Source organism: Tasmannia lanceolata, unplaced genomic scaffold (genome assembly GCF_043159265.1).
Source record: "Tasmannia lanceolata isolate RefF3 unplaced genomic scaffold, GAP_Taslan_0.1 ptg000012l, whole genome shotgun sequence".
NCBI lineage: Eukaryota > Viridiplantae > Streptophyta > Magnoliopsida > Canellales > Winteraceae > Tasmannia > Tasmannia lanceolata.
Genome location: NW_027518689.1, coordinates 21,992,397 through 22,136,575, shown reverse-complemented (window position 1 = coordinate 22,136,575; position 144,179 = coordinate 21,992,397). Strand labels below are relative to the sequence as shown.

General features: G+C 41.1%; 2 protein-coding genes and 1 pseudogene across 3 annotated transcripts; 2 read left to right on the top strand and 1 right to left on the bottom strand.

Annotated features, from left to right (window-relative positions):
* The first annotated feature begins 6,315 nt into the window (after positions 1–6,315).
* On the top strand, positions 6,316–10,276 carry LOC143888631 (uncharacterized). The gene is made up of 3 exons (XM_077393068.1): positions 6,316–6,493; positions 9,202–9,831; positions 9,909–10,276. The coding sequence occupies exons 1-3, from the start codon at positions 6,316–6,318 to the stop codon at positions 10,274–10,276; spliced, it is 1,176 nt and encodes a 391-aa protein (XP_077249183.1).
* Positions 10,277–13,018: 2,742 nt separating this feature from the next.
* LOC143888630 (callose synthase 5-like) lies at positions 13,019–34,639 on the bottom strand (annotated as a pseudogene).
* Positions 34,640–56,460: 21,821 nt separating this feature from the next.
* Positions 56,461–122,689, top strand: AUG3 (HAUS augmin-like complex subunit). 2 transcript variants are annotated; one of them, XR_013254347.1, is made up of 19 exons: positions 56,462–56,845; positions 57,304–57,340; positions 61,563–61,666; positions 70,482–70,680; positions 86,261–86,327; positions 86,585–86,688; positions 87,543–87,627; positions 91,392–91,446; positions 103,076–103,207; positions 108,759–108,828; positions 113,757–113,814; positions 113,911–113,966; positions 115,283–115,435; positions 115,822–115,933; positions 116,079–116,220; positions 118,932–119,007; positions 121,683–121,778; positions 121,949–122,142; positions 122,394–122,689. XR_013254347.1 is itself a non-coding variant. In XM_077391872.1 (18 exons), exons 1-18 carry the CDS (start codon positions 56,670–56,672, stop codon positions 122,075–122,077), a joined length of 1,851 nt encoding a protein of 616 aa, XP_077247987.1. In that variant the 5' UTR covers positions 56,461–56,669; the 3' UTR covers positions 122,078–122,689. The 2 variants fall into 2 exon arrangements, 1 of the variants encoding a protein (XP_077247987.1); XM_077391872.1 differs by having other exon boundaries at positions 56,461–56,845; positions 121,949–122,689.
* Positions 122,690–144,179: the final 21,490 nt, after the last annotated feature.

Here is a 144,179-nt window from a genome sequence, read left to right as displayed (position 1 = left end):
AAACCCAAAAAAATTGAATATTTAAGAAAAAAAAAAACATTGAAATATCTTAAAATTCAAAAACAGTTAAAAATATCAAAAACCTTAAGTCGTTTTAAAGTGCTTTAAAGCTTTTTGTGGTAGTTAGAAGAGTTTGTTTTGAACTACGTTGGCTTAATCCTCTTCCACGAGGTACGTAGTGCAGCTTGGAATCCACATCCCAAGTCCAGCCAAACTTTTGTAAATAGTATTAAAAATCTCTTTTTGAACAAAACTTTAAAACCTTATTTTCAAAAAAGATCTTCCTCTAGAGTTAGGACTTCATCTTAGGTAGAGAGTTTTTTTTTTTTTTTTTTTTTAAAGTTAGGGGTTTGCCCTTGATGTATTGTTTGTTTGTTGTATGCTTGTTTTAGAGTTAGGGGTTTGTCCTAGAGTTATAGGAACGCCTCCGTCCGGTCAGTTGGCGATTTACATCGCCGATTGATGATTAGAATATAATGCGTTAGTCCGACCCTTTGTTTTCCTTAGGAAACACAGCCTAGTTACACATAGGTTGTAAGAACCACCTGCATTAGCTTAGGGCTAACCTGCATTTAGTTAGGGCATATAGGGTGTCCTAAAATCCACAATCCCTTGGAATTTAAATAATCGCACAAGAAGCTGTAATAACTAGTCTGGTCTTTTAGATCGAGTCTAGGATAGTGGTTTAGATGTCCTAGGCATCATAGTTTAGAATAGGTGCGAAGAACTACGTTGCCTTTATTCTTGTGGAGGCGGGGATACATAGGCTTCTTTGGATGAACATCAGACCATTCAAGGACTCGGGCTAAATCGTTTAGAGTTTAGGATTTGTTGTGTTATCATATTGTATGTTTTGTTGTATTTTCTTATTTTCTTGTATAGACTTTATACTTTTAGCTGTAGCATGCGTGTGTTTGTTCACCAGAACTTAGACACCAGTTAGACATGTCACTCATAACCTAGCTGTGCTTAGGTGACACATCTTTTATTTTATTTTGTATGTATTTATTATTTCATCTCCGAGTCATGCATGATTAGGTAGACGTCCACTCGGGGATATTTGTTCTCATTTGCATGATTTTGCCCAAAACTCTTTGGATTTAATAATAAATGGCATAAGAGACCAAGTGCTTGCACTCGGACGAATTAAGGGTGCTCTTCGGACCTTCCCCATTCGTAATCAGGCACGAGCCTATATATATTTCTGGTTATCCATTGCACAGAGTATTTGTTTTGGGGTTCCATGGCCTATCCATGGATGGCGACTCTAAGTTTATTTAGATACGTCTCGAATCTGGACTTACTCCTGAATCGAGAGGTATCTCATTTATATTGTCACTCGTGCTATGCTATGAGGGTGGCATCTGTTTTGAGAGTTCCTTGGTAGAGCTCTTTTTCATGTGGAGATCTAGAGGATGTAGGGACTCGTTTCCTCATCATCCTCAGATCGGGGTCCACAGTCTCTTCGTACTCGCCAAGTTACAATGATCTTCTTGAAGAAAGAAAACTAAAATCCCTTCAAAAGGGTTACAAAGGATGGAAGAAAGATGTACAAATATAAGCCTAAATCCACTTCCTTGCTTAGAGATGAGAGAGGCACTAAAACACTTTGCTTTGATCTTGTAGATGTTCAAGATAATGCAAAAAGATAGTTTAGAAAGGTTTAGATAGTGTATATATAGCCCATTTGAAAATATGACCGTTTAAGGGTAAAACTGTAATAAACTGGGTTGAAAAAGTCAAGCCCCGCAGTCTCCAACGGCTCTTTTGCCAGACGGTCGTGGTCGATCGAGCCACAGTGGTCGCCCGCCCCTATCGGGCGCTCTTTTTTATTTTTAAATTTCAAACCGTTGCGGTCGACCGAGCCAGTGGCGGTCGCCTGGTGAGGGCTACCTGTTTGATTTAAATTTTAGCTCAAAACCTTTTTCGCGGTCGACCGGACCCAGGCGGTCGTCCGGCCCAACCATGATGGATTTGTTTCTGTCGAAACAGAAACCTATCCGCGGTCGTCCAGGACTACCCCGGTCGACCGCCCCAATAAATTTTGAGATGCCTAGAATTCCAGGTTCCATCTCGAGGTCGACCATCCCTGTATAAAATTCCATTTTTACTTTAAATGATCAGGGGCTTTTGGGCCATGGTCTTTGGGCTTAAGTCATATGATTTCAAACACATTTTCAAGTTAGTTTTAAAACATGTTTAAGTGCCTTTGACATCTCTAAACAAAAAAGGAGAGGAGAATACATTCTAAAAAGACTTGAAAAGCACTTCAATATTCTCTTGAACTTCAAGGCTTCAAGTCCACCATGCTTCTTTGATCATCCTAGCTTTGGCACTCCAAATGTTTTCCAATTAAGCATCTAGGCCTCGATCCAAGCTTCCTTGAATGCAAACAAATGGGATCTAAAACTAAAGACAATCAAACTCATTAGTGATACAAAATCACTTGAGATTGGAATCATCAAAACAAGAATGAGATGCCAAGGGTGGGAACCATTGGGCTTACAGCTATCAAGCAATAAAGTTTGAGAACAAGTAAGAATGTCATCAAAAAGGGTTTATAAATAACCCATCAGAATAGTCTCTTATTACTCACCTTGATTGAAGTTCAAAACCCTTTTCACAGTGTACCTTAGTTACCTACAATCAATAGTATGAACATTCCTCATGAGTTGCATCACTGATATCAGTTCTATTAGGCATATATATCCTTCCACTGACACAAGACACCCTTTGCTGCTCAATCAGAAAAGATCAGTAAACCGTCCAAAGGTTCTTTTTAGTATTTAGGAATTGTCATTATTATAAAGTTTTCAAAACATTTTTAACAGAAAGTAAGTATTTCTGTCATGTCTGTAGAGTATAAGAGCGTCAAAAATGGACGAGAAATGAAGAAGTTATGAATTTACGAAGCTTAAGCTGTCAAGGGAAAAAACTACCGCGCCGGACGTCCGGAAACTTTGCAGTTTGCCCGACAGAACTCAAACCCGTGGGAATGCAGGTCGACTGCCATTTTTGCCGGTCGTCCGCCCCTGCGCAAACCCAGTTTCCCCGAAATGCGATTTTTCACCATTTTTGAAACTAAAAATGTCATAACTCATTCGTTTGAACTCCAAATCTCGCGTGGTCGGATCCGTTGGACTCGTATCGATGAGAGGAGTCCATCTAACCCAATTTCACGCTCTGAAATCTTCATATTTATTTACAAAAAAATTAATCTAAACATTTTCTGGCATAATCTCAAAGCCCAAATCTTAGAGTTCTAACCCAACTTCTTAATCTCTTAGGTATCTATGAATTCATCCCTTAGATTGCCACACAAAGATTCTAACATCTTAATCTTATTCACAACCTATTACTTCCTCATTTTAAATTTTCTTTAACCACACAAACAGACTATAAATCAACACCTTACCCGGATTTGCAGACGGAGATTCTACGGTCGATCCTCGAAGGTCGTTCGCATGAAAATATCTTTCTTCCAGGGCTACAGAACCTATTAGGGCTAGTATTATGTTCTGCAGAACTCTAACTTCATATTTATAGGTTTCAATTAGGTCTCCTAACCCTATTGAGCTCCCTCCTTATTAAGGGCTGACGAAATTGTAACTAAGGGTATTTTTGGTAAAAATTTTGGGTATTACAAGTATTTCTCAAGGTTTTTCAAGACACAAAATTACCCAAACCACCCTAACAACCCAAACAGCCAATACCCAAGACAACCAACAACCAAGCCTACATCTAAAACCATCCGAGTTCACCAAAAACCTTCAAATTCCCCCTCTCTTATTCTTAGAACCCAAATTCATATCTTTATCCCAAATTCACTAGAAATGCATATCACGGGTCCTAGGCCCTAACCTAGGTGGCGACTCTGAGAACCTCTCTTTTACCGTGAAATTTGGATCTTTATCTCAAATTCACAGGAAATGCAGACACAAGCACACCCATAACAAAAAGGGAACAAGAGAGAAATAATAAAACACACAACTGAATGTGGTAGTGAGGACTCCATGGTGGAACCCGCCCGACGACCATCGGGAGGAACCCAGCCCGAATTTCCCGCAGGGACCCACATGCGCACGCCTTGGTGAATCAATTTTTTTTATTAAATGCACAACACTATTCAACACTGTTCATGCCTCAAACAAAACAGTAATATTGTGAAACATTGTTCATTCCCTTCAACAAAATTCTGAAACTTTTCCCGAAAAAGAAAGTTTGTGGTGAAACTTCTATTTAACTCCGAGGACTCACAAGACATCGAATCGAGGCGCCATTTGCACTGTTGGACTTGTCTCTCAACAAAATATACATCCATGCCTGCCGATAACTGGTCGGAGTAACCGGATGCCTAAAACTTTCCAAAAATAGAATTTTCTAACTTTAAATCGTCGCTGGATACAATCAAGATATCGGGTTGATGCACCGTTTATTGCGTTGGATTCAAATGATCATGAGCAACATTTTTATACCATTTGATCACCGATTAGAATTGTGACTTGTTGGTGGCAATCAAATTACAAGTTTTTGCAAAAAAAAAAACCAATATCAATCAATTTTCACCGATTTTAAGGTGATTCTCGTTGTTTTCTCACCAGAACCGTGGCTCTTATACCACAATGTTGGTGTTCATTAATTTAGGAATACCGGCAACAGATCTTGGTGATCTAACATTGAGAAAACATAAACAACTCTATGGTTTTGAAACGAAATAGGAAAGAAACATACCGAAAGCCATGGATCTTGTTTTCTTCTCGCTGGAAGGGATTCCTATCCGGTATTTCTCCTTGGACCATAACAGACGGTAATGAGGATTGGCTTCCTCTCTCTTTTTGCCGTGGATTGTAAAGAGAATGATGTAGAAATTGTTGTGTGCAAGTGGAGACCGGAGGAGGGGTTTTATAGACATTTGAGGGAAGGGATGCAACTCCTCTTCATGTTGATTCCTTCTCTCAAACGAATTTCCATATCTCATATACTCTTTCACGTTTGCAACTTTTCAAATAATGACTTTTCATAAAAGTCAAATTAACTATCCAAATTGATCTAGGCCATTAATCTTGCTAAGGCCACATCAACCGTTAGGATTATTTCCTAACAATCGGACCATGTTGTTAGACTTCGCTACTAGATGCAAATAAAAGGAGATAAAGGGAGGGATTAAAGGGAGGGCTGATGGTTGTAACCTCAATAGTTCCAAGTGATCATGGCCCACCTTGTTTAGCTATTGAGAGCACCAAGAGTTTGCCATCTCAATGGGGGCCCCACCAAAATAAATTAGCTTGAAACAGGCTATTCTCTTATTTCGGTGAAAATCACTTCAAGAGACTTGCTCTAGGGGAGAGTCACCAGTTTCAATTTTCTAATTTTTGTAGAGTTAAGGCTTTTATAGACACGTGAATTGAGGTGGAACTGGTGTTTTTTCGATACAAGACTATTCAAAAGTAAAAATTGAAAAAAGTGGGTTGGCGCGTACGTGTAGAGGTATTTGCCTGAGTTTGTGTTCGCTTTTTCGTACAATAATGTGCTTTGAGGCTTTTGGACCTTTTGGTGGACTGGGCTCAGTATTTGCTGGAGTGTGGTTAAGGGTAGTCGGTTCACAGGCCTAGAGTGAGGATTATTCTTGGTGAAATTCCACTCATCATCGGGATTACCACCACTAGCTCACACATGACTTGAGAGTGGAAAAATGGACTCTTGACACGACTCCTTGAACACATACCTGATGGGGTGTAAAACAGCAGCCTGTAGCAGGCCGACACCTGTCCTGGAGTAGGTGAACTCAAGCCTATCGCAGGCCGACACCTGTCCTGGAGTAGGTGAACTCAAACCTATCACATGCCGACACCTGTCCTGGAGTAGGTGAACTCAAGCCTATCGCAGGCCGACACCTGTCCTGGAGTAGGTGAACTCAAACCTATAGCAGGCCTGCACCTGTCCTGGCGTAGGTCATCCCACGTCATCGAGTTTCCCTCTATAAAAGGGGGTTCAAAGCTCAAACCAATGGGTAATGCAAAACTTCCTCTCCACCCAAAAACTCTTAAACTAGCTCTGCACTCTTGCTCATAAACTGACTTGAGTGTCGAAGGGCCTGTCCGGAGTAACACCCGGGTTGGTCTTCTGACCTCGTTTGCTTCTGTGCAGAACTTAGCCACTTCATTCCACTTCACTCCGGTCCCCCGGGACTCAGTTCCTCTGGTCATCCAGCTCAGCTCTTACGTCACTGCCGTACCTGTTACCGATTTTCGGCCTAACAGATTAGCGCCATCCGTGGGACCCCAGAACTAAAAGCTGTTCAGATCTCTTATAAAAATGGCAGGGCGCAAGAGTGCGCGGGTACCAACTGCACGGACTGATCGAGCCGTGCTGCCTCGCAGGACTCGAAGTGAGCGAATCGCCTCGCTGATGGTGGCAGACTCTGCTACAGCTGAACAGAGCCCTGCTCGCTCAGAACACCTCAATCCTGCACCTACTCCGGATAGAAGAGCTGGCAAGAGATCAGAGCCGGCCTATTGTGCGGGCGTTCTCAAGCAGAACGCCGTTTACCGACGACGTCATGGGTGCCCCAGCACCCAGAGGGTTTTAAATGCCTACCATCCCGCAATATGATGGAACCACTCATCCAGTGGACTACTTAGAGACATTCAGAGCAATGATGCTCCTCCACGGCGCATCCGATGGCTTCCTCTGCAGGCTGTTCCCGATCACACTGACCGGTGTGGCTCGGGACTGGTACTCCTGAATCAAACCAAACTCCGTCAGCAACTTCGAAGACTTCAGCGACGACCTGGTCCGTCACTTCATGAGCAGCCACAGGCCAAGGAAAACAACAGCATCCTTGATGGCCTTGCGGCAGGAGGATAATGAACCTCTCAAGGTGTTCGTCCGCCACTTCAATAGGGAGGCACTCCAAGTACCGAATTTGGACCCCTCAGCGGCAATGAGCGCGCTCCTCGCGGGCGCCAGATCCAATGACTTCCGCCGCTCAGTGGCTCGCCAAAATCCGCACTCACTGGCAGATCTAATGGCCGGAGTTGAGGAGTACATAGCGGTGGAAGAAACGCTGGCAGCCCTAGACTTGACTCGGAGGAGAACCTCTGAGGACAAGAACCCTACCAAGCAGCGTAGGGAAGATAGAGCCGCCAGAAGAGAGAAGTCTCCCCAAAGGAGAGAAGAGAACTTCACGCCTCTCAACACCTCCCGGAAGCACATACTGGCCGCTATCAGCGGAGAAGAATTCGTGAGGTGGCCAGCTAGAATGATCTCCAAGGGAAATAAGAGAGACCAATCAAAATACTGTCGGTTCCATAGGGACCACAGTCACGACACGGACGAATGCTGGCAGCTCAAGGAAGAAATTGAGCAGTTGATTGGCCGGGGCTATTTGAAAAAATACGTCCGGAGTGACGGCCGCAGACCAGACAGAAGAGAGAAGTGTCCTCCGGGCCGCAGCCCTCGACAGTCGCAGCCGCCCCCTGTCCGGAACCTATCTCTTCTGCCACCTAGCTCACAACCAGAGGCGCCGAGATCCCAGCCAAGGGGGGTCATCGGTACAATTATGGGCGGACCGGCCGCTGGAGGCACATCCTCCGCTACTCGCAAAGCATACGCCCCCCCGGGTAAACGCCGTGCACACATGCAGTAAAAAGTCGAAGACGGAGAATGAAATCTCCTTTTCAGACGCAGACCTGGACAACCTGATTCTGCCTCATGACGACGCACTGGTCTTAACCATGCTCGTCGCAAACTGGGAAGTAAAGAAAATCCTTGTGGACAACGGGAGTTCGGCAGACATTTTGTACTATCACGCTTTCCAGAAAATGATGACAGGCGACGACCGCTTGAAGCCGGCGAACTCAGATCTGTTCGGTTTCTCAAGGGAGGTTGTGAAGGTGGAGGGGCAGATTGAATTTTCAGTCCTCGTCGGAGAACAGCCCTGCCAAGCGTTCACCATGGTCAATTTCCTGGTAGTGAGGGCCACTACGGTCTATAACGCTATCTTAGGACGACCTGGCCAGAACCTGATTCGTGCGGTGGCTTCAGCGTATCATCAGAAGATGAAATTCATAACGCCAAACGGTGTGGGAGAAGTTCAGGGAGACCAACCCCAGTCCAGGGAGTGCTATGCAATGGCACTCAAAGGCAAAAATGCGGTGGAATCGCTGCCGATTGAGCTACTCGATCCGAGGGACGAATTTTGGGGGACTCAACCCGCCGAAGACCTCATCTCCATCCCTCTGAGCAAGGACGATAATGAGAAAGTCCTCCAGATCGGATCCTCTCTAAGCAGCAGCATCCAGCACCACCTCACCGAGTTTCTTTAAGACAATGCGGATGTCTTTGCGTGGGCTCCCATTGACATGCCTGGCATTGACCCAGAGATCAGCACACACAGACTAAGTGTTGACTCAACCTGCAAGCCGGTGAAACAGAAAAGAAGGCATTTCGCTTTCGAAAGACGGCATGCGATAAAAGAGGAAGTGGAGAGGCTCCTAAAGGCTGACTTCATTTGGGAGATCCAATACCCGGACTGGTTGGCAAACGTAGTCCTGGTCAAGAAGACAAATGGAAAATGGAGGACCTGCGTTGATTTCACTGATCTGAATAAGGCCTGTCCCAAGGAGAGCTATCTGCTCCCGAAAATTGATCAGCTCATTGACGCCACCGCAGGTCACGAATTACTAAGCTTCATGGACGCTTTCTCCGGATACAACCAGATCAGGATGTATGAATCAGATATACCAAGGACCTCCTTCGTGACAGATCAAGGGACCTACTGTTACCGTGTCATGCCCTTCGGTCTCAAAAACGCCGGGGCCACATATCAGAGGCTCGTAAACAGACTCTTCCAGAACCAGATCGGCCGTAACATGGAAGTCTATGTCGACGATATGCTGGTCAAAAGCCGAAGCGCACAAGATCATGTGTCTGATCTGAAAGAAACATTCCAGGTCCTGAAAAAGTACAGCATGAAGCTCAACCCCACCAAATGCACCTTCGGCGTCAGCTCAGAAAAGTTCTTGGGGTTTATGGTAAGCCAACGAGGGATAGAGGCCAATCCAGAGAAGATCAAGGCCGTGGTGGAGCTCACTCCACCGAGAACTATCAGAGAAGTACAGCGGCTCACAGGAATGGTGGCCGCACTGGGGCGCTTCATCTCGAAATCTGCAGAGAGGTGCCTACCCTTCTTCAACGCAGTCAAAGGACTCAAGACTGCGCCCTGGACAGCAGAGTGCCAAACCGCATTCGAGGAATTAAAGCAGTATTTGTCCTCTCCACCACTCTTGACAAAGCCAGAGCCAGGTGAGGAGTTACTCCTATATCTGTCCGTCAGCCCCACGGCCCTAGCAGTTGTCCTAGTCCGTGAAGAGCACCGCCAGCAAAAGCCTGTCTATTATGTCAGCAAAGTTCTCCATGACGCCGAAGTCAAGTACCAGCGGGTCGAGAAATTAGCTTACGCGCTGGTAACGGTAGCAAGGAAGTTGAGGCCGTATTTTCAAGCCCACACTATAAAAGTCCTGACTGATCAGCCGCTCAGGCAAGTTCTCCACAGACCAGACATCTCGGGACGGCTCGTAAAATGGGCTGTAGAGCTGAGCGAGTTTGATATTCAGTACATACCAAGACCAGCGATCAAGGCTCAAGTACTGGCAGACTTCGTGGCCGAATGCACCATCCCCCAGCAGATCACCGAATCTGAAGTTGTTCAAACCCCAGTTGTGGAAAAGTCAATCACGACTGAGGAATGCACAACAGGGGGACTGAAGCAGAAATCATCCCCTCACCAACAAAGCAGGGTCTATCAACCGCCGAACCACTCTGGGAAGTGTACGTGGATGGGTCTTCGAACAAGGGTGGCTGTGGAGCCGGTCTGATTCTCACCGGACCTGATAACTTCACTGCAGATTATGCCTTGAGGTTCGGATTCTGTGCGTCCAACAATGAAGCAGAGTATGAAGCCCTCCTCGCTGGAATGAATCTCGCAGTTCAGACCAGAGCCCAAAGGCTTAAAGTGTACTGCGACTCCCAACTGGTGGCAAACCAGATCCAAGGAGTCTACGAGGCCCGCGACGAGCGTATGGTCAAATATCTCTCCAAGGTCCGCCAGCTAGCCCACAAGTTCAAAAGTTTTGAGGTCATCAGAATCCCCAGAACAGAGAATGCAAAAGCAGATGTGCTGTCCAAGCTAGCCGCCTCCGGATACACCACTCTCGGAGCATATGTATGGAGTTCTTACAAAAATCTAGTATCGAAAGTGAGGCCGCTAAAGTAATGCAGGTGGAGCACGAGTCGTGCTGGATGGACGAAATCGTTAAATACCTGCGCAATGGTAAGCAACCTGAAACCAAGAAGGAAGCCCGCAAAGTGATACAGAGAGCCGCCCGGTTTTCCCTCAGTGGTGAGAATCTGTACAAAAGATTGTACACCCTCCCGTACCTAAAGTGCCTCCGGCCAGGCGACGCCGCGTACACCCTGCAAGAGACGCACGAAAGGATCTGTGGAGAACATCTGGGGGGCAAGGCCCTAGCAATCAAAGTGCTGCTCAGAGGGCTGTACTGGCCTACCTTAAGACAAGACGCATTGAGTCTGGTTAGAAGGTTCGAGAGATGCCAGAAATTCTCTCCCACCATCCACCAGCCTGCTGTGTCCATGGTCCCGATCATCAGCCCACTCCCCTTCGCAGTATGGGGGATGGACATCTTGGGCCCGTTTGCGCCGGCCTCCGGAAGACGCACGTTCGTTGTAGTGGCAATTGACTATTTTACCAAGTGGGTGGAGGCTGAACCTCTAGCCCAGATCACAGAGCAAAACGTGCAGAACTTCTTCTGGAAATCAGTAGTTTGCAGATTTGGAATTTCCCGTGTTTTGATAACGGACAACGGGAGACAGTTCGACTGCAAGAACTTCCGAAAATTCTGCTCTGACTTGAGGATTGAGCAGAGATTCACTTCAGTAGCACACCCACAGACGAATGGGCAGACAGAAGTAACAAATAGAATCCTTCTTCAGGGGATTAAAAAGAGGCTGGATGACAAGGCTGGCCGATGGGCAGATGAGCTTTATCATGATCTGTGGGCGTATCGCACCACCCCGCGCACATCAACGGGATAGTCACCATTCAACTTGTCATTTGGGACGGAGGCGGTAATACCCGTCGATGTGGGCACCCCGTCTCCCAGAGTCACCAACTTCAGTGAGCAACTCAATGATGACAGGCTCCGTCCGAACCTCAACTTGCTGGAGGAAGCCCGGGAAGAGTCCCAAATTAGGGTCGCCGCCTACAAGCAGAAAGTATCCAACTACCATGATTCAAAGATACGCAACAGAGAATTCTGAACAGGAGATTTAGTCCTAAGAAAAGCTGCCATCTCCCAACCAACGAAAGTCGGAAAACTCTCCCCGACCTGGGAGGGACCGTATCGAGTGAAAGAAGTAATTCGCCCAGGAAGTTATAAGCTGGAGACACTGGAGGAGCACCTATTACCCCACGCATGGAACTCCAAGAATCTCAGGAAATACTATCAGTAGCCAAACGTCGGGCGTAAAAGGTGATTTTGTAAATGTAAATACTTGTTAAATATAAATGATATGGAAATTCTTTTGCAGATCCCCTCGCCTTCTGGAAACCCAGTTCTCTAAAAACTTGGGTACTTATTATTTATTTGGAAATCCGGTTCACTAAAACTAGGGTACTCGCTGCTTGGTTCGCCACGGCTCGCCTCCGCAAAGACCGGGAGCTCACTCTTGGTCCGGAACCAGCCCGGATAGCAGAAACCAAAGCCGCTTGGAAACCCAGTTCGCTAAAACTCGGGTACTTATATCTGGAAACCCAGTTCGCTAAAACTTGGGTAATTATTGTTTATTTGGAAACCCGGTTCACTAAAACTAGGGTACTCGCTGCTTGGTTTGCCACGGCTCGCCTCCGCAAAGACCGGGAGCTCACTCCTGGTCCAGAACCAGCCCGGATAGCAGAAACCAAAGCCGCTTGGAAACCCAGTTCGCTAAAACTCGGGTACTTATATCTGGAAACCCAGTTCGCTAAAACTTGGGTACTTATTATTTATTTGGAAACCCGGTTCACTAAAACTTGGGTATTTGCCGCTTGGTTCGCCACGGCTCGCCTCCGCAAAGACCGGGAGCTCACTCCTAGTCCGGAACTAGCCCGGATAGCAGAAACCAAAGCCGCTTGGAAACCCAGTTCGCTAAAACTTGGGTACTTATATCTGGAAACCCAGTTCGCTAAAACTTGGGTACTTATTATTTATTTGGAAACCCGGTTCGCTAAAACTTGGGTACTTATTATTTATTTGGAAACCCGGTTCACTAAAACTTGGGTACTCGCCACTTGGTTCGCCACGGCTCACCTCCGCAAAGACCGGGAGCTCACTCTTGGTCCGGAACCAGCCCGGATAGCAGAAACTAAAGCCGCTTGGAAACCCAGTTCGCTAAAACTTGGGTACTTATATCTGGAAACCCAGTTCGCTAAAACTCGGGTACTTATTCTTCATTTGGAAACCCAGTTCACTAAAACTTGGGTACTCCCCGCTTGGTTCGCCACAGCTCGCCTCCGCAAAGACCAGGAGCTCACTCCTGGTCCGGAACTAGCCCGGATAGCAGAAACCAAAGCCGCTTGGAAACCCAGTTCTCTAAAACTTGGGTACTTATATCTGGAAACCCAGTTCGCTAAAACTCGGGTACTTATTATTCATTTGGAAACCCAGTTCACTAAAACTTGGGTACTTGTCGCTTTGAAACCCAGTTCATTAAAACTCGGTAACTCGCACGACAGTTTCTCAAAGGTCCGCCCACAGCGTAGAATTCAACAACATTAGTCAGAGGCAAACAAGTGGAGAATAGGTAAAATAACAATATGTGATTTTCATTTCATAAAAGAGTAAGGCCTCGGAGAGCCATTACACAAAATGAGAGCCTCAAAAAGCTGCTACAAAAGTTGGGTCTCTAAGGACCATTACAAAAATAATCAGATGAGATGGCTCAGAAAAAAGAGGGAAGCTCAAGAGGCCCCGTGGCTGCCGCCCCGAGATAACTCAGCCTCCGGTACCACTGCGGCAAAGGTGGTTACCGGTTCGTCGTTGTCAAGCGCCGGTGGCTCAGGGAGATTCAGGCCGGTCAAGGTCACTGTCGGATTGGACGCTTTGACCTGCTCGAGACAGTCAAAGAATCCGATCTTGTAGGCCTCACTGGACAAACTGAAAAGTTCGTCCTCCTTCTGTATGGCCTCTGCGACGGCCTCCTTGACGGCCGCTATCTGTCTCTCCTTGGCTCTCTCCCTCTGGGCGTTGAGGGCTTCGACCGCTTTTTGCTTCTGAAGGGCCAGCTCCTCCCTAAGCAGCTTCTTTTCCGCCTCCACCCGTCCGATATTCGTTTGAAGCTCCTCTGTCAGCTTCCCATTCTCTGCTTCTGACTTCGTGATTGCCTCGAAGAACGTTTTACTCTTCCCCTGAAGATCATTGAAGTACACTCCAATCTGCAGAGACAAACAAGCAAGTGTTAACACAGGAAAGTAAAGCAAAAGACGGACAGAAAATGAGCATACTCATGGGCCATCTTACCTGATAAAGTGAAGAGAATACGGCCTCTTCGGCCGTAGCTGGCGGTTCGTGGAGATCTTACTGTTTATCTTTGCTCAGGATACACTTGCTCAGGATCTCAGCAGCTACTCGACTCTCGCCAAGGCCAGTATCATTTTTCTGAACGGCCCAATTGGGCCGAAAAACATTATCTCCCGCCCTCGTTGGGGGAGGACGGGCTCCAGCTCCTACGGGTGGGCCACCAGACTTTGAAGAACCGGCTCCTTGACCAAAGGCGCCAACCAGTTTCACCGAAGTTCTGCCTTTGGGAGGCGGGGGAGGCGCAGTGTCTTGGGTAGGAGCCGGACTCGCCATCTCAGCTGCCTTTCTTTTCTGGCTCTGCTGGGCCACTTGCTGAGCCCCATGCTGAGCCCTTGGAAAAGCCCCTTGCCTTATTCTCTCGACTGTTGATTGTTGCTTCATTTCTGCAAGTAAATATAAACAAAACAGTCAGAAGCAAAAAAGAAACCCAGAAGGGAGTCTAAAGCAAGTCTAGCCACATACGTGCCGGAGTCGCGGTACTGAGACCAAGCCCGACCAAAACCTCTTCCCCATGAAAGTCCGCACAATGAATGAGGCCCCCTCGTTCCACCTCCCCACGCATTAGGGTGAATGTCCTCATATCTTCGTCCTCTAGAAGCGGCTTGCGACTTAGTGCCACTGTATCAGGGACATCCCATATTAGAGGAACCGGCCAGGGCTCGCTGGACTCCCTGTCCTCAACATAGAAGAACCTATTCTTCTACAAGTGTATGGAAGAAGGAATGCGAGTGATTATTTTCAACTCTGGGCGCTGGCTAATGTAAATCCAGCACCCCTCCTTGTGCCTCTTTAAGTGGGCACAAGCGTGGAATAACGGCACAGATAAGTTCCTCTCTAGCTGGCCCTGGACAAGATAGACGAAGCCCGTCAGCAACCTCCACGAGTTCGGGGCAACCTGAGCTGGGGCCAGTCCGTAATATCAAAGCACCGCGGTGAAGAACGGGTGCAAAGGGAACCTGAGTCCAGCCCTCAACGACTCATCGTAGATGCAGACGTCGGAGCTTTCATTGCAGGCCCTATCTCCTTCTGTCGCCTCCCTCAGCCCAAACCTGGGGGGAACGCAGTATCTGTCTCTAATGTCCCTCATCATGGACTCATCAAGATAGTTCTCCTCGACAAGAGCCCGTATGTTGTATTTCGGGTTGGCTTCCATCCGGGCCCTAGCTATGATCTCAACGGCCTGGCCAGGAAGAAACGTTGTGGACGCCTCCGCGGCATCACTATCAACACTCCCTCCTGCTTGGAGATAACTATCTGTTGGGAGTGAAGTTGTGTTGAGATCAAGAATTACCTCCTCCTTATTCACCTCACTATCGCTATCTACGATTTCTACTCTAACATTGGGACTTGCCACTACCGGACTAGACTCTGAGCTACTGAAAGAAGACTCTGAACCGGACTCCGAACAAGAGCTAATATGGGACATGAAGCAGAAAAAAGAAAGGCTGAGAAGAATACTGGGAAGAGTAGAGAGCTCCTAATCCGCGCACGATCCCAACCACGCACTACGCAAGCCGAACTGGCAGAGCAAAAAGGAGAGGAGGAGAAGTAAAAAGTGAAAAATGAAAGGTAAAAACCTCTTTTTATAAGCTTTGCCCAAGGCATTGTGCATTTAATGAAGGGCACATACTTCGAGGGTGCTTGAATCGTGCCATGTGCCCCTTATTAATGACGGATACACACTTCGAGGCGAAGGCATGAGTAAATAACACGCGTATCTCCAAGAAGCTAAGGGTCTCCGGGCAGAGGATAGTGGTCACGTCCACGACAAAAGTCAGTCTGGCCCATGCCGGACTGGATACGACGCGTCTTGCAAAACGACAAAAGTCAGTCCGGCCCAAGCCGGACTGGATATGACGCATCTTGCTAAACGACAAAAGTCAGTCCGGCCCAAGCCAGACTGGATATGACGCATCCGCAAAACGACAAAAGTAAGTCCGGCCCAAGCCGGACTGGATATGACGCGCTTGCTAAACGACAAAAGTCAGTCCGGCCCATGCCGGACTGGATATGACGCGTCCGCAAAATGACAAAAGTCAGTCTGGCCCAAGCCGGACTGGATATGACGCGTCTTGCTAAAAGACAAAAGTCAGTTCGGCCCAAGCCGAACAGGATATGACGCGTTCGCTAAACGACAAAAGTCAATCCGGCCCAAGACGGACTGGATATGACGCGTCTTGCTAAACGACAAAAGTCAGTCCGGCCCAAGCCGGACTGGATATGACGCGTCCGCAAAACGACAAAAGTCAGTACGACTTGGGCCGGACTGGATATGACGCGTCTTGCTAAACGACAAAAGTCAGTCCGGCCCAAGCCGGACTGGATATGACGCGTTCGCTAGACGACAAAAGTCAGTCCGGCTATGACGCGTCTTGCTAAACGACAAAAGTCATTCCGGCCCAAGCCGGACTGGATATGACGCGTTCGCTAAACGACAAAAGTCAGTCCGGCCCAAGCCGGACTGGATATGGCGCGTTCGTTAAACGACTAGCAAATTTCGGACTCAATTCCGGACTCATTTCCGGACTGGATATGGCGCGTCGTTAGAAGCCAGTCCGGCCCAAGCCGAACTCATTTTTCAGGCCGGACTGGCAAATTTCTGTACTCATTTCCACTACATTTCCGGACTCATTTCCGGACTGGATATGGCGCGTCGTTAGAAGCTAGTCCGGCCCAAGCCGGACTCATTTTTCAGGCCGGACTAGCAAATTCTGGACTCATTTCCGGACTCATTCTCAGCAAATTTTCGGACTCATTTCCAGCTCATTTCCGGATTCATTTCCGGACTGATTTTCCGGACTGATTCCGGCCCGGACTGACCAATTCCCGGACTGACTTCGCCTGTTCAGGAATGTAACTCGCCACACTTCCCCAAATCACTACAATGACTTGGAGAACTGGGGGCAACTGATGGGGTGTAAAAACAGCAGCCTGTAGCAGGCCGACACCTGTCCTGGAGTAGGTGAACTCAAGCCTATCGCAGGCCGACACCTGTCATGGAGTAGGTGAACTCAAACCTATCACAGGCCGACACCTGTCTTGGAGTAGGTGAACTCAAGCCTATCGCAGGCCGACACCTGTCCTGGAGTAGGTGAACTCAAACCTATCATAGGCTGACACCTGTCCTGGAGTAGGTGAACTCAAGCCTATCGCAGGCCGACACCTGTCCTGGAGTAGGTGAACTCAAACCTATAGCAGGCCTGCACCTGTCCTGGCGTAGGTCATCCCACGTCATCGAGTTTCCCTCTATAAAAGGGGGTTCAAAGCTCAAACCAATGGGTAATACAAAACTTCCTCTCCACCCAAAAACTCTTAAACTAGCTCTGCACTCTTGCTCATAAATTGACTTGAGTGTCGAAGGGCCTGTCCGGAGTAACACCCGGGTTGGTCTTCTGACCTCATTTGCTTCTGTGCAGAACTTAGCCACTTCATTCCACTTCACTCCGGTCCCCCAGGACTCAGTTCCTCTGGTCATCCAGCTCAGCTCTTACGTCACTGCCATACCTATTACCGATTTTCAGCCTAACAATACCTATTCAAGATGGTTAAATCTCCTAAAACAACTTTGCTATTCAATTCGTATTGTGGAAGAGAAACTAATATTTAGGAAACAATCAACCATTCCTCTTAGGTTCCCAAATCATAAAGGATCCTTCTACTAAAATGAAGGGAACAAGAATAAAGGAAATATCTTATCTAAAGAAACAAATAAAGGAAATCCTTAATTGCGTAGCCGAAGGATACGTAACATTCCCTTTCTCAAACAGTCCATGTCCTCAAGGACTAAAATCCGAGTAGCGTTCAAGGAATTGTTGCCACAAGTCCCATGAAGCATCTAATGGATATGTATCAGCCCAATGTATTAATTAGGGGTGCAATTTGGATGGGTTGGGACCGGTTGAGGTCAACCTGTACCCAACCCGAGGAACCATTTACTCCATCTAAACCCGATCCGACCCAAGTTCCAACCCAATGAGGTTCAACATAACCAGACCCAAGGAACCCTTTTTCCCAACCCGTACACGACCCGACCCTACCCGAGTTCAATTCGACTCAACCCGCAGTTTTGATAAAAAAATGCCGGGTTGCACTTGGGTTGGGTTGCCCAAGCCCTCAGCCCGAACTCAACCCAGGTTGGGAAAACTCAACCTGAACCTGAACCCGAACCCGAACCCGACCCAACCTGACCCAAGTTGCACCCCTAGTATTAATAATTCTATGACAGCATGATTATGCTTTTTCAGCACCTAACGATCTAAGATGTCATATGGTGATATCTGCATAACCCCCTTGTCAGTCAATGTTGGAAGGGAAGATGATGCAATTGCCCATGTACCGATCTGTTTTCTGAGGCAACATACATGAAAAATAAGGTGAATGAGTGAATCATCGGGTAATTTCAATTTGTATGCTATCAGTCCGATGCGTGCAATGATTTAGAATGGGCCAAAGAATCTAGGTGCCAGCTTGAAGGAATGCCGAAGTGCGTTGGATGTTTGTGATCGTTGATGTGGAAGCGAACTTCAAAAGGTTTTCTTTTGGGATCTTTGAACCAGATGCATAATCATGCAGAACGCCACGAAAGAAACCAAGAACGATGAGATGGAGGAAAATCACAAACCCTAAGAACCTTGAGGGGGTTTGTACGCACCCCATTAGGGTGCTTGTAACTATAACGTAGAACGCCATGAAAGAAACCATGAACGACAAGATGGAAGACAATCACAAACCCGAACCTTGAGGGGGTTTATACGCACACCATTAGGGTGCTTGTAACTATACACATATCAGATCTTGGTCAGATAAAGATGGATGGTTGAGATTGAAGGATGGATGAATTGCTGCTAGAGGGAGAAGAAGAAGAGGGAGGGGAGATGACTAGGGAACTTTATATGTCTTCTATATATGTAGATAATAACACTTGAGCTCACTTATATAGAAAGGAAACCAATAATCCTAATCTAACTCGGATTAGAATTATTTGTAAGTCCTAAATTACCCCCAAAATCTCTACACTCTCTCAAGGGCAAACAAACAGCCGTCTCTATTTTTACTTTATTATAGTCGTGTCATCATCAATCTAAATTACCAAAATACCATCTAGGCTTAAGGATAATCACCAACATGCCTAACCTTAAAGGCAGTCAAACCAATGACATAAAACCAACCCTCTAGCAATCCTAACCATCCATGTTTAACCTCAAAGACTGAAACCTAACAGGTGAGACCACAAGGACCAATCATCTCCTCAATGAGAGCAACATACGTAATCTCCATTTGACGAGCACAGCAACATCACAATCCCATTTAACCTACCCTAGAATCACACGATGAACTACTCTAATCCTAAAGAGTCCACATCCACCTTATAATGCACTTGTTCATTTATCGAGTAAATCAATACTCTACAAAACTAACTTTCAGAATAAATATATCTAATTATATAAATAGATTTAGAAAATAATTTGCAAAATGACCGATAAAAATGTTGCGGCCGCTAAAGAGAAACAGGTGCACATCATAGCCTAGCAATAGTGTAAATATCAGGGGGATCTTCCACAACCACATATGTTATTGTGTATTGGTCCAACTGCTTTCCCAGTAATGCGCCAGTAGATCGAATCGATCACAACCGCAGGTTAGCATGCTAAAGTAGCGAGCATCAAACCTCAACTTCCTAGCAAAGCAAATGGTACCTAAGAACACAATGGTTGCCTACAGAGCTGGCTCCTCACACTCGGTGACATGTAAAAGGGATTAATCCTACGCCCATAGTAGTGGTCTTTAGCACGTGTCGCACATAGTACACATGCTATGGTGTAAATCTAGAAAGCACACAACTATCCAAAACTAGATATATCGTGATGTTGTTACACCATGCAGAATGAGTCCTCAACAACTATTAGGATCATCCTACTCATCTCAGGGATACTAGATCCTTGCTTTGAAACAGGTCAATCATCTTGATCCCCTATGGAATCAGGGCACCTCTTTGAACATCCCAGATGTCAAGGCAATCGGCCTCATCCCGTACATCCCAGATGTCAGGGCTGGTCTATGTCATGTGAGTAGCAGACCGTACCTATTGATGATCATTTATCAATCTCATCGATTAATTAAATCCATCTAATTACTTAACATTCCATTATATTGTAATAATAAGCAAAAATAAGCTTCCACATATTAAGCAAAAATAATCATGAATATTAGCATGCTTGAGATAGCTAGCATTCACCATCTGCAAGTAAAATTAACTGAAAGGACATACTAATTTCTAAAAGTTTGGCTGTAAGGCTAAAGTCGAAGGTAGACCCAATCACCAACTTTGAATTCCCGCTGGCTCTGTGCTTGGTCGCTTGCATCTTCATACGGTCTTGGACGCCTTATAGGTTCTCTTTGAGCAAATGAAGCAAATTGCTTCGAGCTTGTAATATTCAATGTCCACATGATGCACTAAAGAGCTTCCATCACTGAGAGAGTGAGAGAGAGAGAGAGAGAGAGAGAGAGAGAGAGAGAGAGAACTGGAAATGGCTGGCCATAAACAGCCTCATATGGTATTATTAGGGGTGCAAGGTTGGCCCTATGCGCCCTGAGCCTTAATAGGGTCTGGGCTGGATTTTCCAACCCTAAGGGTGGTCTTGAGTTCATTTTTTAGGCCCTGACTCAGGGTCAGGTCGGGCTCAGGGTTGATACCTCGGGCCAGCCCGACACGGACCAACCCGACCATGTTCACACTTTACACAATAGCTTTAAGATATCAAATGAAAAGTCTTGCTAGACTGGGAAACAGTAACATCTAGCTATAAACAAATACTAGCATTATTGGAGATGTGCCTAGTAAACTACAGAGCTCTCCTCTCATAACTAGTACCAAAGATTCCAACTTTGATGTGGTTAGTTGATGTACCTAGTAAACTACAGAGCTCTCCTCTCATAACTAGTGCCAAAGATTCCAACTTTGATGTGGTTAGTTTCCATGTTCATCTCCAACATCTCACCGGGAAGATGAAGCATTTCAGTTGTTCTAATCGCGTTACCAAAGAGGACATATGGGCTTCAAGGATCTTGAAAATGCAACGAAGATAATTTGCCATTAGCATTGCCATGTTTCAGCATTGAACTGTATTATTTGATTTAGGAACACTTAGAATTGTTGAACTCTTATAGAAAAGGAACAAAAATATAGAGCCTTGTCTTATCCCTTACCTTAGTTTGGAAATTTTGCTCAATAAAAATTTGGTGGAGTGAACTTAGGGAGATTATGAGTGCGGTTGAACTCTTATAGAAAAGGTACAAAAATCTAGAGCCTTGACTTATCCCTTGCCTTAGTTTGGAAATTTTGCTCAATATAAATTTGGTGGAGTACATCTAGCCCTCCCCAGACCCCACATTGGTGGGAGCCTCGTGCACTGGGCCACCCTTTTTTATAAATTTGGTGGAGTGAGATTAAGAGAGATTATGAGTGTGGCACTGTGGTATTTGTGTTAATTTGGCTGTGATTGCTGAGGCATGTTGATTGTTATAAGAGATTAGAAGCTTTCACTAGGGTCAATCAGGATCGGCCCAGCCCAATCAGGTGGGCAAGGGCTGAGTTGAGTTCTGTAGGGCAGGCTTGGGTTGAGATTTCTTAGGCCCTGGCTCAAGGTCCGGGCGGGCCAGGGCTAAGATAATGGGATCCATGTTTGGGCTAATGTTTTGAAAAGCCCGGCCCGGCTCGACCCTATTGAAGCCCTGGGTGTCATTTTTGGTGGCTTCAAGATAATTAGAGTTATACTACCATTCAACCCATGGTAGCCAACGGACCCACAGATAATTAGAGTTATACCACCAAGCGATGTTAGACATCGATGCAGGGAAATGGATGGACGCTATGAAATTCGAAATGGACTCTATGTATTCCAACAAGGTCTGGACTCTAATTGATCCACCTGAGGGTATTAAACCCATTGGATGCAAATGTATCTTCAAGAGGAAGAAGGGCCTTGATGGAAAGGGGGAGACCTATAAGGCTAGGCTAGTGGCGAAGGGTTACAGTCAAAAGGCTGGTATTGACTATGAGGAAACATTCTCACCAGTAGCCATGCTAAAGTCCATTAGGATTTTACTAGCCATCTCTGCACACTATGATTACGAAATTTGGCAGATGAACATCAAAACCACCTTCTTAAATGGAAACATTCAAAAAGATATATATATATATATATATATATATATAGTCCAACCGGAGGGTTTTGAGGCTGCTGGAAAAGGTAGTAAAAGAGTATGCTAGTTGCAAAGGTCCATTTATGGATTGAAGCAAGCTTCCCGTAGTTGGAACCTTCGTTTTGATCAAGCAGTCAAAGAGTTTGGCTTTTGTCAAAATGTGGATGAGGCTTGCGTTTACAAGAAAGTCAGTGGGAGCGCGGTAACATTCTTGGTTCTTTATGTAGATGACATCCTACTCATTGGGAATGATGTAGGAATGTTATCAAGTACAAAGTTATGATTTTCAAGCACGTTTGCTATGAAAGATCTGAGAGAAGCTTCATACATTCTAGGACTTAAATTGTTATAGGGACCGTAAGAATAGGAAGTATGGGCTATCACAAGAAACTTACATAGATAAGATATTGGCGAGGTACAACATGGCAGATTCTAAGAAGGGGTTAGTTCCTTTCAGGCATGAAATCAACCTATCTAAGAAGATGTCTCCCAAGACACCTGAGGATAAGCGGGTTATGAACAACATTTCCTACGCTTCGGCTGTGGAAAGTCTTATGTATGCTATATTATGTACAAGACCAGATATATGTCACTCTGTAAGTGTGGTTAGCAAATATCAGTTGGACCCAACTCTAAAGCATTGGACAGCAGTTAAACATATTTTCAAGTATCTTAGGAGAACTAAGCATTATTGTTTAGTTTACGGTATGGACGAGTTAGTCGTTTCTAGTTTTACCAAAGCAGACTTTCAGTCTGACGTTGATGACATGAAATCATCATCGGGTTTTGTGTTCATCTTAGCAAATAGGGCAGTGTCATGAAGAACTTGCAAGCAAGATACCACAGCAGATTTCACGACTGAGGCTGAGTATATCGCTGCAAGTGAAGCAGCAAAGGAGGGAGTTGTAGACACCCCATTTTGACCGAGCCCTTAACCATTAAGTTCAGTAAAAACCCTATCAAATCAATGATTTAGAGCCTCAAATTCCTCTCTAGGGTAGCTTAGGATCCTAGCTAGGTCCCTGCAAAATTTTGTCGAAATTCGTTAAGTTTTGCCTAATAAGACGAGAGTAGTTCATAGTGTAGTGTAGTATAGTGTAAATAGGGGAGTGAATTAGCCAATCATGTAGTCAACTTTTACACTATGAGAGAAAGGGGGGTGAATTTATCAAAATTAGAGAAGCAACTTCGCTTAGATCTTAAGCTACCTCCATAAGGGGGTGAATTCCTGTGGACCCCGATCCGAGAGGGGCGGGGGGACGTGCCCCCACGCGAGTCTTAGGATCATCCACGTGAAGGAGAGCTCCACCAAGGAACTCTCGAAAGAGTGCCCCTCACAGCGTGAGCGGCGATGTAAAGTGAGATACCTCTCGATTCGGGGACTAGCCCGGATTCGAGACGCACCTCGAACAAAGAAAGAGTCGCCATCCAAGGAAGTGGGCCCTGGATCCCATGCTGTGCTCTGTCGCAACAGATAACCAGAGATACAAAGGGTCCGTGCCTGATGACGAATAAGGAAGGGGTTAGGCGCCCCCAATTCGCCCAAGTGCAAGCACCTGGTCTCTTATGCCATTTATTATTAACTTTGAAGAGTTTTGGGCAAAAATCATGTGAAATGGGAACAATCATCCCCGAGATAACGTCTATCTAAGCATGCATGACCCGGGGATGGGCAAAGAAAGTGAACATCCAAATCCTAACTCATCGCATCTAATCCTAACTCATCACATCTAAGAAAGCAATAAACAATTGCATGCATAGCTACAGCTAAGCAGATAATGACAGATATAATGAGATAAGGAAAGCAAATATCTAAGTTTAGACAGATAATCAAGCTAAGACGAATGGATAAACGCTATAGCTAAGCAATCAAAGCAGTAAGGTAAACACACTAGCATGCGAGCCTATGCAAGAGATAAGACTAAGAAAATGGCAATCGATCGCACGCTAGAAGAACAAACAAACTAGAATGCATAAGAAATCTAAGATAAGCACACAGCAAGCTAAAAGGTGTAAGAAAAGAAAGAAATCGGAAAATCAACGGCACGTGAGAACCAAAAATGCCAGGGGAAAGAAGATGGAACACACGATAGGCTCAGAGGGCGATGCAAAAGGAATCGAGCCCAGCGATCCTAATCTGCTGAAGATCGGACAAGTCTCGCGATCGTCATAACCTATCGTTGGGCTCAGCGAGGGCAATCCCTGTAAAGGGGCCACACTACGTCATCGCCCGTCCCAAAACCCGATAAAACGTCAGAAAACCGATGGAAACCGAAAAATCACGATGAAAACCGAAAATGGAATGAAAAGAGGGCTCCGAGTGACCTGGCAATCACCATCCTTGCCCATTTTTGCTTTTGTTTTGAAATATTTGAAAATATTTATTAAAAAGGTTTGACTGAACTTGGGTGGACGAAAAGGTGAGAAATATTTGTAAAATGGTGATTTAAAACAAATGGTGATGTAAAAATGGTGATGTAAAAATGGTGTAAAAAAAAAGGTGAAAGGGTGAAAGGGTGAAAGGGTGACTGGACTCAGGATGCCAGCTGCACGCCTGAGCTGCCTACGTACCCCTCAGCTAGGGATCAAGCCATCCGTAGTTCGGACCAGATTTTCCTAACTACACTCTAATGACTCGAGATTTTTGAGATTTTTGATGTTTTGAAGTGTTTTTTATTTTTTCGAGACAAGGGGACAGAATCCTATCATCACAAGGGGAGGACAGACTCCTGATATCCCGCAAAGGTTGGACACAATCCTATGCTTTGCGGCGGAATGAACAGAATCACGACTCTGCAAGGGTTGGACAGCATCCTATACCTTGCAGGAGCGGACAAAATCACATGACTTGATGAGGGGATGGACAGAATCCTAACCCCAACGATGATAGGACAGACTCCTGAAAGACTGAAGGACTGACTCCTATGCTGAAGACTGACTCTGAAAGATGGAAGGACGGAATCCTAAATTTTATGAAGGGATAGGACAGAATCCTAAACTCTACAAGGGTAGGACAGACACCTAAACCCTAGGATGGTAAGACTGACTCCTAAACTCTCTAGGACTGACTCTAAAGAGGAAGAAATCCCTTAACCTGCGAAGACTCTAAGGCAGGAAGGGAAGGGGTTGGCTCAAGAAGCGTTCCGTCATAGCCTCCGCTGGGAAAGTTTTTTCGAAAATCGACGAAGATACCGAATGCTTGTAAGCACAAAGGCATCCAAAAACAAGTTAGAATTGCAGAGTGCATTAAAAGACCAAGATCAACTTGTGCGGACCGAGCAATTCCAAATTGGTTTGTAATCAAAGTATATTACAACTGAAATTTATTTGCAAACCCCAATCATAGCCCAATCTATCTGCAATTTCAGGACGTTCAAATATATATATCAAAGCCACAACTAAAGAGGACCGACGATCACAACATTACCCAATGCTCAGGGCCAAAATAGATCCTCCTATTGAAACCAAATCATGCAATAGACACCATTCGATCGAAAGAAACGAAGCAAGAATAAACATTCTAGTGCGATCAACAATAGAAATAAATGGAAATGTTACCTGTGTCTGCTCCTCAAGATAAGGTCAAACAATGGTGTCAAAGTGAAATGAAACTTGCCTGAGATGAATCGGCGGTGATTGCGAGGTTCGGACAACAGTCAGATCAGTGCCTGTGGACCCCGATCCGAGAGAGGCGGCGGGGGCGTGCCCCACGCGCGAAGTCTCTATGGATCATCCACGTGAATGGAGAGCTCTACCAAGGAACTCTCGAAAGAAGTGCCCCTCACAGCATGAGTGGCGATATAAAAGGTGAGATACCTCTCAATTCGGGGACTAGCCCAGATTCGAGGCGTACCTTAAACAAAGAAGAGTCGCCATCCAAGGAAGTGGGCCAAGGATCCCATACTATGCTCTGTTGCAACAGATAACCAGAGATTATAAAAAGAGGGTTCGTGCCTGGTTACAAACTTGGAAGGTCTAAAGAGCACCTCATCCGCCCAAGTGTAAACACCTGGTCTCTTATGCCATTTATTTAATGATTTTGAAGAGTTTTGGGCAAAAGTCATATGAAATGAGAATCAATATTTCCGAAAAGACGTCTATCTAATCATGCATGTCTCGGAGATGAATAATAAGCACACACAAAAGAAATAAAATAAGTGTCACCTAGGAGTAGCTAGATTCTGAGTGACAAGCCTAAAAAGCTAAGTTATGAGTGTCATACCTAATTGGTGCCTGAGTTCTGGTGTGCAAACGCATGCATACTAAAGCTAAATGTATAGGATCTATACATGAAAGTAAGAAAACACAGCAAAACACACAACACAATTCAATTCTATACATGATTGGACAAAATGAGTCCTAACTCTAATGCGACCTGACTCAGACCAAGATGGCCGTCCATCCCAGTTGCTCTACGTATCCCGGCCTCGGGAAGAATCGGAGTCAACGTAGTTCGATGCCTTATTCTAAACTACTATGCCTAACCATCTAGAACCACTATCCTATACTCGATCCACTAGACTCGACTGATTTTTTAAAGCTTTTTTTTTTTACGATCACTTAAGTTCAAGTGAATTGTAATTTTTAGGACTCTCTATATGCCCTAACTAATGCAAGTTGTTTAGCCTTAAGCTAATGTAGGTGGGCCCTACATTCTATGTGTAACTAGGCTGTGCAACCTAATGAAAACCATGGGTGACTATATGCTTCCTAGTCTAGCCATCGGTTCAACTAAATGTCTAACCGATCGACTCGAGGCCTCCTAACTCTAGGGACACTCACACGACAGGACACACTATATCAACAAATCAAGACCGACTCCTAACTCTAAAACACCCTAAATGTCTAGGACAGACTCCTAACTCTAGGGGAAGATCCTTTTGAAAAAGGTTTTGAAGAATTTTTGTATTTTTGGAAAGTTTGAAATGTTTATTTTTAAAGGTTTGGCTGGACTTGGGATGTAGATCCCAAGCTGCACTACGTACCCTATAGGAAGGGATCAAGCCAACGTAGTTCAGAATCAGATTTTCCTAACTACCCTCCTAATAACTCAAGATTTTTGAGATTTTTGGTTTTTTTGAAATGTTTTTGATGTTTTGTTATTTTTGACATAAGAGGACAGAATCCTATCATCATAAAGGCAGGATAGACTCCTGAATATCCCGCAAAGGTTGGACAGCATCCTATGCTTTGCGGGGAAAAAAATGACAGAATCACGACTCTGCAAGGGTTGGACAGCATCCTATACCTTGCAAGAGTGGATAAAAACAAATGATTTGATGAGGGGTTGGACGGAATCCTAACCCCTATGATGGTAGGACTGACTCCTGAAACTGAAAGACTGACCCCTAACACTAAATGACAGACTCCTATGCTAATGACTCTAAGAAGGGCTCTAATGAGACATGACTTGTCTCCTAAAACAGAAAGATAACTAGGGCCAATGAGACAAAGCCTGTCTCCAAAGGGTACGAGTTGTGAGACTTGTTAATGAGACAAAGCCTGTCCCCAAAAAGGTGTAACTCTTTTCTACACGAGAAAAAGCTTGTCTCTTACAAGGGGTAGTTTCTCTAATGAGACACAGCCTGTCTCTAAAGGATTTGAATTTCATGCTGAGACATAGCTTGTCTCCCTAAAAGGGCTCTAGATGACTCTTTCATTGCACTGGCAATGAGAAGGACTTTATGCTTTAAAGGATACAAAAGACTGGGCAAGTCTTAAAAAAAATGAGGGGAGTGCTACTTGGACTAAGCGAGTCCCCTATGGATGGGCTTGGGCTATCGCCTTCATCACCCTTTGCAATAAAAGGGCTACTAATGTCTAAAGGTCTAAGCAAATTTCTACCTATCTCTACCTAAAGAGGAGGGACGAAAAAGAAAAAGGGTACTACCATGACATAGTGAGTTCCTCTAAGGATGGGCTTGGGCTAACGCCTTCATCGCCCTACGTTAATTGACTCATAGTCATCCTATACCTTGCAAGAACTTTGACAAAACCCCACAATCCTAGAGCCTTCATCACTCGCCTGCATGCCTGCTATCTGCAATAGTGCCCATCCTGTTGGCATGAAGGCCAGAAGGCTCACGAAGATGTCACCCACTGTAAGATTAAGGAAAGTGAAGAGGATGCCGATAGTTCCCAAAGACCCAAGAAAGAGGAATAGCTTGAGAAGTCTGAACATCAGCTGAAAATCTGCACTGAACTTCTTCCCACCCATAGACACCACCTTTAAGATAAGCATGACAGCAACAATGACGCACCATGACAGACCGTAAACGATGATATTTGTTTCACCGTTGGCCATATGAAGGTGGTACACAATTCCATACTGATAGAGAAAGAAACGAAGGAAAAGAACAATCTCTCAGAAGCATCCTGAGAATCCAGTGTACTGCAAGTGCTCTTGTTCCTCTTCCCACCAAGACTCACAACTTTTGTTTGCGGGCACACCAATACGACCCCAGCTGCTTATCCACTTGGTCTAATCCTCCCAATCTTCCACTATCTTCTCCCATTCAAAGCCTGAAGGATTAAAAAGGAAGGGTGCAAACAACCAAGAAACCACCAAGAACCACATTGATAATGAAAGAAGCAATAAGCAGTTATGTCAGTTGCCGCGGCTCCATAGATCGCATACACTATTAGCAATATCATCAACTCCAGCCCTTTCACGAAATGGCTCCTTGAATATATCCTATAATTCTATGCAAACTTTTCATGCCGAACCACGAAACCTCGCCCAGTGGCTCTGTACTTGGCCCCACCATGCAAGACTGTGCAACCAAAATAATGAGTCTTTGTTCCAAGAGAAAATGTAAAAAAAAATATTGAAGTTGCATGATGATTATGTCACCCAGTGCACTTCTGAATCCTCTTTCCAGTCCAATCTCCATCACCATTGGTAAGGCCATCAATAAGCCTACCTGAACAAGGGACTGGGATGCCATAGCTGCCTGCAGAGGATCATTTCCTCTAGAGCGCACTTTTGACGATTGCAAACTCTAATCCACTCAATGACAGGTAGAGTTTCCCATACAAGTAAACATAAACTTTAATGACAACCATCATTGAGCTGATATAAAACCCGATTGTCGTAAACTAACACGACAGCATACGGAACATGTCAAACCGATGGCCTAAGCGATAGATATCTCTGCTGAGTATCTGCTCCCCGTTACCACAAGCCACTTTTGCTTCAAAAATGAGATTTGGTTAAGCCCAACATCACGTCCTTTTCCAACCTGGATGTACTCGTGGTGTGTAACATTCCCACGTCTTAGTGTGGAGTTGAAACCGGCAAAGATGTCCTGGCTTAGATTGATTCCACGAGAAGCCTTGCTGATACCTCCTCTAGTAATGTGAAAGATCCTATCAAAGACATCTGGATGACCGTAGTGGAATCTGACCTTGAGTGGGTTAGCGAGAACCCTTTGACCAATAGTGACAAAACTGGTTTCTTGGTTTGACATAAACCAGGCTAAAGATGAAACACCTCCCGTAAAAATATGCTCACGAACACCCAAAATTGTAGCTGGGCACACTCCATGATCTTCATTGAATTCTTCCAAAAGATTACGCATTTTAAAAGCTTCTTCCAGATGTAAGACCCGATCCCGCGAGAGGGGTGGGGCGCGTGCCGCCACGCTCTCTCTTGGTCTCTCGTACCCACGCGATTGGCGTGTGCATTTTTATTATTGATTTTAACTCATCTTTTATGTGAACTTGGGATCACTAAGGCAATCCGAATTCCACACAAAAGAGACTGACAGAGTCGCCACCTAGATGTGGGATCTAGGACCCATGATTAACCAGAAATCTAGACTCGCTACCTGGTTACAAGAATGGAAGGTATGGGGATTTATCCACCACATGCATCATTCCTGCCCGATAATCGGTCTTCGATTTCAAAAGCTAACTCTTTTAAATTTATTTTAAATGGCTCATTCAACTCTCTATTAATGTGCTAACTACGGGACATGCATCCTATGATCTAATTTCAATGTGAATCCTAAATGTGTATCTTGATTTCTTAATTTGTCTGGTTTCAATCTAAGTGAAAGTTCTCCTAAAATTCTAATTTCATGAAAAATCCTAAGTGATTTGATTAAGCATTTACAAGAAAATTAATATACAAAACACCACAATTTGTTGTGGTGCCGACTCGCGGTTGGTATGCCATCAGACATCCAAGCTGCCTACGTACCCAAGCCTCACTGGGATCAGAGTCGACGTAGTTCGGTGCACCTAAGCTAAGCTACTTATGCCTAACTCAACTAAGACACCGACCTAGACGGGATTGACTGTTTCAACAGTTTTAAGAGAAGTTCTTTAATTCAAGTTGAGGATTTTATTATCCTAGGATTTCATCTAAGATGCTATATGATTCTTATCTAAATGCAAGTTGTTCCTTAGACTAATGCAGGTTAGCCTACATCCTAGTTTACTAGGCTTGTCCTAGGGAAAGATTTGGTGACTAGTGTAACTAGACCTATGGCACGGTTGCTATACATAGCAAACGTCCGTGATGAGGCTGGACTCCTAACTCTAGGACTTCCTAAAACCTAAGACTTCTTAAAACCTAGGACACGACCTGACACCAGTGTTCCTAAATTGGGTTCTAATGGTTCTTACGACGGAAATCATAATCCAATGGTTCCGAGAGACACGAGATGAATCGATTTCAGTTCTTGAAGTTAATGAATTTCAGATTTTAAGAATTTTCAGTTTATGGACAATTAAGGAATACCAATGGTTCTAGGGTTCACCAATTTCGGCCCAGAATAGCATCCAAGGAAGGGAATCGTGCGCTCTTTCCTTGTGCAATTTAATACTTAGGTTATAGTACCTTATTGCCTGGCATATCTCAGGATTTCCGTGGACAGTAACCTCGGAGCCAACAACGTACTATAGCTTAAATATTCAAATTGTCAAAAATCGAGTGCAATAGGGATATGATTATGGATGCGCTGGCCATTTTTCCAGGGAAATCTAAAGATCCTAAGATTTCTGTTTCAATGGATTAAGGAGTTAATATGTGACAGAGTTTTAAGGTTCTTTAGAGATTTTCAGATGATTTTCAATTAATTTCGGATTTTCAATGAATTTTATCAATTTTAAACATATGAGTGATTTTACAAGTGAAACTGTTGCAAACGAATTCGAAATGAGTTGAAACTTTTACAGCAGCAAGATATGATGAGATGTAGCTTACTGGAAGATTTTTACAGATTTTTATATTAAGCTCATATTTAATTTTGATTTAACAATTAATTGATCAGATTACAAAAATAACACAGAAACAACTAGAAATAGGAATCTAAATTCAATGAAATTTCTACAGTAACAAGATATAAGTAAACATAGCTTGTTGTGAGATTTTCATGAATTTTGGAAACCATTTACTATCAGTTTCGGATTTTTTAATGTTCAGATGAGATTATGAATTAACAATACATCCCATATGAAACAAAATCTAAATCACTTAAAAATTTTACAGCAACTAGAAATATGGAATATAAGACTACTGTAAAAATGTTGGGAATTTTATCTGCGATCTGATGTCTGTAAAAATTCTCCCAAAATCTGATAATTTTCAAAGAAAGTATAAAATAATATACCAAACCAATTCCAAAAATTCTCAAACATTCATGGTAGAATGTATCAGCATTATATTATTTTTCTACGAAATTTCATTAATTTTGGAATTCGTTTAGTATATATTTTATTTTTCTTCGTCGAAAAGATATTTTTGAAGAGTTTTCTATTTTTAAAACACGATTTTCGAGGAAATTACGATTCTGGAAACCGTCCTCCAACCTTGTTCTGATGTGATGAACACAACAAAAATTTTAAATTCTAAAAAATAAATCATCCTGAGATGGCTATTTTTTCGAATTTCGTAATTACTCAGCCAATATTTTAAATAAAATACCACTCTTCACTCAAATTCTAGAAAACCGTTGATCAAATGTCCGATCCGATCCGATGATTATCTTACTCTATTTAGATAGATCGTTGAATTAAATTTTGGGATGAAACAGAATTGAAACACCCATGTAGATCATGATTTCGAGCATACGCATTTAATATTCAATTAAAATCATTTAAATGCTAAAAACCATGCAAAATACATAAAAAATACCGAATAATTCGGGAAAAATTCGAGAACAGTGCGCCTACCTGTGATGGAGTTCCTCGCCGAATCCGAGAGCGGAAAAATCTGAAAATCCCACGACGCTGCGATCCGCTTCTGCTTTCTTTCTCTTTCTCTTTCTTTTTTTATTTAAAAAAAACTACTGTGAGGATGGAAAGGGAGATAGGGAGAGGGAATGTGGGAGTAAGAGGGTGGTAGAGAGAGGCCGAGAGAGAGAGACCAATAGAGAGTGAGAGAGAGAGAGAGTAACAGAGGGTAGGAAGAGAGGTGGAAACAGAGGGTGGCGAGGGGTCGAGGGAGAGAAACGAGTGGGAGAGTGAGGTAGAGGTGAGAGAGAGAGAGAGAGAGAGAGAGAGAGAGAGAGACCAATAGAGAGTGAGAGAGAGAGAGAGAGAGAGAGACAGAGAGAAAGTAACAGAGGGTAGGAAGAGAGGTGGAAACAGAGGGTGGCGAGGGGTCGAGGGAGAGAACCGAGTGGGAGAGTGAGGTAGAGGTGAGAGAGAGAGAGAGAGCCCAATAGAGAGTGAGAGAGAGAGATAGAGAGAGAGAGAGAGAGAGAGAGAGAGAGAGACCAAACGATAAAAACAGAGCAGGCAATGCTCTGTTTTTTCACGTTTTTTCTCTTATATATATATATTTTTTAAATGTATCGTGAAGGTGAAGGAGATGAGAGGGTAAGTATGAGATGGACCGAGAAAGCAGAGAAACTGAGAGAGGGAGATCGAGGGTGGAGAGACCGTGAGTGAGAGAGGGTGGAGAAACCGTGAAACAGAGGGAGCCCGAGGAGAGTGGGAATCCGCTGGGTTCTGTTCTTGAGCGTCCGAGATAGAGTGTAGTGAGCCGGCTGTTTGGAGAGATCGATCGTTGATCTCTAGAGAGGGATTTTGCTCTGTCCCCCGGAGAAACTAGCTACTGCCCTCTTTTTTCGAATCCAACAGTTTGCTTTCTTTTTTTTCTTTTCTCCTCTCGGCTATGGAGGGTGGGAGAGATATAGTCTGCTGAACATGGATTGTCCTCTCCTTTTCCAGCCATACCTTTCTTTTTAACAAGCAAGAGCATGTTCCAGTCTTGCCAAAAACCAAATAGAGCTGCCCCAAAACTCCATACGTTAGACCCATATCAGCCGAATGATGAGAGAATCCAAAACCGTTCTGAGAGAGTGAGAGTAGCAGGTTTCCTCTTAAGTTCTTGCCTTCTAGAATCATACCTAACCATAATAAGGTATTTCTTTTAATGAAAATAGGGAAAACCTGTACACTTGGCAACCTTGCACAATCGGCAATCTCGCACACTTGGACGAATATAAGTAGAAACAATTAGTGGGGCACCCCTGAATGACCGAATCCCATTGATATAAATTAAAATATTTTAAGCAACTAGTGAGACTACTCATCTGCCAAAACCCAGAGATATGATCCGATCATGAGATTTTAATGGGCCCACTCATATTAATAATCACAGCCCATTTCTCAGTTCACATCCACCGCCCTTTCTTAATTGAAGAAATATACAACCCACTTCCAATTGATACCAAAGACCTTCCTACTTAAAATATCTTATTTTTAACAACTAATGATGCTTTCCACTTCAGCCCATGAAAAATACACAATTTTCTCAATTTGGAATCTCATACCTGGCAATTCGGTCATTGCATGGCAATTTGCATGGCTACCTTTCCCATTTTATAATTATATCCATTTATATTTTACCTTCCAAGTCAACTCCCCTAAAGCAATTTAGTAATGATTTCACCACTTCCAAAGTTATGAACGGTTTGTGTTTTTTCCAGATCAAGAATATCATATACATATAATGTCTAAGTATATATAGCACTTTATCCACTACAGTCCAAACGAGTGATGTAAGCCTTCATTCTTGATAATTGCTACTTCTAAATTGGTTTCTAAATCATGACCAAAGTATATAAATAGCATGAGAAGGCCCACCATACAAGGCACATATTATGGCATCTGAATTAGTTTTCATAAAATGATCTAAACCGTTCACGTAATTAGCCACAATGACAATTGATTGTCCCTCTAGTTTATTTCCATAAGTCGATCCAACCGTCCAAATAATAGCCACAATGTAAATCGGTTGTGTGACCAAAATATAATTTCCACTGATTGATCCAAACCATCAAATTTGTAGGCTTCAATATGAATTTTGATCTTACCAATGGTCGCACTTCTTGAATCAAATTAGAGGGCTGATCTTAACCATTCAAACGACGGTCAACAAATGTGAATTAATTCCCCCTTTGCTTGAATTCTTGCGAATAACCTTTCTCAACATTTAGCGGGAACATGCAAAACACGACGGAAACGACCAAAAATATTTAGAAATGTAACAGGCAGACGCGGGAAGGAAAGACATTGGAAAACCAATAGAAAAACACTAATTTCTTTATCGATTAAGGCAGAGCAAAATGGGGGTGTCTACACCAGATAGTTGTCCTGGTTCATGTCAATGGTCTGAAGAGCTTCCCCTCGAGAAAAAATTATTGCATGATTCTGATTTTCAGGATTTCCTTCTCCTACCTTTGCTCAGAATCCAAAGTAAGCCAAGCAGACCCTAAACTCATTCTAAAGGATATATTTTTAAATGGAATAAAGTGAATCCAAGGCATTATGAGTACCCAAGACATTGAACAAGCAGTATAGTGAGTGTTCTGTGATGTACAAACCCCCAAAATCTATGTAATTTATATATACTTACTTAAAAAAAAATGACCAGAACAGGCAGCAAGATGGCATCAAAACAAGAAGAAATAAAATCATTCAAGATCAGCACAATCATTGAATCAGTACTACAGCTATATCATATGAGAAGAATAAAATGAAGTTACCTTTTCTTCTTCTTTCTATTTTGCAAAGTTATGAACTGAAGATTTTTTCTTTTAATTCTAACCTTTGAAACAGAGGAAATGGCGATCCAAAGCTTGTTTTGTACAAACCTGAGCTTGCTTTGCACAGATCGGAACTCGTTTCATACGAATCAAAGCTCGGAATGAGTGTCCCTCGATGCCTTGCCACCGGAATTAAGTAGATCTGTCAAATTCCATAGACTCGAAAGTTGCAGATTTCGCCAGAGAAGACAGACTCATACAAAGTTGCCGAAATTGTAACTTATGAAAAGGATCGTAGTCTCCGGAGATAGATCTGAAGGAATTGAGGCGCTAAACGAAATTGAAGCCGGATCGCTGATCGGAGCAAAATGTGACCGGCCGGAGTTAGAATATTGCCAGAACGGAGAAGATAAGCTCGCCGGAGATGATTAGCCGGAGAAGATTGGCGGATTCTGGCAAAAAATCGACGGAAAAGATAAGGATTCAACGAGAACTCCTCTCGCTCTCCCTCTCTCTTTCTGATTTTAGATCGAAAAATGAGATCTCTCTTCACTACCCTAGGTCCATGGTATTTATAGGAGAAATGGTGGATGAGGTGAGGGTGGCTCGGTGGAGACAAAGGAGGTGTATCCGGTTACAAGACAAGCTGATCGGAGGGAAAACATTGGCCGGAATCCGGCAGAGGTACGATCGGAGAAGATGAAGGTATGTTAGGGTTTTGATTTAGGGATTCCTTTTCTCTCCTCTCTCTCTGCTCTGGAAAAATCCTCTCCTCTCAACGAATTTTTTTATTTTTATAGGGAATAGAGGGGAGTGATATTGGCACCACCATTTTGATGAGCGCGCGATTTTGCGCGAAAATTGATAGGCGCACAACCGTATCGTGTCCTATCCAGATTTGGATCGGCTCTCTCCAAGATAATTCACCCCCCTTTTCTGATTACACTGCGGTCCCCTCTCGGCTTGTTTGCTAGGCAAACGCGCTCGGATTTAAACGAAATTTTGCAGGGACCTTGGTGAGACCCTAATCTACCTTGAGGTGAAATTTGGGATCCTATCTCATTCATTTGATGAGACTTTGCTCAAACAAGAGAGATTTAGAGGACGGTCAAAATGGGGTGTCTACAGTGGTGTACAAACCCCGACCTCCCCCTCTCTCTCTTCTTTGTTTTTTTTTTAGCCTTCATCTCACTCTCTCTCTCTCTATCTCTGTCTTTTTTTTTAATGAAAATGAAACCCCCAAAATCCGAGATAAACAAGAGATGGATGGTGGGTTTCAAGGGAAGAGAGAAGTTGGAAATGGGGTCTGCGGTGGGTAGCGGAAGAGGCCGGAATCAATGGCCATTGCCGGAATTGACAGAATCGCGGAAAATGATTGGATCTTGGTGCGAAGAAGACAGCGAAGGGAGAAAATGAAGGGGGTTGCTGTGATTTGGGGTGAGGAGAAAGAGATGGCTGAGATGGGCTTTAATGGGGGAGGGTATGATGGGTTTTCTGAAATGGGTTTGAAGATGAAAATCGAAGTGGGTTTTGAAGAGGGTTCGGTGGCTAGTGGCTATGGGTTTCGGTTTTTGGGAGGTGTAGAGAGTGGGTTCGGCTTTGGGGGTTGTGGAAGGTGGAGGTGGAGGATGGTGGAGGATTTTCGAAGGGTTTTGGTGGCTGTTGGTAGTGTGGGTGGTGGCGGTTGTCGGTTTTTTTCCAAAATGGGTTTGGGTTGTTTGGGTTTTAATGGGGGGTTTGGGTTGATGGTTTTTAGAAAATGGGTTTTGTGGTTGGAGATTAGTGGGGGTTGGCCGGCCGAAGGTGGGGTTGGCCGGTTGTAGAGAAGGGTTTTTGGTGGGGTTTCAGTGGTGTAGGAGAGGGGGATCGTGGCCGATGGGGGTGGAGGAGGAAATGGGGGTGGTGGCCGACGGTGGTGGTGAGTTTGGTGGAGGTTGGAGGAGGCGCGGCCGGGGAAGGAGGCCGGAGCTTCTTCTCTTTCTCTTTTCTCTCCTCTGCTGCCTTGATCTTTGGTTTTTTTTTTTTTTGGGTTTTGGGTGGCAGAGGTGGCGGCTGGCGGTGGAGGTTGCAGAGAAAGGGGAAGATGGAGGAGGAGGTGGCGGCTGTGGGTGGCTGATGGTGGTGTGCGTGGCGGCGATGGAATGGGATGAAGGAGAGGGTAGAGAAGATGGTGGCTCGCCGGAGGAGTGGTGGTCGGCGGCGGCTCTTTCTCCCTCTCTGCTTCTTGGTTTTTCTTCCCCCCCTCCTCCCAAAATGAGACCTCCCTCCTTGAGCTAAATAGCTAGATTTTAGGGTTTTCTCTTCCTTGCTTTGATCTCCACCCTCCATTCATCTTATCTTACTTTTCTTTTCTTTTTTTTTTGTATCAAACAAGGAAAATGATATGAGCACAGCCAGTTTTGATAATGGCACAAACTCGGCTTGTCTTTTTGCCCATTTTTTGCCCATTTCTTGCGTAATTTTTCGAGAGGATTTTGGAGAACACTGACAATATTTTGGGTAACACTCTGTGCTCAAGCAGACAAGATGGGTTAGCAAAAATATCAAGATAAGGTTGTACAATTAAGCCTCAGGACTCGGGAACTCAACCAGGGGGGGGTTAATGCCAAAATTTGGGATATTACTCAACCTCGGGGATTTATTTGAATTTGGGGAAAATTGGAGGTCAGGTCAAAATGGGGTGTCTACAGATGCCCCTCTTTGGCAGAGGGTGCTCGTCACACGAATGTCAAAGCCAAAAGGACAACACATTTTGACCTGCCCCGGAAATTGGTTTAAAGAAGGAAAGAATTAACGAAAATGATTTTGCGAATGTTGAATTCTTAAAGAGCGCCAGATGCCTCAAGGGTCTTACACAGAAGTGATGCCTCAGGGGTCTTACACAAATGGGATGCAAGGGGGCGACGAGATGGATCGACGAGACAGATTCTCATCGAGAAGGAATAATAAGATGAATTGACGAGACAGATTCTCGAAAAGAAAACTGAGATGGACTCTCAAGGGATAGTGAGATAGACTCTCACAAATTGCAGAATGGAATGATTAGACAGCCTCTAATTAAGCCACTCAGAGATTTGGAGATTATAAAGCGGAATGATTAGACAGCATCATGATCAAACCTGAATTAGGATCTGAGAAGACAGCATCTTGATAGGTCGACAGGGCGAAATGATTAGACAGCATCATGATCAAACCTGAATTAGGATCTGAGAAGACAGCATCTTGACAGATCAACAGAGCGGAATGATTAGACAGCATCATGATCAAACCTAAATTAGGATCTGAGAAGACAGCATCTTGACAGATGAACAAAGAGGAATGATTAGACAGCATCATGATCAAACCTAAATTGGGATCTGAGAAGACAGCATCTTGACAGATGAACAAAGCGGAATGATTAGACAGCATCATGATCAAACCTAAATTAGGATCTGAGAAGACAGCATCTTGACAGATGAACAAAGCGGAATGATTAGACAGCATCATGATCAAACCTAAATTGGGATCTGAGAAGACAGCATCTTGACAGATGAACAAAGCGGAATGATTAGACAGCATCATGATCAAACCTGAATTGGGATCTGAGAAGACAGCATCTTGACAGATGAACAAAGCGGAATGATTAGACAGCATCATGATCAAACCTAAATTAGGATCTGAGAAGACAGCATCTTGATAGATCGACAAAGCGGAATGATTAGACAGCATCATGATCAAACCTAAATTGGGATCTGAGAAGACAGCATCTTGACAGATGAACGAAGCGGAATGATTAGACAGCATCATGTTCAAACCTAAATTGGGATCTGAGAAGACAGCATCTTGACAGATGGACAAAGCGGAATGATTAGACAGCATCATGATCACTCCTAAATTAGGATCTGAGAAGACAGCATCTTGACAGATCCACAAAGCGGAATGATTAGACAGCATCATGATCACTTCTAAATTAGGATCTGAGAAGACAGCATCTTGACAGATGAACAAAGCGGAATGATTAGACAGCATCATGATCAAACCTATATTGGGATCTGAGAAGACAGCATCTTGGCAGATGAACAAAGCGGAATGATTAGACAGCATCATGATCAAACCTAAATTAGGATCTGAGAAGACAGCATCTTGACAGATGAACAAAGCGGAATGATTAGACAGCATCATGATCAAACCTAAATTGGGATCTGAGAAGACAGCATCTTCACATATGAACAAAGCGGAATGATTAGACAGCATCATGATCAAACCTAAATTGGGATCTGAGAAGACAGCATCTTGACAGATGAACAAAGCGGAATGATAAGACAGTTATCATGATCAAACCACTCTAGGAATCAAGAACACGAAACTCAAGCAGGAACAATTTTGATTCAAGAAATCGAGATTTCGATCGATTCCATTACAGGATTGATTGTCTCTTGCCGAGAACTTTAGGAGTGCGCGATCTCTGTTGAGAACCAGACACAGGTAACTTGCTGAGGTTTTGAGTATTGACCATTTTTCTGAGAGAACTAAATTTTGCCGGGGATTGAAGGCTGCGCGAGCAAATTCTAGACTCCGCTAGGGAAACTGATTTTCTTGGAGACTTGACTCTTCTGAAGAGTGGACTCAACTGAGGAGTTTAGAGGTTGGGCTTGAGATGTGCTCGTACCCCTCTTATCTTAACTTGCTGGAGACATTATTACTGATTGCCTTTGTGTGCTTGACTTCTTTTATGACGCAAGTCATAAAAGATGCCCCTAGTATATTGTGTTTTCATGACAAGAGTTTTAAGGAGGCAGGACAATGATGGTTGAAGAAAGATGCATCGTTTCATGAAGGCTCGAGGATGCAAAGTTTTTTTGTATGGAGAGAGTAGGACAATCACCATGGTGGCTGAGTTTGAGAATCCTTTCTTTCGCATTGCTCACTTTTGGAGGCTTAAGGTCTCTGGTAGGTTTGAACAAGATGTCTCCCGCCCCTTCTGATACCTAAACCAGGATTTACTCTGAATTTTCTTCGCATTTTGGAGGACACGCTCCCATTCTTCCAGCACCCGACAGTTTGGACTTTGCAAGGAAAGGGAACACAAATATGAAGGAGGAACAGATTTCCAAGGACTCAATCAAAGAAGACTCTTATTACTCGAGGGACTAGACTCGCTTTCGACTCATTCTTGGATCTGATGTGTCATTTTTTAAGGGCATGGCTTAGCCACTCTTAGAGTATTTCAAAGACCGTGTCAAGAGGCACTACGCTCCTTTTTCGGTGTTTATGTCATGGTTATTATCCCTTTCGGATTGCTCGGTTTCAATGCCCCTAGTTTAGAGGAATGTTAAAGTAAGCTTGCTGGCACTACTCGGACTCTGAGATTTTACCTTGGTTGAAGACTGTTTCTTCATCTCAATTATTCGCTTTTTTGTTGGAAGTCATTGCCATTGACAGGATTGCCTTTTCAGGTTTTCAATCTGCCGGACCGCTTGCCCTAACTTTTGCCTGGTTCGCCCTTTCGGGTTTTCAATCCAGCGGGCTTAATACCCTAACTTTTGCCTAAGCCGACTTTTCAGTTGTCAACTTAGCGGGTGAATGACCCTAAATTTTGCCTAGACCGCCCTCTCGGGTTTTCAGCCTAGCAGATCTTCAGACTCCGTCTCTTTTCTTTCTTTTTTTGACTTTGAACCTCTGCTTGTTCACCAGAAGGACTTTCTAGGTGGGCTTGGGTTCAAAAGGGTTGGATATTTCTTTTGGATTTCAAAGTTTCGACCGAATCTGGATTGGTCAGGTTGCCTAAGTACCCCAAAAATGAAGGATCAGGTCCGCGTAGTTCGCTGGGATTTGGAACATAATGATTTGGCTTTAAGCTCAAAGGTTGAAAGGGAATAATTTGACTTTTATTCCAAAGGTTGACCGAACCTGAATTGATCAGGTTGCCTACGTACCCTGTAGAAAGGGATCAGGTCAGACGTAGTTCGGACTGAACTGCCCCTGGTTTGAGGGTGTTTGAAAAGAATGTTTGATTTTGTTGAGGCTCGAAGGTGTTTGCAAAAGGATTTTTTTTTTTTTAACTTGGGATTTTGGCATTTAAGGCTCAGGCGTCCAAGGATGGCCTTCTGATGTTTTGGCATACAAGCTTCTTTAATGGTTAAGGTTCAATGGCTTTGAACTTTTTCTCTTTCTTTTTTCTCTTTTTTTTTTTTGAGGAGTCTGGCGGCATTTCCTGGCAAGACTTCATCTGCACGGTGCAAGCTAGACTGATTGAATTCCCACTTTGTCTTTGGAATCTTGCACTAATATTCGGGATTCTACGACTCTGGGTCTTCTCTGAATGCTGGAGATTTTGAAATTTTCAACCTATTTGTCGACTCCGCTTCCTGCGATTCTGACGTTCTTGAGAAGTTGACGTGGGGCATGCTCCCTTCTCCTTTCTTCTCTGGATTCTTTTTTCTTTTTTTTGTTTGTTCATTCTCCTGCTTTTTTCACTTGAAATGCGGGAATGCCCTTACTCTTTGATTACTTTGACTTGAAATTCCATCGGAATGTATAGCCCAAGTATTCTTTTTGGGGTTCATGTTCTATGCTCATGAATTTGTTGTCCGAAAGTCTTCTCTCAATTTTTCATTAACTTCATTTGATGTCTGGTATTCTTCATTTGAAATTTTCTCTTTTTTGACCTTATGTCTGAAGCTGAGGGTGACGTACGTTGAACAATGCCAAGGCACGCTTCCGGTTTATCCTCATAGGACCAAGCAACACTTCTTTGAACCCTCTAAATAGGTTTATCGATTCTTTGCGCTCTTCGGGAGATTTTGCCAATCCTTATTTCCCGAGTTTCGGATTTCGATACCACTATCCACGGTATCGATTTCATCTTCAAGTGGCTTTGCTCGACGCTCTTCCTCTCGTTTGATCATCTTTCAAATCTCGAGGAGAATTTCATCGGCATCCTCTTCCGAGGAGGGTATCTTAATTTGTTTATTAACATTAGATCTAAGAGTGAACATATACAAGAATATTGACGACACTGGAATCAAAGGTTCATTGCATTGAATGTTTGAAGTACATACAATGATTTTTGACGCGCCACGATAGGCTCTCCATCGAATTCAACAAAAGATTGGACATTGGCTCACAATGAGAGAGACCAATAAACACAACGTACTTAAAATTGATATTGACATGGTTAGACTTACCAACTTTGACAGGAGGGTTGGTATACACACTTCAAAATAAATTTCAAAGATGAGACACTTCATCGGAGGCAACAGATTGGCGCTGAAAGTTCAAGGACAACGTGCCTCCATTAATGATGATAATGATTGGAAAGAGCAATCCTGGAGTTAGAATCTCAGAAAGGAGGGCCTCTTCAGTTTCTGTTGACCCAGCTCGAATTGTTCTTTAGCACCTGATAATGGCAAGGCTTTCTCTGGTATGATGTTTTCAAGGAGTTCAAGCTCTGACATTTTTCTTTTCCCTTCCTAATCATTTTCCAGCCCAGAGGTGGTACAAGTAAAGGTGGTAAGATATATGAAGGGTTGAATGGGTGAAATGGTTCCCATGGTGGGTGTAGGAGGTGCAACACGGTTAGATGTAGGGTTCTTGGAAGCACTTGAGTTCAAGAAGAGAGGGGATCCCCGTCTATCGGGTCCTGGATTTCATCATCATCTCTCTCATTTCTGCCAAGACGAGACTTTCAGTATAATCAGCCATCTGGGCAATGTGAGAGGTGAAATGGGTGAAGCAGAATTGCGGTTAAGCCTTGAAGCTGGGCGAGGCCAAATGGGTTTTGAAAAGGTGAATCTTTCGAGAGGTATGATTAACCAACCGGGTAAGATTCCTATCATGGACATCACAAACACTATGTTCAATGAGAAGAAATCGCATGGCAATGTAATGCGCAAGTTGAGACAAAAGGTAGCACCAACACATCCTTCCCTTGGATAAAATCTGACAGCTTAACGGTTGTACATGAAGATGTGGTACGGCAAGTACATGATTTGTCAACAAGCCTAAAAGGATGATGACCACACTCAAGGTATCTGAAAAAATCGGCAGCTTGACGACTATACTAAGAGGGTCTCAGCAACTAAACATGAAGAGTATGCCGTCATGGTCAAGATAAAGCAGGGCTCTCAGCAAGAACACACACTCCGGTAAAGATAATGGCAAGATAGACTCATAATCGACATGCGGAGTACATCTGATCAGGATCAATCAAATGATCAAGCTCACGGAAGACAGATCATGACTAAAAGAGCCAAGAATCTAATGATAATCCATAGAATGGATAGAGAGGAATAATTGATTAGATTATGAAGGAAAACTTAACTAGGAAGTAAACCCTAATCTAATAACAAATATGTATACATATAAATATATATACATATACACATATATACATATATCCTAACCAGGGGAACCATCCCTAGTCTAACCTAGCGGAGTCAAGGATGTCTTGACTCAAAAATGTCTGTGAGTGTACTAGACAGCGCGGCGGGTAATCACAGTGTGATTTACCCTTCTACACTACAAGGGTAGACTGACTTCTATCCTTGGCTCACACATGCCAGTCGCACATGCTCGTCCTATATGAGTACATGTATATAGTGTCCTAGCAAGGGTTCCCTAATTTTGGTTCTAAAGGGAGCAACTAATATATATACATAATATAATGAAATGAAAGTAGGGCCCAGGCATTTCTGCAGGGTACTATGCTTATGACCATACTCTTGATGTATAACGCCAGCACACCCAGCATTATACAGAGTATGTTCATTGCTCATCGGCTGCTGTAGAACACCAGCACACCCAGTGTCTACGGCTGCAGCTCCGGCGCATAGCTCGAAAATATATACAACGGTTCCCTCAAGGTCATAATTACCCTCCTGGTACGCGTCATATCTATTCCCTGAGGCCAATAATGAAAATAATGAAAGAAATAAAGAATATGACAATGCAAGATGTGCAGTGTGTGAATCCCTTGTTTTATTTACGCACCTACTTGGTGCCCCTGGATTTCTAACGATAAAGTTCCCATTTAACTTGGTTTTGACCCAAATTTCTTCAAAATTAATTAAAATGGCATTTTTACAGAGTTAGGCAATGTTTCAAAAAATTTCCCCAGCAGAGTCGCCAATCTGTGGACCCCGATCCGAGAGGGGCGGGGGGACGTGCCCCCACGCGAGTCTCAGGATCATCCACGTGAAGGAGAGCTCCACCAAGGAAATCTCGAAAGAGTGCCCCTCACAGCATGAGCGACGATGTAAAGTGAGATACCTCTCGATTCGGGGACTAGCCCGGATTCGAGACGCACCTCGACCAAAGAAAGAGTCGCCATCCAAGGAAGTGGGCCCTGGATCCCATGCTGTGCTCTGTCGCAACAGATAACCAGAGATACAAAGGGTCCGTGCCTGATGACGAATGAGGAAGGGGTTAGGCACCCCCAATTCGCCCAAGTGCAAGCACCTGGTCTCTTATGCCATTTATTATTAACTTTGAAGAGTTTTGGGCAAAAATCATGTGAAATGGGAACAATCATCCCCGAGATAACGTCTATCTAAGCATGCATGACCCGGGGATGGGCAAAGAAAGTGAACATCCAAATCCTAACTCATCGCATCTAATCCTAACTCTTCACATCTAAGAAAGCAATAAACAATCGCATGTATAGCTACAGCTAAGCAGATAATGACAGATATAATGAGATAAGGAAAGCAAATATCTAAGTTTAGACAGATAATCAAGCTAAGACGAATGGATACACGCTATAGCTAAGCAATCAAAGCAGTAAGGTAAACACACTAGCATGCGAGCCTATGCAAGAGATAAGACTAAGAAAATGGCAATCGATCGCACGCTAGAAGAACAAACAAACTAGAATGCATAAGAAATCTAAGATAAGCACACAGCAAGCTAAAAGGTGTAAGAAAAGAAAGAAATCGGAAAATCAACGGCACGTGAGAACCAAAAATGCCAGGGAAAAGAAGATGGAACACACGATAGGCTCAGAGGGCGATTCAAAAGGAATCAAGCCCAGCGATCCTAATCTGCTGAAGATCGGACAAGTCTCGCGATCGTCATAACCTATCGTTGGGCTCAGCGAGGGCAAACCCTGTAAAGGGGCCACACTACGTCATCGCCCGTCCCAAAACCCGATAAAACGTCAGAAAACCAATGGAAACCGGAAAATCACGATGAAAACTGGAAATTGAATGAAAAGAGGGCTCCGAGTGACCTGGCAATCACCATCCTTGCCCATTTTTGCTTTTGGTTTGAAATGTTTGAAAATATTTATTAAAAAGGTTTGACTGAACTTGGGTGGACGAAAAGGTGAGAAATATTTGTAAAATGGTGATTTAAAAAAAATGGTGATGTAAAAATGGTGATGTAAAAATGGTGTAAAAAAAAGGTGAAAGGGTGAAAGGGTGACTGGACTCAGGATGCCAGCTGCACGCCTGAGCTGCCTACGTACCCCTCAGCTAGGGATCAAGCCATCCGTAGTTCGGACCAGATTTTCCTAACTACACCAGATTTTTGATGTTTTGAAGTGTTTTTTATTTTTTCGACACAAGAGGACAGAATCCTATCATCACAAGGGGAGGACAGACTCCTGATATCCCGCAAAGGTTGGACAGCATCCTATGCTTTGCGGGGGAATGAATAGAATCACGACTCTGCAAGGGTTGGACAGCATCCTATACCTTGCAGGAGCGGACAAAATCACATGACTTGATGAGGGGATGGACAAAATCCTTACCCCAACGATGATAGGACAGACTCTTGAAAGACTGAAGAACTGACTCCTATGCTGAAGACTGACTCTGAAAGATGGAAGGACGGAATCCTAAATTTTATGAAGGGATATGACAGAATCCTAAACTCTACAGGGGTAGGACAGACACCTAAACCCTAGGATGGTAAGACTGACTCCTAAACTCTCTAGGACTGACTCTAAAGAGAAAGAAATCTCTTAACCTGCGAAGACTCTAAGGCAGGAAGGGAAGGGGTTGGCTCAAGAAGCGTTCCGTCATAGCCTCCGCTGGGGAAGTTTTTTCGAAAATCGACGAAGATACCGAATGCTTGTAAGCACAGAGGCATCCAAAAACAAGTTAGAATTGCAGAGTGCATTAAAAGACCAAGATCAACTTGTGCGGACCGAGCAATTCCAAATTGGTTTGTAATCAAAGTATATTACAACTGAAATTTATTTGCAAACAACAATCATAGCCCAATCTATCTGCAATTTCAGGACGTTCAAATATATATATCAAAGCCACAACTAAAGATGACCGACTATCACAACATTACCCAATGCTCAGGGCCAAAATAGATCCTCCTATTGAAACCAAATCATGCAATAGACACCATTCGATCGAAAGAAACGAAGCAAGAATAAACATTCTAGTGCGATCAACAATAGAAATAAATGGAAATGTTACCTGTGTCTGCTCCTCAAGATAGGGTCAAACGATGGTGTCAAAGTGAAATGAAACTTGCCTGAGATGAATCGGCGGTGATTGCGAGGTTCGGACAACGGTCAGATCAGTGGTGTACAAATCCCGATCTCCCCCTCTCTCTCTTCTTTGTTTTTTTTAGCCCTCATCTCACTCTCTCTCTCTCTCTTTCTCTGTCTTTTTTTTTAATGAAAATGAAACCCCCAAAATCCGAGATAAACAAGAGATGGATGGTGGGTTTCAAGGGAAGAGAGAAGTTGGAAATGGGGTCTGCGGTGGGTAGCGGAAGAGGCCGGAATCAATGGCCATTGCCGGAATTGACAGAATCGCAGAAAATGATTGGATCTTGGTGCGAAGAAGACAGCGAAGGGAGAAAATGAAGGGGGTTGCTGTGATTTGGGGTGAGGAGAAAGAGATGGCTGAGATGGGCTTTAATGGGGGAGGGTATGATGGGTTTTCTGAAATGGGTTTGAAGATGAAAATCGAAGTGGGTTTTGAAGAGGGTTCGGTGGCTAGTGGCTATGGGTTTCAGTTTTTGGGAGGTGTAGAGAGTGGGTTCGGCTTTGGGGGTTGTGGAAGGTGGAAGTGGAGGATGGTGGAGGATTTTCGAAGGGTTTTGGTGGCTGTTGGTAGTGTGGGTGGTGGCGGTTGTCGGTTTTTTTCCAAAATGGGTTTGGGTTGTTTGGGTTTTAATGGGGGGTTTGGGTTGATGGTTTTTAGAAAATGGGTTTTGTGGTTGGGGATTGGTGGGGGTTGGCCGGCCGAATGTGGGGTTGGCCGGTTGTAGAGAAGGGTTTTTGGTGGGGTTTCGGTGGTGTAGGAGAGGGGGATCGTGGCCGATGGGGGTGGAGGAGGAAATGGGGGTGGTGGCCGGCGGTGGTGGTGAATTTGGTGGAGGTTGGAGGAGGCGCGGCCGGGGAAGGAGGCCGGAGCTTCTTCTCTTTCTCTTTTCTCTCCTCTGCTGCCTTGATCTTTGGTTTTTTTTTTTTTTGGGTTTTGGGTGGCAGAGGTGGCGGCTGGCGGTGGAGGTTGCAGAGAAAGGGGAAGATGGAGCAGGAGGTGGCGGCTGTGGGTGGCTGATGGTGGTGTACGGCGATGGAATGGGATGAAGGAGAGGGTAGAGAAGATGGTGGCTCGCAGGAGGAGTGGTGGTCGGCGACGGCTCTTTCTCCCTCTCTGCTTCTTGGTTTTTCTTCCCCCCTCCTCCCAAAATGAGACCTCCCTCCTTGAGCTAAATAGCTAGATTTTAGGGTTTTCTCTTCCTTGCTTTGATCTCCACCCTCCATTCATCTTATCTTACTTTTCTTTTCTTTTCTTTTTTGTATCAAACAAGGAAAATGATATGAGCACAGCCAGTTTTGATAATGGCACAAACTCGGCTTGTCTTTTTGCCCATTTTTCGCCCATTTCTTGCGTAATTTTTCGAGAGGATTTTGGAGAACACTGACAATATTTTGGGTAACACTCTGTGCTCAAGCAGACAAGATGGGTTAGCGAAAATATCAAGATAAGGTTGTACAATTAAGCCTCAGGACTCGGGAACTCAACCAGGGGGGGGTTGAAATCCGAGGGGTGACTCGGTTTGGCAACCTAGAGGGGGGGGTGAATAGGATGTTTATAAAAATTTTACCTTTTAAAAACTTTTACTAATTTCACTCTAGTTTTATCCCTTGTTTAATTTAGTTTGAAATGGTTGAACTTAAAACAATAATACAAATTAATATAAGTTCAAAACCCTTTTTGATTAGCAAACTTAATTAGGTGATTTAATAGCCTAGTTAGCAAGGTTAAGATTATTTAATTAAAATCAAGATGCTAACTACTCACTCAATTCTAAATATGTAAAAATGCAAGCACAAATAAATAAGAGAGTGAGAGGGAGTGAGAGAAATACCAATCACACAAGTGACACAAAGATTTATAGTGGTTCGGCAAACGGCCTACTCCACTCTACTCAAGGTCGCACTTGAGGATTTCCACTATTGAAACCTCTACGACGCCCGGCTCCGAGGCTTTTACACTCTAAGGGAATTAAATGAGGATGCCCTTCCACCTTTACAATGACTCTCCTACTTCGCCGAGTTCTAAGCGCTCCACCCAAGGGAATTAAAACCGGATGCCCTTCCACCTTTCTTGTCTCTCCTACACCGCCGAGATCTAAGCGCGAGAAGATAGATAGCTTTGCCTCTAAGTAGGCTACAATGCACAATGAAGCTCTCACAATGTTCTCTAAGAAATAAACAAGTTTAAGCCTAAACCAATCTCAAATGATTTTCACTAATCAAGGCACAATGAGTTTGGTTGAGAGAAATTAACCCAAAAATGATTGCAAGTGTGTTTCTAGGGTTTCTTAGAGTTGGACAATGTTCATCTTAATGTTTTGAAACCATACAACTTGTATATATAGGTTCCCAACTCAATATGACCGTTTGAGGGGCAAAGTGGTACTTTTAGGGTCAAAAAATCCACTAGCCGTTGTAGCCGCAACGGCTATAATTTTTTGTCCCTGACTGTTTTCTCGGAGCTCCGAGAGATTTCTCAAAAATATGGGGAGACAACGAGCAACAAATTGCAATCAAAGCTTTACTATTTAATGCATGCAATTTGGATCATATTTTCCCTTTTTTTGAAATACCATTTTCTACAAGATTTAAGATCTCTAAATCCAAAGATCCTAAAAAGAACCACATACGGGTTTTCCATTTCCCATAGTTGATTCCATCAAAGGATGGAGGGATAGAGATGTCATGACCAATTTTAAAATCCATTGGTTTTGCCAAAAAAGATCTTTAACTCTTACCAGTTAAGGCTTTTGACAAGAGCCCTAGCTCTGATACCAAGTGAAATTCTAATGATAGGCCCAAGTCGCAACCTAAAAGGAGATTAGGTTTATAAAAATAAAATTTACCTTTTGAAATTTTAACCCAATTATTTAAACTCTCTAATGAAGGATTAAGAGATCAAAGAATAAAACAATTTAAGCAAGCAAGTTAAATCTAAAGTGCAATGCAAGAAAGGAGCAAGAGACAAGAAAGAGTGCACCCGAGATTTAAAGTGGTTCGGTCCTCAAACACACAAGGCCTACTCCACTCCACCAACCAAACCCGTTGATGGCTTCACTATGTTGATCTTCTTAACCTTGGCGAAGATCGGTGCCAATTACAATCGCTTTAACCTTGGTGGCAATCCTCACCACGGAGAGAGGGCTATGCTTCTCCGAACACTTGCCCAAATACAATGAAAGAAAATAGAAAATTACAACTTCCCTCTTCAAGGGTAGATAGCTCTCAAGCTCACACAAATTCCACTCTTGAAATGATGTACAAATTCAAGCCTAGGTCTAATCCCTTTAGATATCCCAAATTGAGGCACAAGGGTGATTACCACTCTCTAATATGTTTAGAGCATGTTTAGGAATGAGAGAGATCTGTTCTAAGGCATAGAGAACACATATATATAGAGAAAACCCAAATATGACCGTTACAGGGGCATAGTTGTAATTCTGTGAATTTTCTCAACAGTCATAAATTTGTTCCCGACATAGTGGTTTCAGAGTTCCGAGAAATTCTCGGAGTTCCGGGAATACAAACAGAATTTGGAAAAAAGTTACTGGACCAAATCTCGGAGCTCTGAAAACTTTTTCGGAGTTCCGAGCTCGAAGCTCGAGAATATTCTCGAAGTTCCAAGAAGCCTAAATCAGCAGATTTTTCAGATTTTTTATGCTGATAATTTTTGGGCTTCAAGGGCTTCCAAATTACACATAGATGGGATTGTTATTCCAATTAGGGTCAGTTGTTTGGTCACTCCATTATGCCTCAAGGTAGGGCTACCTAATAGGGATTAGATGTACAATCTAACACAAGACTTTAAGCCTTCAAATCTTCTACTTTTGAAGCACATCTTCAACTCTTGAACTCTTGCATGGATCACCTCCATTTCTTTGGCTCTTCAAGATCTCTCCTTGAATGCTTCAAGCCTTCATCATCTTTTGGCTTCAAATGGTGTTCAAGGATGTACAAGCCTCGATCCATGCCGATTTCCTTGATCTAAGTGTTTGAAATGCTTGAATCTTCAATACATGCACTTAAACATCAAACACGTTAGAAATACAACACATTTCAACTTGTGTTTGGAATCATCAAAACATAGAAGATTGCGAAGGTGAGAACCATTGGGCATACAGTTGGGAAAAATGAGAAGATTAGAAATCAAACTTGGACGTGTATATCTCATAGCATTTTGGAAAAATTCAAAATAATATTTCCTTTTCTATCTGTAGTAGGTGAAAGTGAAAACCCTCATAAGATTTTACCGTCAAATCTAAAGAGGGATAAATTCAAACCTTTTCTCTTCTGCTGATATCTGTAGTAGGTGGGAAAAAGGAGAGGAGAAGATTAGAAATCAAACATGGACGTGTATCTGTAGTAGAATTCATGAATTGGATAATATCTGTAGTAGGTGGGACGTGTATCTGTAGTAGAATTGGATAATATCTATTCCTGAATTGGATAATATCTGTAGTAGGTGGGAGGTGGGAAAAAGGAGAAGATAAATATCTGTAGTAGGTGAAAACCAAATCAGGAATAGACCATTTTACCCTTGACTGTAGAGATATATAGATGAGATGAACTATAATATTAAAGGGCTAAATGATAAATAAATCAAACATGGACGTGTAAATCTCATAGCATTTTAGAAATATTCAAAAAATCCTCTAATTTCTCTTCTGCTATGTATATATATATATATAGAGGAAAGTGTCTCTAGTCTCTCCCCTAGATAAGCTTATCTACTCCTCCCTTTAAAAAAACACAGTGGGCCCACGCTGTTTGGATGATCCAAAGCATTCATTTGATAGGTCCTAACATAGATAAGGTGTACCCAAAAAATCAGCACCAAAGGGTCATCCTAGAACTTCATTTTGTTGGGCAGACCGTGTCCAAAATGGACGCATATAAACGTGGACGTTTATATGTGTCCATTCTGGGTACCACAAGGCACCACAAAATGAAGTTCTAGGATGACCCTTTGGTGCTGATTTTTTGGGCACACCCTATCTATGTTAGGACCTATCAAATGAATGCTTTGGATCATCCAAACAACGTGGGCCCACTGTGTTTTTTTAAAGGGAGGAGTAGATAAGCTTATCTAGGGGAGAGACTAGAGACACTTTCCTCATATATATATATATATATATATATAACAGTTCCTACACATATGTGTAGATAAGTTATCTACACACTAGCTTAAAATACAGTGGGGGCCACATTATTTGGGTGATCCAAACCATTCATTTTTAAGGCCCTCACATAGATAGGGTGCCCATAAAAAATCAGATCCATAGGATCATCCTAACCATTCGAACTGTGGAGGCAAAAAATGAACTAATTTGTGAAGGTTTAAAGACATCCATTTTACCTCCACAAATCGTAGGGTTGGGATGATCCTATGGATCTAATTTTTTGTAGACACCCTATCTATGTGAGGGCCTTTAAAATGGATGGCTTGGATCACCCAAACAATGTGGGCCCCCACTGTATTTTAAGCTAGTGTGTAGAGAACTCTCTACACGTATGTGTAGGAACCGTTTTCTCTCTCTCTCTCTCTCTCTCTCTCTCTCTCTCTCTATATATATATATATATATATATATATATGGCTTATATATATCATATCTTTCATGTAGGATTTACATACGCCCTCAAAATCGAACAAAACCTTTTACTATGTCATATCCGTTATATACAACAATATGCCCACATCATATGTCAATTAGACACAAAAATCTTTAAAAAATAGTCCCTAACACAAGCTGATTTCAATTAAAAACAGTGCAAATCACTTGTAAAAAATCACACGCATAGGCTAGATTGAGAAAAAAAGTCACTTAACACTTTGGGTTACTCCTAGTGGATTTTTACATTAAAAAATATTATAAATAGATTTAAGGCACAAAACTCAAAAAGAAAATCAATACAATGTTCTTAATTAAAAAGAAGATCATAAAAATAAAAAACCTGGTTAAAAACCCTACTTTAGGCAAATCAAGATTAAAGGAGAATAATTATATCTAAATCGAATGAAAAATATGAAAAACTAAATTTTCCGGGCACTTACTCAAAGAAGAAAATCAATTCGATGTAAAACCTATCCTTTTTTTCTTCTTTTTTTTTGTTCTCTCTCTCTCTCTCTCTCTCTCTCTCTCTCTCTCTCGGTTTTGGGATGACGTCTGCAAGGGGAGAAATCTAGACCTGGCAAACGGGTGGGCCGGGCCGGGTCAACCCGCGGGTGATGCGGGTGCGGGTCATACGGGTCGGGTTATCAAATGACCCGCATTTTTGCGGGTCAAAATTCTCGCCCGCGGGTGAGGGCACCCGCAAATATGCCGCAAATATGGGATTGTAATCACTATTTTGATTTGACAGCATATAATTTCCTGTAATTGTCATAACATTCTACAGGTTATTTGTATTTTTTTTGGTAATTTTACAATCTATCACCATTTCTACGTAATTTTTCATTTAACACTTTATAGTTTCGCTATTTTACTTTTTTCTGGTGTAATGATTACTTTTTTTTTACCTTTTTATATTTGCTACCAACATTTTCGATGAGCGTATATGTGCACCCACAATGCCCACTTGCCGAGAAATTACCAAAAGAGAAGCTTGATAGCAAATTATAATAAAATAAAAATCACATTTAAATGTTAACAACACTACTGGGCACTCTCACTTTATTAAAAGTATTGTATGACCCACACCATAGGATGATCCAAACCGTCCATTAGATGGGCCATAGCCTAAATAGGTTATGCTCCAAAAATCATTTCCATAGGATGATCCTATCCCTCCAATCTTGATGTTAGAGGGTTGATCCTAACCCTCTATAGATCAGAGGGTTAGAATCAACCGATGGAAATAATTTTGGAGCATAACCTATTTAGGGTACGGCCCATCTAATGGACGGTTTGGATAATCCTAGGGTGCCGGACATACCGTACTTTTTATAAAGTGAGGAGTTCCCTCATAAAAAAACAAACAGCGTGAGTGACGATAACATTCTCTCAAAAATTTAAACATACTGTAAAAATGCGGGTGCCCACGGGTTGACCCGACCTGACCCGTGTTTTTGCGGGTTGGGTCACCAGCGGGTTGATTTTTCACGGGTCACGAAAACTTAGACCCGTGCCCGCAAATTTGCGGGTGGGCCGGGTCAACCCGCGGGCACGGGTCACTTTTGCCAGGTCTAGAGAAATCCCACGATTTGGGTGTTTTTTTTATAAAACCCACCTTTGTAGTGTTTTAGGTTGTTCATAATTCTAGTCTATTTCCTATTCTAATCCATCCACCAAAAAGTAAGAGTCTATTTTAATTTAGGTTTCTTTAATTGTTATCTTTTATTCAAGTGAAGAAAAAGAAGAATTAAATTTTGGTACATATGGCCCACTTACGGGGAGCCAAAATCTTTTCACGGAGATGATTTAAAAAAGGCCCTCAATTAGCAATATAATCTTAGGAGCCATGCTAACTTTTTCTTAGGAGCCAAAATCTTTCTATGCTTACCTTTCTACAGAGATAGAAAAAACACTTTTTTCAGTTGAGAATAAGTGAGCCTCAAAATGAACCGTTTAGGATCATCCTACAGAGATGCTTTACGGGGACAACCTATTTACTAGATCCGGCAAAAAAGTGACTCGAACCCGCAGGTCCACCCGCCCGCCCGTAATTTATGGGGTGCGGGTCACTAGTTAGTGGCCCGTTTGAAATTTGACCCAGCCCGTATGGGTCACGTCAAAACTAGGCCGGGCCAGGTGGACCCACAGGTGTCGTAAAAACCCAAATGATTTTGATTTTATATGGTGTAAGCCCTTGTAGTCCCGTATTTTTCAAAAGTACTGTACGGACCACATCATAGGATGATCTAAACCGTCAATATGATGGAACACAACTTAAATAGGTTGTGCCGGAAAAATCATTTCCATAGGATGATCCTAGCCCTCTGATCTATAGAGGGCTAGGATCATCCTATGGAAACGATTTTTGGGGCACAACCTATTTACGTTATGGCCCATCACATGAACAATTTTGGATCATCCTATTTTAGTGTGGGAATAAAAACAGCAAAAAAAAGAGAAAAAAACTGGGTGACCCATGGGTGCACCCGGCCCGTACGGGTGGGGTTCGGGTCCACCAATTAGTGACCCATAAAATTCTGGGTCATTTTTTACCCGGCCGTATGACCCAGACCCGTACACGGTTGGGTGAAACCCGGCCCGGCCTACCCGTTTGCCAGGTCTACAGTATTTACGTTGTGGTCCATTAAATGAACGGTTTAGATCATCCTAGAAAGTAGGTCCCACTATCGTTCCCGCTCAGGCATTCATATAAAATCTCTAAAAAAGCAATCTAAACACACGTGGCATTTCTCTTTGGGCGCTGATATCCCCCCTCTGTAGGCTATTCCCCCCTGACGGCTGACAACTTTAAACGTTAGGCTTTAACGGCTATTCCCCTTTTGTTTCTTTTTTTTTAATGACGTAGTGTATCCCCACGCCCCTTGAATCATTTAGTGCACGTTTCCCACCTCTCTCTCTCTCTCTCTCTCTCTCTCTCTCTCTCTCTCTCCCCACAATAGGAACAAGTGATGCGCCCGCAAAATTCTCCTCCTTGGTGCCCAAATCCAGCCCACTATGACAGCGTACCATCCAGACCATAGGATGATCCAAGCGGTCCATTTGATAGGCCACATCATAAATAGGTTGTGTCCCAAAAAACCATTTCCATATGATGATCTTAGCCCTCATATATAAAGAGAAATTGCTTATTATGGAAACCTCTATAGATTGGAGGGTTGTGATCATCCTATGCAAATGATTTTGGGGGCACAACCCATTTACGTTATGGCCCATCAAATGGACGGCTCGGATCATCCTATAGTCTGGACGGTACACTTTATTTTCAAAAATATGGGTGGGGCCTAAATTGGGCCTTAATGTTACTGAACGAACCACACCATAGGATGATCCAAACCATGGACGGCTTGGATCATCCTATGTTGTGGACGGTACGCTTCAATTTGAAAAGTATTGGTGGGGCCTACGATTGCGCCTTAATGTTACTGTACGACCAACTCCATAGGATTATCCAAACCATGGACGGCTTGGATCATCCTATGTTGTGGACAGGCCTTAATGTTACTTTACAACCAACTCCATAGGATGATCCAAACCATTCATTTGATGGGCCACAATATAAATAGGTTGTGCCCCAAAAATCATTTCCATAGGATGATCACAACCCTACAATCTATAGAGGTTGCATAAGATGTAGTTTTTGTTTATATCGGATGGGCTAGGATCAACCTATGGAAATGATATTTTGGGACGCAACCTATTTACGTTTATGGCCCATCAAATGGACGATTTGGATTACCCTATGGTGTGGTATGGGCGGGGCCTACGTTGTTCAAAGATGGGCTCACCATTCCCCCAACGGTTTCTGTTGGGCCCACCAACTGTTCGTGTTGTGTGTGTGTGGAGAGAGAAGGAGAGAGAGAGAGAGAGAGAGAACGATCAAATGGTGGGAAACGTTAAAAGCCTAACGTTTAAAGTAGGGCTGCAACATGGTCGAGTTTGGGTCGGGTTTTGCAAAACCCTAGCCCAACCCTAGCTGCCATTATCTTAGCCCTGACCGCCCTGACCCTGAGTCAGGGCCGAAAATCCTCAACCCAAAGCCCGCCCTACAGGGTTCAGCCCAACCCTTGCCCGCCCTGATTGGGCAGGGCCGGGCCGGGCTGGCCCTGCTTGGGTTGTATCGAGCCGGGCAATTTTACATGTTTTTGGTATGTTTTATTGTCAAAAATAAAAAAACTTCCACACAATCTATTATTCTAATTGATAAATGATTTTTGGTGATAAATACATAATCAAAACCCAATAGATAGAGAAATGAAAAACATAAAAGCTCAACGGTGGGCCGCGGGTAAAGTGTAAACAGGGTCGGGTCGGTCAGGGCGGGCCGGGATAAAGTGTAAAGGGGGTCGGGGTGAACCCGACCGGACCTTGAGTCAGGGCCAACAAAATGTACCTAAACCTGCCCTCAGGGTCAGATTTTCCAACCTGACCTTGTTCGGGGTCAGGGAGGGTCAGGGCTCACAGGGCCAAACTTGCACCCCTAGTTTAAAGTTTGCCTACACGGGGGGGATATCAACGCCCTTCTCTTTCCGAGTTTTATAGGCAAGTCGTAACGTTTTGAAAGAAAAAAGATTCGATATTTCCCGGTCGCTTTACCTTCTCTCTGCCGGCGAGGGGAGCGATGAGCAGCAGCAGATTCTGCTAGGGTTAGGGTTAGGGTTAGGGCATTTGGAAGATCGTGCTAGGGTTAGGGTTAGGGCGAGGGGAGCGATGAGCGGCAGCAAACTGTGTAGCCTTCTTGGGGAATTGGGTTACGAGGGATATGAATCGTTGGATCCAGATAGCTTTGAATGGCCATTTCAGTACGAGGAATCTCGCTCTGTACTCGATTGGATCTGTTCCAGTCTCCGCCCCACCAACGTTCTCTCCCCTCCCCAACTCTCTCAGTAATTACTCCTCTCTCTCTCTCTTGAATTTACTATGCAGTTTTGATCTCCCATTTAATCTGAATTGGAACCCTATACCTCTTTCATCTAATCTAGTTGACTTGTTAACAAGGTTTAAAATTTCGGTCCTAAACCCAAATTTTGGCCGAAATACTGAAAACTTGGCCAAGATTCTGCCAAAAAAATGTAAATTTCGTTAATGTAGGGAAATTTCGGCAGAAATTTTGGAAAAAATAAAATAAAAAAATAACATTTTATCGAAATTTCGGCTGAAATTACCAAAATTTTGGACTCCGGCCAAAATTTCAGATTTTGGTGGTTTCGGCCGAAATTTGTAACCATGCTTGCTAATAAGTACATTTTTATTTGAGATTATCTCTTTTTCAGTTGGTTGCTATAAATTGCTCCTTTGTACTGCTTTTGTTCCTGCTAATAGTTATTGTAAATTTACTTGGCAGGTATGAACAGTTTCTAGCAGAAGGAAAGCTGTTGGAGGTATGGCTAGTTCTTTTACCTTATACATTTTAACATAAGAGTTTGGTTCCGTTTCACATTAAAATTGTTTTGGAGGCTTCCTTGTTTGTTTTATTCCATTTCCTCATCTTCTTGTAAATTTTCCCACTTAAACATGATTTCAAAATGTACATATACCTTATGGGAAAGGAGGCATTTTTATGGGAAATAGGAAGGCTTTGCAAAATGGTCAAGGCCATATTTTGAATTTCGGTTTCAGTTTTTATTCGGTCACCACAGAAATGGAAACGTCTCGGTTTCAGTTCGAAATTTCAGTGGAAATCCTGAAAAATCAGGGAAACATTTGCAGATGATAGTATTTTATTTATTTATTTGAAATGGCATTTTCAGATGATAGTATTTAAAGATGAAACCCTGGGAAATGCTAGAATAAGCACAAATACACACTTCGAAACCATCACATATGCAAGAATACCATCCATAATGGTTTAAAAGCATCGAACACCTACTGACATGCACTGTCGTGCATGTCTGACAGTTTAATATATATCAAATTTCGCATGTAATTCATATAAATATTTATACATAATATATGTACCACATTTCGCATGTAATTCATATAAATACGACTATGTAATGCATACTGATATAGTATACCACTATCAGACTTATGATTTTGGCTTATGCATTTCGGTTGTTTTGATTTTGGCTTCGGTGAAATGAAAATATTTCGGTCATTTGTATCAGTTTCGGTGGAAATTTAAAATCATGGCGAAAGTTCACTTCCGGAGGTTGAGAAGCAAGAGCATATACCTTTTCAGCTTTTGCGAGAAGCCCGAAAGTCAGATTTTTGAGGATTGGGGACCCCATGTGTGCGGCCTATTTAAAACACTTATAACTCAAAGAAGTTGAGTGATTTTGATAGGAAAAGACAGTGGTACCCCTAATATAACCTTAGGGACTTAAAAGACATCAAAAAATTAAAATTTGGATATTAGGATGGTCCCCATCAGTTTGTTCTTATTCTAGCAATAGATGAAGTTTCATCTTAAATGTCCTTCATTTGCATATGTTTTCATAAGTTTCTATGATTTTACAGGATTTTCACTGAAATTTGCATGCGAAAATGGCATGTTTGTATTTCCTTCACAATTGAAATGCATGCTGAAACTGAAGCCTGAAACCTTGTTTAGAACTGTGTCCCAAATTAAAATAAGAGTATTGCTTCAACGACTGCCTAACAACTGTAGTGGGGTTTCTGCATCAACTCCCCTGGTTGTAGAGAACTTAATTCCAATGTGGAAACCTGCAAGTATTGTAGATATATAAATGATGCTTTGACTTGCCTTACAACATCTATTTGCTTTCACATGGCAGTAATTCCTACTGATACTAATTACCTTGATGGAACGAGCCTCTTTCATGCCTAACTTTCTCAATCACCACCCTTAACTTCTTCAACAATTGTTTCATCGAATCACTAGCTATAGTTAATCATTGGTTTCTTCAAACCCATGATAATAGTACAAATCAGTTACATTGAAAATACGATTGATCTGATGATCATTAGTCTAGATAACTGAACTACAAGCCTAAGAACTAATTTTCTTCATAATCTTACAGTGACCAATCTCTCTATCCTTCAATATATGACCCTTCCGTCTGCTTAAAATGTCCTTAGAATGGTTGTGTCTTAAGTATTCTTGTTATTTTTTTTCACTTTTCTTAACGTCTATATATAAATATATATTTAATTTTTGCCGAATTTTCTCCTGAATCCTTCGTGGATTATTCAAAGTTTCTGAATTTTTTCCTTGTCAAAACTTTGTAACTATGCTCTAGTCAATGATATGTTTGCTTCATTCAACTATTTGTTATTGTGAGCATCCAAAGATGGTTCTTCGCATGTTTTTTAGCAAAGGTTTTAGCATAGCTATTTTCAATAATCATTAAAGGGGCAATTTTTTGATGGAGTAAAAAGAGGTAGGGGCAGACCGAAAACAACTTGGGTAGAAACAATGAGGAAAGACTTGAGGGCTAGGAACATAACAGAGAACATGACCTTGGATAGGATAGAATGGAAGAAAATGATCCACGTAGACGAACCCAACTAGTGTCAGGTGTAGACTTAGACAATTTAAGCCGGTAGATCCTTTCACCTTCTTCATGAAAATTTTCTAAAGAATTCATTAGCCGACCCCAACTAGTTTGGCACAAAGGCTTAGTTGAGTTGAGTTGTATGAAAGGGGCAATTTTTTGGAAACAGACTTGAGGATGCTCTAGGTATGGTTTTAAATTTCAGCTGAAACATTTCGTTCCGACCGAAATATTTCAATTTCGGCTGCTACTGAAACGAAATCCACTTGAATTCGGAAAATTACCAGATTTTGCCTGAAATTTCAGGATTTCGTTAATGTTTTGGTTGAAATATGCAAAACATGGTACTTTTCAAATAAAAAAGCAAAGTTTCTGTCGAAATGCCGATAGAAACCCTGCCAAAAATCAACTCCACTTGCATAAAAGAGACAAACAACAAGATTTCTTCAAGACATTTCAAAAAAATGACAAAAAATTAAAAGAAATACCAGCTGTGAAGAATCTTACTTGGATTGCGGCTGTGATCTCTTGTCGAAATGTTTCCGTGATTACAAGATTTGGTTGAAATTTTGCACTGAAACCGAAATTTAAAATCTTGGCTATAGCAACATGCTAGGGCCAGGACAGGAACTGCCTGTGGACCATGCCAGGTTTGGCACACATGCAGGGGGCACAGCCGCACAGGGAGTGCCCATCTTGACAGTGGCGTCCTCTTGCGGTGTCTTGCTAGCACTTAACTTTTTACATACTGATATCAACCAAAAGCAATCCAAAATTCTATCTAATTTTGCCCTTCTCTCTTGTTATGAGTTTTGCTTCGCATCTTATCACAAAGCTTTCTAATCTCAATCCTGCTTGGCCTCAAAAAGCATGTAGTACCCTAACACTGACATAGGAAACTACCTTTAACTGAGGTCATGTATGACAGCCATGATAATTTTTTTCATTGAACATTAGGTTATCCAGTGGTGGGAGAGGGGCAAGGAGGGTGGGAGATGGAGAGAATTGAGAGGGCATCCGTGGGGAAAGGGTGAGAAGGGGCTGAAAAAGGGAGAAAAGGAAAAATCTACTCAAAATAAAGTTTTATTTTTCTTTTTTTTGCCACTTAGCACCATCTGGATCTCCTCACCCCTGTCCTCTCAAATTCTCATCCTCTGCCACTCTTTCTAGCCCTCTCACAAATTCTATCTAATTTTGCCCTTCTCTCTTGTTATGAGTTTTGCTTCCCATCTTATCACAAAGCTTTCTAATCTCAATCCTGCTTGGCCTCAAAAAGCATGTAGTACCCTAACACTAACATAGGAAACTACCCTTAACTAAGGCCATGTATGACAGCCATGATAATTTTTTTCGTTGAACATTGGCTTATCCAGTGGTGGGAGAGGAGCAAGGAGGGTGGGAGATGGAGAGAATTGAGAGGGCATCCATGGGGAAAGGGTGAGAAGGGGCTGAAAAGGGGGGAAAAGAAAAACTCTACTCAAAATAAAGTTTTATTTTTCCTTTTTTTGTCACTTAGCACCATCTGGATCTGCTCACCCCTGTCCTCTCAAATTCTCATCCTCTGCCACTCTTTCTACCCCTCTCTCACAACTTGACAAACTAATATTCCCCACAAAGAAATTTCGTGGTTGCCAAAGATGGCCTAAAAGAAAATTCTAGTTCTGCCCTCCTTATTTGGTGGCAATACCAGTCTCAATTATTTAATTGTAGTGTGTCTGTGACTGACTTGCTGTGAAAATTTAAAACATAATGCCTGCATCAGTTAAACATTTAAGTAATCTAATAGTAAAGCTTGAAAAACAACAAATGAAACACTTAAAAATAAAAAATAGGGAAAAAAAGCTCGAAGTACTTTATCATGGCCAAAACAGATTTTTTACCATTGTCACTATAGATAAAGTAAGGGCTAGCATGCCATTATAATATTGTCACTAATGCATTATTTTGTTTTGATTTTGATAGGGTGTCCAGTCTACTAAAGCCTTATCCCAACTAATTTTAACTATAAATTAATTATGATATTATAATATTGTCACGCACCTACATATCATATGTTATTAATTATTATATTGATTTACATACAATTAAGCTGTGCCGGTTTTCAAACGCACACATAAATGCCATATAAGATCTATTAACTTGTCAGGGGGAGGACTTAGACTTTGCTTACGATAGCATTTCAGCCTTTTCAAGCAGGAGAGATGATCAGGAGGCAGTTTTTGGAGCTGAAGAAGGATTAAGAGATATACGGTTAGACTCTTCCATTAACATTTCCATTCTTTCTAACTCTTAATTTTTGGTTGACTGCACTAGTTTTCATTTATACGCTTTCTTCACTAATTTTTATTACATCAGTGAGCACTACATTATTTATGCTTGCAAGGATAATCTATGTTGTATCAAACACAATGCTGTTTCATTGCGAGATGCTCGTAGTGTTTTAATACCTGATTTCTACTCTTACTAATATGGTGTTGGTCATGGCATATATAAATAAATATATAAATTTCATGGCTCTTTTTTAGTACATTGTTTTGTGTTCCCGTATTATGTGCATCTACTTTATTTGTTGAGGTTGCTCTCTAGAGTGATTATATTACTAATTTGTGTATACATTTCTCTCTTCTAGTTGATCATGTTTTTAAATTTCCATTGAAACCGACACGAAATGATCAAAAGAAGTGGTTTGTTTACAGAGCTCTCCCAGATGGTATGTTGCAAGTTGCATTCATCATACTAGAAAAACTTGCATCATTATTATATATCTACAATTCCTAGACTATCGAAAACAAGAACACGTAAGCACTAAAGCTTTAATGTTTGTAATCTACTCTCTTTATTACAAACTAATATGCCTTTTGTTAATAGTAAACCAATATGCTTATTTTCTACTAATATTATATTCACAGTATCTGTGTCCATTTCATATTGTGTCACGGTGAGACTCCTGTACTTGTATTCATGCCCATGATTTCAGAAAAAATTTAGAATTGTACCAGAATTCGTGTATATGTTCTTGCATCCCTAATTGTGTATAGCTATTTCAAGTTCAACGCCAATTTTGGGGCTTAGACATTTTTGCCTCGATCAATGATCCACGATGGACCCTTTAAGATTCTCCATCATCCTAAACTGAATGTATAATCCCATGGGAATCCATTTTATATAACGAGATTAGGGAGTTAAAAGTATATATTTAACTTCAAAGAGTAAAGCACCCTTCCGTTTGCCTTCATGACTTGCAAGCCTAACTTCAGCGATGCTTTCATGTATTGATTGACTTTTTTTATTTGAATGGTTTTCACTTATTGATTGATCCCCTATCCTTTTTGGATATTCTTGCTCTTGTCCTGCTAGAAAACTTACCCCTTAAAAAATGTTGATAGTTCTCTTCTCATGAGAGAGGACCGGTTTGATCTCATGAAATTTTACATTCTCGCACCAAAATATTATTTACCGGGTTGTTCTGCCAGCGGCATGTCCTGGAAAAGCTACTGACTTTTTGGCAATATCATCCCTCCTGACAACTGTTCACCTTTATTTCTTCATGGTTGGTGTTGCCAATCTTTTCAATAATTTTCCCATATGGGGTACCTTTGTACAGGGAGGATTCTACTAACTATTCATGTTGAACGGTGAAGAGTAGAAGGATATGAGAGAAAGAGAGTGAGTTAGAGCATAGCTCCCCCTCACTTATGCATTTATATAAAAGAGAACTAGGGTACAATGACCACTATGCCCTTAGGCACATATACACATCTAACACTCCCCCTCAAGCTGGAATGTAGATATTATACATTCCAAGCTTGTTACAAATGTCATTTAGTTTGGCTTTACACAAAGGCTAGGTAAAGACATCAGCTAGTTGGTCCACTGATCGAGTGAAGGAAACGTGTATTTCGCCCCTTTGTATTTCTCTGGCGAATGAAATGACAATCAACTTCTATGTGCTTGGTTCTCTCATGGAAGACATGATTGGTAGCAATGTGAATAACAGCTTTATTGTCACAATAAAGACAATAAAGCTGGGCTGGAGAAGAGGAAGAGAGACCAGTCTCTGATAGGAGAGAGCACAACCAAAACCAAATAAGCTCTCCACTCATATGAGACATGGCCCGATGTTCTGCTTCTGCGCTTGACTTGTGTGAAACTACCAGTTTACTACAAAAGCTCAAGCTGTTGGAGAAGGTGTTATTTAATCTTTTATACTTTAACACTCCACCTCACGTGTGGCCCCCTCTTTTTGGGTTGGCCTACACGTGGCACTTGTGGCCCCACTTTTGGGTTTGGCCATTGCATGTGTATTTTGCTATCAAGGAGGTTTGAACCTAGGCATTTGCTCTGATACCATGTGAAACTGCCAGTTTACTCCAAAAGCTTAAGCTATTGGAGAGGGTGTTATTTAATCGTTTATACTTTAACAACTTGGAAACATTGTCCTTCTTACTTCGCCATGATACTAAATTACCCCCAACAGAGGTGCAATAGCCAGTGGTGGATCTCCTATCTCCTAGAGATCCTGCTCCATTTGCATAAAAAAACCCTTCCAACCTTGTATGCCCATGCTTCTTGAATAGCAGGCCTTTCCCTGGTGCCCCCTTTAGAAAACGAAGAATCTGAACCACTGCTGCCCAGTGGAAGGTACATGGAGCACTCATAAACTGGCTAACTACCCCAACTGCGTATGAGATATCTGGGCGAGTAACAGTGGGATAAATAAGCTTCCCAACTAGTCTATGGTATCTTCCCGGGTCATCCATCAAATCTCCCTCCTCTGAAAGTAGCTTTGCATTTGGGTCCATGGGAACACCAGCTGGTTTCATCCCTATAGAACTGGTCTCATCTAACAGATCTAGCATGTACTTTCTCTGAGAGAGGGAGAAGCTACAACCAGACTAAGCTACCTCAATCCCCAGAAAGTATCTTAGGCACCCAAGGTCTTTTGTGCTAAATTCTTTCTGTAGGAAGGCCTTCAACCTGTGTATTCCAACTGTATTGCTGCCTGTAATGATAATGTCATACGCATAGGCTATGAGAAGGATATGGCTAGCCTCAAAAAAGAGTGAACAACTGCACATTGCTTGATGCCAAATCGTATGATAGCATCACTAAATTGACCAAACCATGCTCTAGGAGATTGTTTGAGCCCATATAAAGACTTGCGAAGTCTGCATACTGAGGACATCCCCCCTTGAACAACATACCTAGGAGGTTTCTCCATATAAACCTCCTCAGTCAAATCTCCATGGAGAAAGGCATACTTGACATCAAACTGATAAAGAGGCCATCCTTGATTGATAGCGAGGGAGATAAACACTCTGACAGACGGAATTTTGGCAACTGGGGAGAAAGTCTCTGTGCAGTCAACCCCGAATGTTTGAGTGTAGCCCTTGGCAACAAGGCGCTCAACGGCTCCATCCGGTAAATATTTGATAGCAAAAACCCATATATAGCCAACTGCTTGAGCCTCATGAGGAAGATGACTAAATCCCAAGTGTGATTGGCCTGAAGAGCGTCCATCTCAGTCGCCATAGTAGCACGCCAGCTGGGGTGAGCAAGGGCCTCGGGGACCGATCAGGGCAAAGAAATTGAAGATAAGGACGAGACAAAACTGCTAAACAGAGGGGTAAGATGGTCATAGAAAACAATAAAAGAAATAGGTTGAGCGGTCATACGGGACCGATTATGTGATGCAATTGGGGAATCAACAGAATCACCAGAAGTCGGTAAAAGAGGTATCTGAGATGAAGAGGCGGGGATCTCCGGCTGAGAGGGTGTCGCCTCAGGCGCTAAGTGAGCAACATCGCGTCTCGGACGTCGTTGATAGACATGTGGAACATGTAAAGGAGGAGGAGTAGGAGGAACAGGATCAGGAACAACAGGAAGAGGAAGGGGAACTGGAGGGTCAGATATAAGAGAGGTACTCTCAGTAGGAGTCGTAAAGAAGGAAATTGACCCAAAGAAGGTGACATTGGTAGAAACAAACAACTGTCTTAGCCGAGGTCTATATCATTGATAGCCCTTTTGGGTACGAGAGTAACTCAGAAAGACATACCTCTCTGCCCGATGATCTAACTTATCTGGGCCGGGTAAGAGGTTGTGTACAAAGCAGACACAACCAAGGACCCGGGGAATAAGGGGAAAGAGATCTCCCTCAGGATGGAGGATCGAGTAAGGAGAGGAGCCATTCAATACCGAAGAGGGAAGGCGATTAGCGAGGAAGTAGGCGGTAAGAACCGCATCACCCCACTAGGATTTAGGGACGTGCATCTGAAAGAGGAGAGTGCGGGTGATGTTAACAAGATATATCGTAGTTTCCTCTCGGCTACACCATTTTGCTCGGAGGTGTAGGCGCAAGAGGACTGATGAACAATGCCATGTGTGGATAAGAAAGTGCTGAACTCAGTAGAAAAGTACTATTGAGCATTGTCATTGTGCAAACATTTAAGAGTGCAATGATATTGGTTAGTGATCTCACATAAAAAGTGTGAAAAGCATCAAAGACCTGAGAGCGGTCTTTAAGCAAAAACAACCAAGTCACACGAGAGAAATCATCCACAAAAATGATAAAATATCTATAGCCAGAAAGAGACATAGTCCTCGAAGGACCCCATACATCAGAGTGCACCAATTCAAAAGGACTTGAGACTCGACTAATAACCCTAGAGGGAAAAGACACACGATGGTGCTTCTCAAGTTCACAGGACTCGCAATGAAAAGACTGAACATGAGAGGTCATAATAGATGTCTGTTGAAGCTTCTGGATGGAGGGATGGTCCAGACGACAATGCCACAAGTACGAGTCGACAGAGCTGTGTAAAGCAGTATGTGGCAGATCACTGTCGAAGCTCAAGGCCCGAGCCAATCGTCCTCCCAGTCGATAGATCTTGAAAACACAATAAGAGGGAAATAATGAGACTGAGCAGTTAAGATTCTTAGTAATTTGACTAACAAAAATCAAATTGAAAGGAGACTTAGGTACACAGAGTACGGAAGATAAAGTAAAACCAGAATGTAGTGAAAGAGTACCAATACCATAGATGAGAGTAGTGGTCCCATCGGCTAAGGTAACAGAATGAAAAGCAAAAGGAAATGAGCGAAAGGAACTAAGGGAAGAAGAATTACCAGTCAGGTGGTTCAAGGCCCCTGAATAAATAATCTAGGAGCTGGAGCTAGTAAGGAGAGAGGCAGGCGAATTACATGGACTTTCAAAGCCCGCAGTGGGTGGGCGACTGCTAAGAAGAAGGCGCTGGCTGGAACTCCTCATAGTCTGCCCTAGAGATGGTAAACGTATCGCTCGGGATGTCGAAGCATTAGGAGGATCAACAACGATGAGATGCGTAGAGCGGGAGAGTCAGAGCTTGGGATGAAGAGTATCCCTTCTGCCGACAGTGAGTACAATATGTGCAGCCACGGCCGCCAGCACCCCGGCCACCACCACCACGGCCACTACGGCCTCTACAACGGTCGCTACAGCCACGGCCAGAACAGACACCACCATCATATGCAGCAGGGGCGGAGCCTTCATCGGAAATCCGATCATCTGCAGCTTTCGTGCTGGCGTTTATGCTTTCGCTTGAGGCTTTCGTTTCACTAATTCCTTTGTTTTGGCTTTGGGGGAGGGTTCAACCAAGAATTGTGTAGAGGCGTTGCAAACAAAATAATGAAAGACAAATGTGTACCTGGTTACAGTTCAAGTTAGTGAAGTTATTTTCTTGTGATTCGACCATAATCATGGGGTAAATTGGAACATTGTTACTCGGCTTGGAATATCTTCGCTGTCGCTACCCATTACTCATTTATAGGGCATTATACTAGCACAACCAAGAAGGACTTACCAACAAGAGAGATATATCGAATTGAGAAGGCCATTTGAAAACTTTCCCGATTCCCGCCATTCAATCTCGATTTGACCTTGCCCCGGGAACTCACGTTTTTCGGGGAGATCTCTATCACTTTAGGGCGATGTGGTACCGATCCTAGGCTCATAAACCGTATTCCACATATTGTATGATGCTATAAATACGGCTTTCACCACATGATATACACGAATCAGGTGGGAATACAGGGAGCGATACCTCTGAAACCTCGGACCGAACTAGAAATCTAACTCGGGTCTCCCGACGAGAAGAACAGTGGAAGAGCCACCGGGGAGACACTGCAAGGACTCGTGAATAAATCTATGTGAGAGATGGAAGAGAACCGGAGCCAAGAAGCTGCTGTAGAAATGGGAGAAAGTTCGGACCCAGCTACTCAAGGAAATGAAACGCGCAGAGCTGGTCCCGTTGTTGGGCGAGAACAGTCAGATTATTGGTCAGAGGCATAAAGGTGTTTAGCTACTGGTAGAGAAAGATGAAGTGGCTGTAGTGGTCAGGTAGAGGTGTATCACTGCGCTGTAGGTGTATCGACTTGGAGTAGGTGGCACAAATACGAGTGAGGTTATGGACCCCATAATATAAAATAGAGGTGTGATCCCAGATGGCCTTGGAAGTCCTTAAGGTCATCATCGAGCGAGCCACCATAGGAGTCATGCTCTGCTAAAGAAGAGTGCGAATCAGGGCATCATTCTGCCGCCACCGATTGTAAGATGTATTTGAAGAGGATGGAGGATCCCACTCAATGAGAGCGACCTTTCCTCGAGCGAGGAGATAGGTTTGATCGGCCAGACTCCAACTAACGTAGTTGGAGCTGTCAAGGCGCTCGGAAGTCATCTGTGGGTAAGAATGCCCCACAAAAGGTAAGTAGATGGAAAATAAGAATTCGATTAGGAGGCCTTAGATGGAGGAGCCATGCTGACAACTGGAGGAGTGGATACAGGGGGATCCATAATAATCGGATGATCAGGATGCATAGACAAGAAAGAGAATACTCTCAATAGCAACGGCGAAGAAGAAAGAAAGGGTAGCCGGACAATAGTGATGAAGATAACAGGATGGACCTGCCTAGAGACCGGCTCGAGAAAGAGACATCATAGGAGAGAATCGAGAAGGACTAGACAACATATGAGAAAAGGGGCTAGAAACATAGGTCGGAGCCATGGGGAGAGAGAAGAAGAGGACATCAAGATGAATTTAGAACATTTTGTAGAAGAGAAAGAAAGAAAAGAAAAGGAAAAGAGGGAAGGAGAGTGACTAGATTAAAAGCTTAGCCAAAGAAACCAAAGGAAATTAGGGTTTCAAATGAAATCCACAGGGGTAGAACCCCCCAAAAAAAAGAAAAAAAGAAGAAGGGGAGGTGAATGGAAATGAGAGAGAGAGAGGCGGGGTTGACGAGGCGCAGGGAGTGAGGGAGGTGGCAGTAGGGGCTGGAATGGAGGGTGGCAGAGGGCTGGATGGTGGGATGGGGTGTAAGGGTTGCGAGGGGTGCGAGAGGTAGGGGAGAGGGCTGGGGTGTGTGTCAGTGGGAGGGGAGGCGAGTGGCAGGAGAGGGGGCTGGGGGTGTGAGTGGCAGAGGAGGGGGTTGGGAGTGATGCGAGAGGCAAGGGAGGGTGGCTAGGGGTGTGCGAGTGGCAGGGGAGGTGGTGGGGAGGCTTTTGGTCAGGGAGGGCTGAGGAAGAAGATGACGATGGTGGGGGTTTTGGTAGAGGTTAGGGTTTTGGAGAAAGGAAGAAGATGAGGATGGTGGTCCTCAATATGGGTCCCTAGGGTATCACAACCCTAGGGCTCTAATTCGATGTTGAAAGGTGAAGAGGAGAAGAAGATGAGAGAGAGAGTGAGTTAGAGCATATCTCCCCCTCACTTATGTATTTATATAAAAGAGAAATAGGGTACAATGACCACTATGCCCTTAGGCACATATACACATCGAACAATTCATAAAACCAGATTCATTGTTGGAAGGCTGTAATTTACTTTGTCAAACAAGATTCTTGCTTGGAAGGCTATATACTTTGTCAAACAAGATTCTTGCTTGGAAGGCTATATACTTTGTCAAACAAGATTGATGGCTAGAGGCTATAATATACTTTGTTAAAGTGGCACTGTGAAACCGGGTAAATGAGTTAGAAACTGTTGACTAACCAACTTCTCCAAAAGCTTAAGCTGTTGGAGGAAGGCGTTATTTATCTTTTATACTTTAACACTCCCCTGCACGTGTGGCCCACTTGGCTAACACGTGGCACATGTGGTCCCACTTTGGGCCGACCATCGCATGTGGATTTTTGCTATCCGGGAGGTTTGAACTCGAGACCTTTGGCTCTGATACCATGTTGACTAACCAACTTCTCCAAAAGCTTAAGCTGTTGGAGGAAGGCGTTATTTATCTTTTATACTTTAACAGAAGCAATCTCACTTTTCAGCTGCTTTACATTCTTTGTTTATGATCCCTTAAAAGAGAAAGGATTATACCCATCTAGTTCCATTTGTTTTTGTTATGAGTTGAAAAAAGTTTTAAACTATCAAATGTATTGCCACTTGCAATAATTTAAGCAAATCTCTCTTTATTTTCACTGTCTAGAATTACTAGAGCACTCCATTATTGTAATAATCCAGTGAATACAACTGAAAGTAATTGTCTAAAAGTTAGACCGATGTAACATACCATTGCATTTTGTGTCAGATCATAACCGGTTACACATTCTTCGGATAGTTACAGAGTTAGTGGCCCTTAAATATCCTATATGCTTTCACTGTGATTTGTTAGGCCTTACCTAATGAGTTGCATCAAAATAGAGCTATTTCTTGCTGCTTACAATGAGCTTGGTAGTTAGCCTGTATACAGTTTAAGTTGCTCATGTACTTCCATGGTTTTAAATTTCGGCCAAAACCCGAAATTTCGGTGCGAACCGAAACCAAAATTTCGAATTTCCCAAATTTAAACTGAAATTTCGAGAAATTGATTTTTTTTAGAAATTTTGGTAATTTCGCCCGAAATTTCGAAAATAATAAAATAATACTTTTTTACAGGATTTTGACCGAAATTTCTGGTTCGGCCATGGCCGAAACCGGAACTGAAACCGGCCGAAACCGAAACCGAAAACGAAATTTAAATCCATGCGTACTTCTTACCTGCTTCTACATTGTGATATTTTAGTACTGCATAGTGATGCATGCCTTTGCATCTTTAGGGAGGCAACACTAGCATATAAAGCCGAAGCTTTGGATTTGCAAAAACAGCTTAGGCGTCTACAGTCCCAGTTTGATATGCTCACTGGTCAAGTTTCAGCTTTGGCACAAGGAAGAAGGGCACGGGCAGCGGCAACATCCACAATCAGTGGCCAACTCTCCGTCTTATCAGATGATAAGCTTTCTGAAAGAAATTTAGAGGTACATTGGTTTTATCTTTCACAATCAAAGTTTCATTAATTTTTAATAGCCACCACAGTATTACGTTAGTTAGTGATTTGAATGATATTGAACTGGGAACGTGTATGCAAAATCTGTTGCCAAGGCACTTGACAAATACAGAGAAGCAACATTCTGGGATTGACAAATAATCAATCTTAGTACTTGACAATTCTAAGCTATGATATGCTGAAGGCCATCACCATCTATATCGCAGGTTGTGATATATACTTACGACCAGAAGGAGTACTGACAGGTCTAGTCCACCTCAAATCATATGTTCATGACTTAGTGGGACCTTCTAGGACGTATATAAATGATCAAGTTTTGAATTTGATTTATATATTGAATACAGCTACATAAAAGTTTTTAATTTGATTTATATATTGAGTACAGTAGCTTGTTTAACTGTACTACTAAAGCTTAGTAACAACTTCTTTAATCCATGGAAAATAGAAACGTAGAGATACAGAAAATTGGTGGCATTAGTGGTAGCGGGTTCTGAGAGGTAGAAGAGGTACCAAAGCAGGAGGCACCATAGGTAGAAGGTTCTTGCTATAAAGATCAATGATAACCAATATTTTGGAAGCTTATATTGTGAAACTTTTAGAAGGAATTTAGTATTTCGATTCCCATTTTTAAACATTGTCTACCATTTTGTAAGCATTTGAAAAGCCTAAAGCATTATGAGTTTTCCCTGCCGTGTATCTTTGATGCACGACACAAAGTTTGGGCTGCTTCAATCTTGTAGGCTTTATACGAGACATGGTAGGAAGAAAATCCTGGTTTTTCAAATTCTGGAAGGAAGTCTTAAGGGTGGCTAATGTTCCATCCAATCTCCATTCGATGCCCTACCAGTATGCTTATATTTGAAGCCCTTCTGTGAATGTTTTTATTTTTGCAAATGGGAATCAATTTCAATGACCACTGTTATCCATAAACAATCTTTGTTTACAAAAGACTACCCCCAAAACCTTTGACTGCGTTTTGATCCTCATGCGCATTTGTAACACTGTTCTCAATTAACAGTGTTAACACATGAACTCTTTGGGGTGTTTGACGATAAAGGGACAAAATCAACCTTTCCATGTGTAAGCTCAAGGGTCAAATGCCATAAAAAAAATGAAAAGGTCCTGCTCTATTTTCTTTGGTGGCCTAAATCATAGTGATATTGCACGCTGAAGAATAATAAATAAAATAGAGTATTATTGGCTAAAAAAGGTGGAGTGGAGGCATCTAACCAACCCATATGATATTTAGGAAAGAATCATTCACTCAATGCCCTGTTTGGACTGCAGGAAGAACATTTCTGGCATACAATTTTTTTCACAGGAAGGCTTTTTTTTCTTCTGCCCGATTTAGAAGGGAATAAAAATATAGTTTTTCTTATTTTAAATCATTTTCTTACATGTGAAATTATTATCAGTAATATGCATTGTTTGTAGAAGTCGTAAACAGTCATCCTTATAGGTTATTTTTCAATCCACAAATGATGCTACTTACTAGTCTGCGTGCTCATGCTGCATATGATTCAAATCAAAGTTACCTTCAATATTCTTATGTCTTCGACTTTGAGTTTCTCCTTGCTTCCCATTTTGACTTTGAGAAATATATCAAACTTGGCAGCATCTTCAATCACCTCACTTATCACCGAGATCGGAAGGGGTAATTGAGCTGCCACGGGTTTGCTTGAATTCCTGCAACTCCTTGAAATTCATCCGTGCCTTGACCCACAACTTGGCTTCTGAAAATAACTGAAGAATCAACTAAATCGAATACCAGGAATGTCCAATGAATTGCATCTCATAGCTCTCCTAGCACACCTAGGGAGATCCATCCACATCCAAAAAGTAATATTTCTTCTTATAACACAAGCATGGTTGGCAAGAGCATCTGCTACTTGATTTTCTTCTTTGTATTGATAAGAGAACCGATGGTTAATGTCAAAGATATCAGCATGGCTTCGATGAAATTCTAGAGATCCAGCTACTCATCTAAACTTGTCAAACCACGCTCTAGAAGATTGTTTTAAGCACATAAATAGATTTTTTGCAATTCACATACCATCTTCTCTCCCTGACCAACAAACCCAAGGGGCTGCTAATGCATAGTCGCGCACGGATAAGCACTGTTACAGATGATGCAGATCAGCACAGCTGAAGCTTTGCTACCAAGTTATGTTCAGCCGCAACGGATCAAGGGGGTTTGTGAACCGAAAAGCCACCCAAGAGGGGGAAGGTGTGACAAAGGCCAAGAGGATGGTTGATCAAGAGAGGAAAGACGAGAGACTATATGTGAAAGAAAGAGGGATGGTGAGAGATTATAAAGTGATCTAGGTGATTTAGGTGCAGGGGCTAAGATAGATTGTTTGGCCCAAATGAAGGCGAAGCGGCGGGTTTGGTAAGGAGAAGGTCTCTGTGGAAGGGAGTTTTAATGTTAAGGGTTGAAAAGGAAGGTGCTGGAGAAGGTTATTGGTGGTGGAAGTTGGCTCAGAGAGGTAGGATGAGAAGGCAACAGAGAGGGGCTGTCTTCGATTAGTTTTGGGCTGTGATGACAGCGGCTCCGTGAACGAAGTTCAGTAGTATGAGTTGGCTGAAAATTCAGCAAACAAAACTTTCCGGATCCTAGTTTTAAAACTTCCCCGCGTCATCATGGACTCCCCCAAGTCGACTCCCTTTTACCTTGGCCGCATTCTGCGTCTTTCCCTACAGAGTCAATAAAACTTCTTCGACTCTCACGAATTATGAGCATGTCAACCGAATACTCAGCCGTGCCAACCGCGTTCTTGGCTGCATCCGCGTCGAGTTGACAAGGATTTTTCTTGCCCACATTTTGATCCACATCTGCATTTTTAAACACCCCTGATGATGAAGTCAGTTGAGATTTTGGGAAGTTCAGTTATTCTGAACTTTTAATGAGGCTGTTGGGAGTAAAATTCAGCAGTCGGCTGAATTTTTCAGGGTGTGAACAGTTAATCAAGAAGTGCTTGCTTGTTTCAGGAATTCTGCATCTCGCTGAACTGTTGGCTGTAAATTTAGTAGTAGGGATGAGTGTTATCGCTGTTAAGCATGGCGACCGCTAGGAGAGGCGCTGGAACGAGCACATGTTGGCGCCTTGTAACAACAAAAATTCAGAAAAACTGAGTTATGGGTAGCAAGCAAAACAGAAGACACATTGTGGTTGTGTTTTGCAGACAATTCAGAAAGGCTGAATTTTGATAATTTAGTAACTCCGGGAACTGTTTGATATGGCAGGATGGAACAAGATGGTGCGGGCTTGGTTTGTGGTTGCAGGATAGAAGGTGGGCAACACGTCCAGTTGAAGACGAAAACAAAAGACTTGCGTTTAAACATGCCTTGTAAAACAGAAACAGACACTTAAATTTTGTTTTCTGTCTTTACTTCCAAACTTCACACATGAACAGTGCAATATTCATCCGAATCACATCAGAAACTTACATCCAACAAGATAGAAAAGAATTGAAGAGAGATCAGCTTCCTTCTTCAAAGCGTGCAAACAGTAAGTAAAGAAACTTTTTTTATTCCATAAAAAAAAATGTAGTGCTCCCCATAGACGTGAGTTCGAGTCCCCTCGGAGTTACCCGATGCACGTGGTTTACGGGTGATTGCGTGCATCCATAGGGATTAGTCCCGCTCTAAAATGGGTTGGGGATACCCTATGTCATCAAAATAAATAAAAATGTAGTAGTTGCTCCTTGCGATTTTACATATTTATATAGGATTGTGCAACCAAATAGTATCCTAACTTTTATACCATTGCTCGACTAAAACTACCTGGAAACAACAACTAACCATGCGAAATTTTAGGCATCCCAAGCCTTTTATTTCGACTAAAACAGTAACTTAAAAACGGCTTAACTTGCAAATAAGAACTTTCGAATTTCTCACTTCTTCATGCGAACTTCCTAAACTGTCAATAACTAGATCCTATTTAATCAGTCGTCCAAAACAAATAAAAAATTTACCTTGCTCACCCTAAACCAACCTAAACTATTCAGCTAAAAAATATTAATTAAAGAAAATACTAGGAGGGGCTTGCTCGTGAGGCTCTAATTAATTGAAAATACCAAAACTAGGATGCCTATTCCAACAACAGGTTCTCCTTCTTCTGTAGTATGATTGAATCTACGAGGGCCGTCAATCTCATAGATGCTTTGATCTCCTGATCATCTTGGGATGATCAGCCTTCTGATAGTATGCCTTGTCAATTTGCTCAGCCCGGTTGCCGATTTGAGTTGTAGGGTCGTCAATCTAGAAGTCTTTAGTTGTGAATCACCGTGCTGGGAAATCCGACCAATCCAATTACCAATCTGGAAGGCAGAGAAATTTCAATGGTCTGATCATGGGTCCGAGTCTTCTGGCCATTGATCTGCTTGATCTGATGAATCTGATGAGATGCACATGTATCAGTTGCTCCATCTATACTTTCTTATTAAGATCTCTATATAGAAAGGTGTTTTTGACATCAAGTTGAAGCAATGGCCAGCCAGAGTGGACAACAACAGAAATAAGAACACGAACAGAATTAAGCCTTCCCACCGGAGATAAAGTTTGAAAATATTCGACACCATATTTTTGAGGGTAGTTCTTGGCAACCAGTCTAGCTTTTAACCTTTCAATATTTCCATCAGATTGGTATTTAATAGAAAACAAATCACCGACAACCAACTGCATCCTTTCCCTTTGGTAAAGTACTAAGTGTCCAAGCAGGGGTGGAGCCAGAATTTACTCTTTAACAACGATAGGAAGCTGATAGGTAGTCAGACAAAACATATTGACCAATAGGATATTGAATACTCAATCTTTTATCTTTCTGAATAGCGACACGAGCGTCTAAGTCTGTGCAAGAATTCAGAATGGAGATAGGATCCACATGCAAGTCTGAAGAGTTCGTGGGTGGTAGACCATCCGGTTGTGTGACCTGTTTGGTATGTCTTGCTTAAACAATGAGAGTTTTCGTAGATGGAGGAGGAGCATCATGCACAGGAAGAGAACGCGAAACAGAAGGAATACAAGTGATACCAAGCATCGGGAAATTTGAATCTAAGGAGGAACCAATATTAGAGATGTAAGTTCTACTCGAAAAAGGTAACTTCAGTATTTACTAGGTGATATTTAAAAAAAAAGTATTTACTAGGTGTTTCCTAGTTACAAGGTCAAAGCACCGATACTATTTTTGAGTGCAACAGTATCCAAGGAACAGACACTTAGTAGATCATGGAGCAATTTATCAGGAAAACTACCAACATTATGTGCCAAACAAACACCTGTGTATCTGTGGAGGGAGGTGATATACAAGAGATCGAGGAAATAAGGTGAAAAAAGAGACTTGATCACCCAAAACGGCTGAAGATATACGGTTAATCAAATAACATGCAGTTAGCATGACATTTCCTAAATGTCCTTTCTGTACATGCATATGGAGCATTGCAGAGCGAGCAACTTCAACTAAATGTCTATTTTCTTTTCTACAACTCCATTTTGTTGCGTAGTGTGAATGCACGAAGTTTGATTTATTATACTATTCTCATAGCAAAATGATGAGTTTGGCTTTTTGCATATGCTGAGAGAGAGAAGAGAATGAGAGGAAAGTGATATAGGGAGAACTCCCCCGTCACTAATATCTATATATATGTGTGTGTGTGTGAGAAGAAAGTGCAATGACCAAAATGCCCGTAGGTACATATACACCTTCTAACACTCACCCTCAAGCTGGAATGTATATATCATACGTTCCTAGCTTGTTACAAATGTTGCTCAACTTTTCCTTACTCAATGACTTAGTAAATACATCAGCCAGTTGGTCCACTGATCGAGTGAAAGTTGTGCTTATCTCGCCCTTCTAAATTCTCTGACGAATGAAATGATAGTCCACTTCGATATGCCTTGTTCGCCCATGAAAAATTGGGTTGGTAGCAATGTGGATAGCAGCCTTATTGTCTCAATGTAGCTGAGCTAGGGATGAGAAAGAGAAACCAATCTTTGATAGGAGAGTGCGTAACCAGATTAGCTCTCCACTTATATGTGACATGGCCCGGTATTCGGCTTCTGCACTTGATTTGGCTACTAAGTCTTGCTTCTCACGACACTAAGTTACCCCGAAAGAAGGTACAATATCCGGTGGTTGATCCCCTATCTGCTGGACATACATGCTCAGTCTGCATCACTAAATCCTTCTACCTTCCATGTCCATGTCTCTTGAACAATAACCCTTTCCTTGGCGCGTTTTTCAAATAGCGATGAATCTGAATCACTGCATCCCAGTGGGAGGTACGTGGTGTGCTCAGCTACCCCTACTACAAATAAAATATCTGGGCGAGTGACTGTGAGGTATATAAGATTTCCAACCAACTGCCTGTACCTGCCAGGGTCATCTAACAAATCTTCCTCATTTAAAAGCAGTTTTTTATTTGGGTCCATGGTAACAACAACTGGTTTCAGACCCAGAGAACCTGTCTCATCCAGTAGATCTAGTACATTTTTCCTTTGTGAAAGGGAATTACCACTTCGAGAGTAGGCTACCTCAATCCTCAGAAAATATCTGGACGCCCCAGGTCTTTGGTGGAAAATTTGTTTTTGCAGGAAGGTCTTCAATTTCTGTATGCCCATTATGTCACTTCCTGTAATGATAATGTCATCCACATAGACAATGAGAAGAACATACCCAGCATCAGACCGATGGCTAAACACTGAATGGTTAACCACACACTGCTTCATACCGAATCGCATAACGACATCACTGAATCTGCCAAACCATGTTCTAGGAGATGGTTTAAGGCCATACAAAGATTTGCGAAGTCGGCAAACTGAGGAGGACATCTCCCTTGAGCAACATACCCAAGAGGTTGCTCCATGTACACCTCTCCCATAAAGTAAGGCATTCTTGACATCAAGCTGATATAAGGGTCATTTCCGGTTGATGGCCAGGGAAATCAACACTCTAACAGAGGGAATTTTGGTGATTGGAAAGAATGTCTCAGTGTGGTCATCCCCGAATGTCTGCGTATAACTCTTGGCAACTAAGCGCGCCTTAAGGCGCTCAATTGTCCTGTCTGGCAAGTATTTTATGGCGAAAATCCAACGACAGCCCACGGGCTAAGCTCCATGAGGGAGAGAGACCAAATCCCAAGTATGATTGGCCTGAAGGGCTCCCATCTCAAGATCCATAGATGTACACCAACCCAGATGAGCAAGGGCCTCTGCCACAGACTGCGGCAAAGAAACAGAAGACAAGGAAGACACAAAACTACGAAACAAAGCGGTGAGATGATCATTTGACACAAAATTAGAAATGGGATGTGCAATGGTACGCGAACGAGTACGGAGGCAATGGGGGAATCTACAGGGAGAGTAGGACGTACCTGAGAGGTAGAAGGAGGTATGGCCGGCTGGGAAGACGATGCCTCAGGCATAGGTGATGGACATTTGGCCTCGTACGTCGCTGATATACCTTTGTAAGAGGCGGAGGAGGAGCCGAAGTCACCTGTAATGGAGATGAAGTGGACTCAACAGGCTCAGGTAGAACGTGAAGAGGAAGATGAACCCAAGAGTCTGACACAACTCTCTCAGTGAAAGTGGTAAAGAATGACACAGACTCAAAGAAGGTGACATCGGTGAAAACAAATAACCTGCGCAACCGCGAACTACATTATCGATAACCCTTTTGGGTACGAGAGTAGCCCAGAAAGACAAATCTCTCCACTTGATGATCCAATTTATCCAGGCCAGGAGAGAGGTTGTGGATGAAGCAAACACAACTAAAGACCCGTGAGATGATGGGAAAGGGATCACGCTGAGGATGTAAGAGCGAGAAAGGGGATTTACCACCTAACACAAAGGATGAGAGCCGATTAGCCAAGAAATAGGATGTAAGGAATAAGGATAGCATTGCTCCAATAGGCTTTATGAACCCGCATTTGAAAGAGAAGAGTGCGGGCCATATCAAGAGTGGATAAGAAATCCTGAAAACCATTACATGTAGAAAAGTATTCCCTAGCATTATCAGTGTGCAAAAATTTAAGAGTGCAACTATATTAGTTAGTAATCGCAGCATGAAATGTACGAAAAGCAGTAAAAACTTCAGAGCGCTCTTTAAGAAGAAATAACCATGTCATACGTGAAAAATCATCAACAAAAATGATTAAATATCTATAATAAAAAAGAAACATGGTCTGTGAGGGACCCCATCCCTCATAATGTACTAAATTAAAAGGACTAGAGGCCTGACTAACATCCCTAGATGGAAAGGACACGCGATGGTGCTTTCCATGTTCACAAGACTCACAATGCAAGGATTGAACAGGACAAGAAATAATAGATGAATCCCGAAGCTTCTGGATGGAGGGATGGCCGAGACGACAATGCCATTGATATGGATCCACTGAACTATGCAAAACGGCAGGAGGGGGGACCACGGCCAAGGCGATAGAGACCATCCACCTCACGACCCGAACCAACCGTCTTCTCAGTCGAGAGATCCTGAAAAAGACAATAAAGAAAAAAAGAGATAAAGAAGTTAAGACTTTTGGTTATTTGGCTTACAGAAAATAAATTAAAGTGGGACTTAGGAACACAAAGAACTGATGACAAGGTAAGCCCATAATAAGGGGAAATAACACCAATACAAGAAGTGGGAGCAGTGGTCCCATCGGCGAGATTAATAGTATGAGAGGCAGGGCGAAAGGGCTTAAACGAACTAAGGGAAGTAAAATTACCTGTCATATGGTTTGAGGCCCCGGAATCAATAACCCAGGAGCTGGAGGTAGTAAGGAGAGAAACAGGTGGACTACCTTGCTATGCAAAACTCGCAGTGGGTGGTCGATTGCGCTCACGCAGGCTCAAAAGCTCATCATACTTGGCCTTGGAGACAAGAAAAGAATCACCAGGTGCCTCTAGGCCGACGGAGGACGCTGTAGAGACATCAGGAAGGCTTTCACAGGTGATGTGAGCAGAACAGGATGGACAAAGCTTCGGATGTAAAGCATACAAGTGTCGACAATATGCCTTGTTGCCTGACAATGAGTACAATAAGGACGGTAGGAGGGAATGGAGCTGTCAACAATCTGCCACCAAAGTTAAAGAAAGTCTAGACTCAAGGCATCAAGGAAGTGGACAACACGGAGGTCTTCCTGACGCTTGGCAAGGACAGTCAGATCGATTGGGAATGGCATATACAAATCCAGCTGCTGAAAGAAGGCAACATACTGACTGGAGAAAGCAGCTAGAGGCTGGTCCCCGCGCTGAGGCGCCTCCACTCAGAGTAGGTATCACAAATACGAGTGAGGTTATCAACCCCAGAGTAGAGAGGTACTGTATGCTCCCAGATGACCTTGGTAGTCTTTAGAAACATCATCCTGCCAGCTACGTTGTATTCCATACTATTCTAAAGGAGAGTGCGGATTAGGGCATCATCCGCTGCCACTTAGCATATGAGGGAGCGTGGAAGATGGAGGATAGCGCTCAATGAAATCAACCTTACCTCATTCCAGGAGTTAGGTTTCAACGGCCATATGCCAAGGGAGATAGTTGGATGTATCGAGTTTGATGGAAGTCATTTGTGGGAAAGGAGCCTCCATAGAAGAGGAAGAACTAGAAGAGGGAGCCGAAGGTGGAGGAGCCGTGATGACAGGAGGATCCATGAGGACAAAAATAAGGTGAAACACACAAACACAACTACGGGATTGATGAACAATAGAGAAGAGGAAATCAAGAGACGGGCCTAGGCACCACACCGCGGTTCCGAAGCATACACGTCGGACAAGCACACATAGTACCACAAGATAAAGGGATGATAGAAACCCCAGAGGGAATCAGAGTTGTAGGACAAGAGTAAAAGAGACGACGGGGATAATTTAAACCATGAAGGAGAAGAGTTTAGGGAAAAAGGAAAAGGAACAAGAGAGTTTCTTGGAGGGAGGAGGATTAGGATTACGGTTTAGGGAAAAAAGAACAAGGAACAAGAGAGTTGCTTGGAGGGAGGAGGATGAGGATTTAAAGAGAGAGAGAGAGAGAGAGAGAGAGAGAGAGAGAGAGAGAGAGAGAGAGAGAGAGAGAGAGAGATGGGGTTTAGGGTTAGGTGGGGTCGGGTTAGTGTTAGGTGGAGAAGGGGGGGGGTCGGGTTAGGGTTGGAGAAGGGAGGGAGGGGGGGGGTTGATGGAGGAGGCGAGAGAGGGATGGGGCGAGGGTGGAGATGGAGGAGGCGAGTGGGAGGGATGAGGCGAGAGTGGAGAGGAAGAAGAAGAGAAAGAGGTGGGGCTTCTTCTGATGGTGGTCCCTAGGGCACCACAACCATAGGGCTCTGATACCATGTTGAGAGAGAGAAGAGAAGAGAATGAGAGGAAAGTGAGTTAGGGAAGAACGCCCCCTCACAATACCATTCAAAAAAATAAAATAAAAAAGAACTCCCCGTCACTAATGTGTGTGTGTCTGTCTATATACGTGTGTGAGAAGAAGGTGCAATGACCAAAATGCCCTTAGGCATATATACGCCTTCTAACAACATATACTCTAAAGCATTGTCGGATTATAAAATACAAATACTTTGTCAAACTACACCTTTATTTCTTTATGAAACACTCTGAATATAGGGACAAATTCCGTATGATATTTAAGCAAAACACCCAAGTCATCCGTGAAAAGTCATTCACGAGTGTAATAAATATTGAAAACTAAACAGGTTACACACACGACATGGACCCCAAATATCATAATGGACTAATGAGAAGGGTGCAAGACTCCTTTTATCAATGCGAGGATGAAGGGCAGAATGGTAGTGCTTCCCAAGTTGACACGAGTCACACTCATGAACAAAAATAGTGCGAAGCAAAGGAACCATTTGATGCAACTTTTCCAAGGATGGGTGCTCAAGATGAGAATGCCATTATAGATGTGATCTAGATGACTGTAGAGTGGAGTGAAGAGTCCCATCCAGGTAGTACAATCCGTTATGTGCAAGCCCTTCTCCAGTCTTCTTCGTCACCTGTAAATCCTGAAAACACAATGAGGCGAATAAAAGGTTACAAAACATTTCAGAAAATGGGTTAATTGTCTGATTGAAAGCTGGTTAGCCGGAAATCTTGGGATATATAACTCTAGGAAAGTGAAAGAGAGGTAGTTGGATGAGTCATTCATTGCCCAGACTCTAGAATGAGATCCATCAACGGGTGTAACAAAAATGCTAGGTGCTAGATTAAAAAACAGGAGAAAATGCCAGACTCACCAATCATGTGTGAGGAAACCCTCAATTACCCACGAAGAAGATAGTTGGGAGAGAAGAAGCAGAAGTACTTGAGTTAGCAAGAGTAGCGGTACGTGCAGTGAAAGAAGGTTGTTGAAGAAGTTTCCCTTAGTCTTCTCGTGAAAGGACAACAATATACCATCCCCAGAGATATGGTGTGTTGTATTATCAATGGATTCTAAATCAACACCGACATTTACTAATGCTTCCCAAACCTGTCCAATGAACACATTTTCAATACCTTTAGCTCTACCTCAGCCTCCCCATGAATATTTGCCCCTGCTGCGACCAACAAGTCCACGCCCACAACCATAATTTGTAGATACAAAAGCCAAGGATTCCTTTTATTGTGAATCCTGTGATAGAGTCCAATGAAGAGGTAGTCACTCCATTGCGTTGTAGGCGTGAGTAAACATTCTGCGTAGATGGAATCGTGTACTTGGCCAGAAATTGTCCTTTTACTGAATTATAATTGGAATTCTGTCCAGAGAAGAATTTAGCTACCCGAAACTTCACATTACTTCCTAAGTAGCTTCAAGTTGGTAGACAGAGGCTGATATATGCAAGTTTATCAAAATCGTACGATTTACGATTCAAATCGTACGATTTGAATCGGATCGTATGGCAAACGATTCAAATCGCAACAGTGAATCGTTTTCTGAAAGAATCGTACGATTCATACTTGAATCGTACGATTCATTTAGAAAGTGTATTTTACCTTATTTTATATGCCTTTTTAGTGTATTTTACCTTATTTTATATGCCTTTTTTAATGTTATGATTCATGGTTCTTCCTGTTGCTTCTCTTTCCTCTCCTGTACTTCTCTCTACTTTCCTGTACTCGGTGTTTACATGTAAATCATTTAAGTAAATGTCTTTACTATTTTATTGTCCATTTACTTAAGATTTACATGTAAATAACGGAATACCCCCCTTTTGGATTTATTAAAAATAGTTTCAACACCCAAATCTAAAAGGAAAAAAAGTCAACTCTCCAGTTTTAGTACAAAATTCAAAGAAAAACGATCGGGTCTAAATTTTAACTTTCTTAACTTCCAAACGGTGGGGTATTTTTCAAATTTTAAAAATTCATAAAATCTATTTTGTCCAAACATTATTAAATCCCAAAAGTCCGGTAAAAAAAATCTCATAATTTGGTCTCTAAAAATTATTCATCTTGTCAGGCACTGGTCAACACACTGGTGACAGACTTTTTTTTCTAATGAATGATGTATTGATGCCTCATGTTATGAAATATGGAACTTAATCACTTATGAAATGAAGAGTAATAATTTTTCCTATTTTTTATTATTTTTTCTGATTTTTATATATAAATCTGAAAAATCTTACGATTTACGATTCGATTTACGATTCGATACGATTCGACCCCTCTTACGATTTACGATACGATTCCGATTTTCAAAACATTGGATATATGCTTAACTATTCCCACATGCCCTTGAGATAGCTATAGTACTTAATGATTTGACTCATTTTTCAACAGAAAAATATCTTCATATAACCAATGTTTAAAAATGCGAATGCGGCGCGGAACTCCGTGAACGAAAATCCTAGTCGACTCGGCACAACGTGGTCGAGTACTTAGTTGACTCGTTCATAATTCGGGAGAGTGAAAAGAGTTTTTATTGACCCCGTGAGGCAAAACGCGGAATGCGTATGCGGCACAACAAGGAACACGGCCAAGGTAAAAGGGAATCGACTTAGGGGAGTCGACGTGGACACAAGGGAGTTTTAAAACTATGCAAATAACTGCGAAATCTTAGAAATATTTTTACCTTAAGAATATTGCTCTTTAAGGCTTCCCACATGGTTTTAGCACTGCCACAGAGTATAACCATGAAACTAATGGAGGGTTCCATAGTATTGACCAACCACGTCCTCAATAGATAATTATCTTTCACCCGATCATCAGAGTCCTTGGTAGTAGTAGGAGGATTATATGGTAAAAATTTGATCATAAAAGAGACAGAGACGAGAGTCCTAGTGCTCCACGACATTGGACAAACGGAGGGAATAAAAAACCCACTGCTCTCTTTCCTTTACGTCCTATCATTTCTGTTTGTTTTTTAAATATCACGATTGAGGTCAACTGCGAGATCCTCCTAGGACTCGAAATATGCAGTACACGCCCTCAATTTGGATAACGCCCAAACCGATTTTTCTTCTTTTCTTTGCAAATCCACTTCATTTACCTAAAGGAATTAAGCCTAACCGTAATAAAGGATAAAAAGTAAAGACTTCTGATAATTCTCTTCAAAAATGCGAAACCAAGTCAAGAGATCGGATTTACCCGGGCATGAAGGGTGCCTAACACCTTCCCCGAATGTAACCATAACCCTTACTCAGATTTCTGTAAGGACCAAGCCTTAACAAATAGAGCAAAATTACGGGTTCTAGGCCCCAGCCCTTGAGTACAACTTTAGTTACTGCTCCTCCAATGAAACTCGGATCATTATCCCCGTTTCACTGGAAAGGCAGGCACGTGTCCTGGGCCCTAACCTAGGTGGTGACTCTGTAACTCTCTTTCTTGTGAAATCTTGACCTCGAAACGATCTTGAAGGATTTTGCCCAAACAGTCTATTCAATTTAACAGACATGATTTGTTGACCTACCAAGTCACTATGCTCTCTCACGCTAGATTTATAATTTGTAGCGTTGTCCATGCAATAGTATTGTCAGCTCACGTGCAGATCTAATACACAACATGATGCGTATTGTAGAAGAATAGGAGGAGAAGAAGAATAAGAGAAGAAGAGAAAGGGAAGAAGAAGAGGGATAGGGGAGAATCTCTGTTCTGAATTCATTCATTCATCATCAAAATCTAAAAACCCTAATACATGAGGGCCTTTTATAGGCCATTGAAATAACTTAGAAATAAAATAACGTAGAAAATAAAAGCCCTAAAAACTAAAACATAGAAATAAAAATCCTTGAAATAAAATGACATGAAATAAAAATCCTAAAAGTTCTAATTGGAAAATATGCCACTTCATGTATTATGGTTTTTAGATTTTGATGATGAATGAAAGAATTGAGAACAGAGATTCTCCCCTATCCCTCATCTTCTTCCCTTTCTCTTTTTCTCTTATTCTTCTTCTCCTCCTCTTATTCATCTATTTCTCCCCTCTAATTTGTTGTCTTCCCTCTTCTTTCTTCGATTTCTGTTTTCCTTCCCTTCTTCTTTTCTTCCCCTCTAATTTCTTTTCTTCTCTTTTCTCCATTTCTTCTTCTCCTGATTCTGGGCCACATCACAACACAATCCAGATCTGATATAGTAAATCTCAGGGGCACGATGCTACTTGATCACACGATTAAAATATATGCAATCAACAAGTAAATCACAATCAACACATCACAGAAATAATACCAGATCTGATCCATACAAACAGGCAACAATCAATATAGGGCAACCAGAGGTAAGAAAGTCGTCATTCAGAGATGAAACAAAATATTAATCCCATACAACACAAGTATATCAATTGACCATTATGGTGGTTGCATAGGAAAGAGAAAAGGAGAGCTTTAGAGTGTGATCAGATCAAATCTAAATAGGGGCTGATCAAATCTGATTTGGGGAGAAAACAAAAGACCGAGAGGAGAGAAACGGTCAGATCTGTTGCAAGACGATCATTCCAGACCTTGGATGAACACAAAAAAGGAAAACGGAAAGGGGAGAAAGAGATGAAAAAGGAGACCAGATCTGATTTAGCGATGCAAAAGAAACGAGGAAGAGATTTCATCTTATTTTGGGATGAACTAGTACCTTCGTTTCAGATTTGGTCTCGTATGGTGTTGGTAGAGGAGAGAAAATAAGATCGCATGGTCTAATACCATGTCACAACATGTCTGGAACCAGTAGAGAGAAAAACTGTAGGGAAGGAGAAAGAGAGATGTTGACATGGTTTTTATTGGGAAAAAGCATGGTAGTCTACCTCCAATTAGGTCGACTAACATATAGGTGATTATTATTGAGGAAAAAGACTAAATTACCCCTGGATACCTAGTCAATCCATCATATTGTACAAATGGCATTTTTATGACTTGGATATACTTTGACATATTTATGCAATGATTCCATATTTTCACTTTGACATATTTATGCAATGATTCCATATTTTCTTTCATAGAACTTCTTCCTTCGTTTTGTTTATTATAAAATATCAAGTGAAACTCTAGTCTCTTTAGGTTTTGACTTACTCTTATCTTTTTAACGAAATAGTTGTCTTTATTTTTGTCTAAAACATTTTGTCAGAATCAAGTCTTTAACTTGTTTTACTTCTTTTAGATGAATTCAGTTCTTGGAAAAATTGCCTCAGCTGCGCAAGAGTTGGCTCACTATCATTCCGGGGATGGTACGCTTTTCCCTACGATACATAAATTTTGATGGCATATTTCATTTTTGTCATCCTTAGATATCTCCATTGATTTTGCACGAAAAATTTATTAGCTTATAATTGGAATGAAATTTTATAGTAGGTGATTTAACTTTTGCAACTTACTATTATCATGAATGCTATTGCTTGTGCTTTTCAAAACAACTTACTGCGTACATTTACAATTTAGCCTTTATTAATCTATTTGACTTTTTTAGTATTGCTTGGTTGCGCAGAGGATGGCATCTACTTAGCGTACTCTGATTTTCACTCATACTTGCTCGGAGATTCAGCTTGTTCAAAAGAACTAAACCATTGGTTTGTGAAGCAGTTTGACACGGTATTGGTTTATAGAGTTTAACCTGCATATTTATTATTTTTGTTCAGAATTTTATCATCTTCTTCTTCAATGAAAGAAAGAACACCTTGACTTGAATTTAACTATGAAACCTTATTTTAGTTTTGAACAATTAATATTTTATTAATAAGAGAGGAAAATACTAAATGCGGAACAAACCAACAAAAGTAACCAAAAACAAAACTAACCTGTTACTCAGGCATATCAGACCACCAAAATTTCAGCATATGTAGCACCAAAATTAGCTAAAAAATATGCCTTAGCATTTCCATCTCAATGGATATGGAAGAAGGAACACCGACAACATACAGATAACGAACTTTCCATCTCAATGGATATGGGACAGACCAACACAAGTTTATTTGAAAACTTTTCCATATAAACCAAACATATGAACGGAACAACCATATACATGACAAAATCTTATCTTTAAAAGTTTCACTACTCCACCATCTCCATAGATCATTTAAATTATGACAATTAGCTTAATTTATCGTTGTGTAAAAAAAATCCAGGACAATTTATAAAAACCGTATAAAACTATCTCTTTTAATTGCATGATTTTTTATTGTATAGTTCCTTAGGTTTCATTTATCACTCTCAATTTGGACGTTATATCAATGAAGCTTTTTAGCATATTGCATCTTTCTATGCTCTTTTTGTGCGTTACAAGTCCTATAGATGATAAAGTGAATCTAACTGGATGTTGTTTTCGATACGTTATAATGTAATGATTACTTACTAGTTTATAAGGATAATTGTTTTCATATGGGTAACCTCAATTTATATCATGTTATTCATTGTCTTGATGGAGATGTTCTGTAATTTTTCATTAGGGTCCTTTTCGACTTGTTGTTGAGGAGGGTAAATCTAAATGTTCGTGGGTGAGTCTTGATGACATTACAAATTGCTTCGTACGAGGTATCGTCTATCTTGTTCTCACTTTCATGGTACTTCATTTAATTACTTTTCGTAAGTATGCTGAGATCCAACTTGCGTCCTCAAAAGTTGAGGGACAAAGCCTAATGCAATGAGTTCTTTGAGGTTTTATTTATTTTTAAATTCATCATGTAATATTTTATATGAGGACTTCATCTATCATGGTTCACTTTTGGGTGGAATAAGGTTATCTTGCAAAACAAAGGAAGGTGATGTGGGAGGAAGATGACTCGCAGTGTTATTGAAGGAATTGTATGAAAATATATATATATATATATATATATATATAGAGAGAGAGAGAGAGAGAGAGAGAGAGAGAGAGAGAGAGAGAGAGAGAGAGAGAGAACGGTTTCTACACACTAGTGTAGATAAGTTATCTACGCACTAGCTTAAAATACAGTGAAGGGCATATTGTTTGGGTGATCCAAACCATTCATTTGATTGGGCCTCAAATAGATATGGTGTCCACAAAAAATCAGCTCCATAGGATCATCCCAACGCTATGATTGGTGGAGGTAAAATGGACGTGTATAAACCTTCACAAATCTGTCCATTGTTTGCCTCCACGGTTCGAAGGGTTAGGATGATCCTATGGAGCTGATATTTTGTGGACACCCTATCTATGTGAGGGCCAATCAAATGAATGGTTTGGATCACCCAAACAATGTGGGCCTCCACTGTATTTTAAGCTAGTGTGTAGATAACTTATCCACACTAGTGTGTAGAAACCGTTTTCTCATATATATATATATATCTATATCTATTAGGAAAATGATTGTGAGCTTGAAGCTCATATAGCTTATATGAGCTTGAGGGCCCAAACACATGTGGGCCCACATTGTTAGGATGATCCAAAGCATTCATTTGAAAGGCCCTTATATATATATATATATATATATATAAATATTCATATATATTATCAGAAAAGTGTTGCAAAAAAAATGGTGCGCTCATGTCGTTATAACGCCTCCCATTGGTTTAAATGTTTGGGTCCCACATACAGGAACCAATGGGAGGCGTTATAACGACTTGAGTGCACCAACACTTTTCTCATATATTATTTTTGTAAATATTTAATATTTAATATATCTAGCATACACACACACACAGATATTATATAGGGATTTGCTAGCGTCCATTGCAGAAGGCATTTCACGGATGGGCTGTTGCATATGAAAGCAGCCACCTCATGAATAAAGACAAAATCTGCTGAAAAGTGAGCCTATGTGGCTGCTCTCACATGCAACAGATGGAAGTGAGCCTATGTGGTTGCTCTCACATGCAACAGATGGAAGTGAGCCTATGTGGCTGCTCTCACATGCAACAGATGGAAGTGAGCCTATGTGGCTGCTCTCACATGCAACGGCCCATCCGCAAAATGCCTTCTGCGATGGACGCTAGCAAATCCCTATTATATATATGTGCGTAAATATATTGTTAAGGCTACTGATATTGACACTGCCATTTGGGATTTGCTAGGAAATTTCACGGAAAGCCATTTCACAGCTCACTTTTGCAGGAGAGAACAGCCACCTTAGATGAATTAAATGAATACGACAAAATCTGCTAAAAAGTAAGCCCGTGTGGCTGTTCTCTCCTGCAGAAGTGAGCCGTGATATGGCTTTCAGCAAAATTCCCTAGCAAATCCCTATGTGTGTGTGTGTGTGAATAATAACATATATAGCATATATATATATATATATATATATATATATATATATTGTATGTATATAAATATATGTATGTATATGAAAACACTTCAAAGACAAGATTCTGTTCTAGTAAAAAAACTGATTCTGCAAATGGTGAAAAAAGTCCAAAACCCTTACCTATGGGTCAAAATTCCAAGCACTGGCCACCAAGGTTTTAAATTTCGGTTTCGGTACTCATTTCGAACCCCACCAAAATCCGAAATTTCGGGCCGAAATTTGGTATTTCGATTCAAAATTTCAGACTGAAATTTTGTATTTCGCGAAATCCGGAATTTCGGCAAATTTTGGTTTCGGCCTCCACCGAAATCCAAAATTTTGGTCGAAATTTAAAACCATGCTGGCCACTGTTAAAGTATAAAAGATAAATAACGCCTTTCTCCAACAGCTTAAGCTTTTGGAGAAGTTGGTAAGTTAACATGGTATCAAGAGCCCAAGTTTGATCCTCCTCCACACTTTCCCTTCATTTTTTTTATCCAACCTAATTTTTTTTTTCAATCATCCCCATCTTGTCTTTCCATGGCTGAAGCGGATTCGACAGCTAACTCCACATTGATTAATGCGTCGGCTGCACTCCCGTCAACACCATCCACATTGATTACGTGCTCATGACCTTTTTGGATTTGTATCAGGTGACTCTATTATCCCACCCACGCATCTTCCGCGTAAGAAACCTGACGATCCGCTTGTGATCAATCCATCTTATCAGGCATGGTATCGTCAAGACCAACTGATCCTTAGCTGGCTCATCTCCTCGCTCTCAACTAGCCCCCTTGCGCACGTTGTTGGACTCGACACCTCCCGTGCAGTTTGGTTGCGCTGGAGAAGATGTATGCTTCTCCCTCTAGAGCTCGAGTGATGCAACTCAAACTTGAGTTGACGAACTTGCGGAAAGGATCCAAGTCAAGGACTACCTTCAAGAAGCCAAAACAATTTCAGACCAACTCGCTTCGTTCGGTAATCCTATTCCAGTTTCCGATCTGAGCATGGCTATCCTTGTCGGCCTTGGCCCTGATTATGAGAATCTTGTAACCAATATTCTCGGCTGCCCGGATCAACCCTCCATTGACAATCTCTATGGTATGCTCTACAGTCATGACATTCGCATGGCCATGCAATCTCTCTCTATTGTTGCTCCTATTCCTGATGTTAACTATACCTCCAAGGGTCCGTCTTCTCCCGTGCAACTGCCTAAACATCATGGAAAGCAGCATAAGTTTCGTGGACGAGGCCGTGGATGCCAACCACCAAATCAAGAAAGGCCTTGAGGAGTTTTTCTTCTCAAAAACAAAAGTCTGTACATTCTTACATTAACTTTAACATGGTATCAGAGCTAAAGGTCTGAGTTCAACCTCCCGGATAGCAAAAATCCACATGCGATGGCTGGCCCAAAGTGGGACAAAATTTGCCACGTGTTTGCCAAGTGGGCCACACTTGTGGGGGAGTGTTAAAGTATAAAAGATAAATAGCACCTTTCTCCAACAGCTTAAGCTTTTGGAGAAGTTGGTACGTTAACAGCCACCACCAAAGCCTTCACAGGGAAACCGAATCCCACCTGTGTAAGATGGTTCACCGACCGCTTGAAAACTGATCCTAATTTCTACGTGTATTATAGTTCCATTTTCTAGGCCACCTTTCTCTGGCCGGATTGTCATCAGTGTTGGTTGCATCTGGCTTTTTGAGATTGCTGTTTATTCCTTTAAAATTTTGCTCTTGAGTCAAGGGTGTTTTGGTCATTTTTATTAAGCCAAATTATGCTTTCATGGACGCTGCTCTCTTTCTTGTCTTCTTACCTAGGTGTCAACATTATAAGCCCAATGGCTTCAAGAGAAATCTTTTCTTTTTCATTTTTTGTCTGGACATCTTGGCTAGTTCTCCTTGTATCTTTTTTGTTTTTAATAGATTATCTATTTTAAAATAAATAAATATATGAATCAACCTGTACAATAATAACCTTGCCGTAGTAGCTTAGAGATTGTTTTTATATTTATCATTTCATTTTCTATTCTAATTTAATTTGTTATTTTTCTACCCCAGGAGATTCAGAAAAGTCTCATCACCGCGTGGCCGAGCTGCAAAGGCTTCGCTCGATGTAAGCACATCTTGTCGTGCACCCTCTTGATGGGACTGTTTGGTATGTGGATGAGAAAGAAAGCATGAGTAAATTTGGCACACCCCACACCCCTTCTCCCTCCTTTTATGAAGCTGACCCTTGAAATACGAGTCGGTGTCATTTCAGCTATTTGTTGGAACAAAATTCTCTCATTCTGAAAAAACACAGATAAGCGGGAAAATAGGCTTGATGACAATCATGTTTCATGCATGGTTTTCAATTTCCACCGAAATTGACACGAAATGACTGGTTCTGTTTCCCTCCCCACCGAAACCGAAACCGAAACGATCGAAATGCATAAACCAAAATCGTAATTGTAATCGTGGTATACATAATTATATTTTAGGGATTTGCTAGGGACCATCGCAGAAGGCATTTCGCGGAACGGCTGTTGGGTAACCTCTCTTGAGGCCCCATTGTGTCCGGTATGCCATGTTCAATCTTATGGTTAGCACGCTTTTATCAGCCAAAGAGGAATCATTCCGGTAGTATCGGCCATTTACCCCGCTTCCCTCGCGGAACGGCTGTTCCATGAGAAAGCAGCCACATCAGATGAATTAAATGAATAAGACAAAATCTGTTGAAAAGTGAGCCTATGTGGTTGCTATCTCATGCCACAGCCATTCCATGAAATGCCTTCTGCGATGGTCCCTAGCAAATCCCTTATATTTATATTTCATGTGAATTGTGGTGCATGTATTATGCATAAAATTTATATGAATTACATGTGAAATTATGTACTAAATTATCTGACATGCGTCACATGTCACTGGGTATTCGATGTTTTTAAACCATTAGAGATGGTTGTTTGGCTTATATAATACTTTCTAAGTCTGTATTGTGCTTATTATAGCATTTCTTGAAGTTTCATCTTTAAATTCTATCATTTGCATATGTTTCTGTGTTTTTACAAGATTTCCATCCACATTTCCAACAGAAACTGAAACGTTTCCATGTCCATGTGACCGAAACTGAAATTTAAATACTTTCTGAGTGCAACCAAATAGTGGATCAGCCAGGAACACATAAGTGAGTTTCATTGCTACATTGTTACTTTCCTATCAACATACCAAAGAGCCACAATAGGTTCTCTTTTCCTTCTTAGGATTTTTTCACATGAAATGTTTTTCTGCTCTGTGTACACTGCAGAAAATGAAACCTTGAAATTTTTTTATTGTGTAAAATATAATATTAGCAATTGTGATATTTTTTTTCACAAGGCAAAACAGTGAAAATGCGTAATGTGATATATTTCTTTTAAACTGTTTTGTGTCTTTTTTGCTACTTTGGTAAAATTTAGTGAAAAAACATTTAATAAATTTTTTTTAAGATGACTTCAAGCAAGGTTTTCTTGTCTCAAATGTGAGTTATTATATCACAGTATGAGAAGCCACTTGTTTTTTGGCTGTTGCCATCATTGTAGATTCTTTAACATTCATAAGAAGATGCCTAACTTAATATCTAGCTCTCTCTCTCTCTCTCTATATATATATATATATATATATACACACACACACACACCATTAAAAAAAAATCTACATATAAGATGTGTTTGTGGATGTAAGCTGAACAATGGAGCCCACTTTTCCATTTGTTTGTAGCCCATATAGTAGTCTAGTTTGTCAAATTTTCATACAGTGCCCTTTGCCATCATATTTGTTTTGAGGAAGATGGTTGCATAATTGCATGCAGTTCACAGCACAATATTATTTTCCCATGATGTTCTTCTTGTATGAAAGTCTACACTGCATGTTATAACTTATAACCTATAACAATGAACTCTATTAGCTTGGGTTTTTTGTTGTTTGTTGGAGTCTATTAGCTATGGAAGCATTCAGATTCTATAGCAAGATAATTTTGGGTATTCAATTGGTTTTTTTAAGGTCCTAAAAATGCGTACTAGGTCTTCTTGCAAAGTTAAATATGGTTAAAAGGTCAAACTGTGAATCACCTAGCTGTGGTAGTAGCTTTTGGTGATTGTATAATGGCGGCTAGGAAGAAATGGTAATATCATTTTTTGCTTCCTTCACTCTCTCTCAGTAGTTGGGCAGAAGCGAATGAGACTTGTTTATGATCCTTGAGTTGGTTTAAAGGCTAAATACCTAAGCCTATAGGGAGCAGGGAAATGTGGGGACCAGGAGTTTGGTATTGGTTTGGTTGAATACTTCCATAATAGAATGTGAGAACTTTTGATGATGTTCAAGGTTGCATCTGGCTTTGTGAAGAAGCCGAAGGTGAGCTTTGCTGATATCTAGTTTGTGATCAAGAGAAATTAAATGATTCAATTTTTGTTGATTTTTAGATTTAGAAACTGATGAAGCAATTTTTTTTTTTTTGTGTGTTGGCGCGGCCGGGGGGGGGGGGGGGGGGGGGGGGGGGGGCGGGGCTTCGTATTTATTAGTTTATTATTTTTAGTAAGTGGCACTTTTTAATGAAGGGATGAATAGTACAAGTTCCACTGCCATTAAACAAGTAATACGTGTTTGACCAGGGGTAGAGATTGCATGGCACATACTATGGTTTTAAATTTCCCCGAAACGACCAAAATGTTTTCATTTGCATCCCCATTGAAACGAAATCTACATGAATTCCTTTCATGATATTTGACCGAAATCAAAGGAAATGGTCGGAACGACAAAAAATATGGAAAGATGTTATTATTTGTATTTTCTTCCATTTCATTAATGTGGGGAATGATATTTGGTAGAAAACATCATTGAACTGCACAACAAAGAAACCGTATCTTGTGCATGAGATGTCAGATCGGCATGAGTCGTAACTCTGTGTGGCATTGACACAGAGTTGGGGTCCTTATTTGTACAATTGTATGTTCTTCTTATGCTTCATTACATTGTAATTCTTTATTGACTTTACTGTACTAGACATGTGCGACATTGCATGTCAATATGTGTTCGATGTGATCAAGCCATTATGGATGACTTTTCTAAGTATGTATTTGTGCTCATTCTAGTATTTTCGAAAGTTTCATTTTAAAATTTCATCATTCACACACACACACACACATATGAGAAAACAGTTTCTGTATCTGCGCTAGAGCTTGAAAAATACACCCAATTGGCTCTTTTAGTATGGGTCCCGCACGGTTTACTTATGGGCAAAAAAATAAAAACCCAAAATTATTTGGTTTCAAGGGTTGCAAACACAGGGACGAGAGCTCATCGTCTTCTCAAAGATTTCGTTTTTGCCGTTGAAGGTCGATGTTGGATCTCCATCTCTTACGTACTTCCACTATCTACACAGAACCCACCTCTTTCTTCTTCCTCCTCTTCTTTGTTTTTTTGCCCCCTGCAAACTCCCTCAAGGCCACGTTGTGTTGTCTGCTGTTCATAAGGAACGAATCGCAGCCCTCCAGGTGAGTGATTTTCAATCCATTGCTTGAAGGATCTACCTGCTTTGGACTTCGCCATGAAATCTGCATCGTCCTAGAAAGGGTAATTCCAGAATCTAACAAAAGCCCTAATTTTATCAACAGCCTATAAAACTTAGCACAAACAATCAGCCGTGCATTTTATAAGGGATAAAACCATAATAAGAGAAAATTTTCTAATCCAGAGGGTAGAATTCAACAGATCATTTCAATTGAAAAAGAGCAGAAGAAAATTAAATTTTCTTGTCCAGTAATTTTGTTTGGGAAAAAAGGGTTTCTTCCGGTAAGCCAAGATCTGATCAGCTAATGCGTTGTTAACTTACCAACTTCTCCAAAAGCTTAAGCTGTTGGAGAAAGGCGTTATTTATCTTTTATACTTTGACACTCCCCCGCACGTGTGGCCCACTTGGCAAACATGTGGCACATGTGGTCCCACTTTGGGCCGACCATCGCATGTGGATTTTTGCTATCCGGGAGGTTTGAACTTGAGACCTTTGGCTCTGATACCATGTTAACTTACCAACTGGCGTTATTTATCTTTTATACTTTGACACTCCCCCGCACGTGTGGCCCACTTGGCAAACACGTGGCACATGTGGTCCCACTTTGGGCTGACTATCGCATGTGGATTTTTGCTATCCAGGAGGTTTGAACTCGAGACCTTTGGCTCTGATACCATGTTAACTTACCCACTTCTCCAAAAGCTTAGCTTAAGTTGTTGGAGAACGGCATTATTTATCTTTTATACTTTCACATGCGTAAAAGCCAAGAAAGGAGAAGGGACGAGAACTTACGTGAGTAAGTCCAAGAACCGAAGGCCTAAAAAATCCTTTCATCTCGTTGATTTGGAAAGCATGACTGAGGGAGAGAAAATGCAGGGATCAATTGCATAAAGACATTGCGGTTAAGCTATCTGCATCCATGAGGAGCTACATGTCTTTAAAAGTCGAAAAGGGTGTTTTAAGACTTCTTGATTTCTTTTTTCCGTTTTAGCGGAGAAGGGGGACTCGACTGTCATTTTTTTTCTTTGGAAAAGAGTCGAGGACTCGACTTTCTTTTTGGTAAAGTTATAACTTATATTCGTTTATACGGGACCGCATCTCACAACCAATAGAAAACATTGTTTTTACTCGAGCGCAGGGAGGGTATCTGCCCTTGAGCGCAGAAACTCTTCTCTCTTTCTCTGTATAAATATATATATATATATATATATATATATATATATATATATATAGAGAGAGAGAGAGAGAGAGAGAGAGAGAGAGAGAGAGGAAACTGTTGGTGAGCTTAACCAAACTTATGGTGAGCTAGCTTGCCCAATCACATGGGGGCCCACTTTGTTAGGATGATCCAAACCATTCATTTGAAAGTCCCTTACATAGATGGGGGGTGTACCAAAAATCAGCTCCATAGGATCATCCTAACCCCTCCATTTGTGGAGGACAAAAATGGACAGACACAAATCTGCCCCATTTTTGTCCTCCACAAATGGAGGGGTTAGGATGATCCTATGGAGCTGATTTTTGGTACACCCCCTATCTATGATAAGGCCTTGCAAATGAATGGTTTGGATCACTCCCCAAAATGTGGGACCCATGTGATTGGGCAAGCTAGCTCACCATAAGTTTGGTGAGCTTAAGCTCACCAACAGTTTCCTCATATATATATATATATATATATATATATATATTTTTTTTTTTAAATATTAAAAATTTCATCATTTGCATATGTTTCCATACGCTTCTGTGATTTACAAGATTTCCACTGAAACCAAAATGCTTTCATTCTGTGCCGACCAAAACCAAAACCAAAGTTGAAATTTAAAACCTTGCTTATCTACATGCACCTTATCTAATATGGTCTGCCATGTCAACATAACAGCTAGATGATAGTTGGATTGTAGGTGTAAAAAATGGACACTTGTCCAATGGTAATTGGCCAACAACACTCCCCTCCTCTTCCTCTATAAATAGGGGGAAGGGGCTCTCATTTCATCAGCTGAATTCTGAGAGAGAATGAGAGATAGAGAGAAAGTGAGGTCTTCCCCCTTTGTTTGAGAGTGAAGAGCGTTGGTAGGGAGAGGAATTCGTTTGAAGTCATAGAGAAGGATCTGAATTGTAAGACCTTCTCTCCTTCATTTTTTTCAGCCTATGATTTGGCTGACTTTTTGAATTTATTGCTGACACACGTGTTGTGTCTTGTCCAACACGACACCCGTGTCCACACGTGTCGACACTCCTTTAGATACTTTTAAGTGTACTGCTAGAAGTTCTAGTGTTAGTGAGTTTATATGTATATATGTATGAGTGTGCCACTATTTCTAGATTTTTAGGGGTTTCCACGTCGGATACCTCGTATCCGGATTTGAATTGTAAGACCTTCTCTCCTTCATTTTTTTCAGTCTATGATTTGGCCGACTTTTTGAATTTATTGCCGACACAGGTGTTGCACGACACTAGTGTCCACACGTGTCGACACTCCTTTAGACGCTTTTAAGTGTACTGCTAGAAGTTCTAGTGTCAGTATATGTATATATGTATATGAGTGTGCCACTATTTCTAGATTTTTAGAGGTTTCCACGTCCGATACCTCGTATCCGTGTCGAAACACGGCCCACGAATCTGTGTCCACAAATCATGATTATAAGTACTTTCTATTTTAGCCGTGTCCCCGTTTCTAAATCTTAGGGAGTTTGCCGTGTCCGACACTCCGTGTCCGTGTCCACAAATCATAGTTTTCAGTTTGTCATACTTACTAGAAAGGAATTTTCTTTCCTCTTTTCTAGCTTGTAACATTTGTTACTAGAGCCGTCCCAGCATTCTAATTTGAGAACTTCTTTTGCAACGCTCTGTAATTTCTTGTTCGATTCTATAACTTTGTTCTTTTCTTTGTTGAACAACCTGTTTGATCTGGATCCAAAACTGTTTTAGTTACAACACTTGTGGATTTCTCTCGACCTAGCACATCCTACTTTCCATCTTACTGTCATTGTATGGATCGAATGCGCAAATCCATCAGATTTATCATTCCCATGGTTATTGCTTAAATCTATTTCCTATTGAGGTAATTTGCTTTCAACATCACAAATTCGGCTCTTCAATTGCCTCTTTCATTCCAGTGCTTAAAAAAGAATGATTTGTGATGTTTAGACACCATTTCAAATATTGACTGTTGAAACTCTTCACTGGAATTTGAACCAAACTGGAAGGATTAGTCTCAGATTGTGAAATTTTTTGTTCTTGTTGACCATGATCCGCCTAATCCGCATCACTTTTGGACCAATAAACACTCTTCACTTTGATCTTTGGTAAGCGAATAATCTTGTAAAGGATCCTTGTAGAGAGAAACTTCTACACAGATTTTTTTTGTAAATGGTAGATGATAATATTAGAAATGTCCGAGATGGTCATAGATACAGAGAGAGAACAAGAATACAACAGATAAAATAAAAATCGAAAAACTAAATAGTCAATGTCACGGCGGGAGAGAGTCAAATAGAGCTAGAGAATCCTTGAGGACTCCTTTTGCTAAACTATCCGCTATTTGATTAGCCGTCTGTCGAACATGATTGAACTCTTCATGGGTTTGATCCAATCAAGCTTCTCATCAAACATCCTGTCGAAACTCCATGGAGGATTGTGAACACCTTTAAGCAAACTGATAACATTTGATGAATCACCTTCTATCACTATATTATCAAGGTTATTTTTCTTGACCAGCTCCAACCCTTGAAATAGCAGCGCACATCTCAGTCTCAGAAGCATCAGCCATCCCAATAGGTCCTGCGTAAGCCCATAGAACCAGTCCCTGCTCGTCTCTAAGAACACCCCCTACTTCTGCTGGACCGGGGTTCCCTAAGCTAGAGCCATCAAAATTAAGCTTTAAGGAACCTGGCGGAGGTGGCGACGAATCTTGAATCAACTTTTGTTTCCTCTCCCCACTAGCTCAAATGTTGTTCCACCTTTCCCATAGATCGTAGGCTGACACAAATTTAAATGATGTGAGCGATTTTACCCAAGAGACAGAAATAGCTACCACTTTGACAAATAAATACGATGAACTCTTGAATTTGCCTTTAAAGACTCTAGCGTTTCTTTCCTTCCAAAGGACCCAAAATGTGGCTAGGAAGGACACATTCCAGAGAATTTTACCTCTTTCTTTCCATGGGTTTGCCTTCCAACTTGGAAACAAGTCTAGAAGGGATTCGGGGAAAACCCAAGAGATGTCGAATCTATTAATCAACTTTCCCCAAATGGCTCTTGCAAACTTGCAATGAATGAATAAGTGGTTGATGGATTCTCCCGCCTCTATGAAAAGGGCGTAGTGATCAATAATGAGAAAATTCCTGTTTCTGAGGAAGTCCACCGTCTGAATTCTTTCCTTAAGGGCTGCCCATCCAAATGTGCCGACTCTAGGGGGAACTGGGATAATCCACACTCTAGCCACCCTGGAGGACGTTGGACTAGTCACTAGATGATGGCAACAGAACTTGACTGTGAATTCTCTAGATGTATTCCAGATCCAAACTCTTTTTTTCTACCCCATCCTGTTTTATGTACCCCCCTCTAGCATTGCCAGAAATCTCTCCACACTTGGTAACTCGCGATCAAAGAAATTCCTTCTAAACTTCGGGGTCCAAACGACTCTACGATTACTTCTTCCCATATTTTCCATTACAAAGCTATCCTTGGTCGAAGATACTACAAATAGATCTGTGAAGGTCTCTTTTAGAGGATTAACCGAGCACCATGCATCATGCTAGAAACGGATTCTGTCACCCGAATACACCCTGAACTTGACTCCAGCTGAGAACAAGTGAATGAACATCATAATATCTCTCCAAATGGTGACTACTTGGTAACTAAAGTTATCACCTGGGAGCCAATTCCTCGGAGTAGCCCCATACTTACTTTCGATGACCCTCACCCAAAGATGGGAAGCTTCTTCTACACGGATTCACCGATTTTATCATTATATTTATGTAAATTTACCTTTATTCTCGTGTATCAATTCTTGCCTTCTGGTCAAACAATTCGATCCTCATCATAATTTTGTCCTTGATGTCGATCATTGTCTCGACCTCGAAATTCAAATGCCAAAACTTCTTAACTCTATGCCGATTAAAAGACTTGGTGTTTGTGTGTCCTCAATCATTCAACTCCCTACTGTCATCATCTTCATTCCTTGGTTTCCTTCCTCATGGTGAATCCACCACCAACTCGAATCGATCTAGCACTTGCAACACCCTTTGGAGAAAATGCCTGTAAGTAACAACAAACAATCCACTACGATCAATAGCTTTTTTTAGTGGGTCCCTATGGTCAATAGCCTTTTTGTTACCATCACGAACAAACGATTCCCGTATCAAACATGGCTCTGATACCCGATTTAATACAATTAAATCTACTAGGAACATACCGAAGAGATTTAATTCCACAAACTCCACTAGATTTTCACAATCAATGCCAAAGAGAGAGAAAACAGTAGCAGATATAATTAGAACATTGTCGGATTATTGAAAAACCCAAAATCCAAAATGGAAAAGTCGTAAATTTTCATTATCCTCCTGAAAAGTACATCAAAATTTCATATTAATACTTCCTGACTTCTATTTTAGAGATGCCCAAACTAAAAATAGAAAGTGTATTTTGTGTTCTGTCCTAAAAATAGTATTTACATTTTCTCTACATGGTGCCTACTAAAACCTACTGAAACTTTACCTAAAAATCTGCATATGTTTTTATAGATATTTTGGTTTATTTTTGCTTGTGGGTCCCTCTGTGGTGGATGTTAACATGACGTGTCGGACATTTCCTGGTGATCCAGTAAGCTAATTCCAAAATGATCTCTTATTTTGTCATCAATCCATAAACGTATCAGGTGTTAATGCCACTGTGTCACTTTCTTACTAAGACACATTATATACCCATTATCTTTTCTAAAACCTTCATAGTGGTGTTGTCAGTTGTCACTAAATATCCTCTTTCCGTTCGTTAAGAATTTCCCATGGTACAACATTAAGATGAACTATTCATGATTTATACCTCACATTGGAAGGCTTAACCTGCCATCATCTTAGCGAATCGTTATTACTTTTGAAGCATCGAATACATATATACCTCCAATAGCTGTGGAAACAGTTCCATACTCATCTGAAACTTTTGCTTAGTGAATGAAAATGTGTTCATGTTCACTATTGCTTCTGTCCAAAGGTTTGAAATTTCCGTTTCGGTAGGCCGAAACCGAAATTTTGGCCGAAATTCAGTAAAAGAATTTTTTCGGAAAAATCTGAATTTTTACCTGAAATTTCCGGTAACATTTGAAAATCCAGAAAATAAATAGAAAATAAATTTAGCCGAAATTACCTAAATTTCTGAGTTTCGACCAAAATCTTGGACTGACATTGAATCAAGGTACTTTTGGTGTCGGTCCCGGCCGAAATCCGAAATTTCAGATTTCTGCCGACATTTTAAACCCTGTTATGTGCATAATGGCCATGCTCATACTTGAAACCTGATGTATATGTAGTGAAGAGGATCATGTCCTAGAAACTAGTCTATCCTTGCTGCCTATTCTAAATTGTGTTTTCCACATGGAACTTTACTACGCCACATTTTTACCAAAGATGGTATACCGTATACCCCTTAAATCAATGAGAATCCTAGAATATTACATGAATAAAAACCTGCCTTGATAACAGCACCCATATCATCACCATTCAATTTAATAATCAAATAGCTTCCTTTCACAATATAAACCATCCCATTATATGAAAACTCACCCTTCATAAAACATTAGACTTTTAATGTCTCCAGAAATATTCGTAACTGAAAGCAAATTCCAATTCCCTAAGATGATAGGGTATCTCTCCTAGCGAAACCAACTTGCTAGAAGAAAAAGTCATAAACCCTAAAGTAAAACTTACAAGGAAGGTAGCTTGCCACATTAAGGCAAATTGCTTTAACCTGTCTAAATAGTTAGTATTTTAAATTAAGCAAAAAATATTGAAAAACCTACTACTTACAAAACTACCTGAAAACAACACGATCTGAAGCTACTGATAGAGGCATTGAGAATACAAAAGACACCACGCATATTTCTCCCAGTGTCCTTCCATTTTCTCGATTGAATAACCAGTGTTTTGATCTGCATCAATCATTCTAGTCTAGTGCTTCCAGGCATGTTATAGTGAGATTATCTGTATTTGTCAGACAAGCTTAGTTTGCAAATTTGTAATTGGAATTTATATAAAATTTTGTAGATATGCGGTATGTATAAATAGAATATGTAACTTTAGGTAATGGCAGTTCTGTAACATGCATATATGGCACAACTAATTACCAGGTGAGTGCAGGTTTGAAAATGACTTGGGTAGCAAAATTTTATTTATGATAATGGCAATTTTGTGGAGCATGATGTTTGTTGGGTATTTTTATGTACTACTTGGCATGGGAGTTACATAATTACTAGATCTTAGGAGGTTACATGTTCATAATTATGATATTTATCGGAATGTAACTAAGGAGTTACATGATCATGTCGTTGGAAGTCGTAACCCTGGACATTACAACAGCACATGGTTTTTGTAGGAATTAAATCTTAACCATAAGCAAACTCAATTATCTATAAAGATCTGCCTCCACAAAAGTTGAAATGTTCTTAATCTTATTCTAAATAGTACTTTTCCCCATCTTGTCATTAACTACAGCGTCTCTTAGCATTTATTATCCTTTTCTTGATCAAGGATGTGAGGGGGGCACTGTCACGATCACTCATTGAGATGCTAGTACAAACCCCCTCCAATGAAAACCACCTTCTATTGTTTGTGGTCTTTGTGGATCATTGTGACCCTGGCCTAGTAGATAGTTTTGGAAGTAACAACATGAAGGCACTCTGGTTATTTCTTTTGGTTCAAATTTGGAGAACTTTTTGTGATGATGAATGTACAAACTGTGCTTATCATTTGTTACTACATTAGAAAGAAGATCGAAGTTGGAGGTTCAATCTGAGCTTACCTACGCAAATGAAAAAAAGAAGATCCAAATATAATGATTAGCAAAATATTTGTTACACAAATATTGGGTTGAATGATTGCGTCACTGTTAAAGCAGAAAATATGATTTCTTCTTAATAATTTTTTTAGCATTGTTTCTTCCTTGCATTAACATTTCCTCTTAGTTTTCTATGATGATGTTTATGCATTTTTCAATAATGCAACAGATTTGGGACGAGTGAAAGACAGTGGGTAGAATCCCAAGTCGAGAATGCTAAGCAACAAGCAATTCTCTCGGCACTTAAATCTCAAGTTTCATCTGATGAAGCTCACATTCATCTCGATCTTCATACACTTAGGTATGTGCTCGTTTTTTCTTATCCATCCACAATTCTATCTTTAACTTCTTTTTCTGTTCTCTGACCAAACTTTTAACGATTGTGGTCATTTACTTTGCTGACAGAGCCAACATGCCTAGAAAAATATTTCTTTCTTAACTATGCTTTGTCTGAAAATGCAAACTGATATTTATCATTAACTCAATCGTTCTCCAATTATATCCAATGATTCTATTCAACTAATTTTGTAGCTTGATAAAGATTTGATATTACCAGCATGGAATCATATATTTTTATTCTGTCTGGGGTTTGAAGCACATATTCATAGATTGAGCAATTCTCATTTACCCGTCTTAATTAGAACGAAATATTGATAAGATATCTGTGGAAGTGACTTATTTTTCCTCCGACTGCAACAAATTTATTAGAAAGGAGAATGAGGTCAAGATTTTATACATAATTAGGACAAAACACACGTCCATTGGAAAACATATTATGTTACCTAAGCTGTAGTAGCTTTTAAGATAGATGAGTCATTACCAAAATATTTTCCTTCTAAAAGAGCACATTACCTAGTAGCCTCGTAGGTAGATGCACTTGTGATCATATAGCAGATTAAGCAAGCATCCAAACATTACAAATATTACAAGACTAATCTGCTGCGACCAAACCTGTGAAATCACACCCATGGTTTTAAATTTCGGCCGAAATGCCGATTTCGGCCAGGACTGACACCGAAACCGAAAGTACACATTTCGGTGTCGACCCAGATTTCAGCCTAAAATTCAGCATTTTTCAAATTTTTTTTGAAATTTCATTTTTTGCCGAAATTTTGGTTAAATTTTCAGATTTTGCTGAATTTTTTTTTTCTCTTTAAACAAATTTCGGCCGAAATTTCAGTATTTCGGCCAAAATTTCGATTTCGACTATGTCGAAATCGATACCAAAACCGAAATTTTAAACCTCGATCACCTGATTCCGCATCACTAAAGATCACCTCCCAAGTCCATGTTTATGATCTTTGGGAATTGTTAATTTTTCACATAAAATGGTAATTTCTTGCGTCAGTCTGCTATATCATGAGAATCACCTAAAGACTAAAGTGTTTATGCTATATCGTGCAGCTATGGAATTGAATGACGTTCTTGTTTATGTCGTGCTTTATTTAATTTTTATTTGTAGTGGTATTTTAATTGTTGAATCTTAGGATTGGATATCATTATCTTTATTTGTTATAAACGATAGTTCCATAATTATTTATGCATCTTATCTAACCGAATGAATGGAACCCGAGTTCGGTATATAGAAGCTCAATGTTTGCTTCCCATCCTCTTTCATAAAAATAACATTGTAGTAGAAACAGAAGGAGATATTGAAGAGGATGTTAACCATAGAATAAGAGCAGGCTGGTTGAAGTGGAAGCTTGCCTCAGGAGTTCTGTACGACCGCAAAATCCCTACCAAGTTGAAGGGAAAGTTTTATAAGACAGCTGTGAGGCCAGCCATGTTGTACGGCTCAGAATGTTGGGCCACCAAGAAGCAGCATATAAGATGAGTGTAGCGGAGATGCGAATGCTTATATGGATGTGCGGCCACACAAGGTTAGATAGAATTAAAAATGAAGACATTCGTAAAAAGGTGGGCGTGGCACCAATTGAGGAGAAGATGAGAGAGCACTGCTTAAGATGGTTTGGACATATCCAACATAGGCCTTTGGATGCTCCGGTGAGAAGAGTAGACTCGTGCCGAATTGATGGAGTAAAAAAAGGTAGGGGCAGACCGAAAACCACTTGGGTAGAAATAGTGAGGAAAGACTTGAGAGCTAGGAACATAACAGAGAACATGACCTTGGATAGGATAGAATGGAAAAAAAATGATCCACGTAGAAGAACCCCAACTAGAGCCAGGATTAGAGTTGAGTTGAGTTGAGTTGAGTAGAAATGGAGTCGTAATGTAACAACTTAACTTATAATCTGCGTCTATCTACCATTCCAAAAAAAAAAAATGCAGCTTTCTCACAAAATGAAGGGAACCCAAGTTGGGTACATTGAAGCTCAAAGTTGTGTTTCTTCCCATCTCTCTTTCATAAAACCAGCACTGTAAATCTGGAGTCGTAATTTAGAGTGTGATCATCTAGTGTTTACAAATCTCCAAACACTGTTCAACGTACTTTTTTTTGGCGGCTTCATCCTCGTAGTAGTCTCGTTGATGCCATTGGGCCAGAACTCTGAAGTCACCAAGTTGGTATGAGTTGCAATTATTCTGTGGAATGGCGTGTAATGAAATTTAGTTAATTTTGGGTCCATTTGACGTATTTTTGGGGTTTTAATGTGGAAATTGGATACCACCCAGAAATTGACCTCTATTGCTTGACATTAAAAGAGAGAGATATGAAGGCATTTGTTGTATTTACTTGTGATATGTCGAACACCTAAAAGTGTATCATCGGTAGCTTCAGCATAACACTCCAAATGTGGAGGGATACAATTTGAGGTGTTGTTTAAAGTGATTGAAGTGCAATTCGATCAAAATTATGCTTTATCGACTAATTCTCAAGTGCTATTGTCGGAGAGTTGGGATGTAAGTGAATATTGTATGTGAACCCTGTTTTTGTGCTCTTTACAAAGTTTAGTTGGTATTTTTTACTTGTAATTTAAATTTCTATGTTTCCCCTCAAATGTGGAAGGATACAATTTGAGGTGTTGTTTAATGTGATTGAAGTGTAATTTGAAGACAAATATGCTTTATCGACTAATTCTCAAGTGCTATTGTCGAAGAGTTGGGATGTGAGGGAATATTGTATGCGAACCCTGTTGAAAATTATAGCTTATATTACACCAATGAAATGGAATAAGAATAACTTCCTCCCTTTGTCCTTGTCACTCTTAAATCTTAATAAGTTTCAGAGGGATGTTCAGCTGAAATGTTCAAGTCTAAATACCCTGAAGGTTGGATAAGCGAAGCAAATGGAATATGGGTGCCACATGTCTATTCTCATAGGCCCTATCATAGGCTTCATTAGTTAGCTTTATTATTTTTTAATTAGTTATTTGATTTCACATGTAGATGTGGCCTATCCTCTTAAGTTACTTATGGGACTGGCCACATTAAACCCTAATCCTCTTAAGAAGGGCACATCTTCTCTTCTTTTCTCACTTCTCCATTAAACCCTAATTTCTACATAGTATTAGAGCAAGCAATCAACGATTCCCAAAAGTTTGTGATTGTTCCTCATCCACCATCTTTGGATTGGAGCAAAACTAACGAGAAGTCTTCTCACAAATGTAGATCTATTTGTACAACCACATGTATGGTTAGATCTACTGGTATGGGTAGATCTAACCCTATGTACTGATCTATAAGGTTTTACACGTAGGCTGGTTTGCTGATTGTTTTATATTTCAATAAATGCGATTTCATTTGGAGAAGATTAAATATACAACACATCTAGACAAGTCTATTGTTCAATTTAAAGCGGATTTGTGGTGCTATGGGTTCTCTCGTTTTTCTTGTGATGTAGATTTTTCTATATGATTAGAGCATCATTTTGTTTTGGGATCCAGTAAATTAGAAATATATTTGATAGTAACGTAAGTGTTGGAGAATCTCCTGCGGTCTTCGTTGTGGTGAGTAGTGTATTTTATATGAGTAGTCATGGAGATAACAAACTGGGACTGCAGATTACAAAGTCAAGTTAAATGGAAGCATCTATTTGGAATGTACATAGTCTGCCCGTTCATTGGTGGAATAGGAAAACAAAGAAATATAAATGATTTTATTCTTCAACCAAATAAGTTGGATCCCAATTATGACTATTGGGAAGCAGAAAATTTGATCGTAATGTCTTGATTGTTACCCTTTATGCAACTGATAATCAGTAAGGGTTTTGTGTTCCTAAGAACAAAAGAGATTTGAGACTTGCACAAAGGTACTCCTCCGTGGGGAATTTTTCAAAAATTTTCAAAGTTGCACCAGTTATTAAAGGAGATCTCTCATATGCAATAGAGGGAGATGCCTCTAGATGCTTACTATGCTTCCTTGAGGAGAAAGTGTGGAGTACAACCGTCATCAATAATACACTCCTGTTTGTTCTACTGATGCAACTGCATATAAAACAAATGTGGATATTTGAGTTCTTGGAAGGACTCAATTTTGATTAGGGGCAACCTAAGACAGTTCTTTGGGCCTGATCCTTTTCCTACCCTCCCCAAGACAATTATACCCTTATATTCAGATTTCAGAGTGAGGAGAGTAGGCAGAGTTCCATGTTGCCTAGGCCCAGAGAAGATCACTCAATACTCACAACAACCTCACAAAAGGTAATAGAGGAGGTTGGAAGTGGTTTGGTAAAGCCTGTGATGAGAAGGATAAACTAAGGTGTGACCACTGTGGGCATTCCTGTCATACTAAGGAGGCATATTGGGTTCTATAGAATAAAATTTTCTGACTTGCTGCATCTAGCACTTGTCCTGCATGGTAATCCTCTACTCATGCAGCCCAGGAATTATCCCATCATGCCTTGACACCCTATCAGGAAATGATTACGATCTGCAAAGAATAACTGGAAACTCTAAAGCTTGTATTGGCTCAGCATGACAGGCCATCAACCACATTTTTTCCACATTTGCTCATACTGGTACTTCAACATCAGTCTATCTTGCATCTTAAGGTCCCTATGGCGCTTCTTGGATCATCGATTCCTGGGTCTCTAATCACATGGCCGGCATTTTATCTTTATTTTCTTTGTATAAATCTATGATTTGGCCGACACTTTGAATTTATTGTTGACACGTGCCGTGTCGTGTCCGACACGACACCCGTGTCCACACGTGTCAACACACTTTTCGACACTTTTAAATGTCTGCTAGAAGTGTCGGGAACTTTATATGAAGTGTATGGGCGTGCCACTATTTCTAGATTTTTAGGTGTCAGCCTTGTCTATCCCATATCTGTGTTGAAACTCAGCACACAAATCTATATACACAAATCAAGATTATATTTACTTTCTATTTTAGGCTTTTTAGCCGTGTCACCGTTTCTAAATTTTGGGGATTTGCCGTGTCCAACACTTTGTGTCCGTGTCGACACATGACACTCATGTCCGTGTCCACAAATATAGGTATAAATGTTTAGATAGAGTCAAAGTTAAGATAGTTGATGGGACTTTTTCACTGAGTTCTCCGTAAAGACAGTCAACTAGTGAATAAACTCACCTCACCTCAGCAATTTTTGGTTCTCCATAATTTCCAGGGGATAGCAACTCTGTAGGTGGTATTTTTATTCTATCAAGTTTACCCTTTTCCTTTTATATTATCCCTTGCTTTTCTAGACACTAGAAATAGGATAACAATAAGGATTCCATTTAATACAACTTACTTTACCCAATGCATATACAGTATCATCGCATGCTCATATTAGATAGTAAAATAAACTATCAACACGCTGCTTACAAAGATGAGTATGTGGTCATGGTATAGAGAAATATAACATCTTTGGCATCATGTTCCTATGAGCATAAAATATCATATTTTATATAGCTGACATCATGTAATGCTTTAATTCTCACCATGCAGGCGAAAACATTCTGAATTGGGGGGAGAAATTTCAAATCTTTACAGAAAAGAACAGAAGTTGTTGTCTGAGGTTTGCCTTGTAACTGCTATTTACTATATTTGTCTATGATACAACTTTCAAATCTATACTGAAAAAAGCAGAAGTTGTTATCTGAGTTTTTTCCTTAAAAATGCTATTCACTATATTTATCTATGATACTTTTACTTTCATAGACTAATTATGTTATTCTTTTGCCTATGAGTTTGGACTATGCTTCTTACCCAATTTAACACCAAAGAAAACTTGCTACGCTGTAAATTGCTTTCCTGTTCTTAGCTTTGATTTACATTTACTGACCTGTGAATGCTTAGAAAACTGAATCTAATCAAATGAAAATAGCATGATGATAAATAGAAATCAACAAATAAAGCTTCTAATCATCGAAGTTGATCAATAATCTTGAAAGCTCAAGTCTTAAAAACACAAAAAACAGACTTTAACTCTACTAAGTCAAAGCATACCTGCTCCCAAGGTTTCAAGTTTTGGTTTAAAACACAAAAAACAGACTGTAACTCTACTAAGTCAAAGCATAACTGCTCCCAAGGTTTCAAGTTTTGGTTTCGGATGCATTTCAGTCATGGTGGAAATAGAAACTTGTCAGTTTCATACGGAAAATTAGGTGAATATCATGTAAAATTACGGAAACGTATGGAAACATATGCAAATGATGAAATTACACTAAAGCATTCATTAACCGACCCCAACTAGTTGAGTTGAGTTGAATGCATACACCACATTTCACATGCAATTCATATATATATAATTATGTAACACACAATGGTATAATATAGCACACTCACGGTTTTGGTTTCGCTATGCGTTTTTGTTTTGATATGTTTTCGGGTGGGAATGGAAACATAAACATTTCAATCATTTTGTGTCTGTTTTGATGAAAATATAAAACTATGACTGCTCCTAGACGTAATGTCTTCAATCCAAATGAGTGAGCTATTTATGATGATTCCTAGCATAGCAACACATCAAGGAGATGCAACATATGAGGTGTCTCTACACTGGCTAGTGAACCTCTTGCTAGTAACCTTGCTTCGTGTGGGACTTCTAAAACTCAATGAAGTCAGTTGGCATGTAGAAGCTCTTCACAATCCTACAAATCTTCATGGTACATGTATTGAGCTTGGAGTGGAAGGGATTCCAGCTGGTTATCAATAACCCCAAATCCCCTTGGTAAGGTGGTATGCCCCCCTCATGTACTTTTGTGACTCCTTCGGCATTCCAAGTGTTTGTAGCATGTAGTTTTTTTGTATTAGTTTTTTGGATATGGAGGTAAGGTGGTATGTCTCCCTCTTTGTACTCTTTTATCAATCAATAAAATTTAAGGTGCCGGACTGGGTTCCTAGATAAATTCCAGGTAAAAAAAAATCCCCAAATCCGCGAGAAGGCAAGAATGGAGATTATCATAATTTTGAAGGTGACAATCAAGGAGGTATGGCGACTGTACTGACCAGAGAGAAATGACTTCAAAGACAGTTGAATTGCTAAAGTTTGATGGACAGCATAATCCAGAGCAATTTTGTGACTGCCGTAGTAGGGAAATTCTTCGAATACTTGAAGGTTCCCGAATGAAATAAAGTCAAACAAGTGACTCAAATATTGATGTGCTAGTTAGCTGTTTGGTGGGAACAATTTCAAGATGTTTTGCATGCAACGACTAAAGACAAAATTACTTCTTTTAGGAAGATGGAGAAGAGAGAATGAGGAACTATTCCTTCCAACTCAATATTCTCATAAATTGTACCCCAAATACCACAATTCGAAGGAAAGATTGATTGTTAGAGGAGTTCATTTATGAGTTCTGCCATTTATCTACATATAATAACTTGTTGAAAATGGAAGAGCAATTCATCAAATGATTCATCAAGGTATATGATCACCTGTCTTGACCTTGTGGATTGGGATGGTACTACTGCTAAAACATATATAGTGTTGGAGATGCTTCAAGCGTCACAACATGTCTCTCTGCCTTGTACCTCTGCAAATGATGAATTGGCATTTCTGAAGGATCAATTGGGATTTTTGTTAGCTGCCCAAAGCATCCTAGAGCTATTCCATCGCCATTGTCCACTGAGCCTGCTCTGAATCAGATACATACTAACTCAACATGGGGCTATGAACCACACTGAAATTAGTAAGATTTAATCCATGATGCCACATGGAAACCGGAGCGAAAAACAAAGTGGCAGTGAAGTGCTCGAACTTCTAGATTGGAGATCATATACAGGTTTTTATGCAGAAGTCCTTCGAAAAGTATTATCCCTGTGCGCAGATCCTTCATGAAGATTGCAGAGGGAGTAAAAACAAAGTAATGATGATATTGCTCAATGGATTGAAGACAAATATTAATTTCTTCGTATACTAGGAATAACATGACACCCCAAAGAGAAATATTGCAAATTTGTGAACAAATAGATACAAATCCTAAAAGTGAGAAATGGAAACAAAATTCCAACGTAGTTTCTAGAACCGATAAATTCTAATGGACTGAATTAGTACTAAAATTGTTGAAATGTCCAAAAGGACTCTTAATATGGAATTTCACATTGATATTCTAATTTTGGATTGGATGAGTGTTGGCCGGATTTAACATTTAGAGACATGGAAAGCCTGATATCTGGCATGGTTTTTAAATTTCCCCAAAATTTGCCTGAAACAACCAAAATGTTTCCATTTCCATCCCTACCGGAACAAAATCTACATGATTTCCTTTCACGTCATTATTTTCCCGCAATTTTGATTGAAATACCTGAAATTCGATCGAAATTCCCAAAATTTGACCAAAATGGTCAGAGTGGCAAAAAATGGAAAGATGCTATCATTTGCATTTAATTAATGTAGAGAATCATATTTGGCAGGCAACATTATTGTACTGCACAACAAAGTAACCGTATCTTATGCTTGGGATGTCATATCGGCGTGGGACAATAATACCTCTTAAGTCTATGTGGAATTGTCATAGAGTTGGGATCCTAATAGGGGAGACTGGGCATTGTTTTCTTATACTTCATTACATTGTACTTCTTATTGACTTTATTGTTCTAGACATGCACAACAATGCATGTCAGTAGGTGTTGGACGTGTTTAAGCCATTATGGATGGTTTTGTTGCTTATGTCATGGTTTCTAAGTATGTATCTGTGCTTATTCTAGCATTTCCCAAGTTTCATCTTAAAATTTCATCATTTGCATATGTTTTTTTAAAAGATCTAAAAATTTCATCATTTGGATATGATTTTACAAGATTTCCACCTAAATGTTTCCGTTTCCGTGCCAACCGAAACCCAAACTAAAATTTAAAACTTTGATATCTCGTTGATGCACCCTATAGGGGTGGTTGAAGCTCTTTGAGAGTGGCAACAAAGTTATTCATGATGGGTGGAGTAAGGTCAAGTGGGCTCGAGTTTCGGGAGAGTTGCTTAGATGGCATTTTGATATTGGCTTATACAGGTTTTATTGGAGAATCTCAAGCTATTGATGCTGAAGCCAAAGTTGCCTACTATGGCATGAAGCTTTTTGAGAATATATATATATATATATATATATATATATATATATATATATAATCTTAATAAAGCTTATTTATCTATTTAAAAAAAATCAGAGCAAAAATGACAAGTTCCATTACCATTCAAAAAAAAAAAAATGACAAGTTCCATTGTATGGAACAAGAAAGTACAAACTATACAGCTATATCGACAATTGAGGCAGGATCACTTGAAAAATAGTAAGAAATGATAGCTCATTTGGTCACTCATTTGATGGGTAACCGATGTATGTTGTAGTTGTCATTGCACAAAGTAGTCCATTGGTGAGCGATTGCTGAATACCAAAAAAATGGCATTGACCTGTGCAAGAGATGCATGTGCAGTGGGATTGGACTGTACTAAAGTTGACATCTAAGTACAAGAACAACCTTTAGGATGTAGGGTGTGAATACTGCTTCAAGTAGTAGGTGCTGGTCCATAATGCATTTTTGTTGCTCCTCTATAAGTCGTAGTTGCTGATGAATATCCTTGAGGCATAGCTATTTGTTGATTAGTTGAGGACATGGTTTTAAACTTCCACTACCATGTGTTGATTTCGTTAGTGATCAGACTTGAACTCTGTACCATATTCCGAAGTTTGAATCCTTGCGGTATACATGCTTAACAAAAAACCTCATATACCTAGGAAATATTAATGTTATTCCATTAACAAGATGAGCAAGTTGAAAAAAAAATAAAAAATCCATAATGAGTTTTTTCTGATCCTCTACAAGTCATAGCTGCTGATCAATATCCTTGATGCATAGCTATTTGTCTATTCGTTGATGACATGGTTTTAAACTTCCAATACCATGTGTCGATTTTGGCCAACATGTGTCAATTTCCCTATGGACTGAACTTGAAGTATGGACCATAGTCTGAAGTTTGAATCCTTGAGGTATACTCGCTTAAAAAAAACCTCATATATCTAGGAAATATTATTGTTATTCCATTAACAAGATGAGCAAGTTGAAAAGGTTGAAAAGTACACAAGATGAGCAAGTTGAAAGGTAAACATATGGCACATTCATTAACTTTCAAAACTTGTTAAATATCTATGTTTAGAATGAACCTTTCTTTACGCATGCGATTATGTGTTTGATCTTTTTGGACCATTTTGGGTGGTTGTCTTGCTTATGTGATGATCTTCAGGTTGTATTTGTTGTTATTCTAGAATTTCTTGACGTTTAATCTTAATTTTTTTATTGTTTCTATGGACGTCCATAAATTTTCATGATTTTAGAAGATTTTCATAGACTTACATAGATTTCCACAAAGTACTTTCACTTTCGTGGGGATCGAAGTCCGTGCCAAAACCGACATTTGAAACCTAATGATAAATCTGATTTTGCTGCTGGGCACAATTGTATTGAAAATTTTCTTTTTTCCTTACCTTGTCTCATTGATTTTTTTTTTCCAGACTATTCCACATTTGTGTTGGCAACTTGCCCAACTCCAAGATACATATATATTGCAAGGTACTGTAGATTATAGTCTTTCCTAGTTGTTGAAAGGATGAAAGTCTAACTTTAATCTTAATATTGATTTTATATGCTTTCATTTTTAACCCGTAGGTGATTATGATTTAAAGGTTATGCGCCAAGAATACTATATTGGTCAACAGAAAACGGTATTCTTCATTCATTTTTCGAGTTTATAGGATTTGATGCATTGAGTATAATTCAAGAAGCTCACAAATGTTGTCTAACTGTAATGAGTATTCTTTTTTTTTTTTTTTTTTGAATTGAACTGTAATGAGTATTCATGATATATTATATGTTCCAATGATTTAAATTTTTATGGTAAATGATTTGCCATAGTTATACGAGTGGAATATCAATCTTTCTATTGAACTTGTTTTTTTTTTTTCCTATTGGTTTTATATAATAGGGGTTCTTCAATAATTGATTGTCATCAGTGTTTATGTGTAGGAATTTCTTCACTCTTTTCCATTATTGTTTATTTTGTACTCACCCAAATTTCCATTTCTTGTAGTATTGCAGTATTCATCATGAATTAAGAAAAGAAAATCATAGCCACTTTATCTCTAGTCTAGTGTTTTGATTAAGAATTAAAAGAACAAAGCACAAATTTTTTTAAGGCTAGCAAAGTATTAACTCTATTTGGTGGTTTTGGTTGCTCCTTACTGTTTGCATTGCAACTAAACTATGCACAATGAAGATTATTTAAGCTTTATGATTTAATCTCTTAAAAACTTTTGACTAAATCACTTTTTATTTACTACATAAATTTACAAAAGTTCCATAAATTTATATCATCAGACTTTTTATTAGTATAGCTAGATGACACATGGCAAGAGGACAGGAAATAGCTACGTAGGTGACAGATGGCAAGAGAAGAGGAGAAATGGGTATAACAATCTAGGTGACACATGATCAGAGAAGAGGAGAGATGACTGTAACTACTTGGGTGACACATGGCAAAAGAAGAGGACTGATGGGTATACCACTTGGGTGACACATGACAAGATCAGAGGATAGATCGGTATAACTACCTAGGTGCTCTTCTTTAATGTAAACGACACATGCCACCCTCTAATTGTTACAACATATTAATACAAGCTTATAAATACTTAATAAAAATACACACGATAAAATAAAAATAAAAAGCGGCACTTTGAATCAACTGTTCTTCTCTTTCGCGCCTTTTTTTTTTTTGTGGATGGTTCCCCATCAGAGTTGTTTGAAAAAGTTTGTAAAGTCTTAGATTAGAGGTCTTTCATTAGGGTTTTGTGTGTATGGAATTCTAGCGCTGGAAAATTGGAATTATGTAGATTATTGCTAATGTACTCTTCATGGAATCCTTCAGACTTAAATTTTACTTGTAGAAGCAGTCTTTATCATTTTCTTCTATTTGATTTCTGCTGGGATTTGTTTATTACAGCTTTTACTGAATCAACTTACTATAGTCTCATTTCTTTTGCAGTTTGTAAACCATCTAATTAATCAGCTTTCAAGGCACCAATTTTTGAAATTAGCTTGTCAACTGGAGCGAAAGACCATGCTTGGAGCATATTCGCTTCTCAAAGTTATTGAGTCAGAGTTGCAAGGCTACCTGTCCGCAACCAACAGTCGTGTGGTATGAACTGATTGGTTATGTTTCATGCCATGATATGTCAATCATAAGATGCATAGATCATTGTTTAATCGTCCGAATAGTATCAGAGAAACAAGACCACCATAATAAAAAATTGTCTTTTGCCATTTTCCTAGTGATGGTCATTTTCCTGACAGAAAATGTGTGACTTGTCATTCTTTCTTTCCAATTTCATTATATTTATAACTTAAACTTGCCCTTTACATTTTGGGCATACTCGTCATGTCCTGGAATACTGATCATTGTCTTGAGAACATATCCTTATGGTAGTCAATTCATGGGCGTTCTTAAAAAATTCTTTGATTTACTTTTAATTGTTTGTCGATCTTGGTTCTAACTAGAGTGTTAACCTGTTTTTATCGTCACAGGGTCGTTGCATATTACTTATTCAAGCTGCATCTGAAGTACATGAACAAGGAGCAGTTGACGATCGGGATACTTTCCTGCATGGCGTTAGAGATCTTTTAAGCATTTATTCTAGTAAACTCAGAATATCAACTTGTTTTTTTTTTGAATGATACAGAATATCCACTTGTTACCGTTTAAAAAAATCCACTTGTTTCATCACTCAAAGGCATCCAGATGGTTTGTTCATGGCTTACACATTTTTATGTTCTTATTATAGATGCTCAAGGTGGGTTACCCATGTATGTCTCCGCACCTGGAATTGTCCAACAGATCTCAACCCTACATTCTGACTTGCTGTCTCTTCAGTCTGACCTTGAAAATTCCCTTCCAGAGGACAGGAACAGATGTATTAATGAGTTGTGAGTGATCCTTACATTCCATATGTTACAAAGATGACCTCAATATTCATCTTTACTCAGATTTTTGATGAACCTATAGTGTTTATCTAGTTAGCATGTGGATCTCCCTTCATAATCAGCCGTGGTTACCATTCTCTTCTAAAGTTTCATCTTCTAAGCATGTTTAACCCGCCAAACTGCTCTTGGATTACAATTTAAAAACTAGAATTTAGTGCTTAGATACAATCCCACTAAAATATTTTTAAAATATCAGAACTTTAAAATACCATATTTTATTCGACCCTTAAATATCGTGATGTGTTGTTTGATATGTATTTTAAATCATTGCCCATATATCACTTGATATGGGACAACATCGACATTAGAGGTATGCCAACACAGTTATTTTTTATTTTTAAAACATGGCTCGCAACTAAGTATACTAAATTGCTTCCTAATTGCAATCTCAAACCTCTTGTCAGGAGTTAGAACTCTTTCGTTTAGTCAGCTTTCTCACAAGATCACTCTTTCATTTTTTTTTTGCTTCTATCGCCATACCAGCGTTCCTTGACTCTCATTCTATGACTTCCTGTAGATTTTTCTCCGTTCTACAATGAAAATTTGACGGGCTCTCTCTCTCCCACACTCGTTCTTGAGATATTGAGAAATTTATAAGCTGCATTACTGAGTAAAATCCTTTATTCGACTGCTATTTTTATATATTCCTCCTTAGGATCCAGGGTTTCCAGTGGAGCTATGGATCTTTCTCAAGAAGATTTTTATAATTATTTGGGGGATTTGGGGTGTGGTTTTTTTTTTTTTTTGAGTAGGCATTTACAATTGGTTTCTATTGGATGATTGGCTATTCCTAAAATGTGTTCCTTCTGGTTTGATGTGGATTCATCATTATTCCTTCTTTTTTGCTCTTGTAAGATAATAAAAAAACTCAGTTCTTTTATTTTACTTGATATAGTTTGTAGAAATTTTTTGTGGGTTTCTTGTTGATTTCATCCCTTCTTCTGAGCCTGCCTATGATTCATGATATAATCTTAAGTCTACACCTATTTTGTCATCGTCTAATTACACTGGAATACCAAATAGCCAATGCAACTGTTCTACCTGATTTTAGCCAATGGAGTTTATTTGATGATTGTGCACTGAAACAAGCATGTTAAACTTTCTAGTTTGGTGGATATTAGTTTCCATTCAAACGCCTAGAATCAGTGCTTCGCTTTCTCTATGTAGCTATTGAAAGAGTATTTGTTTCACATGTCAAATTAGTTTTGCATGAGTACTATTAAAAAAAGGTTTGCCTAGTAAGTTAATTTGTTTTGGGAGGTGGTATCATTTTTCTGTTGTATTGGCACACTCCAATGTTCTGCCCTTTCTGGTGTTTCATTTCGGAAATGATGCTTCTTTGAATCGTGTGGTAGAAGAAAACTGAGAGTAAGCACACAAAACTGACCAAAAAGTTTGCCTTCAACCTTAGTTTAGGATTTTGGGAAACAAAAGAAACCATTAATGCGATCAAAAGTGGGATATTTGATGAATTTTAATCCTCCCATTAGATTGGAAGGTGTGAAATACCTTAATGACCCCTCATTTCCCATAAAAAATCTAATAAATTTGGTCAAAATATCGAAGAGCAAAAATTCATTATTGTAGGTTACACTGTTTTTTGGATAGTTCAGGACATAATTGGGTGTTCGTAATGGAATTTTCAATACACCTTGTTCTGGTTGAAATTTCTGGAATTTTAAGAATTTCGACTGGAAAGTTATGTTGGTAAATCTATCTCCCAAAGGCCCCCTTGTATCTGGTTTACCGTAATGAGTTGGTGGTTCAAACTAAATTTTGATGGGAGTAGCAAAGTCACTTGTGTGAACAATGTTGAATATTATTAGCCTACAGAGGTCGGTGCGTTGATAGCCAAACGATTGATGCAAAAGTAAAGGCTGTCTGAGTTCAACAGATCTAAAGTTTGGATCGAGGGAGGTTCTAGTGTTACTATGTCGTGGCCCAAGGGATGAGAGTTCCCCTTGTTGGAGGTTTAGAGGTCTCTTCTGTGATATCAAGAGGTGTTTGGCCACCCTTTCTGAGGCTTCCTTCACCCATATTCATCGTGAAGGAAATATCATGGTTGATTTACTGACTATTCAGAGTGTTTTATACAAGTTAAAATCCCTTAGTCCCATTAACATTTGAAGTTGCTTATGAAGTTTCTCTGCATGCATTGGGTTTTATAATTAGAATAGACTTCAAGTTGCAACTGAGAATAAAAATTGGAGGAATTTAACAGTTAACCTTGCAAAGAGTATCGAATGGTCAGAAATAGCTATGAATCTTAAAAATAAAAAGCAAGAAAAAACAGAAAAACTTTTGTTGTTGTATAAACTATAAAGTTCTAGAGTCCTACATTTCTGAATGAATTTTATGATTTTTGGTACAATTGTATGTTTTGATTTTCATGCAATTTTTTTGCTGACAACAAATCCTTGTCCGTAGTATTTGGGCCTTAATTAGTAAGATCTGATTACTAATCTTTCCACTCTTTTGGTTGCATCCTCGCTTTGCCACCTTACATAATGTTAGCTTATCTTATCATATCTATGTTCCTTTACCTCTTTAAAATTCAATCGTTTGAATTTTTTTTATTTTATGGTTGATGGTTCTTACCAAATTCACAGGTCATCATGAACATGTTATGTGTTTTTTATTTGATTGTGCATTAGGTGCACTCATATTCAAAGTTTGCAGCAATTGCTGTTTGCATCATCAACAACTGCGCAACCAATATTGACACCTTGGGTACTCACTTCGCCACTATGTTTTGACTATTTTTCCTTCATGCTTGGATTGTTTATATTTTTATTTTTCAATCGGACTCATTTATGTTATGGACATCTTCCTATATCTGATTGATTTTTACTATGAGCATGCTAGTAACCAGTTTCAGAATAGATATTCTAGATAGTTTAACATTTTGTAGAGAAAAACAAAAAACCAAATGAATGGTATTCAGATTTCAGGTAGACAAACCTTTTTAGACTTGCTCTCATGTTTGCAACATACTCCAAGAAACTAAACTAAATCTAGCTTGACAGCTCTATAAATCACCTATGTTAAGTCAATAGATTTTTCAAAAAGTCCTTTTACACGAGATAACTTCAAGGCATGGCTAATTATGGTAGTAGGGCCGAATTATCAGGTGAGGGGAAAATATGCTTCTTGAAACTGAATTTAGTTGATTTATGGGATTAAGATGAGACTTTTAGTATTCAGATTTGCATCATATCCTTGGTGAGAAATTTTACAATACACTGAAATGATTTCCTAGGCATGAAATTAAGGGGATTAAAAACCTCAGACATTTGCCTACTTCATCTGGTGAAATTTCCTCTTCCAATGGGATTGATGAGAACATCAATCCTCTTTTTTAATGTAAGGTGTTCTGATGTCACCCTGATGTCCCAGTCTTGCATACTTGTGCATTTGTGAGTCAATTATTTCTCGTTCATTAAGAATTTGTGTGGTCCAATACAAACTAAGGCTAGGGAGGGAGGCAATTTCATCTCTCTCTCTCTCTCTCTCTCTCTCTCCCCCCCTTATCTCGTTTTCTTTTATTTTTCCGATCTCTCCCTGATCTCTCTCTTTCTGCTTTTTCTGTTCCCCTCTTTCTATCTCTTTGGTCTCTATTTTTGTTAGATCTTTCTCTTCTATTTTCTGATCTCTCCCTTGATGGGCAAGGGAGGTGTTGGTGGCCGGATGATGCCCGGAGCTGGGCAGATCTCGCAGGGGATGCAACAATGGTGGCTGGAGGTGCGGAATGGCCGGATCTGGGCCGGATTGGGCCGGATTTAATGGGGAAAGGATCGGAACTGGGTAGGGTGGATGGAGAAAGTGGGATGGTGAGTCGGAAGTGGCGGACATGGCAGGAGTATGAAAAAGGGTGGCCGGATTCGAGGGAAAAAAATGAAGAGGTTGGATGTGGACGTGATCGTGGTGGTGGTGGAGAAAAAGTATGATGGAGGATGCGGACGACGGTACTGAGACAGCCGGTTATTCCAAACCCTCATCTCCCTCGTGAAACACAGAAGGCACGTAGGATGTCGGAAATGGTGCGGCGAATGACCGGCAAAGGGCTTTGTGAAGGGTTGCCGGATCTGGGGCCGTGTTGAGTGGCGGAGGCGATGGGTAGCCGGAGATATTGTTGGGGTTGCTGTCTGTAGTTTGGGAGGTGAAAGATGGGTTTGATCGAGGTGCAAGGTTGGGGCTATAAGGGCCGGGTGTTAGGTTAGGATAGTTGTTTTGGGTTGCTAGCAATTAGCTGGAGTGGTGACGAGCGGTGGCTGGAGAGGTAGTGGTTCAGGGAGGAAGTAAGAATAGGGTTAGGTGGAAGGTAGGGTTTTAGGATTTGGTGGAAGTGAAGAGGAAGAATGTTAGGGTGAATAATGTTGGTCTCTAGAGTTAGGTGGAAGGATGGGTAGGGTTAGGGTTTTAAGATCTGGTGGAGATGAAGAGGAAGAAGTTAGGGTGAACAATGGTGGTCTCTAGGGTTAGACTAGGGTTTTTGGCTTGGTAGTTTAACGGGGATCCCCCGGGATGGGCAGTGGCGCAAGGTGGAGGCCGCCGAAGATCGGATTCGATTGGTTGGCTATTGTGCACGGTTAGGGGCGCACAATAGCTTCAAGCTTTGAGCGGGATTTTTGAGAATCGAATTCGCCAGTTAGAAAGTGGTGGAGAAGTCTTTGTGACGTGGCAGGTCACACAGATGACTTGATGGGGCCCACAAATATGGCTCTTTTTGTTGGATTCGATTCAATTGAGAACATTGGGGAGTGTAAAGGAAAGGAAGGGGAAATGGTGAAGGCACTCTAGGATGCGGTGGTAGATGAAGAATTCGAAAGGAAAGTGAAATAGTTATTTGGCATGGTGGCAGCGCATGGAGAATTCGAAAGGAAAGTGTAATAGTTATTTGGCATGGTGGCAGCGCATGGAAATGTGGACCTCACTGTAGCGGTTGACCCAGAAGATCACTTCTTTTGGTTTTTACTTGGCCTCCCTTAATTGATTCTATGTAATGCAAGTAGGGACTCCTGGTCCCCAATGTAATCTTCATAGTATCAATGAAATTGTCAATAGTAAAAAAAAAATAAAAATACAAACTAAGGCTGGGTTCTTTAGATGTATCGTTACACTTATTTTGCATTAGCACTAAGGAAAAATGGTACTTACCGGCCAATGAACATCAGATCGAGTGAGAACCTGCTGGCTTATATACCTATAAATTTGCTACAATTGCCCACTTTTTAACTGCAAGATAAATTTCTAACCCATGTTTATATGCCTCACTTGTTGTTCATTCATCTTGCCTTACCATTCTAAAGCTCGTTCCTTAATCACATACTTACCACAAGCCCGCTTTATGGGCGTTGTCCATTCCAATTTCAATGTTATTGACCGTGTGGTTTATTTTTTACCAGCCATTAATGAAGGAACTTGCAGAAATGGAAAAGGTTAATTCACAAGTTGGTGCTGCAGTTGAAGAAGTAACACGTGAGCACCGTGAAAAAGCTGAGGTAAAATAGCTTCAGTTCATTTGTTATATACTTTTTTCCAACTTAATGATGAGTTTCTTTGCCTTTTAATTTTTGCTTTATGCATTTCCCTACTCTAGCAAAATTCTAGTAAATCATTGTTGTGACGTTAGGAAAATAGGTTCTAATATTGCATTACATGTTTCTTTTAGATTGTTAAACACCATCCACATGAGGTGGGGCGAGAGAGACAGGTCTTTGTTGATTTCTTTTGCAACCCTGACCGTCTGAGGAACCAAGTTAGAGATCTTACTGCTCGAGTGAAAGCTCTTCATGTTTAGATGTTTCTGCTCTGCCGAATGCATGTGTTGTGCTACTTAACTTTCCATCAATACACATCTCCAAGGTAAGAATTCAAATTTCACATAATGGCTTCATGGGTGCTCACACCACACACGAGAGAGAGAGAGAGAGAGAGAGAGAGAGAGAGAGAGAGAGAGAGAGAGAGAGAGAGAGATTATTTCTCGGTCGATTTTCAGCCAGTCAATCTAATCTTGTTATTGAGTGGCTCAGTATTATGAATGTGCATTTCACCTCTTTTTTTTCTTTTGAATGGTGTTGTGCATTTCACCTCTAGCTGAACAAATCGTGTTGTAGGTCTGTGTGACTAGTAGTTGGCAGGAAGTTTGACCGTGTAGATTAGCAATGCAGTGGAACTAAGTTCAATTCCATTTTCAACATTCTTCATTTGCATAGAGAAGTGATTGAGACAGTTGGTTCTGCAATTCGAGAGGTTTCATCCCCTTTAATCCTTATGTTACTATATTATATGGTCTTTGTTTTCCTTCAGTTTCTACACAACAGTATATGGCAGAAAGTTAAAACTGATTGTTAAAAATTTGGTTTGAATGGTTGAATAAGAATATCACAAAATTTGTTGGGTGTCTTGAAAATGAATGTCTGGTGGTGCATATTGGCCAAAACCAACCCGAACGCAACCTGCTTCAAGATCAGTTTCTTAGGAAATGCCAACTATCAGATTGGGTTGGTTTAAGCTGTCCACAACCTCAAAATTTTGGGTTCAGTTGCATTTAGCTTGCCAAAAGTTGACCTGAACTGCACCTTTGTGAATTTTGGTGACTTCACCCCTCTCATAAGTTCAATTGTTATGGGTAAATTATAAGTTTGTGTACACACATGAAGCAGTTGCACTGGTAGTTGGAAGAATGGTGCGTGGTGCCTGTTCGGTTCTTTCCGATCAGATTGATCTGATCGATCTATCTGATCGAAGATCTACGGCCCTTTTGTTTTAGGGTTCTGCGAAGAAAAACTATTGATAGATGAGACTTATGGTGATTGCCCTTGGATTAGTGAACCACCACTAGTTTGAATTACTGCTTTATCTGAGGAAAATCGGATGATCCTAAGCTTTTGATTAATACCTTTAAAAATTGATCTTTCTGGATCTAGAGATTCTTTTTCTTCTCAATGATGATCAACAGTTTAGGATTGTCTGATCACAATCAGATCAGAGGAAATTAACTGGAGTGGTGTTGTCCACTGGATCAACAGTACTGATCAAATGCAGTGCCATGAGTTCAATTAGGCAAAGTGATTTACCCAAAAGTGGTTGTATCATTTGTGCTGACTTGAGATCCTTCACAACAAAATCCCAAGAGTCAATTCAAACTCGCAAGGAAAATTCCCAGTGAACTTACAACTATAAAGTTATTTTTTTAGCGAGAAATTATATGATGAAAGGCTGTATGAACACGTAAAGGTGATACGAATAAGGTACCACCTTTGATATTTTATCCAACAGCATCTCCTTAAAAAGTGAGCTGCTGTTTGCTCAAATATCAGGGATGATGAGTAAGTGCTCATAAGGCCTTTCATCATATAATTTCTCTTTTTTAACTGCCCTAACAAGAAAAAGATTTTGAACAAGTTTACAAAAATTTGTCCAGACTCAAAGATATTGGTGCTTCAATCTAATCTTTCACTTATGTACAACACAATTTATCTCTGTGTGGAATCGTACTTGGGACAAGTGAAGGTCACACTACTATAAAGAAATACTGCATTTGGAGAAAAAAATGAAATTCTGATGTTGGTATTCTTGCCTCGCGTATAGCTCCATCCTCAACCCTCCTTGTGGGTTTTGTGTAGGATGAGGAGATTGGTCACTCATGCTTTAGGGCATGGTAGGCTTAAAATTGAGCCCTTAGAGTGATGCACAACACGATGAGTAGTGGTTGAAATAACATGCATGGCTGAGGCAGGCATCTAGGATGCCCTGGCAAGCCATGACCAAACAGGCCAAGGAAGGTAACAGGTTATTGATGTGAAATGCATAAAAAAAGTGGGATCCAGTTATCATTCAGAAATGATTCTTGTATATTTCACAACAATGTGAAATCTTAGTAATGAAATAGTTTTAAAAGAAATGGAACAAGCTAATCCTAAGTACTAGTTCGGTTGCGCTGTGCCATGGACTCTTGGTTGAATCTCTCTCTCTCTCTCTCTCTCTCTCTCATTGTTAGCGAAAACGGCATTTTTTCAAGAAATGCCGTTTAAAACTTTTACAGTAAAAAACAACTTTAAGGAAAATGTTTTAAATATGAATTTTTGGCTAACTTGCCAACTTTACCCTAACTATATTTTTGTAAAGGGCAGTGATAAATCGACCCCCTAATAACTTAAATCGAACCCCATGTCTCCCTCTCTCTCTCTCTCTCTCTCTCTAAGCACTGCCTTTAGTGCCCGTTTGTAAATTACAAAATTTTTCAATGCATTTTTTTTGTCTCTGTTTTTTTTCACTTCGTTTATTTGAACCAAAGCCGTATTAAACTCGAATTTTTGCAATCCCTCTCTCTCTCTCTACAAAGAATATAACCCTTTGCCCACCCTGATCTGAGGCTTACAAAATCCCCCATCCCGCTGAAGAGCTCCACCCATATCCAACCATGTAGGGAGAAGCACCCTGGCAACCAAACTTACAGAAGCCCCTTTCCCGCCAACAAGCTATATCCCTATCACTCTCTGGAAGACGACCACAACAAAACACCGGTTTTGCTTTTTTTTCATCCTTTCCTTTTTTTTCTTTTTTGTTGTTGTTGTGCCATGTGGGATCCTGACTATGTCATGCTTATCACAAAATTCAATAAATTCATTTGAAAAATACTCAACTCCATTGTTGGTTCTTAATTCTTTCATGCTGCTTCCTCAACAAGTCTCTTTAAGATTTTGAATGTTGAGGATGTTGGATGTTTTTAAAATATTTTATTTTAGAAAAATGGGTTTTTTCAAAGAGACACTTCTTTTTTGTGAAATAATATTTCGATTCAAAAGGCACTTACTGTGAAAAGATGTTATTTTAAATGAAAGGGTGTTTTCCATTTGAAAGGGTGCATGGGTCTTTCCATCTTCTATAAAAGAAGGCTTGGGCTCATATTTTAAACAAGACTTCCTCCGCTTTTACTCTTCCTCTACATTCTCGTTTTTTCATAGGCATACTGGTTGCTTTGAACTTAGGGTGCAGACCTTGTTCTTAGTTTAGGCATTGTATCTTTGAGACTTATTTCTATGGTAGCCACCTGCATACGTGGGGAAATTAAAGTTTTTAAGAGAAAGCTTCGGTTTGCCTTGCCTACTTCTCTTTCTTTGCTTTAAACAGTGTTCATTCACCATTCCAATTAGTCCCAACAAATGGAACATCATATTTTCTTTCATGAACATTGAGAATAATTATCAATGAAAATAAGCATATATAGAAAACATCTATAGCTTGTCATTCTACATGGGCCTAAAACATCTAAATGAATTAGTTCCAAAGGCTTAGCGCGCCTTGCAGAAGAGTTCCTAGAGATGGTAGGCGATGTATTTTACCATATTAACAACCTTCACAAATAGTATCATGCCAAAAATTACCCAAGAATTTTCGGTAAAAATTTCCTCGAGTCTATCATATATTGAACTAATCATATCTATCGAACATGGGCTAGTCAAGTATATAATTCTTTTTTTCCTTTTACAATAATATTGGCATCTAAGGTTCGAATGATATCCAGAACTTTCATGTTATGAAACCAAAATAATATATATTTTTTAGAATTTGAATTTTTAAAGTTTTTTTTTTATTATACCTAGATCATGATAGACAATCTACAATGTGATGGATTTCTCTTTTAATCCTCCGATCTTCACTTTGATGCTTTCATTCTCCGTGTGATGGACCAACTCAACTCAACTCAACTAAGTCTTTGACACAACTACAAACTAGTTGGGTCGGCGGGATGTATCAATGTTTGAAAATCACAATTACATAGTTTCTATAAGCTTGATCCAGCTTAATGTCAACCACCATGGAGACAAGGGCCCAATCTTTGTCATCGTCAATCTATTCTTCATCTCTTGGTGTTTCCACATTGCCTTCAATGAACTTTGATCTATTAAATTTATATGCATGAATAATCGTTTCACACTTACAAAATTTGATATTCTTAGCATTGTATGATTTCTTTTCATCTTTATAATAATTTTCTTTTTAGAAAAAATTTTTCTTCAGAAAATTTTGATTTGTATTATTTTTTCTAATCTTAATTACAATTGTTCTTTTAATTTTAAAAAATGAAAAACTCATCTTTCTCGAAAATTAAAAAAAAATAGACCATTAAATAGCTGATTCATCACACTTTGATAAAATATTTTCTAAATCTAAAATTTCTGAGAGTCCTAATAATTCTCCTGATCTGTCTCTACGAATCTTTATGCCAATGATGTAAGAGGCTTTAGCAAATCCCCAATATTAAGGTTTTGAGTGAGAACCTAACTCATTTTTATGGAGCCATCTAAAATCACTACTGGCATGCAAAATGTTATCCACATACAGGACTTGAAAAATAAATTTGTTACTAGTAAAATTGAGGTATATATATATATTGATCCACGATGTTTTTTGTAAAACCAAATGATGATATCACATCATAAAACTTGAGAAATAAAAATTTCATGAGTTTTCAAATAAGATAATTATTTTGATTTGATAACCCTTCAGCTCAACTCAACTCAACTCAACTCAACTCAAATAAGCCTTTGTCCCAAACTAGTTGGGGTTGGCTAATGAATCCTTTTAGAAAAGTTTCATGAAGAAGGTGAAAGGATCTACCCTGCTCAAACTCAACTCAACTCTACCCGGCCAATGAATCCTTTTAGATAACCCTTCATTGATTCATATAAATCTCTCCTCTAGATTCCCATTTAGATGGACGTATCTCTAAATCAAAATGAGTCACGAATACCATGATTATCCGTAACGAGTCATTCCTTAAAATTGAAGAGACATTTTTATGGTAAACTATGCCCCTTTTCCGAATTCTGAGTGAGTCTCTTAATTACAAGTCTAGTCTTATAATGTTTGATATTACCATATTAGTCACTTTTGACTTTATGCGAGTAACATGGTGGGCCCTCCCTATCAAAACAAGAGGTGTAAAATGGTGCACTGGCCCCACCCTGATGCATAGGTTTGGGTAGAGATGGTTGGCCCCACGCATCAATAACAATAGGGTTAATATAATGAGCCCTATCCTATGCATGGTTTGGGTGGAGATGGTAGCCCCAGCCCATATAAACATGGTGTATAACGGTAGGCTGGCGCCACTTTAATGCATATGTTTGAGTAGAGGTGGTTGGCCCCACCCATCAATAACATTAGGGGTAAAATGGTGGGCCCCATCCTATGCATGGATTTGTGTGGAGATGGTGGCCTCACCCCACCAAAACATGAGGTGAAAAATGGTAGGCTCCACCCGATACAAAACATGAGATGTAAAATAGTGGGCCCCACCCTATGCATGAGTTTAGGTGGAGATGGTGGGACCACTAAATCAAAACATGAGGTGTAAAATGGTCGGCTCTACCCGTGCTAGGCATGGTTATAAAATGTTGGGCCCAAACCCCATAGCATGAGGTATAAAATAGTGCGCCCCACCATATGCATGGCTTTGCGTGGAGATGGTGGGCTCACCAAATCAAATGTAAAATGGTGGCCCTCACTCATGCTATGCTTGGGTATAAAATGGTGGGCCCCATACCATCAAAACATATCAAAACATTAGTCATAAAATGTTGGCCCCATCCATGCTATGTGATGATGCCGAAATCCGCTCTACACGATCTAGTAGTGATAGAGTTATTCCTGTAAGCAACTTGTACTCACAGAAAGATGTTAGTAGTACCGGAATTATGATACTTCAATATTTAAACTAGAAATCAGAATCACAGGTGAATTGAAGGGAAGTAGATAGGGATTCAGAAGCATTACCAACGAAGAATAGGGGGAGATGATTTGACTGAACCTGGTCTTCCCAAGCTGCATATGTACCCATTTTTGAGGATCAAGTCTAACGTAGTTCCATTATGAAGTAAGGGTCCCTTTTTATAGAGAAAGGAGTCCTCAATGATTAGAATGCTGCTGTTTTAGGAGTCTTTCCTAATTGGTTGACTTCCCCGGGAGATAAGTTTATATCTATTTTTAATAGATATCCTATTTCCCTTAAGGAGGAAGTTACTATTCAATAAACTTCCTATAGGTAGAAAGTCACCGCCTTAGAGTACATTGCCTCTTTGAGGGGCGGTTCCCAACTATGAACGTTGTTGTTTATAAGGAAAGGATAAGATTTTATTATCTTTCCCGTAGGTCGGTTTCTATTTACTCGGAGGTGCCACGTGTCGTTCATCAACGGCTAGTGCCGATTTTATCCCCCACTTCCTTGAGCCATTTTTGGGTCGAGGAAGTAGCTCGAGGATTCCTTTATTCTGTGGGAAATTTTATCGGTACCGATGGTGTTATGAACGCACCTTTGTAGGGATCCATCTGATCTTCAATGTTTGGCTGGTTGAAGTGAAAACCGAGTCTCGCAAATGCAATCATTTTTAACTTTCTCATTCCTCGTGGTTCATTACGGGGAATCATCAAATCACTCTTGATATTCGAAATGACGGTGTTTATCATAATGACGTGATGGGAAAAGGTCTCTTCATAATGGACGTTGTTTCTTGGGGCAAATAGTATTGTGCCACGTGGCAAGGAGGCAGTAAAAACCCAAATGACACTTAATGGTACTTAGTTTCCTTTTCTCTCTCCATTCCACTTCTATTTATGGGGAGTTCCCCTTAGATTTTTACACAAAATCTTTTCGACAGAGACATCCTTCCCTTTTCTTCCCTCTTTCCAAAAACTCCATGACTGAAAACCAAGATCTGGACCTTTCCACTCCTGGGCTCTTCGAGGCCCACATCGTTGATGTGGATGCCAAACCCGAAGCGGAGGTTGTGATGACGCCCCCGTCGGAGTCACCAGTGGAGCCGGTTGCCAAGAGAACCAGGAGGGGCTCTGCTGGAAAAGAGGTGGTGAAGCAAGAAGAGACGAAAGAAGAGACCATTGCGCCTCCTGATCCCCCACCGCCGGAGACCAGAAAGAGGCCAGAAAAAGTTGCACCTCCCTCTCCAGCCCATTCAGATGCCCAGTGCGAGATGTCCGATCTAAAGGGAATGCAGTTGTTTGCTCGCAACTATCGACGTTCGGCAAGGCGGGCCAAGGACCGGAGCATAGCATTCGCCGGCCGATTCGTGGAACTGGCGCAGGAGGTTTGCGACTTGGAGATGAAGGCGGCTCTGTTGGAGGAGGAGAACACGACTCTTCATGCCCGGCTCGCGAATTTGACCGGAGAAGTTGGTCCTTCGGAAGTTCCTTCTGAGGATGACCCTACCGAGTAAAATTACCTGGTACCCTGGATTCTGAGAAGGTCAGAATAGTGTTCTTTGCATTTCCCTATCTCTTCATTGGGGAGGGGAGAACATTGTTCTTTGGACTTCTCTTAAAGTCCGGGGGAGGCTCCTTTTTGTTGGTTGACATGGCGGGTCTTTGGCGATCTTCACCATCTTCTGTGAATTTGCTGATTTTCTTTTGTTTAGTATTTTGCTTCTCATAGTTTCGGCCACGAAGCCTCCCATATGTAAGCATTTAAACAGATCAATGAAACAGTCATCTTTTTGCTGCTCATAATATTTCTATTTTATTTCTGTAACTCAACCGTTTTGGTTCATGACGCATGCTTACCGAGTCATAGGTCTTCTTACAATGTAGCATTTTAACTTTATTATCCGCATGCTAATCGACTGTCGAGTATGTGAGTCGATTCTTATTAAGATGTGGTTCGCTACCGAGGTTCAATGTTCGCCCATGAGTTACTGTTTTATGGAGACTCGGTTGTGGTAATGGTGGGTTGGTATCGAGTTATGGGATTACCTCCCTTAGAATTTTGGCGGTTATTGCGTTGGGAACTGGCGCCTTTTACTCATAAAGGTAACCGCCATTTTTTCGGCGTAATGATGGGAGATGTAAGGCGTCACTGCCTAGGGGCGTGACACGTGTTTCCTTTTAGAATGGTAACCCTAGTTTTTCCCGCCCAAGGGTTTTACCCCATTTATAAGGCTTTTTTATCCATTCATTTTTCACCAAAAACTTTTGTACCTGTCAATTTCGCATCAAGGGTGGTGGCAAAGAATAGCGGGACTTTTCTTGCTTTGGAAGGTTCATCTGGTACCTTCATTCCTGCAAAAATCCATAAGTTTTTCTTCACTGTTCTCTTGTGTTTCTGCCCTTGATGCTTCAGACTCACAAAACCCTTCTAGGAGCGTAGGGCATACGGAGAACTCAGAGTCTCCTCATAAAGTAGATTCAGATGAGAACCTTAGGGATGAGGCCAGCGCTAGTGAGCCACCGGCTTCGGCAAAGTCTTATAAGAAGAGAAAACCCACTAGGAAGGAGAGGGCCCCGAAATTTTCTAAGAGGGTCAAAACTGATTCGGGGGCCGCCAGTGATGTTTACAAACCTGATGACATTCCTTTGGGTTTGATAATGAAAACACCATTAGGGGAACAACACATTTCCCTAGTTAAAGAGTCGGCCGATTTCTTTGAGGCTATGGGGGATATTGGGGAACCCTATAGACTGGAGGTAGTCGCAACTCAGGTTTGCACCTTGATAGGGAGGAGCGTAGATGATATCCGTAGAGAGTACCTCATTCCTGATGATTATTTTATTCGGATACCCAAGTCCACCGAACGAACCTGTGAAAGTTCGGTCGCGGGTGAAACGACCTTTTATCTAGAGGCCTTTCGTGGGGGTCTACGATTCCCCGTAGCGGAGGTAATTCCACAAATCTTCAAGTTTTATGAGATAGCTCCCTCTCAAGTCTTTCCGAACAATTGGAGAAATTTATTGGCCTACTTGGCCAAAAGCAAACTTTTGAATGCTGATGTGTCGGTTGATATCTTCCGTCGGTGTTTCAAATTGGTGGATGATGGGGAATGGTTGACCATCACACATCGCCGAAACATAATGATTGGGGCCAAAACCCCTTCTTCAATCAAAGGGTGGAAGAATGAGTTTCTTTTCATCATGCCGCCAATGGGCACTGGATGGGAGTTTCCCTTTGATTGGAGAAAACCCTCAGCCGACAGATTAAGTGTTTTACCGAAGCTAGGAGATATGGGAAATAAGATTTTCAGGTCCATCTCGTCGGGCTTTAAGATTGACACCCAGGAGTTCAAAGACCAAGAAAAGCTTGTAGTATATGGTTTGTGCCGCGAGGTAGTTCGCCCCAGAGTTTCCATCAACGGGGTCGAATCCTCCAAGAGCGGTAATTCTCGTTTCCGCGTGTTATTCATTCGGTTATGCCCCCATTGAAGAATCTAATAATTATATTTCTTTGTACAGGAATGTCTTCTCAACGAACGGGTGTTCCCGAGAAGAAAGAAGTCCTTGAAAAAATCCAGGTTCCTGAAAAGAGCAGAGAGTCTGAGAAGGATAAAGCTCCTGAGAAAGGTGGAGCTCCCTCGCGACCCATCTCGACGATATCGGTGGCGGCTCTGGAGAGAGCTCGAAAAGCCAGATATGGGGGGCACCAACTTGGTACCGCCCCTCCTTTGACGACTCTTTTTGGAAAGTCGAGAGAACCGTCTGGAGGACAGAGGCCTGACCAGGGGAAGAGACTCAAGGAGAGCACTTCCGAGGCTCCGACTGATGGAGGTCCTAGCAATCTTCCCCCCTCCTTTACTGTTGACGGGAGTAGGCGAACACAGCTTCTCTTTTAGCATGTTGACCTTCTAGAAGGAGACGCCCAAGTTCGAGGAGACCCCTTTATTCCCTCTTGGAAAGTTGGGGACAAGGACTCGGCTATCCATAATCCACAGGTCGGGGTCCAAATGTGTCTGAGCAACGTGCTCCCGAATGATAAGGAAGAGTTACGGAAATTAAGTTTCGAGGCCTTGAGTCACCCATTCCTTCATCAGCAGAAGATTGTAAGCATTACTACACCTTTTCTTTTTCTTTTCTTTATGTCTCATGACTTATACCTTGGTATCCCTTGTTAGATGAACGATCTAAGTGCCATAGCTTCCAATCGCATTGTGGACGCTTTCGCGGACAATCTAAAATTGAGGGACGCGGTTAACGGCTTAGAGGGGAAGAATAGCTCTTTAAGGGAAAGAGTTGGGAACTGGAGAGAAAAGAAAAAAATGATAGAGAGATCATTGCCGCACTCCGGAAGGACTAAGAGGACGTACAGAGGAAACTCAAAGAGTCGGAGGAGGCCGTTAGCGATCTAGTTTGAGATCGGTCGGTAGTCGAGGCGGAGGCAATCTCCAAATTTAAGGAGAGTGAGGATTTTGGCTTTGAAGTAGCGTTCTATACTCTTGACTTTGAAGTGAGGGGGTTCGAAGAATTCAAGAGGCAAGTCCTGCAAATTATGCATGATTTTCCGGTAGAGTGCTTCACCGCTCCTAAGATCGATACCGTGACCACTGACTCTCCGCTCATTGCCGAATTGAACCCTCCTTCTGCCAATGTTTAAAGTTCTTTTTTAGAATCGCTTGAAGCGTAAAAACTTATTTTATTGGTTTGTAATATTTTCCTCATGGTGGGAAGTATACTTTGTGGTGGTATGCTTTTGTTGGCACTTCTTGGTACTAAAAAGTACCTTTTATTTATGTTTATATGAATACGATGCGCAAGTTCTAATCCTCACCCCTATGGGGGGAATGAGGCTCGCGCTTTTGATTTTATGAACCTCCTGCCTTTCCTCTGTGTGGGGCAGGGTTTTCCTTTATTACTCTGGTTATTTCCTCTCTCATTCTTAAATAAAAAAGGGGGAATCCAGGTAAAGAAGTGGCCGGACATTTGGTCCGTGCTTTTCTTACAAGAAGTGGGCCGGACCTTCGGTCCTATTCCCATTTTATTTAGGGATACGCTCTATTGTTCATTTATAAAGGTAACAATTTTCGGGTATTCCTTTTGTGCTTTGCACATCGGTCGTCTTTCTTCGATTGATCAATTCGAAGTCAACTGAACCACCCTCCTTTATGAGGGAACTCATATCCAGTGATATTTTTAGTGGTATCCGGGATGATCAACCTCAGTCGTACTATACATATCATCTGGTTGATCCGAAGATCTGGGCATCGGGTCCTCCTGTCTAATGGGTCAAATGAGTGCCTCACCCTACTCGGCCGGTTTAAATACTCGGTCAGTGGGCATTAACCTTAAGAGGTTAATTGATGTAATGGCATCGAGTCCTCATGTCTAATGGGTCGGACAAGTGCCTTACCCTACTCGATCGGCTTATTTGCTCGGTTGGTGGGCATTAACCATAAGAGGTTAATAGATGTAATGGCATCGAGTCCTCCTGTCTAATGGGTCGGACAAGTGCCTTACCCTACTCGATCGGCTTATTTGCTCGGTCGGTGGGCGTCAACCTTGTGAGGTTAACTATGTAGTTTATATTTTTGAAACATAGGTATTAAGGGCTTTGTCTCTACCCGTTTTTAAAGGTTTGACAAGCATTTTACCTTGTTTATTCAGTTTGCCTATACAATTGGTGGGGGTTGAAATTATTTATTTAATGTTTTTCAAGCATGTATAGAAACATATTTAACACATGGAAACATAATAGGAACACTTATGAAACAAATTTAAACTTTATTTCATCAAGCTAAATTCCTTATTACATCCTTTCAGAAGAACTGTTTCTACTTATTCCTGCATTTGAAAAAAGAAAAACAAAATAACAAAAACTAATTAAAGAAAAACTAACTAGACTTACTCAGAATTTCCTTAGGTTTTGCATATGTCATGTCCTGGGGATCGGTGCGCCATCTAGATTTTCCAATTGGTAGGCTCCTGGACGTAAGATCTTTATAACTCTGTAGGGCCCTTCCCATGAGGGGGCGAGTTTTTCGGCATTCCTTGGGTCTGAAACCTCTGCTCGTCGGAGTACAATATCTCCTTCCTTAAGAGCTCTTTCTTTCATCCGATGGTTATAGTACCGAGCAACCCTTTGCTGGTATGCGGCGACTCTGATTCGAGCCTTCTCCCTGGTCTCTTCAACGAGGTCCAAGCTGCTTCGAATGAGTTCGTCGTTCATATGTTCATTATAGCACTCGACCCTTGGAGAATGGATGGCTATCTCAACTGGAATAATTGCCTCAACACCGAATGCTAGGTTGAATGGGGATTCACCTGTTGCAGTGCGTGGAGTAGTTCGGTAGGCCCATAGGACATTCGGTAACTCTGATGCCCAAGTGTTTTTGGCATCTTCGACTCTATTTTTAAAACTTTGAAGGAGAATTTGGTTGGTTACCTCGACTTGTCCATTTGCTTGTGGATGTCCGACCGAAGTAAATCTTTGTTCGATCATGAGTCTTTCGCAAAAATCCCCGAATTGTTCACTAGCGAACTGTGGTCCATTGTCGGTGACCAACACCATTGGTATTCCATATCTGCATATGATGTCATGGTAGAAAAAGGTTTATGTCGCCTTAGAGGTGGCCTTTTTTTACTGCTTTGGCCTCTACCCATTTGGTGAAATAGTCAATTGCGACATATAACATTGTATGTCCGCCGACCGATGGTGTAAAGGGACTTAATAGATCCATTCCCCACATCGCAATGGGAATTGGGCTGGAGATAGGGGAGTATTGGGTTGCTGGCTGACGAGGTACCGATGAAAACTTTTGGCACTGTTCGCACTTCTTGACATAGTTCTGGGCATCTTCCAATATGGTCGGCCAAAAGAAACCTCGGCGAAGGATCTTATGAGCCAGCACCTTGCCCCCCGAGTGATCTCCACATATGCCTTCATGTACCTCAATCATTGCTCGATCGGCATCTGTGGGTCGGAGACACTTTAGTAGTGGCAAAAAAAATGATCGTTTATAGGCCACTTCACATTTCAGGATGTAAAGGGCGGATTTGGCAGTAATTCTCCTTGCTTCCTTTCGGTCCTCTGGCAAGGTACCGTCTTTGAGATACTATATTATGGGGTTCGTGATCAATATGAGTAACTTCTTCTCTCTCTATGGTGGGACGGGAGAGAACCTCAGTATACACGTTCCCCAGCTAGTGGTTTCCGAGGAGGCCATTTTGGATAGGGCATCGGCTCTTGCATTAAGGGTTCTAGAAATTTGCACAATCTCAAATTCTTTGAAAGGGAGATTTTCCCTCTCACCTTTTCTAGGTATTTAAGCATCCTTCAATCTTTTGCCTCATAGAGTCCATTAATATGTCCAACCACGAGTTGTGAATCACTATGGGCTTTTAGTCGGTTGGCTTCCAATTCAAAGGCTAATGCCAGTCCGGCCAAGAGTGCTCATACTCGGCCTCGTTGTTGGAAGCATCGAAGTCGAGTTTCAGAGCATATTCCACTAGAAATTTATCGGGTCCGGCCAAGACTAATCCTGCTCCTCTTCCGCCTGCATTGGCTAATCCATCGACAAACAACATCCATGGATATTGTTTTTCTTGTTCACCTTTTATCTCCTCCTGCCCCCCTCCCCCAAGTCTTCGGTCGGAGCCGTGCATTCTACCACAAAGTCGGCAAGTACTTGCGACTTAATTGCAGGATGGGGTCACACCTGTATGTCAAGTTCGCCAAGTTCTACCGCCCAATTGATTAATCATCCCGAAGTGTCAGGTTTTTGAAGGATTTTACGCAATGGTTGGTCGGTGAGGACAACTACGATGTGGGCTTGAACGTATGGACGCAATTTCCTGGCGGCAACAACTACTGCAAATGCAAACTTTTCAATGTTCTGATACCTTGTTTCGGTGTCGTGTAGTACTCGACTGACATAATATATGGGGTGCTTCGTCCTTTGCTCTTGCTTGACAAGTACGACACTAACAGTTAGGGAGCTTACCGCTAGATAGAGGTATAACTTTTCATTCGGTAGTGGTTTCACCAACACCGGAGGAGACTGGAGGTAATACTTGAGTTTGTCGAATGCTTCTTGGCATTCGTTCGTCTATTGAAAATCTTTCATATTTCTCAGTATCTTGAAGAATGGAAGGCACTTCTCGGCGAATTTGGACATGAATCGGTTCAAAGCTGCTATCCTTCCCGTGAGTCGTACTTCGTTTACGGTTTTTGGTGGTGTCATATCGAGGATGGCTTGTATTCTCTTAGGATTAGCTTCTATGACTCGTTGACTAACCATGAATCCGAGGAACTTCCCAGAAGTTACCCCAAAGGCGCACTTTGAGGGGTTGAGCCTCATCTGATATTTTCTTAATACCGTGAAAGCTTCCTGAAGGTCAATAACATGGTTCGTAGTTTTCAAGCTTTTAACAAGCATATCGTCAACATATACTTCCATGTTTCGACAGATTTGTGGGGCGAAAATTTTATTCACCAACCACTGATACGTGGCTCCCGCGTTCTTAAGGCCAAAAGGCATGACCTAATAACAAAATAGTCCTTGTTCTGTGACAAAGGATTTTTTGGGGATATCGGGGGAGTACATACGTATCTGGTTATATCCAAAGAAAACATCCATAAAGCTTAGCATCTCGTGGCCAGATGTAGCGTCAATCAACATATCGATTCGAGGGAGGGGGAAGTGGTCTTTTGGACAGGCTTTGTTTAGGTCAGTAAAATCCACACATATCCGCCACTTCCCACTCACCTTTTTTACCATTACGACATTGGCGAGCCAGTCTGGATAATGTATTTCCCCGATGAACCCGGGTTGTAGGAGTTTATCGACCTCCTCTTTTATAGCTTTCTGTCGCTCAGGAGCGAAATTCCATTTCTTTTGTTTAATGGGTCTATGAGAGGGGTCGACACTGAGCTGATGGACGGCAATGTCCGTCGGGATACCTGGCATATCTAAAGCAGACCATGCAAAAACATCTGCATTAGCTTTCAAAAAATTGACCACGTTAGTTCGGATCTTACCGGTGAGGAGTGAGCCGACCTGGACCGTTCTTTCGTTGTCTTCCTCGGTATCTGGGTCAGCTCTTCTACCGGTTCTCCGCGCGTCTGGTAATTGTCCGATCGTGGATCGGTACCGGCTATTTGAAGGGATTCCTTCGCATTTTTCACTGCTTTAGTATAATCAGCATAACAGTTCCTAGCTCTTTCCCAATCTCCTTTCACTTCTCCAACTCCTGCTTTTGTCGGGACTTTGATTTTTAGATGAAATGTGGAGACGACCGCTTCAAGCTTGCTTAGAGCCGGACGCCCTATGATGGCATTATAGGTGGAGGAGACTTTAACAACCAGGAAATTCTGCATGATGGTTTTCTAGCAGGGTTCTGTACCGAACGTAACAGGGAGGTCTATCCTTCCCTCAATACGAATCGATCCGTCGGAGAATCCGTAGATCGACCATTCTACTAGTGTGAGTCTGTCCAATCCTAAGTGCATCTCTTTAAAAGCGTTGTAATGTAAAATGTTGACAGACCTACCGGTGTCTATCATTACCTTACTTACATTGAAATTAACGATAATAAGGCGGACAATGATCGCATCGTCATGAGGGAGGTGGACATCATCGTAGTCTTTTTTAGAAAAGACTATATGTTCCTCGTTATTGGTCGAATCCGATCGTAGCTTCTTTGCTGGAGCCTCTACCGCATGGATTTGGGTGGCATAAGCCTTTTGCTCGGAAATTGTTGGTCCTCCTGAGGCCAGTCCTCCAACCATTACATCGATATTCCCCGCAATCCTGAATGAAGCGTCAGTCCTTATGTCCGGGAGTTGTCTAACTTCAGAAATCTCTCTGGTTTGGTCAGTCCCGACAGTCGATTGGGTTGGATTAGAAGGATCGGGCGTCTTGGGAACCTTAGATTTATGGGAAGGTCCATTATTCTTCGGGTTCAACAAGTATTTATCAACACGTCCTAGCCCCACCAACCTTTCAATTTCACCTTTCAGATTATAACAATCATCTGTTGTGTGACCATGGTCGCCGTGAAAATGGCAATATTTGCTAGTATTACGCTTTCGACCGGTACCTTTCATCTTTGGTGGCCATTGAAGATCTTCATTTCCTCGGATTTCGTAAAGGATGTTTGCTACAGATGTATTTAAAGGAGTATAGTTGTATCTTTCAAATTGTTGCGAGGGAGCTCGGTTGCCAGATTGTGGCTGTCAATTATCGGATCAAGGAGGTTTAGCCTAACCATTATTTGGACGAGCCTCCTCCTTTCGCTTCTCAGAAGTTTTGGCGAGTTCTAATTCTCTTTCCATGGCGAAAGATTCTTCGTTGTTGACGTATTTGTCTGCTACCGCCATTAGTTCCTAGAGATCGCGGGGAGGGTCAATATTCAGGGCTACCTTGAGATCCCTGTCATAGACAACCGATTTCATCGCTGCTCTAACCATCTCATGGTTGGGGTCTTTGATCTGTGATAATTCAGCCCTAAACCGACCTATAAAAGATCGTAAGGTTTCCTCCTTTCCTTGACAGAGAGCGAGGAGCGCGTCGGGAGGTTTTTTCTGTGGCCAACTATTGGCGAAGTAGGTTACAAATTCCCTACCTAGCTCTCGAAAAGATGATATGGAGTTAGGTTTAAGGCGGCCATACCAACTATTTGCTCCCCTTTTTAAGTATGACGAAAAAGCGTGACACATGACTATGTCCTTAGCGCCTTTGAATTCCATCGCCCTCCAATAGGCTTGCAGGTATTCCAATGGATCTGACGTACCATCGTAGAGTTTAAGCCTCGGTAAATCGAAATTTGGTATTAATTGGGCATGTGCTATGGCTTCGACAAATGGTGATTGTATTTCATTCTCCTATTCAGTCAGGAGATCTGGCTTATAAGGTTTCTTAACATGGCGTTGCATCTCTCTGACTTGTCGCTGAAGTTCGGCAAGAAGTCCTAAATCAGGCGCATTAATTCCGTCTCAAATTGTGATGCGGGTTGTCTCACCCTTGGTTCGGGTTTCCTGCGCCGTTAGCCCTTTGGGGAACGTTGTTGTTCTCGGTCGGAATAGGCCTAAAAGTCAATTCCGGTGCTCGTCGATCGTTCGCCTCTCCGTTCCCTTGATTTGGCCTAGGACTAGTAATCGAAGCAGAAGGTGGGTGATTTACTGGCCTTCGACTGCGAGGGTTTCTGCCCTCAGGTGATTCGTCTTGTTCTTCCTCTAAAGGCGAATTTCTCACTTCCGCGATTAGTGGAGGAACATTGACTGGGAGCATGGTAGACATCTCAATATCTCCTAAAGGGTGATCGAAACATTCCCCACTTGCGATGCAAGTTGGTTGACATGGTCATAGTGACTGGAGTAGTGTCGTCGTTATTAGGCGTTTCCTCCAGAACTTGATTCTCGGGGATTGTAGCATGTGCTTGACTACTGGTCATTATTCCTTGGCCTTGTGGGTTTGCTATGACGGATTTTGAAGTTTTTGATCTCGAATTCGTCATGGTAGTCCCACGGATGGCGCCAATATGATGATGCTGAAATCTGCTCTACACGATCTATAGTGATAGAGTTATTCCTGTAGGCAACTTCTACTCATAGAAAGATGTTAGTAGTACCGGAATTATGATACTTCAATATTTAAATTAGAAATCGGAATCACAGGTGAATTGAAGGGAAGGAGATCGGATTCAGAAGCATTACCAACGAAGAAGATGGGGGAGATGATTTGACTGAACCTGGTCTTCCCAAGCTGCCTACGTACCCCTTTTTGAGGATCAAGTCTAACGTAGTTCCATTATGAAGTAAGGGTCCTTTTTATAGAGAAAGGAGTCCTCAATGATTAGAATACTACTGTTTTAGGAGTCTTTCCTAATTGGTTGACTTCTCCGGGAGATAAGTTTATATCTAGTTTTAATAGATATCGTATTTCCCTTAACAAGCAAGTTACTATTAACTTCCTAAAGGTAGAAAATCACCTCCTTAGAGTGCATTGCCTCTTTGAGGGGCGGTTTCCCAACTATAACCGTTGTTGTTTATAAGGAAAGGATAAGATTTTATTATCTTTCCCGTAGCTCGGTTTCTATTTACTCGGAGGTGCCACGTGTCGTTCATCAACGGCTAGTTGCCGATTTTACCCCAACACTATGCATGAGGTTAAACCAATTTTATGTGGAAAAAGTTTTTCCAATTTTTTTTGGAAAAGAAAGCGATTGACAATGGAAAGAAACATGGTTAGGACCAAATCACAAACTTAGGACACCTCTATCTTCTTCAGCACACTTAACCTTTATACCTCCATATGAAGTTGAAGAATTCAGGGTTAGATTTGCGAAAGATTATTAATCCTTTGATAGAAAGAAAAACAATGGAAGTAGAAAAATGACAGAAAAAACATTAAGAATTCATACAGGATTGAGTTACTATTAGCTGAGGATTTGTTTACCAGGCGTAACCTCATTGTAGTATAATTAGGTGCGCTCTTTATGACCTATTGGGCCCCACCTTTAGGGTGATCTGAACCGTCCATTTCAAATACCCTAGTTTGGATCTGATGTCTGTAGAACTCACCAAAATCATGCAATAGTAATTCTTAAGGCTGCATTTTTTGTTGTTGAACATGGATGGTAAAAAAACTATCTATAGGCAAATTATTAGTACTCAAGAACAATTGAAACACATTTAAGTTAGGATTACATGATTGGCATGGATTTCGGGTCAGGAGATCCAAAACGATGTCTATAAAATGGACGGTTCAGATCAACCTAAGGCAGAGCCCAAAACACATTGACATTGCTTTTTCCAAACCTCCGACCTCAAGGTTGAAGACCAAAGCCTAGACCATTGAGCTAGAGGCTAAATCCCTGTGTTGTAAATTCCTCTGTAGAAAAAATACTATCAATACTTCCATCTAAAAAGAGCAAGGGTCCGATAGGAAGAAATTTTTTTATTTTTTATTTTTGGTATAGATATTATAGGCCAATTTCAAAGAGGACTCAGAACATGAAGAAATACAACCTTTGATCTTGCTCTAGTTGTAAGTAGTCATTCATTATTCTCTATTTCTACAAAACCATAGAACTTGTAGAACAACGTGAGGCAACTCTCTGACTTGGTCCCATTTTGAATGAACAAATCCATGCGAAAGATAAAGAACTACAAAGATCAATGATTTAGTTGTTATCGGTAGTTTAGGGTTTAGGGTTTAGATCATCCACTAGATCAAATTTTTTTGAGGCCCGGTCTATTAATGCGGGTGCTTAAGAGGGAAGAAGAAGAAAATTAAAAATCAAGAACACATCTAAGAGAAGAAGAAGACAATGGGAGCAATGCTCAACCCAACTGATATTCCATCAATTACATAAGTTTATTAACATCTAAAATCCCCTCAAAAGATGGTTTCTAACCCTTTAAATAAAAGAAAACCAAAGGAAATTCTTTCAACTTTCTCCACTAGCTAACTTAAGGACATACATAACATTAATTGCATTGGAACTCACTAACTTTGATTGTTTTGGGAACACATAGACACAGTCCACTAAAACTGCCATAACTTTCTAACCATTGGGCTAATTTTTTATTACAAATACTTGTTGGAAAGATCTCAAAGAGACCTACAACTTTGTAGTTTACCATTTTTCATTATTCTTCCATTTAGAAGCCCAAAAATCAGGTTAAAAAAGGGCCAGCAACATTATTGCGAGAATGCACCTTGGAACTCCACCAAAACCACCTAGGCATGACATGGCTGCCATATTGGCACTGCATCATTATCTCCGGATGAGAAAGAACTAGCCCACGAGTTCTTATCAAGTTTTCCATGATAAGTTATCAAGTCTTTAACATTATTGAAGTTGGGTGAGTATTGGTATTTGGAGGGAGCTCAACCTTGAATACATTATCCCCAATTTTCTTACGCACTCGAAAAGGGGCATCCACACGATCTTGAAATTTGCCAAACTTCCTTGGTTCAAGAAAACTCGCCCTCTAACTTTGAAGTATCGAAGAATGATAATCAATTGAAACTTCCGAGGATCAAACTCCGCTTAACAATCTCCACGACGAAGTGATAATTTGTCTAGATTTTGAACATGTTTGAATGCGTAAATATCCACGGTGGGCTTCAATATAGGATCGAATAAAAATGGGTCAATGTAATTAAAAGAAAAAATTGATGTATTTCTTTTCCATTCACCCATCTCTTCAATATCCATTGCTTCACCTAATATGCAATCGGATCCAATTTCTTTAGTGATGAATTCATTGAATTGCTGTTGAGGGTCCTTATGCTCCTCATTAGCTTCAACAACAAGTAAAGCATCGGATATCCCATTGTCCTTGGTCTTTTGATCAAATTCGTTCTTGAAAAGAAAAAAATTACTCACCTTCCTTTTCTTGAACCATGCAATCCGATAGGACATTAGATGAGACTCTGTTTGGAGGTTGTACTTGTCCACCATTTCATTAGAAACAATATTTTCACAACTCCCACCATCGATTACAATGATGCAAACCTTGTCATAAGATTCACATCGAGTCTTGAAAATATTGGAACGAAGCCAATCATCATCGGATTCAACCTTTGGTGTAACAAGTGCTCTTTGCATCACCAAACTTTCTCCTCCTCGGGTTCGATTTCTCCATGCTGTATGTTTCTTCCTCATCATATATGGGCTGATTTGAATCATCAAAAAGATCCTCATCACTTTCTTCATCACCGAAGGCCACTACTTGCCTCTTTGAACAATCTTTGAAACGATGGCCAACTTGACCACACTTGAAACAAGCATTTGAATTGTTGGGACGATTGGGCAGATTTCCAACTTGATGTGTAGGGGCTGATTTTGTAAAATTTTTGTTGAAATATTCGGACCTTGACTTTGTACCTCCACCATGTGAAGATTCATCTTTAGAAGAAGGATAGAGACTACGAAAGTCCACATACTTCTTAGCACCACGACGAGCAAGCATAGTGACACGGGGCCGTTCGTCCAGTGTTGTTCGCATAGCCTATGGCCCGTGACTTGGTCTATCAATGTAATATGTAAGAGTCATGCCAATGTACATGTTGTAGTGGGGATGTAGTCGGTATTACATCCGAAACTTACCTTGTCTCGTTGCTTCTTGAGTAGTTGTCATTTATAGCACCTTTGGTTGCCACTCGCCGCTAAGTGGGTAGGTTGCTAAAGCTCTCTACCGTGAGAGCTTGGTTGGCCATCGAGTGGTGCATTGCTAGTGCATATCCTAGCAGGGATTCCGTTCTAGTCAACGGGTGATCGGGGACCCTTAGGAGTAGTAGTCCTTTTGGCTTAGTCCTATTGTAACTTATTCAAGAATCAGCAATAAAGATCAGCATTTGCCTATTTGTGTGCCCCATTATTTTGTGCTTGCTTGCAAACTTAGCACTTCTCCTTCTGCTTGTTTTGTTGGTTTGGTCCTCACAACCTTGCCAGGCTTACTTGCTTGTTGTGAGACAACGCAAGTGTCGCACGAACTTCGCTTCCAAACCGAAGGTCCGTGACAGTTGGTACCAGAGCAGCAGTTCATGTTCGTAGCAGAAGCAAGCCACCCTCATGATGGGAAAAACTGGGGGACGCAGTACCCAACCACTTCTTGCAGAGTCAAGTCGGGTTCATGAGGAACCCAACCCTGTTGAAGAACCGACACCTGTAACCTCCACCAAGGAGCAACTTACAAGAATTGAAGAAAGGTTAAAAGAGGTAGAGCAACAACAGTTCAACTACACCGAGATGGCTGAAAGCATTGGAGAAGAGACCAGAGGCACGATAGAGAGTTTACAGATGCAGGTTGAGAATCTCACTGCCAAGTAAATCTACTCATGAGGACCCTCGGTAACGGCACAGGAGGCCACAATGATGGACATGGAAGCAGAGTGCGAGTGCCCGAACCCAAATGTTTCACAGGTGCCCGCGATGAGAAAGAGTTACAAAATTTCTTATTCGACATGGAGCAATTCTGTCGGCAACACGCCTTGATGAAGATGCCAAAGTCATTACTGCCAGCATGTACCTCAGCGACAATGCCAAACTGTGGTGGCGAACTCGCTAAGAAGATATTGAAGGAGGGCGATGCACTATCGATAGTTGGGAAGACCTAAAGCGAGAACTCAAAGCACAGTTTATGCCCGAGAATGTAGAATTTCTGGTCCGAA

What these genes read in the sequence shown, in the direction of transcription:
- LOC143888631 (XM_077393068.1), top strand. Translation starts at nt 6,316, where the DNA reads ATGGCAGGGCGCAAGAGTGCGCGGGTACCAACTGCACGGACTGATCGA. An exon ending in TACTCCGGATAGAAGAGCTG is followed by an intron (nt 6,494 to 9,201) that starts GCAAGAGATCAG and finishes TCTTCAACGCAG; the next exon opens with TCAAAGGACTCAAGACTGCG. An exon ending in GCCGAACCACTCTGGGAAGT is followed by an intron (nt 9,832 to 9,908) that starts GTACGTGGATGG and finishes ACTTCACTGCAG; the next exon opens with ATTATGCCTTGAGGTTCGGA.
- AUG3 (XM_077391872.1), top strand. Translation starts at nt 56,670, where the DNA reads ATGAGCGGCAGCAAACTGTGTAGCCTTCTTGGGGAATTGGGTTACGAG. An exon ending in CAGAAGGAAAGCTGTTGGAG is followed by an intron (nt 57,341 to 61,562) that starts GTATGGCTAGTT and finishes TTAACTTGTCAG; the next exon opens with GGGGAGGACTTAGACTTTGC. An exon ending in TTTCTGAAAGAAATTTAGAG is followed by an intron (nt 70,681 to 86,260) that starts GTACATTGGTTT and finishes TACTTCTTTTAG; the next exon opens with ATGAATTCAGTTCTTGGAAA.